This window comes from Acinonyx jubatus, chromosome E2 (assembly GCF_027475565.1).
Source record: "Acinonyx jubatus isolate Ajub_Pintada_27869175 chromosome E2, VMU_Ajub_asm_v1.0, whole genome shotgun sequence".
NCBI classification, from domain to species: Eukaryota; Metazoa; Chordata; class Mammalia; order Carnivora; family Felidae; genus Acinonyx; species Acinonyx jubatus.
The window spans coordinates 1,282,261-1,420,254 of NC_069396.1; the positions used below are offsets into that span (position 1 = coordinate 1,282,261).

Genomic DNA, 137,994 nt, shown 5'->3' on the forward strand with positions numbered 1-137,994 from the left:
CCTCCATTTTTATATCGTTTTTTTCTTCCCTTCCCTTATGTTCATCTGTTCTGTATCTTAAATTCCACGAGCGAAGTCATAGGATGTCTGTTTCTCTAATTTCGCTTAACATAATACCCTCTAGGGGCGCCTGGGTGGCTCAGTCGGTTGGGCATCTGACTTCAGCTCAGGTCATGATCTCACAGGTCGTGGGTTCGAGACCCATGTCAGGCTCTGTGCTGTCGGCTCGGAGCCTGGAGCCTGCTTCTGATCCTGTGTCTCCCTGTTTCTCTGCCTCTACCCTGCTCACACTCTGTCACTGTCTCTCAAAATTAAATAAATGAAAAAAAAATTAAAAAACAAAAACAAAACAAAAAAACATAATACCCTCCAGTTCCACCCATGTAGTTGCAAACGGCAAGATTTCATTCTTTTCGATTGCCGAGTAATATTCCATTGTCTATATATACCATATCTTCTTTATCCATTCATCCATCGAGGGACATTTGGGCTCTTTCCATACTTTGCTATTGTTGAAACTGCTGCTACAAACATGGGGGTGCACGTGTCCCTTCGAAACAGCACACCTGTATCCCTTGGGTAAATGCCTAGTCGTGCAATTGCTGGGTTGTAGGGTAGTTCTAGTTTTAATTTTTTGAGGAAACTCCACACTGTTTTCCAGGGCAGCTGCACCAGTTTGTACTCCCTCCAGCAGTGCAATAATCCAGGCTTTATTTACTGTTTTCTTCAGTCCATTTCTGGGGCTTATTCCACCATCGTGGCCTTTTCTCGACCCTGGAAAAGAACCCGCTGTCTTCAGCACAAACTTGACGACCGTGATCAGCCCCAGGCTGCTGTGCTCATCCGGGCTGGCGGAGGCACAGGACAGTGCGGGAGGCTGGAAGCCAGGGAGGAGGCTGTGTGTCTCACTCACTGGTCGAACCACGCAGACTCTTTCTTCTGAGCGGTGGCGGCACCCACGTGAGCGGTTTGGGACTAACGATGACGACTGCTCACCGTGGACTGACATGGCCCTTCCAAGGGCTTTGTCCTCCACCAGGGAGCAGTCAGCTTACTCCTCTCCTACAAGCGAGGAAACGGAAGCCCAGAGAGGTTACGCAGTGTGTCTCACGTCACACAGCATGTCGGTGGAAGGCTGGGATTTAAGGCCAGGCGCTCTGGCTTCACGGTCTGTGATCTTAAACCATATTGCTACTCAGTAAGAAATTCTGGGCTCTCCTCTCTTGGAAATCAGAAATAGGGTGGCAGATTAAGAGGGCAGAGGGTTTTTTACACTGGGACACAGGCCTGGGTGAGATGGTCAGAGGGCCAGGAGGATGTGCAGGAAGGGGAGCTGCCTGGGGGTTCTGAGACCAGACTGTGGGACCCCGGGTTCTCCTCACCCCTGCCGAGGGGAAGAGAAGGGGCGGCAAAGCCGTGTGAGGACAGCAGGACGCTCCGAATCTCAGCGGGCTGACCAGGCTTTGAGAAACAAGACGGGAAACACAGGAAGAACACAGACGGGGGAAGCCGAAGGGCAGCGGCCGGGAAGTGACGAGTCCAAAGGCAGACTGGGAAAGGGTTTCTCCGGAGCCAGGTGTGACGTCGCCACTAACACTTGGACTTGGGGGCCGAACGGGTAGCAGGTAACCTGCCCAGCGCGGCACCCAGGCCACGGCCCTCCACACTCTGGAGCTCACGGTTCTGGTCCTTCTGGTTTACGCTGAGAGACCTCACACTGTTCCGGCTGGAACCATAAACCTTTCAGGGAAAGACCGGCAGGCAGATGCCAGCAGGTGCATGCAGGGGTGTGTGTGAGGTGGTGAGAGCCGTGACGGAGGCCCCTGCCAGAGTCTGCGGTGAAGGATGCGTGAATACCTGTGAGCGCCCCTTCCCGAGTATTTGGGGACTACAATGTGTCATAGCTCCTGAACAACTTGCTGGGGCCGCCATAACAAAGCCCCACAGGTGGGGGCTTAGAGCTCAGACACTTACTCTCTCCCAGTCCTGGGGCTACAGGCCCGCGATGAACATGTCCCTACTGAGGCCCCCGTGGCCTGCAGACAGGCATCGTCTCTCTGTGTCCTCATGTGGCCCTCCTTCAGAGCACATCTGTGCCTGATCTCCTTCTCTCCCTGAGTCACTGGGATCAGGGTCCATCCTGCTGACCTCATTTTAACTGAATCGCCACTTCAAAGACCCTGTCTCCAAATAAAGTCACATCTCGAGGTCCTGGGGGTCAAGATGTCAACATGCAAATTTTCAGAGGACAACTCAGCCCCCCTTTTAAAACCGTGTAATCTGATGTCAACAGTGGAACACAGATGTGGCCCCTTAGGTGCCCGTGTGCTGTGAGCAGCCTTCCCGGAGTCGGACCTTTGGGCTCTGAGGCTGGCGCTGTCCTAGCTCCGGTTCAGGGCAGGCAGCACAGGCACGGGAGGAGGACTCACCCGCTCGGGGGCCCCCGGCTGCAACACGGCGGGACCAGGACCTGAATCAGGCAGCCTCCCCCGGACCCCAGAACCCTCACGCTCCTTTCTTGCTGGAGACCACAGCTCTGCTCTGCGGGGATGGGTGGGGTACCGGTCGGGGCAGCGCCTCAGTCTCCCCGACATCAGGACAGGCAGCCGCTGGCCTTCCCTGGACCGGGCTCAGAAATCCACGTCTGCCCCCTCCTCGTCCTCAGCACCACACCCCCATCACCTCACCCCCATCACCCTGCACCTCACGTAGCCCCAAGATAAACCTTAAGCATAAACAAATAAAAAATGGATTAAAAGCCTGTAAATAGGGGCACCTGGATGACTCAGTCGGTTAAGCATCTGACTCCCAGTTTTGGCTCAGGTCACGATCTCGTGGTTCGCGAGTTCGAGCCCTGTGTCGGGCTCTGTGCTGCCAGTGTGGAGCCTGCTTGGGATTCTCTCTCTCTCCTCTCTCTGCCCTCCCCGCCTCTCTCTCTCTCTCTCAAAATAAATACATAAACTGTATTAAAAAGCCTGTAAGTAAAGTCCTGTTTCGGGCTCTCTCTGCTGATGGACGAGAGGAGACAGTAGGTACCTGCTGCGTGGCAGACACGGCGCCTCGAACAGGCCCCAAAGGAAGGGCCTGGTGGGAATGGAGCAGCCAGCGGCCAGGGGAGGGTGGAGATTCAAGCCTGATCTCTCTTCCTGCGTCGCGGCTGACACGGATGTCTATGAGTGGGACCCCACGGTTCTGAGAAAACGCTGCTGATCTCAAGAGGAGGAGCTGGGACCACGCAGACAGGGGCGGCGAAGGCGAAGGCGTGGGCAGAAGCCGCTCCCTCCCAGGCGCTCTGTCGGGGGGGCTGACCCCGTGGAAGGCCACGTGCACAGGGAGATGCCCTGCTGGGCTCGTCTCGAAATTCTGCGTACTTCTTGGACACGAGACCCCACTTTCACCTTGCGTGCAGCCCCACAATGTCACTGCGGGTCCTGTGTCCGAGGAGAGCTAACAAGGACATAGGTAAACATAAGCCTCCGGACGGGCGGAGCCCGGCACCCACCGTTTCCATGGTGACGTGTTCCGCCCTCCCCCAAAGTCACCTTCGCTCTGCCACCCTGTGCCGCCTTCGCCGGCATCTGACTCGGGGGTCAGTGTGTCCAGGCCTGGTTCAAAGAGCGCATTTTGGTTCAGAAACCAAAGGGTGAATATTTTTAGATGAGCAGTTTGGCAAAGACAACATCCGTCCGTCCTCTGACATCGGCAAGAACCCACTCAGGGCAGTAAGTCTACAGCAGACAGTGACCACATCCCCTCAGTTCATAGCCCCCCACCTGGTGCCTCAGACGGAAAGTGGTGGTGTCACCAGGCGGCCGGACTGAGGCGTGACTGGCACACGGCCAACCGTCCAACGTCGTTAAGTGCACGGGGAGATGTGCTGGGACACCTGTGCGCACCCGTGACACCATTGCCCACTCGATGCAGCAGACATACGACCCGCCCAGCTTCCTCATGCCGCAGTCCGCCTACCCAGCCCTCAGCCCCATCCCAGGCAACCACGGGATGCCTTCTGTCAGACAGATCGGTTACTGGCACTTTCTAGAACGCTCAGGAGCGGAATTTGCCATGAGGAGTGGAATTTGCCGTGACTGTTCACGTGTCTCGTCCCCTAGTCTCTACCTCCAGGCTTCAACACATGTCCTCTTTCTTCCTACACACTTCTCAAGGCCTCAGATTCCCTTTACTGACCCTCCAATACTGGTCCGGAACTTCCATTATAGACACCATGGTCTGTGTCACAAGAGAAGACAGAAGTCACAGACCACACGGTATACAGACAGATGATACGAACTACTGCAGTCTACAGATGATACAACATCAGTCTACAGAAGACAGATGACACACTATATCACAGTCTACAATCTGATGACACAGACCATCACAGTTTGCCAATAAATGACAGATGATCCAGATGATCAGTCTACAGAGGATACAGACGATCACGTCTCCAGATAGTAGACGATACAGACTATCAGCGTCCACGGATGATACAAGCTCATGTTCAGTACGTGACAGATAGTACGGACTGTCATAGTCTGTAGTTGACAGATGGCATGGAATGTCATACTCCCTGGATGAACGTGGTATAGACTATCAGACTCTACATGTGACAGATGGTGTACATTGTCATAGTCCACAGATGACAGATGGTATAGACTATCATGGTCTATAGATGACAGACGGTACAGACTATGATACTCTATAGATGACGGATGGTACCGACTTTGAGACTCTATAGATGGCAGACAGTATGGACTATCGAACTCTATAGATGACAGACGATATAGACTATTGTACTCTGTAGATGACAGATTATACGGACTATCGTACTCTACGGATGTACAGATTACCATACTCTATAGATGACGGATGGTACGGACTATCACACTCTGTATTTCACAGATGCTACGGACTATCACGGTCTACAGATGACAGTCAGTATGGACTATCATATCTATAGATGGCAGATGGTACGGACTATCACCCTCCACAGATGACAGACGGTACGGGGTATCATAGTCTGTGGGTATCAGGCAGTATGGACCATCATGGTGTACAGATGACAGACGGTATCGACCGTGACAGACTATAGATGACGGATGTCACAAACTACCACCGTGCAGGCTCAACAGACAAGAGTGGTCACAGACTACCGTGATAACCTTAGGCGTCTCCCTGCTCCAATCCATCCATGTCACCAAATATCTTTGCTCAAGATACAGTTACAACCATGTCATCTCCAGAACGAAAGCCGGACCTCTCTCCAGGTCTGTGGGACCTCGGTATTTACAGCATCTCCAGCAGCACGCCACTGTCTCTGCTGTGTCACTGTTTACTCGTTAGGAGTTACCTCATCTCCGCAGGTAGCTGTCAATCTCCTGAGGATGGGGTCGCCTCCTGCCTCCCCTGATAACTTAGAAGAAGATCCAATGGCTGTAGAGCCTCTGTTTTGTGATGATGAGAAGGTCACACAGCTACTTCCTGAGTGGGGACGGAATGAAAGGGTAACTTTGGAAGGTGTGAAAGTGTGGAGGCTGGGGGCACCCCTGTACCAGTCCTTAAGCCAAGTGTGGCCCAAGCCCCTTTCTCTGCCGGTCTGGAGCACGCCCACCCTTCGAACGCTTCTTTTCCCGTTTGTGCCCCCAACCCCGCTACCCTCTCACCTTCCTGGGATGTCAGCAGGTACTTGGTGGTTTCAGATGCTCAGCTGCAGCCAAGTTGGTGCTTGATCCGTGACACTGAATCTGTCCTGCAAAGAAGACAGTGCAGTCCTTAGAGACGGAAGCGTGTGTGCGAAAAGCAAGGTTCAGAAGACCACAGCACCACAGGGACCAGGCCACAGGGACAGGACCACAGGGACAGCAGGGCCACAGGGACAGGATCACTGGGACAGGGCCACAGGGACCGGGCCATATGACAGGGCCACAGGGACAAAAGGGCCACACGGACCAGGCCACAGGGACAGGGCCACAGGACAGGACTACAGGGAGGGGGCCACAGGGACAGAACCACAGGGACAGCAGGGCCACAGGGACCAGGCCATAGGACAGGACCACAGGGAGAGGACCACAGGGACAGGATCACAGGGACAGGGCCACAGGGACCGGGCCAGATGACAGGGCCACAGGGACAGCAGGTCCACAGGGACAGGATCACAGGGACTGGGCCACAGGACAGGACTACAGGGAGAGGGCCACAGGGACAGAACCACAGGGACAGCAGGGCCACAGGGACCGGGCCACAGGATAGGACCACAGGGAGGGGGCCACAGGGACCAGGCCACAGAGATAGCAGGGCCACAGAGACAGGGCCACAGGGACAGCGGGGCCATAGGGACAGTGTCACAGGGACAGGGCCACAAGGACAGCAGGGCCACAGGGACTGGGCCACGGATGACAGGGCCACCAGCGATAGGGACACAGGGACAGCACAGCCCACCCACCAACTGGTATTCTGGTGAGCAGACCCAGGAGGGACGGTGGTCAGAGGACTGGTTAGTGTCAAGTGAGTGGTGGTGGCTGCGGGGCCATATTTTGATGCTTCAAATGACTGTATGATCTGTGTTCTTTATGTGCATCAAACATCTCTTAACAAACGGAAAAACTTTACAAAGAAACAGTGGCCCTGGGAGAAGAAAGAGACATCAGGAGGGGACGGGCAGTATCCCCCAGCAGTGATTACGGGGCGTGGTCCAGCTCTCCCTCCCCTCAGCAGGCAGCTCCCAAAGGTCCCGGGCCGGGAAACACTTGCCAGCCCCCAGCTCTGGGCCATCGGCCTCAGATCATTCTCTCCAGATGGGAATGCCTGGTGAGGCTGGGCCGGTTCCCAGGGTAACTGAAGGATACCGAGCATGCCCCATTGAGCTGCCTTGGCAGCTTAAGACAACGCTCTCTCGTGAGCATAAGTGAAATAATTCACAGAAGAACTTAGTCCCCGACACGCAGGCTGGGGCCACATGGCCAGAGGTGGACGAGCTGGGCAGCTGAAGGCTCTGAGGATCACTGTGCGGGAGACCCGGGAACACCGAGCTCTGGTTCCGCTCTGGTCACTGGGCAGGAGGGAAAGGCAGCAGTGTGACAGCCCTGAGGCAAGGCCCCCCTTCCTGGGCCAGGACGTCGTCGCCTGCTTCAGCTCACTGCACTCCTGCACCTGCACTTTGCACACCATCGTGACACCAGGCGGGCCCGTGATCGGTGTTCACTGACTGAGCAGCGAGGCCCTTCTTGCTCTCCCGAAACTCCGAGGCACCAATGGCTGGAGGAAGGTCGGGCTCCGGAGCCTGCAGCCTGGAGGTGACCCGTGGTCCCTATGCCCCCATCCCGTCTACGTGCCTGATGACAGCACAGGGGGACCCCCCTCCTCCTTCTGCTTCAGGGATGGGCCAAGCAGCAGCTACTGAGGAAGGCTGTCATTTCTTCTGTGCTGGCGTCTGAGCCCTGCACTTGGCACTTCCAGGACAGAGCAGGGCTCTCAGTTCACAGAGGAGGAGGCTGGGGTGGCTGCAGCTACATCCAGGTCTGCTTCACCCCGAGCCCACCTGCTTCCCCCCACCCATCTTTGCTGCTCACGGCATGGCCCTCGGCCAGCAGCTTCCACCATCGGCATGCCTGGTGCCTGCTGGAAACGCAGACTATCAGGTCCCACCCCAGATCTCCTGAATCAGAATTCCCACACACTTCCCTGGAGGAATCATGTGCACACTAACACTAGAGGAACACCACCCTGCACTCACTCTCGTCAGCACTGGGAGCTTATCTTAAAGGGAGACCTGGAACTTCACACCCATCAGGGTGGGTTGTTATTAAAACAAAGATGAAGGCGATCCCGATCGAAACAACACCAGCACTCTTCCCAAAGCTGTAACAGACAATCCTAAAATGTGTATGGAACCAGAAAAGACCCCGAATAGCCAAAGAGACCTTGAAAAAGAAAACCAAAGCAGGAGGCATCACAATCCCGGACTTCGAGCTGTATTACAAAGCTGTAATCAGCAAGACAGTACGGTACTGGCACAAGCAGAGACACTCTGATCAACGGAGCAGAATAGAGAAGCCAGAAATGGACCCACAAACGTATGGCCAACTGATCTTCGATGAAGCAGGAAAGAACATTCATGGAATAAAGACAGTCTCTTCAGCAAGTGGTGCTTGGAAAACTGGACGGCGACATGCAGAAGAATGAATCTGGACCACTTTCTTACACCAGACACAAAAATAAACTCAAAATGGACGAAAGACCTCAATGTAAGACAGGAAGGCCATCACAATCCTTGAGGAGGCAAAACAGGCAAAAACCTCTTTGGCCTTGCCTGAAGCAACTTCTTACTCAACACGTCACCGGAGGCAAGGGAAACAAAAGCAGAAATGAACTACTGGGACCTCATCAAAATAAAAAGCTTCTGCACAGCGAAGGAAACAATCTGCAAAACTAAAAGGCAACCGACGGAATGGGAGAAGATATTTGCAAATGACCTATCAGATAAAGGGTTAGTGTCCAAAATCTATAATGAACTGATCAAGCTCAACACCCAAAAAACAAATAATCTGGTGAAGAAATGGGCAAAGACATGAATAGACACTCTTCCAAGAAAGACATCCAGATGGCCAACCGACACATGAAAAAATGCTCAACTTCACTCATCATCAGGGAAATACAAATCAAAACCACAATGAGATATCCCCTCACCCCTGTCAGAATGGCTCACATTAACAACTCAGGCAACAACGGATGTTGGTGAGGATGCGGCAAAAGAGGAACTCTTTTGCATTGTTGGTGGCAACGCAAGCTGGTGCAGCCGCTCTGGAAGACAGTATGGAGGTTCCTCAAAAAACTAAAACTAGAACTACCCTACACCCCAGCAATTGCACGACTAGGCATTTATCCACGGGATACAGGTGTGCTGTTTCGAAGGGGCACATGCACCCCCATGTTTATAGCAGCAGTTTCAACAACAGCCAAAGGATGGAAAGAGCCCAAATGTCCGTTGATGGATGAATGGATAAAGATGTGGTATATACATACAAGGGAATATTAATTGGTGATGAAAAAGAATGAAATCTTGCCATTTGCACGTATGTGGCTGGAACTGGAGGGTATTATGCTAAGCAAAATAAGTCAGAGGAAGACAAATATCATATGATTTCACTCATCTGTGGAATGTAAGAAACAAAACAGAGGAACATAAGGTAAGGAAAGCAAAAATAAGATAAAAAGAGAGAGGGAGACAAACCCTAGGAGACTCTTAAATACAGAGAAATGAGGGCTGCTGGAGGGGTTGTGGGTGGGGGGATGGGTAAAGGGTGAGACACATTAAGGAGGACACTTGTTGGGGTGAGCACCGGGTGTTACATGTAAGCGATGAATCACTAAATTCTACTCCTGAAACTATTACATTCTATGTTAACTAACTTGGTTGTTTGTTTTTAATGTTTATTTCTGAGAGAGACAGAGAGAGAGACAGACAGAGTGAGAATGGGGAAGGGCAGAGAGAGACAGAGACACAGAATCCAAAGCAGGCTCCAGGCTCTGAGCTGTCAGCACAGAGCCTGACATACGGCTCGAACCCATGAACCGAGGGATCACGACCTGAAGTCGGACACTCAACCGACTGAGCCACCCAGGCACCCCACGAACTTGGATTTAAATAAAAAAATAAATATTCCCTTTTAATATAAATACGTAAATAAATAACAAAGATGAGTTAGTAAGTGTTGGCGAGGACGTGGAGAAACGGGGACCCCGTGCACGGTCAGCGGGGGTGTGAAAGGTGCAGCTGCCGTGGAAACCGGCACGGCGGTTCCTCAAAGACTCAGCAATGGCCTCACCACGTGACCCAGCAACTCCATCCGGGGAGCAGACGCCCAAAAGAACTAAAAGGACACGAACAGGTACGTGTGCACCTGTGCGCGCGGCAGCATCCCTCACAACAGCCGAGAGGTGGAAGCCAGAGAGGTGTCCCTCGGTGGATGAATCCACGAACCCGTGTGGGCCGTCCACGCGAGGGGGTGTTATTGAAGCTTAAGACGGGAAGGAAGTAGCGGCAGCTGGTACAACACGGATGGACCCGGAGGACATCCTGCCAAGTGCAGGAAGCCGGTGACAACAGGACACTCCGAGGGTCCCACTTGTACGAGGTCCCCCGAAGAGTGGGATCCGTGGAGACGGGAGCCGGATGGGAGGTGCGGGGGCTCGGGCCAGGCCGGGGAGTTGGCTTCGTGGGGACAGAGCTCCGGCTGGGGAAGGTGGCAGAGTTCGGTGAACGGCAGGTGGTGGTGACGTGTGCTCCCAGAGCGAACGAACCTAACATCCCTGTGCTGGCCAAAAAGTGGTGAAGGTGGTAAACTTTTTTATGTATATTTTAGCACAATTTTTAAACAATGCTTCAAAACAAAAAAGGAAACCTGACGACCATCGTGGAAGATGCTTCCGGCTTGCAGGAGGGACCCCTACTCTTCACCCCTGCTAGTGAGCCTTGAGATGTCAAGCTTCGCTCCCTGTTCTGCACACACATCTTTGAAACACTTGAATGGAACAAATCAGAAAATGAGAATAATGTGACCTCTGGTTTACCATCCTCTCTGCGACCCAATAGGCATTAACCCCACAAGTTACAGGACAAAACCTGAGAGTAGGAGAAAAGCATTTATTTCATTCATTTGCCCAAGAGGCCCTACGATGAGTTAATTTCATACATGTGGGTGGGTCCTGGGCTGAAGGTGCTGGTGTGGATGTGCATCCAGCCTGTGTACGGGCGTTGTTCATTCAAGGCTCTCCATTACATAAAGGGACCTTTGCCCACGAGCATGCTGTCAGACATTTGTGCCTACACAGGGAGCATGGGGCAGGAAGGGATGCGGCTAGAAGAGAATCCCTTATTTCTACTCACTGGCAATCAATAGATTCTAAAACTGAAAAAAAAAAGAATAAAAAAAATCAGAAAAAGAAAGAGGGGCACCTGGGTGGCTCGGTCAGTTGAGCACCCCACTAGATTTTGGCTCAGGTTGTGATCTCATGGCTCCTGGGATCGAGCCCTTCATTGGGCTCTGCACTGTCACTGCAGAGACTGCTTGGGATTCTCTCTCTCTGTCCCTCCCCTCCTCTCTCTCTCAAAATAAATAAACTTAACAAAAAGAAAGAAATCAAGAAAGAAAGAATATAAGCAGGTTGTTTAGAAATATGGAAGAAAACAGGGGCGCCTGGGTGGCTCAGTTGAGTATCTCACTTAAAAAAATTTTTCTTAATGTTTACTTTTGAGACAGAGCACAAACGGGGGAGGGGCAAAGAGAGAGGGAGACACAGAATCCGAAGCAGGCTCCAGGCTCTGAGCTGTCAGCACAGAGCCCGACACAGGGCTCAAACCCACAAACCATGAGATCATGATCTGAGCTGAAGTCAGACGCTCAACCGACTGAGCCATCCAGGCGTCCTGAGCATCCAACTCTTGATTTCCGCTCAGGTCATGATCCCTGGGTGGTGAGATTGAGCCCTGCATTGGGCTCCTTGCTGAGTGTGGGGCCTGCTTGGGATTCTCTCTCTTGCCCTCTGGCCCTCTCCCTGATTCACGCTCTAAAATAAATAAATAAAATTATATATTAAAAAAAGAAATATGGAGGGAAATAAAGATTTGAAAGTGGTTGCCTTTGATGAGCCAAACCTGGAGGTGGGTCAGTGGAGAAGTGGTCTGGTAACTGACTTTTAAAATCATGTATATACAGTACTATCTTAGTTCATCCAGGCTGCTAGGACGAAACCACCACAGGCTGGGGGGCTTACAAACACCCCCTGGTTTCTCACAGTCCTGGACGCTGGAGCTCCAAGACCAGGGCACAGACGGCCGTCTTCTTGCTGTGTCCCCGCGGGGCGCAAAGGGCAAGGGCTCCAATCCCATCACAAGGCTCCGCCCTCCTGACCTCATGGCCTCCCGACAGCATCACGCTGGGGGCTGGGTTCCACAGATGAATTTGGGGAAGGCGGTTCACTCTGTAGACTTAATAAATGTCGGTGCTGTCCTCTCCACCACTGCCTTGGCGAACAGAAGTCACCGAGACTCACAGGCACCCTCCCTTCAGAGAATATGCCAGGAACAAGCTACCACCAATCTTGCAAAACAAGTTTCAGCCGTTTTGCATGAAATGGAAACACGATTGCAAGAAAAACTAAAAAAACCAGCCATCTGAAATACAAATGCAAACAGCAGTAAGATTCGGTTTTTCACCTTAAGACCGATGGGCTGCGTGGAGAGGGTGAGCACGCTCCCACGCTTTGGGGACCAGCCTTCAACAACCGATTCAACTTCCTCCCGGGAACTTGCCAACAGCTACCTATATCTGATGCACTCTACTTGGCCAGGTGATTACAATTCCTGAAATTCTTCCTACACTAATACTAACACACAAAAAACAGCTTATACTATATATAAAAAAAAATTGGTAACAACCTAATTGTGCACCAACATGGGGCGGGCTGGAAAGATTAAGACACATGTGGACAGCAGAGCCAGGGAGCACTTTTGTTCAGAATTGGAATGATCTCCATGAAGCATCTAAGTGGAAAAAGGTCCCTGCGTATCGTCACACATAAACTGTTCCCTGACAGACACTCAAGCACTGGGTCACACTAACCCTTCTGGGAAGAGAGCCGGGTGGCTGGCCGGGGGTGGGACAGTTCACAACACGTACTCAAACTCGACTGAAGAATGGGCCATTTTAAAGGTAAAAATGAACATTTATTGGGGGCGCCTGGGTGGCTCAGTCCATTAAGCTTCTCACTTCAGCTCAGGTCATGATCTCACGATCCGTGAGTCCGAGCCCTGCGTCGAGCTCTGTGCTGACAGCTCGGAGTCTGGAGCCTGCTTCAGATTCTGTGCCTCCCTCTCTCTCTGCCTCAACCCACTCGCACTCTCTCTCTCAAAGATAAATAAAACATTAAAATTTTTTTTTTTAACTAAACATTTAGAAAGGGAAGAGGGAAACTGGGAGTTAGTGTTTAACGGCTGGACTTTCAGTTTAGGATAAAAAAGTTCTGCTGTTGTATGGTGGTGATGGCTGTAAAGCGGGAATGTATTTAATGCTACAGGACCGCACAACTGGGAATGGTTACAACGGAAAGTGTTACGTTATGAATATTTTACAATAGAAAAGTCCCTGTGCAGAGATCTGACAATCCGCCTTCACGGTGAAAAAAGGACACCTGCTTATCTGGAGCTCAGAAAAAGGAGAGGTTTGAAGGAGCCTAGCTCTGGAGCAATTCATCCCTTAGCGCCCCCCAGCCCAGGGGCTCTGGCGAGTACCGGAGGTGGGGGGTGCGTCCCATGGGGACGCCAGATCTCGGGGACCTCGGGGGACGAGGCGTGGGGAGGACCTGTCCCGTGGCGCTGGGGACCCTGGGCGGGGAGGATCTGTCCTGGGAGCAGGGCGTGGGGAGGACTTGTCCCGGGCGCGGGGGACTTGCCCTTCAGCCCCGGCGGCACCCCTGACGCCGTCACCCCGTCTTTCGTCTGGAGCTACTGAGGCGCCTGAGCCCCCGGGCCCCCTGAGCCCAGCCTGGGCGGACAGTCCCTCAGGGTGCGGTCCCCTACCGCGTCCGCCCGCGGGAACCTTCCGGGTTCAGCTGGAGTCCAAACCCGCTCTAGGGAAGTCCGACGCCACGCGCCTGCGCAGACCCCTGCGCCTGCGCAGTCCCAGCGCCTACGTAGACTCGGCGTCTGAGTGCACCGCGTCTGGGTTGATCCTTGCGCCTGCGCAAAGGAGGTGCGTGTCCGCCAGCCCACGGGGGCGGACCCAGAGTCAGCAGGCCATCGTCCGATCCCGCTCATTGGCTGAGAAGTGGAGCGGTGGCCGGGCCCACCGCTGATTGGACGGAGCGAGGACAGCTTCCCTGCAGGCAAATCGCGGGGCAGGTGAGGTGCCGGCCGGGCCGGCTGCAGGCTCAGCTCGCAGTGTTTCTGGGCCATGGCCTCCGAGGAGAAGCCGCTGGTGGTCGTGACCTGCACCGCGCCGGTCAACATCGCGGTCATCAAGTACTGTGAGTGCCTGGCCGGGGCGCAGGACACGGTCTACGGGGCCCGGACGGGGGACAGGGTCCACGCGGGAGGTCCACCCCTGGATGGAGGGACGGGGGACAGGATCCACGGGAGACGTCCACCTCTGGGATGGGGGACAGGGTCCACGAGGGACGTCCGCCCCCGCGTGAAGAAGGGACGAGGGACAGGGCCCATGTGGGGGGTTCACACCCCCCGGGGGGGGGCGAGATGGGGGACAGGTGCACAAGGGAGGCCCACCTCCGGGACGGGGGACAGGGTCCACGGGGGGGGGGGTGGGTGGTTCATCCCCGGGGGACAGGATGGGGACAGGGTCCACAGGGGACATCCGTCCCCCGGGGCTGGATGGGGGGGCAGGGTCCACGGGGGATGTCCACTCCCCAGGGGGCCGGACGGGGTCCACGCGGGAGGTCCACCTCCAGGTGAAGGAACAGGGGACAGGGTCCACGAGGGACGTCCACCCCCCGGAGCAGGACGGGAGACAGGGTCCAAGGCAGTGGGGGCGTCCACTCCCCCGGGGGGCAGGATGGGGGACAGGGTCCGCTGGGGACATCCCCCCCCAGGTGGAGGGACGAGGAACAGGGTCCACAGGGGGAGTTTTACCACCGCGGGGGCGGGGGACAGTGTCCACCGGGACACCCACCCCTGGGGCTTGGCTCCCACAGTCCTGGAACCCGGCCACCTGGAGCCTGCTCTGCAAGTCCGTCATGTTCTCAAGACTGCTCAGTCCACGGGTTCCTTTCATGTGGAGCCTTGGGAGTGGCTCTCGTCACTCGCCGTGAGTTGGAGATTCACCGGGGCGCTGGCTTGGGTCGTTACTTGCTCCCTTAGCGTGGAGTCCTGTTCCCTGGCGGGGACACCCACGCTCTGCTTAGCCAGACACCCTTTGAAAGGTCGCTGTCCCAGCGTATCGTGGAGACAGCTGCTCTAAAGTTCGCGTGCAGGTAGCCGCGTGAACACGGGTTTTCATTCTTTGGGGATGAGTGTCCAGGAGTGTCACTGCTGGGCCGTAGCGTAGTCGTGTTTCAGTTGTGTAAGGAAACTGTTGAACTTGACGTGCGGCTGCCACTTTCTGTTCCCACCAGCGACGCGTGGGCGACGCAGCTTTCTGGCCGCTGGTGTCATCACTGGCTTTTACTTCGGCCATTCTGATCGGTGGGTGACCTCTGACCGCGGGTTTGCTCCACGATTTTCGACCGGCCAGTGACACCGGACACCGTTTCCCGTGCTGTTTGTAACCTGTGCGTCCTCTTTGGTGAAACACCTGCCCGCGTCTTACGTCCGTGTCCTAATTGGATTGTGTACTTTTTTACCGTCGAGTTTTGGGAGTTTGCTGTGTCCTCTGCGTCCTAATCCTTCGTCGGCTGTTCGCGATGTTTTCCGCCATCTGTGGCTTATCTTTCGGCCGTCTAACGGGGTCTTTCAAAGAGCCGTAGCATTCAAAATCGGGGTGAAGCTCACGCGTTTGGGGTCGAATCTGAGACTCACCTACTTGGCCCTCCAACCTGAAGATCTTCTGAAGGTTTTATAGTTTTTCATTTGAGGTTCAAGTCTCCGTCTTGAGTTGCTTTCTCGTACAAGGTGTGAAACTCGGGTCCGCGCTTTGGGCTGTGGATGTGCAGTCGTTCTGGCGGCATTTGCTGGAAAGGCCGCCCCTCTCTTTGCAACGGCTCTCACGCCTTCGTCAAGTCTGTTGGGTGAATTGAAGTGGGTCTCTTTCTGGGTGCTCCGGGAGCCCCTGCCAGGGCTTGTCGTTAGCACCGCCGGTAACCGTCCGCCGTCCCGAGGCCCCACACAAGTGCAGCGCGACGCGGGTGCTTAGCAGAGAGCCCTGCCACTGTCCACTCGTGGGAAGCTCCCTTTGCCGAGCCGGGGCGGGGGGAGGGGGCCGGTCTGAGTGTCTCCGGGGAGCAACAGCGGAGACTGGAACCAGGGCTCCCCTTGTTTGGGAGGCGAGAGCCTTACCCAGAGTGCTCGGGGCCTGGAAGGCCGCTCCGAGGGGCGGAAGATAAAACAAGCAATGAAACAGGGGATGGACCGGCCTCCAGCTCTGCTCTGGGACTGGGAGACTGGTGAAGTGGGGAGAAATCCGGGAGGACTTCCTGAAGGCGAGGGCACAGGAGGAAGAGGACTTAACACTGTGCAGTGAGGCAGCAGGCTCTGGGCGGAGGGGAGAGAGCGGGCTGGCAGCGAGGGTAACTGGGGAGCACTGGTGGGGAGGAGCGAGGGCAGCGTGATGGTTTGCAGGGCTGGGCAATGGACCGGCCCGGCCTTGGGTTGTCTGTTCCAGGGGGGAAGCGCGATGAGGACCTGGTCCTGCCCATCAACTCCTCTCTGAGCGTCACCTTGCACCAAGACCAGGTTAGTACGAATGGGCACTGAACGCAACGTAAATATTTACCACGCTTTGGTTGAACTTTTGTTTAACAACTGTAGCAATAAATTCCCAGCCGGTGAACAGTTCCCCGGCCCCCTGTTAGGACTGCTCTTTGCGCACAGGCCCCTGCCTCCAGCTCTCCTCCAGAGTCCAGGCCTGGTGCCAAGCCTGCCACCTGCCTTGGGGCCTCCTCACTGCCCGCCCGGCCTGCCTTGGCCTCAACGGCCCAGTTCTCCGGCAAGGCCGTCCCTGTTCCTGAGCGGGAGACCCCGAAGGGCCATCCCCACTGGAAAGGCGCGCTGACCCCTCACCCGTCCCTGCGGTGGCCCCTGTGTTTTCTCTCCCAGTTAAAAACCACCACCACGGCCGCCATCAGCAAGGATTTCACTGAGGACCGGATTTGGCTGAATGGCCGGGAGGAAGATGTGGGGCAGCCACGCCTCCAGGCCTGCCTCAGGGAGAGTGAGTGGGATCCCGCGGGGGACGTGTGCAACACTGGGCCGAGCCCTTCCTTCCCCTCTGCCCCTTCTTCTGTCTGTAGGGTCTGAGTGCACAGAGGGTGCTGCTGGCTTTGCAGGCCCCCTGGGGGAGGGGGCTGCCTGTGAGCACGGCCGGGGCCGGGGCGGGGGCCGGGACCTTCCCTCCCCGAGAAGGGCGTCTGCAGGAGAAGCTGGGGGCAGAGGCCGGCTTTCGGCTGTGCCGCTCCCTCTTCCTGACCCACGGCGGGTGAGATGCCAGGAGCAGGTCGGGGCCACCTGCCCAGTGGCCGTGTCCCTTCCGCCTTCAGTCCGCCGCCTGGCCCGGAAGCGGAGGAGCACCGGCGACGAGGACCCGCCGCCCCTCAGCCTCAGCTACAAGGTTCACATTGCATCGGTGAACAACTTCCCCACGGCCGCGGGCCTGGCCTCCTCCGCGGCTGGTTATGCCTGCCTAGGTGGGTGCCCGTGGGGAGACCGAGGGCCTGTAGGGTGCTGTGCTGTGCATGCCGCGAATGCTGTCGCATTCTCGCAGCTTACGGGGAGTCCCCGCCACACGTCTGAACGATCCAGCCTCCTAGGGCTCTGTGTACAGTCCCTTCCAGGTTGTACGTGACAGACACCCATCCCAAAGGGGCTCAAGCCTAAGAGAAGGCCAGTATCTCCGCTTACCCGACACAATCCCAAGAGAGGTAGCTGGCCTCAGGTGCTCCGACAGGCCCACTGGGAACCCGTCTGCCTCCTTCCGTCCAAACCCCTGCCCTGCTTCCCCCGTGCCGGCTCACTCTCCGGGACGCCCTCCCCACCCGCGCCAAGCTGGGCACCGCAGCGGCAGGCAGTGGGCTCACGATGTCCGACCTAGAAGGAATGCCGGGGGTGACGCTTACTTGCCCAGCCAGCTCGTGTGCTCTGCTTGAGCCGCCCTCGGTGCCTAGCGGGGCCGGGGGGCAGAGAGCTTGCCCCCAGCTCTGTGTCCTGCTGTCGGGTCCCCTCCCCCCCCCCCCCCCCCCCGGCCAGACCCAGCCCCACCCCAGCTGGCCCGGCCAGCTGTCTCGCTGACGCCGCTCTCCGGGTCCCTCTGCCTCGGTCTCTGCTCCCCGTGGTTTTCAAAGGCTCCCCCCCACCCCCGGCCTGCCCATCTGAGCACCCTGTGTCCCGTACCCTGTGCCTGCAGCCTACGCCCTGGCCCGGGTCTACGGGGTTGACAGCGACCTCTCGGAAGTGGCCCGCCGGGGCTCGGGCAGCGCCTGTCGGAGCCTGTACGGCGGCTTCGTGGAGTGGCAGATGGGGGAGCGGGCCGACGGGAAGGACAGCGTCGCCCGGCAGGTGGCCCCCGAGTCACACTGGCCCGAACTCCGAGTCCTCATACTTGTGGTGAGTGAGGCTGGGAGGGGCGGCTGCCTCGGGAGGTGGAAGCGTCCTGTGGCTCCCGTGGCTCCCGTGGCTCCCTGCAGCTGCCGGGCTGCCGCTCCCAGGACCGCGCCGTCTCCACCCGGGCGGGCGACCTCTGTGGTCGGGGGCACCGCTGTCCCGCTTCCCACACGAGGCCGGGGTGGGGGGGGGGTGGGACGGGACGGGATGGGACGCGTGTTCCGGGCTGGGGGCCGCAGGCTGGGGTCCAGGCCATCTGTTTCGGTGCAGGTGAGCGCGGAGCGCAAGCTGATGGGCAGCACGGCGGGCATGCAGACCAGTGTGGAGACCAGCCCCCTGCTGAGGGTGAGGCTGGGGTGGGTGGGGGCGGGCGGCCGCCCGGGGCGCGTCCTGCGTCCCTCGGGGCCGGGCCGCTGTGCTCCGCTCAGCGAAATCTCCCGTGCCTCGCAGTTCCGGGCCGAGGCGGTGGTGCCGGGGCGCATGGTGGAGATGACCCACTGTGTCCGGGAGCGGGACTTCCAGGGTTTCGGCCGGCTGACCATGAAGGACAGCAACCAGTTCCATGCCACCTGCCTGGACACCTTCCCGCCCATCTCCTACCTCAGCGACATCTCCAGACGCATCGTCCGCCTCGTGCACTGCTTCAACGCCCACCACGGGCAGACCAAGGCTAGCGGGTGGGGGGGGGGGGGGCGGCTGGGGGCGGAAGTCCTGCGGCGGGTTCCCGAGGCCGTGGCCCAGCACAGGCCTGCCCGCCACCAGGCTTCCCGGCGCCCGCTTGACGCCGCTGCCCGCGGGCGCTTGCCTTCGTGACCGCTGCGCCGGGTGCGTGGCTGCCGAGGGGCCGCAGCCCGCGCCACCCCCCGGCTGGTCCTGAGTTGGCGGGCGGCCACGGGTGTCCGTGGCGGGTGACAGGTGTGAGCCGGGCCGGCCTCTCCGCGGACACTCACGCTGACCACGCGGGTTCCAGGTGGCGTACACGTTTGACGCGGGCCCCAACGCTGTGGTCTTTACCCTGGACGACACCGTGCCCGAGTTCGTGGCTGCTGTGAGGCACTGCTTTCCCCCCGAGTCCAACGGAGACAAGTGAGTTGGGGGCCCCCGCATTTGGGAGGCCGTCAGGGGAGGAGCAGGGTCTCCTGCTGAGGCTGGGGACAGTGGCACCTGAGGCCGTGGTGCTGAACGGGAGTCCCGTGGCAAGCGTCGATTTCTACGGGGACCGAGGGCACCTCCCTGTGACCGCAGGCGCTTCTCACACAGGTCACAGCCCTGGGGCCGCGTGCACGGGTGCGCAGCGTGATGGCTCCCGTGGGGCAGGGCCCCAGCCTCGAGGTGGCCACGGGGCCCTTGCGTTTCTCCCAGTGGTCCCTGTTCCCCGTGCAGCGAGATCGCCCTGCTAGGGCTGCGGGGAATATGCGGGGTTGTGTCTCTGTCACTGTGATTGGGCAGCACTGATGACTTCTGGTGGGGTGGGGCTGGAAGACTGACTTCCTTGCCAGATGGACAGAACGCACGACCAAGACGATCCCCAAGGCGGCTGGTGTCCTCGTGGGAGGCTCTGAACTCACTGCCCTCGTCACCCCGTGGGTGGTTTGCAGGCTTTTGCTGTTCTGGGAACACGGCCACGGACTCACACTTGCACCGGGGTGTTTCCCTCTTAAGCTTCGTCCCCCCTTCCTGGCCACCGCGGCCAGGTTCTCGCGCACGCGCGCCCGGCTGCGTGTCTGCGTGTGTGAGGTCAGATACACGTCACGTGTTACTCACCAGGTCAGCAGCCTCGAAGGGCACAACCGGTGGCTTTACGCACTTCATTGGGTTCCCGAGCCCGTGCACGTCCCCAGAGGAGACCTGCCCCTCCCCTCCGGCAGTGCCACCCCCGCCCCCGGCAGCCACTGCTGCTCTTCCTGTGTTGAGTCTGCTGTCTCCACACCTTCCGTCAGGAGCTCAGGACGTGCGGCCCGTCTCTCCCCAGGTTTCTGAAGGGGCTGCCCGTGAGGCCTGCCTCACTCTCAGATGAGCTGAGGGCCGCGCTGGATGTGGATCCCACCCCCGGCGGCGTCAAGCACATCATCGCCACGCAGGTGAGGCCCAGCGGCCCGGCCCACTGAGGGCTCACGGCCAGCCTGCCGGCAGGTGAAGGGGCTCCCCGGCCCCGGTCTGTCCCCGGCAGGAAGCCGGCTTGCTGGTGGTAACAGTGACACCACCTTTCTGTTTTCAGAGCGTTTGGTACAGTGTGGTTTGTCCCGTCCACTCACTTACTCTCAAAGTGGATGTTTGGGGACCCTCCCACCCCCGCCGCCAAGTGAGGGGAGCACTTGGGAACACGCTGGGACCGCCGGCGTCCCCAGTGCTGAGTGGGGAGACTTAGGGAGACTCACAAGTGCTGGGGACCCTTGGGGCTCGCCACGTGGGCACAACTCAGAGTCCCCGAGCCGGCGTTCTGCTCGGATCTGCCCGAGTCTGAGTCCCGCGACCTGAGCACCGAGGCCACGGTCTCCACCTTCCACCTTGCACGTGCTATCCACCCTAGGTCTGGGTGACGGAGGCCCAGTGACCGGGTGCCTGTAGTGGCCCACGCGGGTTGTTAGCCTCTGTTAGTTTCTGACCTGCACTTCCCTGCTTCTCCCGTTGGCACGACCCGACAGGTGGGCCCCGGGCCTCAAACGCTGGACGACCCTCACGCCCACCTCCTGGGCCCCGACGGCCTGCCGAAGCCAGCTGCTTGACCACCTTCCCCAAGACGAGCCCCAGCCACCGCTGGGACAAGGGCCGCTTCGCCGGGACAGGGGTGCTGGGTGTGGCGGCCGCGAGTCTGTGCTCACTGGGGGCTCGAGGGGTAGCCGCCGGGCTCCAGGCCAGGCCACTTGCTGTGGCCACATTGGGACACTTGGAGTGACCGTTGGCGCCACACGGGCAGTCGGGGGCACGCCCCCTAGCGGGTGCCGGGCTGGATGGCACGGGGCTCCCTGGCCTCGCCCTCTGGGGCCGCTGCCACCGCCCCAGATGGCAGCCGTGCCGGATATGACGGGGAGGTGGCGTCCCTCTTCAGAGCCGGAGGACAGGACGCCTCTGCAGACCTCAGGGACCCTCTGGAAGACTTGAAGCCTGAGAGCCGCCTACGGCTCCTCTGCCAGACGCAGGCCACGAGGTGTGAATGGAACGTTTCTGTGTAAAATGACCACTGGGGGCGCCTGGCGAGCTCAGTGGTGGAGCGTGGGAGTCTTGATCACAGGGTCGTGAGTTCAGGCCCATGTTGGCAGCTGGAGAGTTTACTTTAAAAATAAATTAAAAAAAAAAAAAAAAAGACACCGGTGTGTCTCCTGCGGGAGGTGGGAGCGCGACGCCCGGAGCCCTGTGGGCTGCTGGGAAGAAAGACAGTGCTCCTGACTGGGGCCTTCTCGATTCCTCCACCAGTGCTCTGGGGTCCCTGCTCTGAGAGGCTGGAGGGTGTGGGCAGGATGGGCAGAGCTTGGAGCCAGCTTGCACCTGAAGAAGCTGCCCTCTGTCACCTGCTGGCCATGCATGTGGCCACGACTGTGGCCCATTTTCGGTGGCTGACACAATCCTTAAAGCCCTGACAGGCGTGGGGGTGTGGTTCGGGTCTTGCTTCAAGTTCCTGTCCACAAAAGAAGGCGGGAAGTGGGTTTTTTGGCCGCAGTGCTGGTTAGGGACATGATTCCCCTCAGCCCAGGAGTTTCTGGATCATGAAACCATAGGAATGCCACCCTTCCCCACTTCCAAAATGTCAGTGTAGTGCAGGCAGGCTTCTGGGAGGGGGTGGGCACCTGGGAGAACCCCTGCCCCTCTCCCACCAGGGACCGGGGCTGGGGCCGGGGCCGCCACTGCTGAAGTCACCCTCAAGGGGCAGTGTGGAGGGGATGACAAAGGGGCAGGCTCTTGCAATCTGGATTTTCTCGGAAGCTTGGCTTCTGTCCTCCAGTCAGCGCTGTGAGCAGAGGGGTGCCTGGGCCGGATGAGGAAGTGGGGGCTGGGCCTGCCACCGTCCCTAGAGCGGGTACTGGCGTCCAAGAAGGCCTTGCTCCCTCGTGGGGCATCCATTGTGTGGGCGTGGTGAAGGTTCTGGGCCTTTAAACCCTTCTAGGAACGCAGCCTGCCCACACCTCCCGGAGAGGCCCCTGTTGCCACCTGCGTGATCCTTGGTCTGGAAGCTCCAAGGAGAGGCGGAGCATTCTGAGGTGCCTCTGCCTTCGTCCGCAGGTACACCCACCTCACAGCCTGCTCCCCCTGGCCCAGCCTGCCAGGCATCGCCCTGGTCATAAGCAACCCACGTGATGCTCGGACATGGAGCTGGCCGGTTAAAGTGGTGGCCTCCCCCGCCCGCGCGCGCCCGGAAGGAGCTGGAAGGAGGAAGTGAGCCGGGAGGCCTGGGCCCGAAGGCGGGCTGGCTGGGCCTGCAGGGGACAACCCCCCAGGGGGAAGGCCCGAGACAGGCAGGGCCCGCCTTTGCTCCGGTCTGGGCTGTCGCTGTCGGGGCGAGCGGTGGGAGGCCGGCGGGCCGGAGCGAAGCTCCCACCTGCCTGGAGGGGCGGGGCCTGAGGCCGGGGGCGGGGAAGAGTCCGGCCCCAACGGGGCTCCCTTCTGCCCTGAGGGGCGGGGCCTGGAGCCGCCGGGGGTGGGGTCTGCCGCCGGGGGCGGGGACGGGGCCGGCCCTCGGGAGGGGCGGGCGGCGGGAGCGCGGGCCGCAGTGTTGCCGCGGAGTCCGCCGAGCTGTCGTCGCCTCGGCCGCTATGGGGCAGATCGAGTGGGCCATGTGGGCCAACGAGCAGGCGCTGGCGTCCGGCCTGAGTGAGTGTGCGCCGGGACCTCGGGCTGCGGGCCGGCCCCGCGGGGGCTCCGAGAGTGGGGACTGAAGCAGGGAAGGGGGTGGGGTACGTGCGGCGGCGGGGCGGGGCGGGCCAGGGGTGGGGGTAGGGTGCAGGCAGTCAGAGACTTCTGCCTGCGGAGGGGGTTCGGAGACCCCCGCCCCCTGCCCCCCCCCCCCCCCCGAGCCGTACCCTCTTCAGTCCCCCCATCCGCGTCTGGACCTCTACACTGAAAGAGGAAGTTGCGGCCAGGGGAAGAGGCCTTTCGTCCTTGGTAGTTTCCGGGGAGTCACTGTCCCCCAAGGATTGGGAAAACCGGGCATGTGGACGTCGGTGTCCGCCAAACCCCCCTCCCCCCGCCGCTGCCCTGGATGGGGGCTTTGGCCCAGCGATGGCGAGGGAGTCCTGGGTGGCAGCCACTCTCCATCTGGGGCCCAGCCCCCAGGTGCACAGAAGGGCATCTGGGATTTCATAAGGTGGCTGGAAACCCCCAGAGTGACCCCCTTTCAGCTCAACTCCCAGAGAGACCGGGGAAGGGGTCAGGGCCCCCAGTCACCCTGCCGGGCCCTGTACTCAAGAGCTCTGGTTAAGGAGCGGTGGGGTCTGCACCCCAGCCGTGTACCGAAAGCAGGAACTTCTCAGGACTGGGTGGGGTAAAGCTGAGTCCCAGACGGAGTCTGAGGCAAGAGTGGGCCCAGATGCTCTGGCCCTGCCTGGCCCCTCCCACCTGGCACCTGCCACTCCCGGGAAGGGCCTGTGCCCAGGGGGGGAACGTGCTCGCAAGGAGGGTCTCAGCCCACTACCATTCAGCTGGGACCGGCCGCGGAGGGAAGGGTCGGAGGTAGACTCCCCAGCCCCACACTGTAGGAGCACATGGGGGCCCGGGGCCTAGCAGTCTGTTCCCTGTCCACGCAGGTCACCCCTGCTTTTGGCCTCCAGAGTGGCTCAGTTAGATGGTGCTTCTCCCTGTCCCCAGGCAGTGGGGCAGGACGCCCTAGATAGACCACTGCAGACCACCCTCACCCGCTTCCTGCAACTCCCACCCTCCCAGGAAGTAGAGGGTTCTAGGCCCTGGGGCCCCATTCCGTGAAGGCCCACTGCGTGCAGGCTGGCCTGGCCTGGCCTTAGCTAACACCTGCCCATGGGGGCCACGGGCCCACGCTGTTCACGTCCACTGTGCCGACTGTGAGGTCGAGGCCCGGGCTCAGCCTTCTTCGTCATCAAACAAAGACGGTGTGTCAGAAGGTCCCCCAGGGCACTCCCGTCCCCCGGCTCCCCCTTTGTTGACTTCTCTTCTCGGCATAAACTTCAGCCCCCTGGGGCCCCTCGGGCCTGGCGAGACCCACCAGCAGGCACACCCCACAGGTTTTTCTATTGTGGAAAGCCCCATCTGACCAGACCGTGTCACCTGCTGCTCAAAGCCCTCGGTACCTTTCGGGTACACACAACGGAAGCCACTTCTGGCCGCCCCCTTCCCTGCCCCGCCAGCTCCCTCCCTGCTCCGGAGCTCCGAGGGCACCTGCTTCCTTTCTGTTCCCGGATCTCCTGAGCGGATCCAAGTGCCTTGCTGAAGAGGCATCTTCTGTCTGAAGCATCTGTGGGCGGCTGGCTTTTCCATTCATTTCTCGGCTCAAATTGCCACGAGCCTGGAGGAGTCTTTGGGGAGCACCGGACGTAAAGTAGCCCCAGGCCTTCCGTCACGTTCCCTGTTCCAGTTCCGATGTGTATTTCTGTTCCCCCGACAAGACCGTAAGGCCCCCGAGAGCCGAGGCCTCACCTTCCCTTGTTCCCGTGCGTCCTGTACTTACTAGGGCTCTGTCAGCCTTGGTGGGTGACGGAGCAGCCCTGCCGTCCTGGTGGGTCACCCGTGTCTTTGCTCCCCTCTTGCTGATGGCAGGCAGCGAAACTGCAGCTCGAGAGGGGGGACGAGGCACCCAAGACAAGTGTGCTGAGTGCCCTGTTCCAGCCCCCACCCCTCACGCTGCCGGGCAAGCACACGTGGTTAATGTGTAGCAAAGCTCAGCACAGGAGTAGGAAATCTGCGGCTGGAAAAGCAGAGTGAGGTTTCAAGGTGGTGTCCGGGGGCCGAAGGAGGGGGGGCCCGGAGAACAGCGACACCGTCAGGGGCTTCGACTCTCACTCGGTGGGGTTTCAGGGCCTCTGCGTGGACACGGACGATTCTGGGCTACGTGACTGGACCCGGCTGGGGAGGCCCACCTGCACAAGGGACGGAGTAGGAAGTGGTCCCCTCCGAGGACGCTTGCCACCTGCAGCCAGGGCTGGAACAAGTCACCAACGAGGCAAAACCCCAGAACCCCAGGCCTGCGCTGTGTGTGGGAAGGGCTGCGTCCCCCCTACCCTGTGCTGGACCGGGACATTCCGATGAACCGGATCCAGGACTAGAGAGACCCGGAGGCCCCCAGCAGAGGCCAGTGTGTAACTTCCCTGCAAGGACGTCTGTCCCCGACCGCTGCAGGAAGGCAGGCCCCGCCAGCAGCCCGCACGCGCCCGCCGTGGGAGGAAGCACCGGCCCGGGGAGAGGCAGCACACACACCTCCAGGGGCTGGGGCTGCGGTGCCTTCTGGAAGACACGCGAATGTGAGCGCGTGTTTACGCCCACGACTGCGGTCACAACTGTTCAAGGAGGGAAAGGAATGGAGAATTACACAGCAAAAACAGGACAGCGCAGAAAGTGAGCTAATGCAGAATGTCAAGAAATAAAGTCGCTACAGGTCAGTGGATGAATTGAACGCTATCTAAAGACGAGAGGGTTAGGGGCCCGTAAGACGGGGCTGGGGGACCCTCGTGCTCGCAGCCCAGAGACACAGATGGGTTATTAAATAGAGGCCAGCCGTGCGCAGTGGTGCGGGGAGACCTGCCCTGTGGGCAGCGTGGGCGGGGCAGGGGACCCCCATGGGAAGCAGGTTGGGGGGAGGGGTCTGGTGGATGGGGGGAGACCCGCCCCGTGGGCGGCGGCAGGTCCCGAGGTAAGACAGTCATGCTCCGAAGGAAGGACACAGGGAGGCAATACCGAAGGGTAATGGGTAAGCGTTTTGCAGAAACGGAGAGTCTCAGATCGAAGGAGAAAGCAGAACGCAGAATAGCGGAAAACAGATCCCTTCTTGGACACGCTGTAATGAAAATACAGACCATTAAAGAAAATCTTGCCATTTACCAGAGGAGAAAAGTACAGGCCGAGTCAGGCCGAGTACACACTCATCATCGAGAATCACTGCCAGAAGGCGGTGGAATAAAATCTGAGGTGCCCAGAGAAAGCCTGACTCCCGGGGGACCCCCCGAGGGATGCCCGTCAGCAGGGCGGGGGGTGTCGCTGAGCCCAGAACGCTGACCAGGCTGTGGCCGGTTGGAAGGGTGAATGATTTATCATTTATCACCACGGGAGGTCTGTGGGTGGGGCTGAGGTTAAGCTGGAATCCACACGTGACCCAGGAAGAGAAATTGTAAAATTTAAAGTTTGAGCAAGATAGCTGGAGGCGGGAAACGTGACACGGGGCTTGTTAGAGAGAAAGAGGAACTTCGAATCGGCCGCGGCAAGTCCAGGATGGTCGGTTTGCTGTCGGCTTGAACTGGTGGAAACTGTTAAAACTCTTACAAACGATTGAAAACTATTAAACGCTGTGTCAGCTTAGTCATAACGGGACAAACCTGGAAGCAAGCAAAATGTCCCAAAGGCGGGAGAGTGGAGAAATCCGTCGTGGTCGATACCTACGGCAGGAAGCCACCTGAACGGCCTTGACAAGCTGTTGAATGGAAGGAGCCGGACGCAGAGGCCGGCCCTGACTGGACGGAGCACGGGGGGCTTCTGGGGTGGAGGGGGGCACGTGGGGAGCGCCCGTAAAGTCGTCAGGATTATGCCTGCACACTGTCCTGCGTCGTACTCGTCCCTCGGCAAGCTGCTGGAGTTCTGCAGGTGGGCACGATAGTGTGCGTGGACTTAGGCCACCGAGCCGTGTACTTTGTTTTATTTTAGTGTTTATTTAAAATATTTTTCAGTCGGTTGGGCGTCTGACTTCGGCTCAGGTCACGATCTCGCGGTCCGTGGGTTCGAGCCCCGCGTCGGTCTCTGGGCTGATGGCTCAGAGCCCGGAGCCTGCTTCCGATTCTGTGTCTCCCTCTCTCTCTGCCCCTCCCCCGTTCATGCTCTGTCTCTGTCTCAAAAATAAATAAACGTTAAAAAAAATTAAAAAAAAATATTTTTGAGGGACACAGCGTGTGAGCGGGGGAGGGGCAGAGAGAAAGGGAGACCGAATCCATAGCAGCCGGCGGGCTCTGAGCCGTCAACACAGAGCCCGACACGGGGCTCGAACTCACAAACTGCGAGATCGAGACCTCGGCCGAAGTCGGACACTTAACCCACGGAGCCACCCAGGTGCCCCATCGAGCCGTGTACTTTAAAATGGCTGAAATGGAACCTTTCATGTTCTGTGTATGTTATCACAATAGAAAAGGTGCCAAAAAGTAATTCCGGGGGAGAAAAGATCCGGGTCGTGCCTCCCAGAGCAGCCGGCGGGAAGCAGGACCGCAGAGAGGAAGACCGACGGATTCGGCTGCGGGGGGTGGGGGCAGGGTGCCCGGGTCCCGCAGCTGGAATCGAGGTGGAGAGCAGCCGGGCACGGCTGTCCACAGGAGCAGACGCTGGAGGTGGCAAGGGGGTGGCAGAGCCCCGGGGACTGGTATGGTCCGGACCCCACCCACCGGCTCCCGCTGCTCCGTCGCCCCTGCCCCCGCTCACATGTTGCTTCTAGGGGTCCGCGCCCGCCTGTGTCCCCTTCACGGGCAGACGTGTTGTCGCGGAGCAGAGCACGGGTGACGGACCAGTGGCCTCGCCGAGGGAGGGGACACAGGGAGAGGCGGCCGGAGCCCCTGCAGCCGCCAGCCCCGCTGACCTGCCTCTCCTCTGCCCACAGTCCTTGTCACGGGGGGCATCGTGGCCACTGCCGGCCAGTTCACCAGTTGGTGGTTCGGTGCGTACTCCATGTATCCTGCCTCCGCAGATGCCGGGACACGGCCGGGGCGGTGCTGCCGGGCTCGGGGTGGGGATGGTGCCGCCCCCGGGGGGCACAGCACTTCTCGGTTGGCAGAATGCTGCCGCAGCCCTGGGGCCCTCAGCCCCTCAGCGGCGGCGGGGTCGGCAGGATCCGGCTCATGCGCGGTTCGCGCGAGGCCAAGGCTCAGGGCGGGGAGGCAACTTGCCCGAGGCCCGAGGCCTGGTGAGGGCTGGCAGGTGCCAGCAGCCCCGAGGGCCGGCACTGAGGCCTCGGGGATCCCGGGGACCCCCTCTGTGTCCCCCTTTCTATCAGCTGTCCCCCTTGGCCAGCCCGGGGTCTGCCCGGCTGTGACCGGCCAGCCGAGGCAGGCGCCAGGGGACCGAGGGCTCAGGACGGGCAGCAGAGTGGCCAGGCCTGTCCAAACCCTGCCCGGCTGTTTCCCAGCTGTGTGACCTCCAGGCAGCAGCTGCACCTCTCTGTTTTCTCGTCGGCACAGGGGGCTCACTCTGGCCCCCCGGGCTGAGCTCGGCTGTTCCTTAACGGCACGTCAGCGTAGCGGGTGTCTTCATCTGCCTGCTGGAGTACCCCCGCGGGAAGAGGAGAAAGGGGTCCACCATGGAGAGATGGTGAGTGTGCCGCCCTGCTCTGGGGGCCGGGCCCGACCCACCAGGGGAGGCCGCTCCTCCTGGGCAGGCAGGCCGGAGTGCGCCCGGCTTCCGCGGCCCCTTGGTCCCTGGGGGGGAGGAGCTGGGGTACGCTGGGGTGGGATGGGTGGGGGCTGCTGAGCAGGACACGGTCTGTCTTCTCTCCCCGTGTGCCCAGCGGACAGAAGTACCTGACCAAAGTGGTGAAGGTGTTGGGACCTCTCTCCAGGAACTACTACATCCGGGCCGTCCTGCACCTGGGGTGAGCAAGCTCCCACACCCACCTGGCTTCCACCGAGTCAGAGACTTTTCCAGACCAAAGCCCGGGTCCTGGGTCCTGCCAGAGGCTCCCCACACCTGTGTGTGTCACCTCATGCTGCGTAAGGACTTATTCCACCCTCCGTAGCTTGAATCAAGAATAGGGTCCGAGCCGACCGGCTCTCCCGGGCGGCCCCGCTCACGGCCCCGCGCCAGTGTCTGGGGCTTAACCGCCGGGGAGGCTGCAAACACAGGCCCCCGCTGTTACACGGCTTCCTTCCGGCATGGTGGCGGGGGCCGAGCGCCAGCACCCCAAGAGTTGCTAAGGTACAAGCGGAAGCAGAGAGCAGGTTACGGGACCCAGCCTTGGGCAGGACTGGGTGTGTCCTCTGTGCAGGGTCCCGGGGCCCGCACACCTACAGCTGGCCCCGTCCTGAGGCCAAGGCCTGGGGCCGCAGACCCCCTCTCACCTCCCCGCCACCCCTCCCCAGGCTCTCGGTACCTGCCGGCTTCCTGCTTGCCACCATCCTGGGGACAGCCTGCCTGGCCATCGCGAGCAGCATCTATCTGCTGGTGAGTGGCATCCCCTGTGGTTCGCCCCCTGGCACGTGCCACCCCCGTCCCCAAAGCCAGCTGTGCAGGCAGAGCCAAGGCCGAGCCCGTGTCCTTGCTTGTGCCGGGGCGGGGTCCTGACGACCGTAGTCGCCACGTATGGCACGTATAAAGCGTGCTGGTTCCTTTGTCTACACCTCGGCCCTCCGAGGTGGGTGGCGAGGGCCCCGCTTTGCAGATAAGGAAGTAGAAACTCAGAGAGGTGACGTGGCTGGCCCGGGTCACACAGCCAGCCAGGGCCCAACCGGATTGGCATCATCGTCACTCTTCTCTCGTCCAAACCATCCTTGCTCCGACTTGGGGCGCCGTCAGGAGCGCTTCCTCGGAGCTCGTTAGGGGTGCCGATGCCACGCGGACATTTTCCAGAGCTGCCCCATCGGGTTTGCCTGGTTGGGACGCGTGCGAAGGCCCCGTGGTCAGGCTGTCTTTGTAGAAGGGCGGCGGGCGGCCGCGGACGGTCCTCCCGCACAGGCTCCGGGGCAGGTGCTCCGATCTCTCTGCTGGATGACTACGCTGGTGTTCGCACGTGTTCTTTGGGACGGGGCGGCGTGACGTCTGGGCTCTGACCGTTTTGTGGGCCGTTCCCGCCCGCCCCGTGCTCCCGCTAGAGAGCCCTTCCTGCCGGCCGGCCGGCCGCTCTCACCACTGCGGTCGTGGCGTCGCCCGCACCCAGCCCCGGACCCTCCACACGCGGCCGCGGCCGGCCCCTCAAGGACCCGCAGCAGCGGAACTGCTGGGTCAGAGGTCACCCGCAGGACACGCCCACCCCGCCTGACCGCCGGTGGCCGGGCCACGGCCGCTCTCGACTCCCGTCTGACCTTCCTTCCTCTCGGAATGGGCCTGTTCGTGTCACTTGCCCATTCTCCCATGGCTCTTTCGTCTGTTCCTTACTAATTTGGGGGAATCTTATGCATGTTTTAATCGTGGAGGCTTTGGGAGGGAGCGTCTGACGCTGAATGCTCCCCCCGCCCCCCTTAAGGGTCTGTTAACTTTGTGAAATCCTTCCCTGGGCGGACGAGCAGAGGTTCACCTGTGTCCGCTTGCTGGTTTGTGCATTTTCCCTGCCCCCCCCCCGCCCCGCCCCTGCCTCCCCCCCCTCCACCCTCCCCTGCAAACCACATTTGCCTGCACTCTCTCGTATCGGCAGTGTGGTTTACTTTTCAGGGGGGATGTGCTAGTTTTAAGTCCGGAGGTGGGACATTTATTCTTCTGCTTCATGAGTGATGTGAAGCCACAGTTTATTATCCATCGAGGATTGTGGGGTACAGATGGAAAGCATACATTCCCAGGCCGTCCCGGCCTGCCGTAGGGCCCCGGGGCCCAGGAGTCTGCATTCAGCCAGAGTCTGGGGTCTTCACCGTGGCTGGTGCCCCTGGGGAGGCTCCAGGGCAGAAAGGGCCCGCTCCCCTCCCCCCCCCCCCCCCCCCCCCCCGCCCTCCTCGGCTGCCCTCCTGGGCCCCTCACTCCTCGCAGACGCCCGGCCTGCCAGACATTGTGTGATACAAAGGCCTGCCTCCTGCCCTGCCCCAGCCTTGGTTGGGGCCAGCCCCGGCTTGGAGCCTGTGCCTAGGAGTGGCCTCCACTCGCCCTGCCCCGCTTTCAGGGTCCCCCACCCCATAACGAAGCGGCTGGAGTCCGGGGTCCTGGCTGTCACTCTGGACTTAGTGGGTTCACATGTGGGTCCTGCCCAGTTCCCGGGGGCGGGGCAGAGCTGGCCTCCGGGCGGCCGGGGCAGCCCATCTGTGACCCGGCCTCTCTGCGTCCTGCAGGCAGCCTTCCACGGAGAGCAGTGGACCCCCATCGAGCCCAAGCCCAAGGAGCGGCCGCAGGTCGGGGGCACCATCAAGCAGCCGCCCAGCAACCCCCCGCCCCGGCCCCCGGCCGAGGCCCGAAAGAAGTCCGGCGAGGAGGAGGCCGCGGCATCCGCAGGCGTTTCCGGCGGCCCTCAGGAGAACCCGGTCCCGGTGGTCGACGAGGTCGTGTGACGGGCGTCTCCGGCCGTCCCCCGCGTGGCTCCCAAACTAAACCATGGAGAGCAGGCTCCCTGACTCCCCGTGTGCACACCACACCCAATCCCAGCTCTGCCTTCTGCATAAATAAATCCAGGATGGGCGCTTCCCGCCCCCCTGCCTCCCCCACCCCCGCCTGTCCTCACTGAACCCACAGCCCAGGACGGATGCCGCCCCCCCCCGCCCCCTCCTGCCACTCCAGCCACAGGGATGCCCCTTGCCCCCCAGACACAGGCTGTTCCCTCTACTGCAAGGCTGGTCCCTGCTCAGGTGGCCTCTGGGCCTCCTGGACCCTCAGTTTGGAAGCCCCCCCTCCCCCCTCCCCGGGGCCTTCACTCCCTCACCAGCCGACAACCGGTGTGGCCACCCACAGGCAGAGTGTCCTTCAGACCCCACACAAAGATCACCCCGAACACCTCCCGCGGGCTTGTTTGAACACAGCGGACCTTGATCGGGGGTGAAAGTGGTCCATCCATCAGGGAGCTTCTGAAAAGAGCCCTGCAGCCCCTACGGCCGTCACCCCTTAGGCTGGGGAAACTGAGGCTCTGAGGGGGGTGTAGCCGAGCCAGAGCTGCCCGGGACCCCTTTCCACACCTGCTGAGGCCACACACCGAGCGCCCCCGGCCGTGACCTGCGTAGTCACGCTGTGAGCCAGGACGCTCTGCAGGAGGCTGGGGTGGCTGGCCTCAGGGCTGCTGGGCTCTGCCGGGTCCCTGCTGGGGGGCCGAAGCCCCAGGGCCGTCCAGGCAGCGAGATCCGCCTAGGATCTCTGGCCTTCGGATCCGCCTAGTTCTCTGGCGGGGTTGGAGGGGACGTTCAGACGCCGGAGATGTGTCCCCCTGAGCGGACTCCCCCAGGAGTTCCCTCAGACGCTGTCTGTGGGGCAGAGGGGGAGTCCCCTTGGTGGAGGAGGGCCTGGCCACAAGACGGCCAGAATGGGAGCCCCTCAGGTGCCAAGGCCCTGCTAGGGCCAGCGGGGCACACCCGTGTCAAAGCACATCTCCCAAGTGGACAACCTTGGGACCTTCCTGGGAGGACACGAGAATCTAGGGCCGGCGGCTGCCCCCGCGGGACCAGCCGGGTGCCAAGGGCCAGGCAGGGGTGAGGGGGGGGGGTGCCTTCAACCACCGCCCTCTGCCCTCCCACAGTGTGCTCTGGGGGACGTTTGTCAATTTAACGACGCGTTGACACTTAAAATAGTTGTTTCGGAGATACAGGGGTACCTCTTCCTCTGGGGGGCTGGGGAGGGGAAGCTTGGGGGGCCGGGAGCAGCGTGAGTCCAGGGAGGGTGTGAGGGGAGCCCCAGGGAGAACATCGAGACGGAGGCGTCATCAGAACACCGTTCGTGTTGTTTAAGAAAGTTCTAGAAGAAGACAAAGAGTCCTTCCAGCCCAAGTGTTTTTGCAGAATGGGTAAACCGAGTCTCGAGATGGGCCCGAGCAGCAGAGTCACCCTCCAGGCACAGGGGACACAACCGTTCGGGGCGTGGCGTCCGCCGTCGTTCCTCAGCCCCGAGGCCCGGAGCCTCGGTACCTGCCCGGGGACCCCGTGGGGCAAATAAATAAGCAATAAATACCCATAAATAGGGGGGCCCTCCCGGGAGAGCCCCCCGACTGTCCAGCGCGGGGTGGGGGGGCGCAGGCGACGCCGGCCGAGGCCGGGGCTCACCGAGCCGACCTGGGCAGGACACAGGTGCATCCGACGGGCACGCGGATGAACTCCGCGTGGAAGGAGAAGGCCCCGGGCGTGGGCAGCCCCGTGGCCTCCCGCGAGCAGGGCTGGCGGCGCAGCACCAACAGGCTCTGCAGCAGCGGCACCGAGTTGAGCGCCGACGTCTCGCGGCCCGTCCTGGCGCTGACGCAGCCCCTGCACAGGCACTGGGCGAAGGCCAGCTTCTGCGGGTAGCGGCTCTCGTCCGTGTCCACGCTGCGGGGACAGACGGGGCGGGGCCTGGTGAGCGAGCCCCCTCCCCTCCCCCCCCTCCCCGGCCCAGCACCCCCCCACCCGCCCACCCCTGCAGGGGCTCAGGCGCGGACCTCGGCATTCTCCCGGGCGTCCCTGGCCACCGAGCCGGGATGGACTCTTGCCCACCACAACGGCAAGGAGGCGCCCCGCTGATGGGGCCCCACCCGCCCGGCCTGGGGGTGACCGTCCCATCGAACAGGTGGAGACGCCGAGGCTCAGAGGGGGGCAGGGATGGCCCAGCAGCACGGAGCGGGGACCCCAGCACGCAGGGCGCCCCCCCGACCCTCACCGGTATCTCCAGGGGGAGATGGAACGCTGGTGGATGCCGGCTTCCAGCACGTCCTCAGGACGCAGCACCGGGCACTGGGTCCCAGCGGGGGGGCCGTCGTGCCGCCTCCTGCGGCCCTCCGCCTCCAGGCTGGACACCAGGGCTACGGGCAAAGCCTGCTCCCACTTGGCGGCTCGAGCCAGCAGATGCGGCGGGGGCTGGCCCAGAGGCAGCTCCTCGGCCGAGTAGCAGCGTGGGGTCCCGTGGGCGTGGGGGCCCCCCCAGAGCTGGGGGCCGTGGCGGGCCAGGCTGGCAGGCGTCCAGAACAGAAGCAAGAGGCCAGGGAGGAGCTGGCGGGTAGGCATTGGGGAGTCAGGTCAGGGGGCGCCCAGGGAAGGGGGCACTCACCGCCGCCCCCCTGCCCCCCCCGCCCCGGCTTGCCCCATTTCCTGTGGAAAGACGGGGTACAGCCCTCTCTCCCAAGTTGGGGCTAGCCCTGCAGCCCGAGCTCCCCAGAGCACCAGAGCTCCTGGGGCCCGGCTGCCTCCTGTCCCCAGCCTTGGGGGGCTTCCTGGGCCCCATCCCAACGTCCTCCGAGTGGGGGCGGGAAGCCGCCAGCGCTTCAGGGCCAGGTGGCCCCGCCCAGGTGGGGGCGTGGGGAGACGCGGCGGCTCACCATGGCGGCGGCAGCGGCCGCGCTGGGCTGCAAGAGGCAGGTGCACCGGCTGCGGTCCTGGAGCCTCCCGGCTCCCGGCGCCCTTTATACCTCCAGCCACACCTGGGGGAAATCCGGGCCGCTTCCTCCCGGGGAAGTGCCCGCTGAGCTTCCTCCTCCCCGCCCGGTGGGTGCCCCTGTCTCCTCCCCGCCCAGGGCGGGCCCGTGCCCACCCCCCCTCCTCCTCTCCCTCCCCCCGCCCGGAGGGACCCTGCCCCAGGCTGGCCACTGCCGATGGACGGGCCGGGATGTTTTGGCCACGGGGAGCCGTGGGCCGGGCAGCCGGGGTGGCCTCCGTCACTCACAGCGCCGCACGGAGCTCCTCGGGGGCCGGTCCCCCAGGTTGTGGACGCGAGGTCGGTCCTGTTTGTAGCCAACGTTCCAGGAGGGGCATCGGTGCCCACCCCCTCCTGCACAGGTGGGAGACATTCCAGAAGGCGCTCCAGGAGCTGGGCCGTGGGGCTGTGGGGTGACAGCGCCGGGCGCCTTTGTTACCCTGGAAAGGACAGTAGGAGGTGGTCTGGTGAAGCTTTGAATGGCTGGGGTTTGGACACCACCCCCTGGGTCCCCTGGTCACCCACCAAGACCCAGGGCCCTGTGCGTCCTGGTCCCTCATATCAGAATCTGAAGCGTCCCCCAGCTGAATAGGGTCTGAGGGTGGCGGGAGGGCATCACCTGCCGTCCCAGGACCCCACCTGCCCACATGCGGGCAGTGGCCAGCATCCGCACCAGGCAGGCGCCACCCCGAGACTCCAGGGACGCGGAGACCCCTTGAGGGAGGAGGGCTCTCCTGGCGTCTGCACCTGTCAGTGGGCTTGCTGGGCCTGTGTCCCAGGGAGCAGGACAGGGTTAAGGGAGACCCTTGTCCCTCGCTGGCCTGGAGGAAATGCTGCTTCCGATGGAGGGATAGATGCATTGAGTCCCCAGGGCTGGTCCTCCCTCCAGCGCCCCAGCCCTCTGCTTGCATACCTCCTGCAATGGGGAGATCACCACCTGTATTAGTTCGCTAGAGCGGCTTCGACAAAGTACCACACACTGAGGGCTTACGATAGCAGAAATTTGTTCCCACAGTTTGGAGGCCGGGGTCTGAAATCACATTGTCGGCAGGGTAAGTGGCATCTGGGGTCTCCGAGGGAGGACCCGTCCCACCTCTTGTCGCTTCTCCTGGCTGCTGCTGATTCTCAGGATCCCTTGGCTTGCGGCCATGACACGGCCCCTCCCCTGTGCCCCCATCTCGCCTTCTGCGTGAGGACACGCACCTCAGTCAGAAGGATCCCATCTCAAGGCCTTTACCATAGCTGCATCTGCCAGGACCCTTTTCCTGGATAAGGGCACGTTCTCCAAAGGCACCGGGGCCAGGACGTGGACATATTTTGGGGGGGGACACTGCTGAGCCCGTGACCGCCTCTGCAGGGCGGATGCTGGCTGCTGTGCTCTGTGTGTCAGCCCAGGCCAGCTCTCCAGGAAGAGCCTCCTCGGGCAGAGCCGACGGCTGCCCCCTGCACCTGCAGGGGTGCTCGGGGGTCTCCTCCCTTGAGGGCAGGGACAGTGGGGTGGCGTACCTGCCACGGCCCCGGCACACAGCTGCCCCTGGCGCCTCGGCGTCCCGTAAGTGCCGCAGAATGGGGGGAAGGGGCTGAGCCCGGGTCCCCAGGGAGGAGAGTGGGGGGACGGCGCCCCAGTCACGGGGCGCTGGCAGATCGACCCCGGCCTGGAGGCTGGCGCGGGGGGGGGGGGGTGGAGGTGCAACGTGTGCGGGGCTCTCGCTGCCCTTTGGCCAGGGGGGTCTGGCCACACATGCACGCGGGTCTCCTTTATGAACTGAAGAATATGCCGTGGCTGCCAGGGGGGTCCACACCCGCGAGGCCCCAGCCTTGCCCCCTGCCCACACCAGCCCCCCGCGAGATGCGTGTCAGCATCTTGTGTGTCTTTTCCGAACGGCCCACTGGGTGGGCACCGCGTCCAGTGGAGGAACCGGGGGCCAGGCTGTGCGTTCCCCCCGCTTTGTGACACCAGGGCCACCCAGCACTGTTCCCCGTGGTCCTGACAGCCAGTTCCGGGGGTAGACGCTGCTCAAGGGGACCAGGGGCAGGGGAAGGGCCCGGGGGGGGGGGGGCTGGGGGTCCTGGCCAGCCTGACATCAAGGTTGCATGGATGCAGGGCGGGGGCCCAGGTGGCACCTCATTCCTGCGGGTGGCTGAGGCAAGCACAGAAGTCCTGGGTTGGGCAAGACTGGAAAGGCACCACCAGAGCAAGTCGGAGGGCATCCCGGAGGCGGTGTCCCAGAAGGCCCCACCCTCAAACCATGCCCCTTGGAACACAGGCCTCCTTCAGCTCTGAAACCCTGAGCACCACAGGCTGAGCCCCTCCTGCTGAGCGAGGCCGCCTGTGGGCTGGTGGCAACGGTCACCGGGGGGAGGCTGGGTGTAGGGAGAGCCGGGGAGGGGCGGGAGCAGGAGGAGGTGGAGGTCCGGGGGAACTGGGTACAGGGGAGGGTGCAGGAGGGCATGTCCAGCCGAGACGTAATGACTGCAGGGGGGCTGCTGTGAACGACCAGCGGGAAACCCACAGAAACTGCATTTTCACCAGACCGAGCTGCCACGTTAGCCCGTTTTCCCTCATGACGTTGGAGATTGTATTTCACGTTTCAGTGACAAAAACACAAATTAGAAAATAAAACCCTTCCGTCTTGCTTTCATCCACTTGAGAGAGAGGAGAAGAGAGGGCAGGGGGGCTTGGCGCAGGGGCAGGCTGGCTGGGGGAGGAAGGTGGGAGGGCCCACCGGGGTGCTGCGGGGGTGGCTGAGGGGACGGGGCAGGCCTGGTCTGAGTGGCCAGAGGAAGCGTGAGCGGTGAGTGAGGTCAGAGTTCCAAGAACGGGAAGCAGCATGTGCAAAGGCCCTCGGGTGGGAGGAAAGGCAAGCAGGCGTCGGAGGGGATAGATCAGCACGTGTCACGTGGCGGGGCCCCCCTAGCTGTGAAGACTGTACCTGGACACGGGGGGGGCGGCCTAGGGGACAGACACGGAAGTGGAGGGACGACCCTTCATTATCCCCACTGTTTTACACGTTAACCACACAAGCCAGGATCTCAGCCATCGTGTTCCCTGGAGGCAAGGATGCCCGAGGACCCATTACATAACAGAGGCCTTCCTTTTCCCAGACGCCCGGCCCAGAATGTTCTTTCCACCAGACTGGGCGGGGGAGAGTTGGCTTGGGGTGCGGCTCTTACCCTTCCCCGGACAGGCACCTGCTAAGTCTCGCCAAGAGGAGCCATGAGCCCAGATGGCAAGTTCCAAACTGTCAGTTTCGACCAGGCTGGGGTGGAGCGGACCCAGGGCTCTGGCTTGAGCCGGGTCAGGGTGGCAGGGCAAGGAGGGGAGGGCACACGGCTGGGTGGTGGGCTCCCCTGGGGGCTCCCGGCTTTACAGTGGCTATCATTGCCGGCTGGTTGCGGGGTCCGGCAGCCCAGGGGCACAGCGCACGTCGGGACAGGCTGGCCCCCAAGCTGTCCCGGGTTCTGGCGTTGTGTCCCGGAAGGCCACCTACTCAGAGGATGGGAGTTCTCTCCGAACCTGGCTTTGACCCGATGGCAAAGCAGATAAGCTTTGGAAAGTTGCCGCGACACGTAATCGAGGCCACCGTGTCGGGACAGGAATCCCAATTCCCGCAGGATGTGGACGGAAACCGGAGCATGACCTGCTCAGGACGCTTGGTGGTGTGGCCGGTCTGGCAGTACACCCCCCACCGGGCCCCTCGCTCTGACAGCCAGCCAGCCCTGGGGCCGAGCACCCGAGCGCACTGGTGCTGGACCCAGCTCCCGACACGGGCACTGTGAAGCGCCCCCCAGCACCGGGACGGGGACGGCAGCACGGGCTCCAGGGCGTGTGCAGCACCTGAGACCTTGTTTCAAAGCAGCCTGGGGGCAGGAGGGCACCGTGACGTGGGGGCGCCCCGAGGCCACGGCACTCCTCTGCGAGATTAATCCACACCAGAAGGCGACCCCGCTCCGTGGCCCTGGCCCCGATGGGGCTCTCCAGGGGAGAGCGTGAGCACAGCCTCGCTCAGACCTCACGGTCCGCCTGTGCTCTGCCGCGGGACGTCTCCCGCTCAGCTCAGCACACCCGGGGGCGCGGTCACTCCGCTGACTGCACAACAGCTTCCGGGCAGGGCCGGCCTAGCCTGACGGTCGTCCCTCCTGGCCTCTCCGCCCCGGGATCCACCTTGGGGAAACGCAGCCACCGGCTGGCTGGAGTGTTCACGAAGCCCTGCCGGGGCCAGGTCCCCCCCGAGGACACGAGGTGCCCCACCCAGGGGGGGCCCCCGTGTCCCCAGCCTCCAGCAGCTGGAGGCCGCTAACCTGCCAGGTGGGCCCAGCGGGCGCCGTGGGGCAGGCGACAGTGGGGGCCCGGGTCCACGTAATCACCACCGGGGCGAGACGGCTGCTTATCAAAATACTTTATTTTAGGAGACCCCTCAAAAAAAGACCCTCCACATTAGACAGACGCCCAACAACACCCTCGGTCTTTTTTTTTTTTTTTTTTTTTTTTTTTTTTGGTCTTTTCTATATTTTTTTTTTCCTTTTTAAATCAACTAAAACAATCTGATGCTTAAAATAAAAGACAGGAAATATTTCCCAATCGGACTTCAGTCAAGAATATATATCTATTTTCTGACCCTGGGGGCGGCGGGGTGGAGAGGAGGCCGGTAAGGAGCAGGTGCTCCCGGGACCCCGGGGCAGGAAGGAGCGCGGGCAGAGGACCGGCCCAGGGCAGGCTGGCTGGCAGAGGGCAGGGAAGACCCGGGCAGGCGGAACTGGGCGCCTGGGACTTATAATTTACATAAAACTGATGCCGAGTTCTTGTTCCTGCTGCCGGCCGGCCGGCCGGCCTGCCTGCCTGCCTGTCTCTCGGGACTTCTGCTCTGGGCTGGGGCTGGTTCGGTCTGGTCTGCTGGGGAGGAGACCGGGATTCGGCATCATCTTCGTTACGTGTGTGTGGCTTCTTTTCCAGCTGAGAAACTTTTTTTTTCTTTTTTAATTTTTAAAAAGAATCACAGCCAAAATTAGACGTTAACTTCAAAATCCGAGAAGGCTGTGCTTACCCTATTTATAAAAACACGAGAGTCTCTAACTCTGGCGGGGGGCGGGGGGCCGAGCCCGCGGGGCCCCTACACCTTCCCGGGGATCTTGGCCCGCTTGCGGGCGATGGCGTCCTCCACGGCTTTGAGCTGTTTCAGGAGCTCCTCGCGCCGCGACAGCGTGCTGGCCTTCCCTGATTTGGTGCCGGTGGAGACAGCGGTGGCAGTGCCGGCGTCTGAGGCTTTGCCGGGCACGCTCGTGACCTTACTGGAGCTCTTGGACTGGGGTGACAGCTGGCGCTTCCTGCAGGGGGTGGGCGGGTTGGGGGGAGAGGCCGTCAGAGGGTCGGAGCGCCGTCCCCCCAGCCCCCCACGCCGTGGGCCTCCCAAGGTGGATGGGGCCCGCTGGGCACTGGCGGCCGTGGAGACAGGTGGGCTTCCGGCCGGCAGTGCTCGCTCCAGCCTGGCCGCGGTGGGAGGGGCCCTGGGTCGTGGGGTGGAGGGGACACGGCGTCTGGGGCTCGCCTGGAACCTGCTGACCTGTCCCACCACTGCCTCCTCGTGGTGGGGAGAAGCCCACACTGACTCGGGAGGAGCCCCGAGGGCCGGGGCGGGTGGGGGCTGCGCGGATAACCGAGTGTGCACCCATCCGGACCTCCGGCCTGAGGGTGTAGTGGGGTGCGGGAAGGGGCTAGGCGGCCGGTTTCCTGGCGGAAGCCAGTCTCTGCTCCTGCTCGTGGGGCCGACGGGGAAGGCGGGAGGAGCTGGGGCGCCAGAAAGCCTGGTGCCCCGGGGCCCCCTCATTCTAGGACCTGCTGTGGGGTTGGCTCTGCTGGCCTCCACCTGGGCAGGGAAGCTCCGGCTAGCTGACCCTGCGGCGATGGCACCTACATGGTGTGCCCAGGGCAGGGTGGGGCACTCACCGGTCTGGGGGGGCCACGGGTGCCTTCGAATTCTGGCCTCTCTGCCGCTCTGGCTTCGGGGAGCCGAGTCTCCCACCTGACTTGCGGTCCCGAGAACCTGGACGACACGGGATGAAGCGAGACCTCAGTCTCAATTATGCGTGAGCCAGCGGCGCGGGGTGGCGCATGCGGACGGGGCCGGTGGGCTTCCCGCACGCCGGCGGCCCCATTCCAGAGCTGTGGCAGCTCACGGGGAGAGGCAAGGGGCAGAGGAAGGGGACGGGGCAGCACGGGTGACGTCAGAGGTGAGACCCCAGGAACCCACGTGGGCTCCGTGCTTCCAGAGCCAGCGCCAGAGCAGGACACGGGGAAAACACAAGTGACACCACCAAGTCGGAGGCGTCCGTCACACTGCTGTCCAACGAGAACGGAGGGCCTGCAAGAGGGCGCCGGGCGGGGGGTTCGGTGCTGGGCCGAGCACACAGGCTCTCACGCCAGTCGGTTCTCGGTCCGGGCGCGCACGTGCGGTGGGCGCCCCCGTCCTGCTCCTGGTGCCCCGGGGATCCCGCCGGCCCCCCTGCCCAGGTTAGCAGGGAGGAGATGCCCTGGCAGAGCTCCAGTCTGCACGGGTCTCCAGCGATCGCCTGAGGGCGGGCGGCTGGGTCAGACTGTTTCTACGGCAGCCCCGAGGCCCGCCTGCCCCCTGCGCTCGCTCGTGGACCAGGCTTCCCAGAGTCCGTGTGTCCCGCGCCATCGCAAGAGAGGAGAACCAAGCCACCGCCTCATCCAGACAGTGAAGACGTTTTCGAAAAAGAAAACGATGATAAACCTACTAACTTCTGTTTATGGCAATTTAGTTATTTCTTTCATAAAAAGTGGTATTTATGTTAAAACACAATAATCTACTGTTTTATTTTAACATAAACACACGTTGAAATCTCCTTAGCTTTAACTCTAGCACGTCAGATACTGACAGATGCACCCACACGATCGGTTCCTGGGGGTATCTTTCAAGGACCCTCGGCCTCACTGGGCCCTGCAGGGCTTGGGGCTCACCTCGGTCTGGGGACAAGTTAGCACGCTTGGCCGGAGGAGGACTTTGCCTGTCTTTGTCCGAGGGTTCATACCGCTTCCGGCTCCCTTTGTCAGCCGCCTGAGAGAGAGAAGGGCACGGTGAGGACCCCGGCCTGACCTGCTGGCCACCACGCGGAAGCAGCCCGGGCGGACGCAGGGTGCCCACAGGACCCCGAGAGAGGCAAGGCCCAGGGGTTCGGGCCTTCACCCTCTGCAGCGAAGGTGCCTGCACAGACACTGTGTTTCCTGGGGGCCACCTGCCCGGGAAGGCCTCTCGCCCTTCTAGTCCCATGCAGCCTTGGGGACATCAGCTCACAGAGCCCGAGTCCACTTTGCTCCCTGCCCCCGGGCTGCACTGTGGGAGTCGGCAGGGCCCGGGTGTTTGGGGAGGGGCCAGGGGGAGCACCCACCGGCCCTGGGACGCTCGGATCTCCCAGGACGTGCCACCGGGCTTCATCCCCACACGCATCCCCCCGTCCCCATGAGGCAGTTGGCCGGGGCAGGGCGACGAGCTAGCTACGTGCGGCCACCACTCCAGGCCCTCGGTGGTCTAATCCTAGGAGTCAAGCGGCCCCAGCGAACAGGACGGCCCCACCGAGCGGGGCTCCCGGAAGCACCACCAGCAGCGCCCACGGCCTCACCTTGTTCAGCAGCGTCAGCTTGATCTCCTTGTGGGCGATGAATGAGCCCTGCTGGGGCTGCCCGGGGGGCGCCTGCTGGGGGGCCGCGGGCTGCGGGGGTTTCCCGCCTGCAGAAGGCTTCGAGGATTTGGGCAGCTGTGCTGACGAGTCCCTTTTCCGCTTGTCCTCTTTAACCCCGTCTTCTTTCTTAGACTTTCCTGCCAACGACAAACGCTAAGTCACGGTCGCCATCCTGGCACGGCGGTCTCCCGTGGGCCACGGAGGAGGGACGTGCTCTCAGCCAGGCAACACGCGCGCGTGTCAGAGCTGGGGGGTGGGGGTCCCTGTGCTCTCCTGCTGAACCAAGCGAGGCCGGGCGCACACCCTCTTTCCACAAAGGGCCTGCCCGCCTCTGCAGCCACAATGCCCAGGACGTGAGGAGCCCCCTGTACCTTTCTCCTTCTTGGTCTGGGCTGGGGTGGGGGACCGCGAACTGGCTGAGGACACGGGGCTGGCCAGGTCTGCGTACATGTCGTCTGAGTCCACGCTGTGCACCGAGCTGCTACTCGACGTGGCGCTGGACACCGAGGAGACGCTGCTCACGCTCAGGGACCTGGACACACACAGGCACGTCTGCACCCCCGTGGCCGTGACCGCACGACGGCCGGGGGCGAGAGGCCACGGGGGGCCGGCAGCGGGTCTCCACGTCCACCTTCCCCCGTTTCTTTTTGAGGCACGTGTACCCACAAAACCTGAGACTTCAGGGGGTGCTCGGGTGGTTTAGAGGGGCCACACGGTGGAGGACGCCCACGTCCCTGAGTCGAGGGCCCCGCGCACTAACGCTCAGCCGCCCTGTCTGCCGGGCAGGGTCGTCGAAGCAGGAGCTAGGCTGGCAACGGCAGAGCCGAGGGCCCAGGCACCGAGGCCCGAGGAAGGGGAGGGCTTTGACCTGCAGTCACACCGCACACCGGAGCAGGGGCCACCCCGGCCCAGCACGGGACTCAGGGAAGCACGGGACCGGTGGCCCGTCTCGCAGGCGCCGCTGCCCCCACGGCTCCCGCCACGAGGACTCCCCACGTGGCAGGCCGCGGAGTCCTGTCACTCTCAGAAAACACCGACCACCGCTTCCTAGGTCCTCAGACCCCGAAACGATCAGGGGAGAAAGGGAGGACCCAGTTTTGCTTGAACACTGGGGCTTTAAACCTATTTTGGGAAGATGTGGGCAAAAGGATAAACCACCTGCTGCCTAGAAACGAAAGAGAAAGTTCGATCCAGGAACCCGAGCGCCAGTCTCACACTGAGGTCTTCCCTCCAAACAGCTTAAGAGCAGAATTCTTTCCCACTCATTCTTTTCCCGGATTTGGTTACAGGCCGTCCACCGAGTGCCTCAAGCATGGGGTGGCGGGGAGGGCTCCGTGCTGGCCTCAGGCCTGCTGAGCACCTCCGCAGGCGTGGGGCTGCCGGCCAAGGTGCCTTGTCTTCTCGGTCCGCGTGCTGCCCCACAGCACCTCGGGGGGGGGGGGGGGGAGGGGGGGGCGGGCGCGCGGGGCTGGGGCGGGAGAGGCACGGACAATGACCTGGATCTGGAACTAGAGCCGCTGTAGCTGCTGCCGCTGCCGCTGCCGCTGATGGTCCGCCTGCAACACAGAGAGGTGGTGCCACGGCCGCCTGTCCCTCCGGTCCCCGCCCCCCCCACCCCCCACCGGTCCCCGCAGCCACAGGCCCAGGCGCTGCTGCTCTCCCCTGAGTGGGCGGGGCTCTGCTCTTTCAAGGCTGGCTTCTCCACAAAACAAAGATGCCAGCCTCTGCTCGAGCCCCCCAGCAGCCTCTCTCCGGGGGACTCCTTGGTGTCGAGGGGGCGCCTGCGTCCCGCACGGCCACACCTTCCCTCTCAGGGGCTTGCGCCTCCCAGCGCGCTCGCGGGGAAATCGAGGGCCGGCAAGTCCCTCAGCTCTGGCACCAAAGACGTAGAAATCTCCATAAGGGTACCCAGAAGCCTGCTCGCTTACCTCCTGGGGGGGCTCCTAGCTGGCCGCTCTCTCCTCCTGGCTTCCCGAGGGTCTCCTGGCTTGGCGGGCTCGGGGGCCGGAGCAGTGGTCTTAGGGGCCTGTGGTGGGGCTGGAGGAGGGGCTGGCTTCTTCATGGACTTCTCTCTGTGACAGGAGACGGGGTGGGGGGAGGGTCAGACCCGGCCTAACAGGCAGGGACGGGTCCTCGAGGAACCCTCGAGAACGACAGCTGGCGCCGTGCCTGCTGGGGATGCCCATCTCCGGGCTGTCCCCGGGCCCGGCCCGCTCAGGCGTGGGGCCTGCGCTGCGGTAGGGGAAACGGTCCCAAGGGCTGGTCGCTCCCGTCAGTGTGGGGGAAATAGTCTGCCAATCGTTTGGGTGGGGCGAACACTCAGTTCGGGAAACAAAGTCCGGGCAAAAAGCATGCCGCTCGGCACAGCGTCGGGGGCGAGTCAGGTTCGGTGCGGGCCCAGCCGGGGACAGCCTCCCGCGGGTCGGCGTGTCTGGACTGCGGTGGGTGGCCTCACACGTTTGTCAAGTACATCAGGTGGCACAATTTGGATGGACGTGGTGCCGCTGACGTGAGTTATCCCTCGACGCCATTCGCGTTAACGCTTTAAAAGCGGGCTACTCAGGACTCGCTCGCCAGGAGCGTGCGCGGCGTGACCCGGCCGGCGGGCACCGAGGGGTCGGGCGGCGAGCAGGCGGGGCCCCTGTGCCCAGCCGCGCCCCGGCCTCGCCCCGCCCGCGGGGCCGACCCCACCACTGGCCTCCCGGGCCCTGCGGTGCTCGGAGGGGAGCCCCCTGCGTTCGGCTAGGCGCCACCCGCCAGGTGCCGTGATGCCTGTGGCGCTCCGCGGTGTCTCCCGTTTCCCGCGCTAGTCCCACGCGCCGGGAGCAGGGAGAGTGAACGGCGAGCCCGGGGTGGCGGCCGCCCCCTTCCACGTGTCCCGGACACAGCCCCGGGAGGGCGATGGAACCGCCTCCCCCACGGCCCAGCCTCCTGGCGCCGCCGCCCCCCTTCTAGGGCCTCACTGGGGCCTCTTCACAGTGGGGGGTTGGGGTGGGGAGAGAGGGGGGCAGGGAGAGCGCGGAGGGCCTGACCCCCGGGGCACTTACCCTGCTTTCCCGGGAGGCGGGGCCGGCTCCCCCTTGGTTCTGATGGAAGGTCTGTGTGGGGAAGGCGTTGGGGACGGGGACGGGGACGAGGAAAAGGACCGGGACCTAGAGAGCAAACGGACACGTGAGGAGGGAGCACTGCGGTGCCCTGGTCCCGACCAAGGCCAGAGACGCTGCCTGCCTTCGCAGAAGAGGTCACGGCAAGTCTCGGCCTTGGATTTAAAACGGCTTTCGGGTGTTCCCGGTCCTCTCCTCAAGCAGCAGCGGGAAAAGGAGTCACCAGGCCGGGGGTCCTGCCGCCCTGGGAGCCGCGTGGGTGGGACAGCAAGGACACACACAGCCCGACCTGGCCCGGTGACAGCGGTGGGACAGAGGGCTGCGTGAGGGAGCCGGGCATGGAGGCCCGGGGCGGGGGTGGCTCCTGATGGAGGACAGTCTGAGACAGTCTCCGACGTGAGCAGCGGGATGGGGGCGCTGGCCGGGAGGCTCTGAGGCCGGCCAGGCTGCCTCCTCCGTCCTGGGACCCAGCACACTCTCCCAGAGGAGGGAGCCTCCGAGAGGCTCCGGGTTTGCCGATTTCTCCCGACCTGGAGACTGTGGTGCAAAACGCGCGACGTTTTCGGCCAAACGAGCAGCAGCTAAACCCCTTGAGCCCCTGCGGTCACCGCACGGCGGTTTTACAGACAGAGGCGCGGACACGTGCCGCACTCTCCTGTCCTCACGCTCGCTCAGCTGGGGCCGCCCACCGTGGGAGTCCCGAGGGAAGGCCTTGCGAGGCCACATGACCCCGCGCCTCCGCCTGGGGCATCCTCAGAGGCGCTGCTACGCAGCCCCGGCCGCTAAGGGTGTGCACGGGGGAGGGGTCCGCGGGCAGTGGGCAGCAGGGGTGTCCGGGCAACCCGAGGAGGAAGGTCAGGTGGCCAAGGACGTGTGGCTGATTTTGTGAAAACGGCTGAGACGTCTACATTCGTGATGTGAGAAGATCCCGAAGCCGACGAGGGAAACTGGGTCTGGGACACAGGGCTGGTCCCGGGGGGTGGCTCTGCAGAGCTGGGTGACAAGGACGCCTCACTGTATCGCGGGCCTCCAGCCCATCCCCCTCAGCGCCTTCGAGGCCCCGCAGAGGAGACACCGCAGGCGACATCCTGCCCTCCTGGCACCACTAGCATTTCCAAAACTTCCCAATCTCTTAGCGGGGCCTCAGGCCCACAGCTCACCGTCCATGTATCCTAAACGAGGCCACACACACAGACTCTTGCCACTGATGCTCTGGTTGGTATCGTTTCTGTCTTCTACCTCTCCTCCCACAGGTAGCCTTCCCTGATTGCCCCGTGACCTGCAGCCTTCCTCTGTACCCCTCGAGTATAGCTTAAAACCCCTGGCCAAAAGGTTGTGAGGCCTCAGTGCCCACAGCTGACCCTCTAGACACCCTCAGAAACAGGCTGCTTTTCTTTCTCTTGGGCTGCACAAGATCCGACGTCCACAGAAAACAGGCCCCACGTAACCCACTCCACCTGTCCTGCACTCAGACTAACATCTTGACCATCGGGTCCGGTGGCTCCAGCGATCTCCTAATGCTGCTCTAATCATCTCTGTAAGTGCCCCGAAGCAACCGTTTGCCAGGAAGGGGTGCCACCGTGGGACCGACCAATCTATTCCAAGAACGCATGGTGATACACTTCCCAAATGAGCGTGTGCATGCGTGTGGGCACGTGTGCGCGCATGTGCGTGTACACGCGTCTGGCCTGCGTGTGGTCCTGGTCAAGGACTGGGATGACGATGTCTCTGGCCGCGGCTGTCCAGGGGTGCGGGGTGCACCCCGGGTGCTGTGCAGGCCGCTGCACGGGTGGTCCTCCACTCCCCACTGTCCTGTGGTCTTGGACCCCTCCTCTCCTAACTGAACCCCGAACGGGACTAAGGGAAAGAAAGGGAAAGAAAGGGAAATGCTTGGGCTTCCCCGCCAGGCGTCTCTGGCAGGCGGGATGAGGCAGAAAGGGCCTCAGGCAGCTGGCATCTGCCCACAGGCAGGAGAGGGGGGCGCGGCTGGAGCACACACCATCTGCACTGGTTAGGAAAACAACAGCAGCGAACCAGAGCCCCAGAACGGTCCTGTGTGTCATGCTGACCGACGACTTTGTTCCGACACAAACGACTGAAGAATTCCCTAAGATTCCAGGGCCTATTTTCAATGGGGGAAAATACACCTCCTGTGTGATCTTTCCAGAAGCGTCCAGCAGAACTTCCTGTGACGATGGAAAAGTTGTAACATCCCCAGACGGGGCTCACGCACAGCCCAACACTCTGTATCAGAGTGAGGATCGTCGCACGTGGCTGCGGGCCCAGCAGACAGAGGGGGTGGTTGGGCCGTGGCCCTAGCTCCCACCAGGTCCGAGCCCGCAGCACCCACCCAGCGTCACCTTGCCTCGTGCCCTTCCTCAGAAGACGGCGTGAGACGCACAGCTTACGCCGTCCCAGAACAGCCGAGCAGCCCGGAAGGGCGCCGTCAGACAGAGGCCGCGCCCTTGGGCGCCCGCACTGGCCGCGTGTGGCGGCCGGGACATACCTGGAGCGGCTGCCTGAGAACGAGCTGTGTCTGGAAGACCGGCTGGAGTAGGAGCTGTAGGAGGAGGATCGGGAGCGCGACCGGGACGACCCGGAGCCGGAGTAAGAGGACGACCGCGACGAAGACCTGCAGTGCCGAAGACAGGAACGCGAGTGGTGCCCGACTGCCTCGGCCCGTGGCCCGCCCCCCGGTGCCGGCCCACTGGCCTCGCTATTGCCGGGTGATGGCTCGCGGGCCCCGGGTGGACGGAGCCAGCACAGGTGCGCCCACGCGTGCGGGACAGCACGTCTGACCTGTGCACATGCACACGTGTACTTATCGGCCCCTGGCGCACGTCACGAGAACCCCGGATCCACCAGGACCTCTCCGGTCTCCGTCCGCCACCGCAGGCTCCCCCCACCTGGGGCTGCACCCTCGTCTGTTTGTTCAGACCCGGTGGACACACAGAAGCCCCAACTCACAGAAAGAGAGGGGCTGACCCCTCTGCCCTCACCGGGTCCGTGCTCCCGGCTGGGTCGCCAACATCCTGGCCGGTCTCAAGTGTCTATTTTGGGGGGGGCGTGAAGCCTTTCTGAGGCTCCGAGCATCGGTTCTGTTTGCCGCTGATGCTCTAGCACCCCAGCTTCTCAAGAATCTCGGAACAGACACCCCTGCAGTCCCACTGACTGTCCTCAGGTGGGGGCGGCGTGGCCGTCCGGTGGTGTGCATGAACCAGCCAACTCCGACCAGCCGGCCTCCTTACCTGGAGGAATTGGAGGCAGAGGCCGACGAGGCGGATGTTTTCCGACGCCTTCGTGCCCGGCTGGGGGAGACGGACACCCCGAGTTTCTTCTTGGGAGACTTGGACCGACGCCAAGGGTCCTTCCACTCGTCTGCTCGCTTCACCTGCGGGCCGGCAGCGGTGGCCTCCTTCTTTGGTGGCTCAGTTTGACGGCTAAAATCACAGAGATGTTAGCAACACTGGGACCCCTTCCATGAAGGCGCCGCTGTTTGGTGAAGGGAACCTTATAAGAGGTGAGATCATGGTGTTAAGTGCCTTATTCAAGGGAAGCCTGACAAATAAAGGGTCGCCTATGGGGGCGGCAACAGTCCACCGACAGCAGAGCTCATCTCGAACAAGACAGCAGAGCTCGCTCCGTGCACGGTCTCCCCGCGCACGCGTCCTTCCTGGGGACACACCCGTCTTTCTCCCTCAGGACACCTAACCACATTGGTACTTGCCTTTTTGGGTGTACCTGCTTCCTGACCTCCTATCTTCCCCACCCACGCTACAAACTCTGGGGAGGACAGGGACAGAGGTGGCCCATCCAACATGCTCTCTGTGGAGCTGGCACGCAGGTGCACAACAAATACTTAATTTAAGGGTAACGAAGCACTTTTTGTTTTCACATGCATTAGAGATTTGACGAATCATGAAACTCAAGCCTTAAACGGTTCGTTTGTCGTCTGAGTTAGGTTTAAAGAGGCTGGTTTAATTCACCCAGAGAATATCCTGATCAAAGCCAGAGAGGCAGGGTGGCGGGAGGAGGCAGTGGCCCAGAGAGGGGTGCTCCTCCGTGACAGCCGTTAATGCAAGCGTCAGGACGGAGGGCTAGCGGGCCAGTATGAGGGACCCTGCCAGGCCCGATGAGCAATCTCCCCCAAATCTCAGCGGGGCTGCATCCGTGGTAACCACAAGTGGACAGAAGTCACCTGGAAGAGAATCAAGGCTGCAGTGTGAGAGCCACACTCTGTGGTGGACGGCAGGCTTCCGGCAGAAGAACGCGGGAGCCCTCCTTAAAGGCGGTGGGAGGTGCTGGGCGGCTGAGTCCTAGACGGGTGAGCCCGTCCACACCACCCAGGAGCTCATGGCAGAGACAAAGTGGGAGAAGGGACCTCAGCAGCCCAACTTGGGAGGAGGCCCAGCACTGGCCAGGGCGCCCTGTGCCCACAGATACACCCCACACACCAAAACCTCCTCCCCTAATAAGGAGCCAAAGTATAGGATCCCAGACAACTAGCAGTTGTGTGCTGGTCCCGGGATATAGTTCTTTATTAATTAAATACCATAAAGTTCATTTTAAAAACACAGAAAGTACAAACAAGGAAATAAATAAAAATCCTGTCCTCCCATTTTCCAGAGACGGCCAGCATCTCTTTACGCCTCTGCGCTCCCTTCCCCCACACTCTGTCGGCCACAACGAACACTCGCGCGTGCACTCACACCCACTGTACACACGACCCGCCCGGTGAGCGCTCGGCTGCAACGGGGCGCCTCCCCGTGGCACCTGCTGTGCAAATGGGGTCTTCCCGGACCGTGTGATGATCCACGCCACATGTCACGTGCCACAGAATTCCAACATTCCTACACCATCGGCTGTTTCTAACCTATAATGCTAAAATGACCCCTTCTACGTTCACGGACAACTTGTTTCTTCTAAGAGCAAACTCCTGAGACGTCAAAACGGTGGGTCAAAGGAAATGAACGTTTTACAAGTTAAGTATCTTCCCCAAAGCGAAACCAACCTGCGCTCGCTCGGCAGCATGAAGGCGCCCACGTTACCTCGTTCTCACCGTGCGGGTTCCCATGTTACCAGGGAAACACAAGATAAACCCTCAACGTGGCAACTGCGTACGTGGAAAGGGCTCCCGGTGCCTGTGGTGGCAGCTGGGGCTGGAAGGCTGGCCCCCGCACCTCCTGGCCACCCTGAACTCTGGCGGTCGGCCTCACTCTTGGCCACTTTTCTGCTAAGTTCTTTACGTGGGAGGGAGCCCTTCACGGTCCCGCGTCTGTCCCCGGCTACTGGCTCTCAACTCTGGTGGTGGCATCGAATGGGCTCCTTCTCTTTCCGGCACACGGGTCCCACTCCACTCGGAGCCGCCCTCGCTTGTGTTTTTCTTCTGGGTGATCTCGAGTTCCTTCCTTTCTTTCTTGTGTTAACAGTCCACTCTTTGGTGTGCCCGGAGTTGCGGTTTCTGTCTGCGACGTGTAGGGCAGAGCACAAGGTGGCGTGAGGGGAGGGGGCCCACGGCGCTGGCCGGCTTCTCCATCAGGGGCTCTGGGATGCGGGGCCACCTCTGGTGTGTGTGTTTCACTCTCGGGGGGCCGGTGTCTCATAACCCGGCTACTCCCCTCCCTCCAGGATCGTTCCCCCCGGGAGGTGCACGGTCCAGAAGCCCCGACGCTCCAAGTTCCCCAAGGTGCTCGGCCTCGTGCCTGCAGACGCTGTCCCCCCACCAGGCCTCCGGTGGGTGTGTTCCTAAGCTAAGAGCATCTTGCCATTCACCCAGGCCTTCCCTCGTGGGGGCCGTTTTCTTCATAAGAAGTCCTGCCTTTTTTGGGTAGAGTTTTAGCTGCTGCGGATTCTCCACCACCAACATCTGAGCCTCTCGGTTCCCCTTGGCTTTGCCATGACCAGCATCCAGTATATCACATCACGATATATAAAAACCGTCACCTGCCGACGTCTGCAGAACCACCAGCGAGTTTCAGGTCTGCTACTTGCGAAGGATCCCGCAGCAGAAGCGAAAACCAACATTTAAAACTTCCCTAGGGACACACTAAATTGAAGCATAAGATCCCCGTTTTGTCGGCCCCAAACCCCGAGAGACAATGCCACATAAGCTCGTAAGCGTGTCCTCCGAGGAAAGTAATCCCGGGAGGAAGTAAAAACCTGTCGATTCCAGCCTGTCCCAGCTGTCCCAGGCTGCCATCACCTTTCCACGTCCTGTGCTGCTCTCATTCTAAAAATGCAACAGGAAACAGAACACCTTGGTCACCGGGTTTCCATGAGTCATCGAACGGCCCGGCTTGGCCGGTTTGCGGCCCGTCTACCAGGGGTAGCAAAGTGGCCGAAAAAGGGACAGGCCTGTGACGCTGCCATGACTGCACTGAGGGCCCCTGCTGCAGTGAGCAGAGAAAGGACAGAACACCGATCTGTCCCCATCACAGCACTGAGGTCACCGAGCGGAGGCCAAAGCAGGCTCCCGTCCTCTTTTAGAGTCAGTGTTTCTTGCCAGGGACACCCTTTCACTCACACTGGGGTGACACTATGGGCTTCACAATGAGCTGCCCCTTCAACAGTGCTGGAACGGGGCCTGGGGGCGCTGTGGGGACCTTGCTTCTGAAGGGCTGGATGCCTGGTAGTGACCCCATGAAACCAGGGATCCCCAAACTGTGGCAAATGGGGGTCTTGGTTTTAATTAATTAGCACACAAACAACCATTCTTACTTCTGATTTATTTCTATAGTGACTCACTAGGACAAATGATCTGGCCTGCTTTATGGAAATGATGTAAAGTTTCCTTTTTAAATGTATTCAAGCTTAAAAAGTGAAAACATCAAAAAACGTAAGTAGCACATGTGGGACCTGGACACAGAAAGCCGCGCAGGTGGAGCAAGAATGGAGCAGTTTGGGGAGCACGTTGAGCGAGGGGTCCCTTCTGCAGACCCCCCACGTCAGACACTGCCGAGAGGGGCTGCAGACTTGGGGACCCAGACCGGGAAGAAACTGTCTCAGGCCTCGACACAAACCTGGAACCATCAGTTTTGATGGCAAGTGTTTCTGGGAAAATGACCGAAGGAACACCCAATAAAGAGCTCACAGGAAGTCCCACTGGGAAATGTGCACAGGACGCTGGGGACGGCTGGCAGAGGGCAGACGAGGCATCCCCAGACTCCCAAGCGGGTGGGCACGTGTGGCTACGGGTGACAGCAGCCACCTGGTCCACTGTCTTTCCTTCTTCACAGTTTCCTCTATTCTTTGTAAGGTTTTCCAAACGTTCCTACACCATAACGTTTCACATTTGTTACAGAAAAACCCCAAGTACTAAACATTTTTCCACTCCTGCAGAGGGAGCGGTCTGCTATACTGACCTGCACACACTCTCGGGGTCTTTATCAGTGCCCTGCTCTCACCTCTCATGGGGCCTCAGAGGAGGAAGGGGCCCCGAGCTCTGGGCTGCAGTGGGCAGCACAGGGCGGGCAGAGGAGTCCAACACAACCCGGTCAGTGAGGGGGCAGAGCCCGGGCGGCCGGCTCTGAAACCCTGGGCAGCAGCGCCCCTGACACGGGGCCCCATGGCGGCTCCTGTGCTCTCAGAGAGAGGCCAGGCCCCTGAGGATGAAGCCCCTTTCAGAGAGTGCCGACACCCCGGAAGAGAGAGCGCGCGTGGCCTGGAAAACCAAGCAAAGTCGCCAAGTGACAAAGGACCTCGTGGAGACAGAAAGCAGCGGAACTGCTCCCCCCCCCCCCAGCTTGCGACTCAGCCCAGGAACAGGAACAGCGAAGTCAGCAGGTGACTGGGGAGGCCAGGCCCAAGTCAGGAACGCGCGTGGAGTTTGCATACAGCCTTCCCAAGGGAGAGGGGAAGCCAGGCTCCTGTCCCTCCACTGAGGAAGTGGCCTTCCCAGCACAGCTACAACACAAGCTTATCTTCCGGGTACAGAGCCTTTGTTCAAGGCCTCGGGAGACACTCCAAGGAGCAAAGGTCAGCCGTACCAGGACTGCCAAATGCCCACGTCAGAACACAACACGACACAGGGGCCCGGGTCGACTCCTGACACGCCTCATGTCTCACACAGGCCACAGGGGTGTGAGGTGGCGGTGACGTAAGAGGGTGACGGAACGGTGTCTGGAAACTCCGAGCTGAGCAGCTGCCAGGCGTGGGCTCCAAAGCGGAACAAGGTGAAAGCAGAAAGGAGTTCTTCTAAAATCGAAGGGCTAAGTCTCCAATGAGGATCCGGGAAAAGGGAACCGCAGGTCACCTAAGTTGTTCACACTCCTGTCTGGGAAGGTCACGGTACCTTCCGTGGGAGATGCTCAGCACACCTGTGCTCCCGGAGCCTCTGTGAGGCCTTTTGTGGAAGCCTGCGCCGCGATCACCCTCCTCAACACCGGGCAGAAGCCACCCACGGCGGTCCATGTGCTTCTGGGAGGGCGCTGGCCCGGGCAGGGGCTCCCTCCCTCCGGAACGCCCACCTGCAAGGGAGCCTGCTCCTCCTCCCCCCCCCCCCCCCCCGTGTCCCCAGCGCGGTGCCCACACAGGACCTGCCGGATGCTGCAGCACAGGCCGCTGCACTCCCGGTCTTCCAGGGGAGGAGAGACGGAAGGGCCTACGGTGATGTCACGTTCACCCTGCACCTCTGAAAACACACTCGAACCTAATCAGGGACAAGTAAACCCAGGGACACACAAGCCCTGTGTGCCCCGACATGAACTTCTGCGGGAGCAGAGGACAAAGCGGGCACACAGCGATGCCCGAGGAGGCTCCCCAGCGCCTCTCCCGTGTCACGGCTGCACCTGCGTTCATCGGTACCTCCCCAACTCCCACCCACGCCAGACATCCACACACACCTGAGAGCATGACATACTGCCATCATTTGCCTTTTCGTACTCAGCAAATAGCTGAGCAAGTTCTGGATGACTCAGGGGGGTAGGTAGTCAAGAAGCTAAAAACCAGGACACGCTTTTCCTCAAAGATACGCCAGACGAGATCAGAACGGGGACATGAGGGTTAGGAAACCCCCAGGGGAGCGCCTTGCCCGGAGACAAGACCGGGGACGGTTTCGGAGCTGAGCCTAAGTGCCGGGGAACCAGGTCGGAGGAATCTGCGACGCCGGGCTGGTCGCGGAGCAAGAACCGTCACACGGCTGGGAGCGGAGCGGGAGGCCAGGTCGTCCGGGTGTGGTCGTCGGCACACAGGCCACGACCTGTCACGTTCAAATTCACGAACCCGACAGAGTGTGCCATGGAGGCCGTGGAAGGTGGGGAGACACCGCAGCGGCCGAGGCCGGGCGGCGGGAGGCCGGGCAGATGGGCACGGGCGCTGGCCGGGCGGGAGCGGAGCGTCACCAAAAGCAGAGGGAAACCCAACGTGTGGTTTCTGCGAATAAAGGGCAGCCTGAGCTGCTCAGACACACGCAGGGCGGGGGCCCAGCCGCAAGCCAGCTGCTCCGGGCCGGTGCGAGTCCAGAGCAGGCCTCTGTGGGGGGCTCACGGACCCCCCGATGTGCCTCTGACTGGACACTGATGGGCCGCGCACAGGCCTCTCGTACCCCGAGACGCCAAGGGCCCCCCTGAGGAGAGCGTGGGCTTCGGGTGACGTGGAGAGGCGGGCAGAGGTTCCCTCCCAGGAAACGAGGAGTCTGCCATGTCACCCCAAGGGGCACCACACCTCAACCGTGCGCAGCTCTCGCGGTAACAGGCGGTCTGGGCAATCCCTCCAGGAAGATGTCAGCTGCTATTTTTATCTGGGATGGCCTGAATCTGCCTGTGCCAAAGCACATCCTCATGACCCGCCTCAGCCCCGCCCAGAGCACACCCACTGGCTCGGCTGTAAAGATTAGCAGGTTTCACAAAAGGGGTTTCCCTCTATTTACATAGAGGCGTCCCATACGACTGCTTACGAGGTTCCAGTCTAGTCTATAAATAGCCCAGATGCAGGAGCGGCCAGGGACCCCAAAAGGCACAGTTACAGAAGGCCAAGCTAAATGGAGAGGGACACATCTGCGCACACGGCGACACCGCGTCTGGCCTACGAGGCCCAGAGTAAAGCTGGCAAGAAACCCCGACAGCTCACCAGGTGCCGTGTCAGAGCAGACCAGCTCGGGACGGGCGGGGGGAAGAAACCGGGAGCCCAGAGCGCCACTGCCAGCTCTCACCCACAGCTCGCTCTGCCGTGCTGCGTGCCCGTGCCCTCTGCTGGGTAACGGGGGCTCTAGGTTTAAAGCGCCCGTGCCGGCTGCAGACAAGACGGGAGAGCCACCACCGCACTGAGTTCATCGCCTACTCCCGTCACGTCCACCGGGCTCTGCGAGGACCGGGGCAGTGCAGCATCCGTTCCGGCACACGGCCCCCCTGGTTGCGCAGACGAGAGCTTCCCACCAGACTCTCTGAACGTGACCGTGTCTGTCTCGTATTTCAGGCGAGGAGAACCCTTTCTGTCCAGCTGCTGCTGTAAAATCCCCAAGCTGTCCTGGGCTAAGTAAACAAACTCTTCGACGACAGGGAGATCGCACAAACATACGACCGCAGGGAAATTCAGCTTCCTCCCGAAGAAGCAGTCACACCGGCTCTGGCTGGTCACAGGAAAAGGAAATAGGAGGGCCGGGTTGGAAATTCTGCTCTGGTGAAACCCTAGCCCTTCGGGCTGGTCGCAGGGCCAGCAGGGTTCCAGCCAGAGTGATCAAAGATGGGGTGCAAGACTCCCCGGCACCAGTGAGACAGGCTGAATCCTGACCAAGGGACAGGGTGCACGTGTCCCTGCCGTCAGCAGAAGTCCTGTGGGGGACGGTCCGCAGGAGCGAAAGTGAGAGTCCAGGCAAGAAAAGGGGGGGTGGGGGTGGAGGGGGGACGTGAGCCCAACAGAAGGGAGCAAACCAGGCAGAAACAAGTGGAGGGCACGCCTGCCTGGTCTGGTGAGGAAGCCGCACCTCCTTTTAGGAAGAAGCCACTCAGTCAAGCCTCCTGAACCCGCCCTGCGGGCTCAGCCGTGTTCTCACTGACCCCGGCCCTCACCTGAAGATCCTGGGTTGTGCAAACGCAGGCTGTGTGCGAGGCTGTTCTGCACAGGCATCTGGCGCCCAGGGGCCACGCCGACTCACGCCACTGCTGTTAGCACAGTCTCGCTGGACTCGCGTGGGCACCTCCTCTGCAGGGGTCAGGCAGCACCGGGACCGGGAATGAGTGGCAGGCGGGCGTGCTGTCCCAGGAGTCAGTCACAGGCACAGACAGACACAGCCACCGCTGCAGCTGTTCCCCAACGGACTCTCTCTAAAAGGATGCTCTCAGGTATGAAAGGGTCCCTGTGCCGGAAGAACAGACCTCCAACTTGGAAGAGCTACCTGGCTTCCTGGAGACGAGCAGGACGTGTCAGTGGAGGGAGTGGAGGGAGGCGGTTGGTCGTCAGAGTAAACATGAGTGAATTCGCTCATAAACCAGCAAACCACGAGAACGGACTTGCTGATGTGATCTGGGAGTCCACACATCCTAGACATCACATCATCTGTCCGTCTTTCTTGTGTTTCTCCTTCTAAGACCAGGGATGTGGATGTGCACGAAAACAGCCATTTCATGAATCTGGAAAGCAGACTGAATTAGTCCTCTCTGCAGAACTCAGCCTACGATTTTGTCCACCTTACAACACTCACGGCGGCAGACGGGGCAAAATGCAGGCTGCTGCCGAATCCAGAACAACTCCACAGCACCATCGAGGGTCTGTGGGCTCCAGCTCCGTGCCGGGCTCTGAGACGGGACCTGCTGCCACGGCGCCCCCTTGGGGATCCCACTTTAGAAGACAGCACAGGCTAACAGACACTTGAACACAACAATGTGACATCGGGGAGCGACGACAGCCGTGAGGATCTACCAAGCAGGGAGCGAAGACAGGGGTGGGTGGGGAGGCCCCTGTGAGCAGCCATGTCGGAGCAGAGTCCCAGAGACGCCGGGGGCCCAGCAGGGGCGGAGGGTGGCCAGGGCCCAGGCTGGATGAAGAGTGCAGCGGTGGTGTGGGCAGAGGGGTTTCCAGGGACCGAGAGCAGGAAGATCAAAATCAAGCTTTGCACTTCGAACGAAGCGATGAATTTCACGGTGAGGTAAACGGCGGTTTCGGCAACATAAAGATCCGTCAAAGCGGTCTTCCAGAGAATGAACTGTTTCTGCATCTAGGGTGTGTGATTCACCCTGAACGTTCTGGCGAAACATCGCTTTGCCCAATGTTAGGAAAGTATGAAAAAATACAGCAAGTTTAGCGAGGGCAATTCATCGCAATCTGGAGGATGGGAACAGTCAAGGCTGGTGCTCACACGGACTGTCCTGCTGCGGCCAGAGTTGACCGCGAAACCAAAGACTACGGTCCTGATGCTCGCTGTCAGAAACACAGCTGTGCTGACACAGGGGACGAGATCTACGAGAAGAGCTCAGCTTCCCCCACCCAGGAACTGTCACCAGTAAATGAATTCGGTACAAAGGGCACAAATTCAACATACAAAAATCTGTTGCATTTTTATACAGTAACAACGTGAACAACAACAACAAAGAAAATAATCCCATTTACAACTGCATCAAAAATAAAATACTTAGGAATAAATGTAGCCAAGGAGATGAAAGCACTGTATCCTGACAATTGTATGAAACCAATGAAAGAAATCGAAGACTCCACAATTAACGGAAATCTATTCTGCGTTCACGGATCACGAGAGCTGATGCAGAAGAAATGTCCACACTACCCAAAGCCAAGTACAGACTGGAATCCCTATCAAAACTCCAAGGGCATTGTTCACCAGAAATAGAAAAAACAATTGTATGGAACCACAAAAGACCCCAAATAGCCAAAGCAGTCTTGAACAAGAACAAAGCTGGATCAAGAATCTCGCTTCCTGATTTCAAACTGTATCACAAAGCTTTAGTAACCAAAACTATATGGCATTGGCATAACAACAGACACATATCAGGGCCCCTGGCTGGCTCAGACGGTGGAGTGTGCAATCGGGGTCGTGAGTTCAAGCCCCACGATGGGCATAGAGACCACTTAAGGCAGACAAGCAAACAAACCCCAGACACAGATCAATGGGACACAATGGAGAGCCCAGAAGTCAATCCACGCATATATGGTCACTTACAACAAAGGAGGTAAGAACACACAAAGGAGAAAAGATGGTCTCTTCAACAAACCACGCTGGAAAAACCACACAGCCATATACAGAAAGAAGTGGGCCCCTGTCTTGCACTGCACACAAAAATAATTCCAAATGGATTAAAGACGCGGAATCCAGAAGCTCCCAGTTGGAAACACGACAATAAAGCTCCTTGATGCGAGTCTCACCCACACCACGGGCAACAAGACCAAATATAAACAGTGGGACCACACCGGCTAAAAAGCTTCCACGAAGCAAAGTAAACCATCGACAAAGTGAAAGGAGCGCGAAAAAAATATTTGCAAGCCATTTATCAGGTGAGGGATTGATATCCAAAATATGTAAAGAACTCCTACAACTCAATGGCAAAAAACCAAAGAATCCAATTTAAAAATGGGCAACTGCCTGACTAGACATTCTCCAAAAGAAGACATCCAGATGGCCAAGAGGAATGTGAGAAGGCGCTCAACATCACTCATCACCAGGCAATGGCAAATCAAACCCAAAATGAGGTATCACGTCCCACCTCTTAAAAGGCTGTCATCAAAAGCACAGCTGGTAACAGGTGTCAGTGAGGGTGGGGAAAGGGACCCCTCGTGCACTGTCGGTGGGAATGCAAACGGGTGTAGCCGCTGTGGAAAACAGTATGGAGGGTCCTCAAACAATTGAACATAGAACTACCACACGATCCAGCAACCACTTCTGGGTAAACATCCGAACGAAACGCAAACAGAAGAGACGTCCACACTCCCGTGTTCGCCGCAGCTTCCTTCTCGAAGGGAGGACACGAAAACCAGCTGAGCGTCCACTGACGGATGAAGAAGGTGTGGTGGAGCCATGCCATGGACGGTTATTCAGCCGCGAGAAAGAGGGACATCCTGCCATTTGTGAGCACGTGGACGGACCCTGAGAAATTACGCTCGGTGAAGTCAGGCAAAAAAAGACTTCTTACTGTATATTCCTAACTTACACGGAGAATCGAAAAGAGCCAAACATCTAGAAACAGACAGGAGAAGGGCGTGGAGGAAATGGCAAGATGTTGGTCACGTGGTACAAATTTCCAGTCGTGAGACGAGTCGGTGCTGGGGATCTAGGGTACCGCGGTGGGCCCGCGGTTGAAATACCGTATCGTGTACCGTTTACCTGAGATGCCGAGACAGTTCTGGGATGTTCTCACCACACACGGGAGGGAATTATGTGAAACAATATTGCTGTTAACCAGCTTCATTGTGGCAACAATTCTGCAACACGTGCATGTATCCGGTCATCACATTGTATACTTCAAGCGTATACGATGTTACATGTCAACTATAGTTCGGTAAAACTGGAAAAAATATAAAATAAAAGGCTCCCGCTAAAAAAATAAAATAAAATAAATTAAGAAAAAGGCTGATGTCATCAAGAAAGCAAAACCACCAACCGCAGAACGGGGGAGCACACGTGCAAGTCAGGTGTCTGACAAGGGGTCTGTACCTAGAACGTGAGGAACTCCTACAACTCAATAAGACGGCCTAATTAAAAGATGGGCAAAAGATCTGGATAGACATTTCTCCCAAGAGCATATACCAAGAAGCACATGAAAAGAGGCCCAGCGTTTTCATGACTAAAATGGCTTTCAATGACTAAACAGGTCATTAGTTACCAGAAGATCTAAACCAACCTGCGACGAAACCTGTGAAACCTACCGTTTCACACCCAGTGGATGGCTACGATAAAAAAAAAAAAAAAGGGCAAAAGCAGATCATGTGGAGAAAAGTAGAACCCTCACACATTTCCGATGGGAATGTACCATGGGGCAGCCACTTTGGAAGATTCCAGAAACTCTCCAGAAGGCTGAACACAGCTATCACGTGACCCAGCAATTGCACTCCGAGGCGTATACTCGAGGGAAATGAAAACCACTTCTGCAAAAACGCTTGGACACGATGCTCGTGTTCATGACAGCCAAGGGGAGAAACGACCGAAAGGTGCACTGACAGGACAGGACGGGTGAACGCAATGTTGTCTGTGTTCCCCACAACGGCATCGTCTTCAGCCGCAGAGGCACGGACACGACCACCCTGCGGATGCGCTTCAGAGATCACGCTGGGCGGAAGGAGCCAGTCAAAAGACCGCATGCTCTATGTCCAGAATAAGCACACCCGTGTCTGCCAGGAGCCGGGGGGCGTTTGGGGATAACGAGGGGTGACTGCTGATGGGCACGAGGTTTCTTTTTGGGGCACAAAAGGGCCTTAAAGTTGTGGCGGGGCCACCGTTCTGAATATTCTGCAAGCTTACAATATTCTGTACACTTTAAGCAGAGGCACTGCGGGGTGTGTGGATTCCCTCCCATTAGGCTGTCAACACAGACACAGACAAAGCCCCCTCCAGCTCCGGGACCTTCTCCTGGGGACCACGTGTCTGCCCTGGTCCTCAAAGACACATGCGCGGACCCTGAACCGGGAGGGCACGTCCTCACTGCCCACCTGGCCACCACCCCGGCAGCTCCCGCCACCGGCACAAAACCGCAGTCACCACCCGGAAGACGGAGGACGAGTGAGGGGGAGGCCGGCCCTCCACGGCGGGGGGCTCGAGGTCCGGCGCTCCGGCCGCCGGAGCGACCTCCCTGGCACCGTGCCAAAGCGGCGCGACCGGGAATTCAGAGCTTTCCCAACACAGGGTGGTGACGGGGTGCGCTGGGGTGCGATCCCACCGGGACACGCACGCTCCGGGACGGCCGGCACCCACTCATCCCGACACACCGACCTTTCTCCAGCAAGGATCCTGGGGCTGTGGCTGGCGGGCGCGCCCCCTCCTCTCCGGGGACCCCACCGGGGGGCCAGGCCTCCCAGAGCCCAGGGGCCCACGACCTACCTGGGCGGCTGCGGGGAGCGGGGCTTCGGCTTCTCCTTCTCCTTCTCGCGCTCCTTCTCGCGGTCGCGGTCTCGGTGCTGGCGGTCCTTCTCGTCGCGCTTGGCTCGCTCTCTCTCCCACTCCTCCTTCCTCCGCTGCCGCTCCTTGTCGCGCTCCCGCTCCCGCTCGCGCTCGCGCTCCCGCTGCCGGCGCTCCCGCTCTCGGTCCCGCTCGCGCTCGCGCTCCCGCTCCCGCTGCCGGTTCTCGCGCTCGCGCTCACGCTCCCGGTCCTGAAGCCAAAGACACACGCTGGGCGGTGGCCGGCAGAACGCGGGTGGCGGGGAGGCCGCGGGGGCCACCTCCCGCGCCGGCTCTGTTCCCCAGGTCGTCCTCCACCGCTCCCCGGGCCGCCAGTCCCGGGGCCGCCCCCACCCCCTTCCAGGGGCGGGGACAGCGCGGGGCACGTGCCCCTGCTTTCCGGGGCAAAGGCCTCGAGCGCCTTCCGGAACTATCGCTCAGGTCTCCTCCATCCGTCTGCTCTAATGTTCAAAGTTAAAAGGGGACAAAGCCCAAATCACACAGCACGGACACGGGTTTCGGGTTTCAAGTGGCCTGTGAGGTAAGGAGGTGCGCCCCTGCCCTGCCACTGGCCGCAGCCTTGGACATGGTGGGGGACAGAGGCGGTGGAAAGCGGCTCCGACAAGTCACTTCTACCTTCAGGGAGACCCTGCCTGGCAGGCCGCACCTGTACCCCCACAGCCCGGGCCCACCCTCCAGGCCAGCAAGGCACAGCTGGGGGCGGGGGGGGGGGTCACTAAAGTGGGTGAGGACATGGGTGAGGACAGCATAGTTATAAATGGTACCGCTAGGGAACCTGAGGGAGTAACACACTCAGGAGGGCAGAACACAGTCCCATGCAGAGCTGTATCAATAATCCAGTCGGCAAACCTAGTTTTTAACAAACCCAGAGCAAGGGCACAGACCAACTAAAGGAAACCACCACCAATTTAACCTGTGGATCCGAACTGTTTCTCCACGAACGGTCAGTCTGCACTTGAAATTGGTACGCTCTGCCCATGCTGCTAAAACCATATGAAGTCCCATAGATGAAAAAGGGGGTAATCTTAAGAAATGGACCAGCGCGGGGAGACGTGCACGACTGTCACACTCACCCGGTAATTGTGGTACGGCTCCGTCTCCGTGTACTGCACCCGGAAGTTCTCGTACTGCCCGCCACGCCAGAAGCGCTCGATTTCATAGTCGTAGTACGGATCTGCGTAAGGCTCCAGTCTGAAAAATGAGCGAGTAAGAGGCAAATCTTATCACTTACGAATATTAAGGCAAAAATATTACACAAAACGTTAGCAAACAGAATCCGACACCACATTAAGAAAATAAAATACGCTATGACTCAGTGGGATTTATTCCAGGAATCTGAGGATGAGTCACAAGGAGGAAATTCGTGAACACACCACACATAATGGCAGACCTGAAGAGAAGAACCACAGAGGATCGCACCTACGATGACAAACACCGCAGGGAGCTGGAGACAACACTTCCTAACGAGACTTAACTCACACACTTACGTTGGAACTCAAGCCAACCTCTTACTAATGGGAACAGGGGCATTTCTGTAAGACCGGGCAAAGGCAAGGTGGCCACGGCCTCCATGGCCATCCACTGGCGTGGCAGAGGCTGGCTGCTGCCATCAGACGAATGAAGCTGCGGACGCTGGGCGAGGAGGAAAAGGACCCACGCCCGCAAATGAAATGGCACCAGACCTAGAACCTGAGGCACGGTAAAGCCGATCCAGGAAGCCAGAGGGCCCAGGGAAGCATGAGACCGATGCCTCCACGCGCCCAGATGACCACTCCGGACAAGGAGCAGAGAAACCCTCTTTTACAGCAGCAAGAAAGAAGAAACACCGAGGAACAAAGTGCGTTTAACCAGAACTGAGCAGAACCTATCTGAGAAAAGCTTTAATGTGCTCCTCAAAGACAAGGAGGACATGTAAACACACGAGACCATGTTTCTGGTCTTCAGCCAGGACTGGATGCTGCCCAGAAGTCAGCTCTCTCCATCAATTTGCAAATGGAGGGCAATCCCAGTAAAAACACCGGTGGGCTTCCATATGGAGCTCGACAACCGGTCCCCGAATGCACAGGCAGGCAGAGATGTGCAATCCCAGCCAAGAAAGACACACCCTGAGACAACACGACACTGCAGGCCTGCCTTTCTCACGAAGAAACAAATGGTCCAGGGACAGACCCCCGCACGTAGGATAAAGGAGCCTCCCGAGGGGCCAAGGCAGACTTGTACTCAATGGGGAAGGGACAGCCACTGACCGTGGGGAGGAAGGTAAGGAGATCCCACCTTATCCACTGACCCAGAGGACCTGCCCTGGGGGTGCCCTGGACCCTGACGTAAGTCCGGCAACAGACAGGCATTCTTTCAGGGATTTCCTGGCTCCAGACCAACTCTCCCCTGTGAGTAAGCTGGTGGGGGAAACCAACGTGCCCACAACCTCAAGAGGCTGCCAGGCCGAGCTTCTGGGTCGCCCGATGGCCTCCAGCGGGCTGCCTTCTGGGAGGTGTCTGCCCCGCCTGGGCCAGGACCCCGGCAGACTGACCCACCCGAGGCCGGCTCTGCTGGAGGACACAGCTCTCTTTCACTCCAAGTGGCCAGACATCTTCCAAAGCGCCTAAGTGCCCACCACTCAGGTCGCGTGTAAGACAGCAGTCAGCAGCTGCGGAGGCCTGCCGCGGCCCAGCCCGCTGCTCGACAGCAAGAGAGAACGTGGCCCCCCCCAGGCCCCAGCACCATTCCCGGCCAACCCAGGCCCTGGGAGAAACACCTTCCCAAACGGATGTGAGGGTGCGTGCTCTCTCAAAGGAGGGCCGTGCTGACAAATTCGTTTCTGGAAAACCGGGTAAGCAACGTGTAACGGCCTCTCTCCCGTGGGACGGCCTGGAGTCTTAGGACACCGCCACCAGGGTCCCCACGTGAAGGAGGGAACGGTCAGGGCGTCTTTGTGGGCTCAGTGCATGTTCTTGCATTAACCGCACCCAGCCTCCTGCACAGAGAGGACATCAAAGTCACGGGACTTGAACTCGTGGCCCTGAGGTCAGGAGTCGCACTCGCACTGACTGAGCTGGCTGGGAACCCCAGGGTGACATTTCTTTCTTTTTTTTAATCATTTTTTTGTTTTTCAGGGGGGAAGAGGGGCAGAGAGAGAGGGAGACACAGACTCTGAGGCAGGCTCCAGGCTCTGAGCTGTCAGCACAGAGCCCGACGCGGGGCTCAAACTCAGGAACGGCGAGATCATGACCTGAGCCGCAGGTGGACACGTAACCAACTGACCCCCCCCAACGCCCCACCCCCCAGGGTGACATTTCCTAATACCTTGTGCGCATGAGGTCCCACAAGGTGGCTGGCATCTGAAAAGCACTACCTTTACTAAGTGATCCTGCTAAACAAGTTAATTCCCAAAAATGGCATAAAGAAAACACCGGTTTTCCTGTGCTTCATACTGTCTCAGACTACTTCCTCAGGAGCTCCTGAGCGGGCACCCTTCCCCACTGGTTCCACAACAGAGCACCCAGCTCCACGCTGCCAGAGACTGACCACGCCGCCCCTGACGTCAGGTGGGGGCCCGGGCCCCCGAACTGAAGTCCACGGCTCTCAAACCTCAGTGGGTGGGCACGAGGATCGCCCAGAAGGCTTGTTAGTTAGCCAGCGGGGCCCCACCTTCCCTGGACACCCAGGCCGGCCCCTGGTGGTGCTGCCGGTCCCTCACGACCTTCCCCACCTTCCCTCTTCCCCACCTTCCCTCACCTGGCGCACGTGGGGACCCGGCGCACAGGCCTGCCGCGTCGCCGGGTGGAGAGCACCTGGGCACAGAGCTTGTTGTGCCCTGGGGTCCCGGGCAGGGAACACCAGCACGGCTGGTGGTTCTGAGTTTTACATCAACGGCCCTGAACTGCTTTTAAGCTGTCCGCTTGGTATCTGACTGAGCCCCCCACACCCTCTGCCGAGAGCACCCTGTTCTCCCGACTGCCCCGCGCGAGGCTGGCCCACGACAGGTGCCGCAGGGGCTGGCCGGGCCCCGAGGGCAGAAGGGTGTCTCTGTCCTGGCCTCTGCCCGTTGCCGCCCGCAGGACTCTGGCACCCCAGCCTCCTCGCCCACCACAGGGGAGCCGGCACAGCCGGCCAGCGCTCCCCTCCTCAGCGGCCTGAGTCCCAGAGTCCCAGCCCGGCCTCCAGCTTCTCGGTGTGAACTTCCAACTGCCCCCCCCCCCCCCAACTTCCTACAGCTGCCGCTGCCTTCTGTTTGCAGGGGGTCTCCTGTGTTTAGCGGACCCTGACTGACAGGGCAGAGGTGCCTTCTCACCCACACTCGCCGCAGGGGCCCTGTTCCCAGAGGGCCCTGACTGATGAGGTCCGGTGGGGCCCGACACATGGGTGTCACAGAAGCCCCTGGTTAATTCTAGGGCAGTGACGTTGAAAAACCAAACGGGAGTGAAAACTTGGCTCCGAGGGCCGTCCTCAGAGGCTTTAGAGGCGCAAGGTCCCGCACCACGGACCCTCCGCAGAGGGAGCGCGGCACCCGCCGGCACCACACGCGGGGCAGGCCCAGGGCACAGCCGCCGGTTCGGCCGTGTGCGCCCTGCAGAGCCGCACTCGCCGGCCGGCCGGCTCCCCTGCGGGCACACGCTCCAGGCCCCCCTGCTCCAGCAGCGGCCGGGAGGCCGAGTGTCGAGGTTCAGAGCCTCTTCGCCCAGCGTTCAGAGTGAGCACGCTCAGAGAGCACACCCTCTGTGCCGGTCACCCCGGCCCCTGGGACTGTCCGCCTGCCCCTTGAGCCCGGCGGGACGGGAGCCTCACCTGCGCTTTCCCCAAGAAAAGCGTGAGGCCTCAGGACCCGAAGGGAGCCGTGGGAGCTGGCAGACAGAGTCCGGACTGCCACGCTCCCTCCCGCCCGGGATCTGACAGGCCTCCACACCCAGAATCAGAAAACACACAAGTCCGAACCACAGCTTTCAATCTCTACGCTGCACACTCTGAGCTGTCCCCTGACACAAGCGTGGAGCACAGGGCCTCCCCCGTCCTCTGCAGGCAGAGAGCCGGGGGCAGGGTGCACGATGCAGGACATGAGCCTCGAGCTTCGAGTAGCAGCCTGGCCGGCGGAACCCTGAAAGGCAAGCCGCCCCGTCCGCGAACCCCTTCTCTGCGCCCACCGCCACCGCCACCGCGGCCAGACCCCCGCGAGCACGCTCTCCCACGGCAGGTGTGGCCGAGCGGAGCGCTGCTTCGACGCTGCCTGGGCGCCAGAGCCGGCTCCGATCGCGGTGACCCGAGCCCACGCTGCGGTGGCTGCTCAGGAGAGAGCTGCCTGCGTCTGCCCCTCCAAGGGGAGCACGACAAAGCCGACCGTCCCCCGGGAAGAGGTGCGGGGGGCTGTCGTGGGAGCCCCGAAGCCTTTCAACCACATGCGCTTCCCTACCAGACCAGTAACAGGACGTGTCGGAGAAGGAACAAGGCTGTTTACGACAAAAAGTGTCACACCTGCCGCGTTCCTGGACTCTGGTGACAACTTCATGGGTTTTCCTGGCCGCTGGGAGACCAGGAGGAGGGTGGGAAGAGGCAGACCGCTGGGGCTCCAGGGGTTCGGAGCAGAGCTCTAGAAACGCAGAGCTCAGAGGAAGCCACACAGAGGTGAGCCCTCCCCGGGCACCCGGCCCTGCCAGAGCCGGGGCGTTTCCTTCACGGCGCAGAAAACCCAGGAAAGCCCCTGCAGAGCTTCTGACACGATCTCGGGAAGGCCATTCCGGGCTGAGGACGGGGAGAGGGAGGCACGGCCCCCCGAGGCCTGAGGGAAGAGCGCGAGGCTCCCGCGGCTGGGGACAGCTTCACTGTCCCTCAGAAGGGAAGGAGGGATGGCTCCTTACGCTGTCTCTCGGACATCCCTCGTGATGCGGTAATTCCAATCCCGGAAAACTTCATTTTCCTTGTCAAACTCCCGTTCGTCTTCGCCGATGGTCACCGTAAACCTTTTCTCTTCAAAATCGGGCTCCTGTTCTTTTCGAATGGTTGCTTTTTTTAAAACCTACCGTCGTAAGAAGGAAGAAGTCAACGCTAGTCGCTGTCAGGAAAGGCGGCCCCACGGCGCCCCAGCCAGGGCAGCGGGGGCGGCCGAGGGACTCCAGGCCCAGGCACACCATCTCTGCACCAGCAGGACGGGCCCGCCACGCGGTGCCACAGAGCCGGCTTGCCTTCTGGACGGGGGTAACAGAGCCGGCCACCTCCTGAGCCAGGGAGCGAGCCCCAGATACTCGCTCGTGACGGGGCCCAAGCACGGAGAGAAAGTGGTTCCAGGGCGGTGGGGGGTGGGCGGCGGGCTCCGTGCTGAGCCAGGCAGGGGAATGGTTTCGTTTTTATCCCGTCACCTCACCGGAGAGAAAGTGAAGTGAGGGCCTGGAAAGCAGGTCTGGTGGCGACAGACCACAAGCCTGACGGCCAGGGCCACGGGACAGCCTGGAGGGAGGGCGCGGGCGGGGACAGCGGCCGTCTCGGGAAGGGACGGGCCTGCACACGCACGGGCCACGGCTCCAGGAGGCCGGGGGCCGCAGCACCAGCCGGGGTGCGGTGTGACGCCACCCGAGCCACGGGAAGACAGCGCGCCTGGGCCGTGGACAGACTAACGGAGCTCTCTTAACCCTTAGGAAACCGCTCCCTCACTTCAGAGACTTCACCGAGTTTCCAGTCACTGACTCTGAATCAAAGCAACGCTACTCATGCTCAAGAATTTTCCTCAGGCCCTCCAGTTACCTCCTTCGCGTGCCGGAGTCCTCGTTCCCAGGCACTCTCCGTGGGGGGCTCTGGAGGGGGTGGAGGCAAAATTTCATCAACTACGGGCCCACCCTATTAAGAAACAAGAAGGGAAAAGTTGAGAAAGCAAGCAAAACTTCAAAATCTACAAAGAGACGGGAGCAAGAACACCAGCTAGAAGGTTATCGGCCGCATGCCCCTGGCACTCCAAGCCTCAGTGTGGCCCCTGACCTGCTGCCCTGAGCCTAGGGTTGCCTCCTCACGGAGACACGGAAGCATCTGGAAGGTGACCCAGTGACCGTGACGTCACAGAGGTGCCTTTTACACAAGGTGTACCGATGGGCTGTAAGCAGAAGGTTCGGAGAGCTTAGCTGTCCCGTCCGTTAGCAATGAAAGAAAGAGAGGGGTTCACGCACCCAGGGGTTGGCAGGCATCAGCGGGTGAGGTCCAAGAGGTGGGGCACCATTAGGCGGGAAAGGTTCGGCTTTGGTGATTAAGGAATAGTTGCCCTTGTCGTTGACTCCGGGGTGTATAAACCTACAGTTCATTCCCCACGTGCAGTTCCCTGTGGAGACAAAAGCCAGGTCAGAAAGGGGAGCCAATCGGAGCACACGAGGTCAGCTTCCTGCCCGCTTTGCCCACAGCGGCTCCAGGAGCGGCAGCTTCGCCGGGGGCCCATGCGGTGCCACAAAGGGCGCCCTCGCCACCCCACAGGCTGTGCGAACCCGAGTCCGAACGGGCCCGGAGTCAGGCAGCGGTGGTGGCGGGGTCGGGCTCAGAGTTGCGCTGCCTGGGCTCACCCTTCATGCCTGAACCGAGCACAGCAAAGACCCCCCGCCCCGTGCCTCCACCTTCACACACACACACACACACACACACACACACACACACACACACACACTCACGCACGCACGCACGTGCGCATGTGCGTGGTTCCTGGCAGGCAGGCCCGGACCGGGCCCCGGGCTAAGGAGCTTCCTGAGAGCAGCACTTCCTGAGTGCTCCCGAAAGGGACTGAGGTTATGCGGTGGAGGAGACGTGGTCCCTGTTCCTAAGTGACTGTGTGAGTAGTTCATTTCCCCCTAAAAATAGAAAAAGTCCGAGAGCTTCCCAATCACAGGCGACCCTGGGTTTCCTGCTCAGACGACACTGCACCCCCAGAAAGGCTCAGAGGTATGCAAGGAGGAGCCTGATTTATTCAGACTCAAAAAACCACGCATACTGAAACAGCCATCACAGAGAAGCATCGAAGGATGCTTCCAGAATTCTGCCAGTCAGTCTCCAGGTGTCTGTACCAGCTCTGGATGTCTGTGTTTCTCCCACCAAAGCCTCACATACCATTTCAGGACATTTCTGGACTTAAAAAATGTATTAACGAGAAAACACATAGACAACCCTAATAATCTGGGTGTTTATAAAAAATATCTTTTAGAATTACTTGGTGACAGAACACCAATATCGTTCAAGGAAACTGCCTGATTTTCCAGAGCAGAAGGCAAGAAGCCCACGTTTCAATTTAACCAGTAAGTGAATCAGTTTTTAAAATATTAATTTTGGGGGGCACCTGGCTGGCTCAGTTAGTGAAGCATGCAACTCTTGATCTCAGGGTCATGAGTTCGAGCCCCATGTTGGGTATAAAGAGGATGTTGAAAAATTTAAAAAATAAAATAAAAATGTAATTTTTTGAACAGGTAGTATCTACACAAGCTCAAAAATAAATATAGCATACAGTATCTAAATGATTTAAAAATGTTTTCAACAGGTTAACACGTAGCTAAAATTTAAACCATCTTTTAATATATATTCACTTTTTAAAAATGTTTACTTATTTTGAGAGAGAGAGAGAGGGAGACGGAGAGAATCCCAAGCAGAGTTCCACACTGTCAGCACAGAGCGGGACATGGGGCTCGATCCCACAGACCGTGACATCATGACCTGAGCGGAACTCAAGAATCAGATGCTTAACTGACAGAGCCACCCAGGCGCCCCCCGTATATTCACTCCTAAATATGATACTCCATTTAAATGTTTCTGTTGACAAAACATAGTTTTCCTTGTACAAATTACAGAGAACTAATTGTTTGATATTCAGAAAAAAGCTAAATTTACCTTTTAAACATCATGAATATTTTAACTTGCATTAAAACTTACTAACGAATTGATCTGAGTTAAATGTGAAATAAAGTACGCTTAAAATTACTTCTCTGGAAACGTGAAAATGACTTTTCAAATTGTTTTTTAAAATATTTTTGAGAGAGAGCGAGCGAGCATGCATGTGTGAGCAAGCATGAGTGGGGGGAGGGGCAGAGAGAGGGGGACAGAGGGTCTGAAGCAGGCTCTTCACTGACAGCACAGAGCCTGAGGTGGATCCTGAACTCACGAACCTCGAGACCATGACATGAGCCAAAGTCAGACGTTTAACCGACCGAGCCGCCCGGACTGCCCATTTAAAATTCTTATTATTTTTTTTTAACGTTTATTTTTATTTTTGAGAGAGACAAAGACAGAGACAGAATGCGAGTGGGTTAGGGGCAGAGAAAGAGGGAGACACAGGATCGGAAGCAGGCTCCAGGCTCCGAGCTATCAGCACAGAGCCCGACATGGGGCTTCAACTCACGAACCGTGAGATCGCGACCTGAGCCGAAGTCGGACGCTCAACTGACTGAGCCAGCCACCCAGGCGGCCCTAAAATTCACGCAGAAGTCAGAGTTTGGGAAATATTATACTACAGGGGGCTCAAAATCCCAGAGTCTCAGAGAGGTTTAAAGAAAACAGACTATGCAGTCCTGTATCTAAATAAAGAATTCCAAATGCTATCAAGTGCTCTGCCTTTTAAGCCTGTGAGAACTCACACGGCATCCTCGCTGCCGTGTAGTTAGACTAACGGATCACACAGGCTTACGGCAGAAACTTTCCGAGCGCAGAAAAGTACCAATATAGGTGCCAGCTTTTCTATGACTTTTTAAACATAAAATATGTAACTGGGTGGCGGATAAATAGGTTTTCTCTTGCTCTCTTTCTTTTTTTTTTGTATTTAAAATATTTCCAAAAGAAAATCAAAAACGTCTCCCGTGAGCCTACTGACAAAAAAGACCTTTCACTACTGCCACAGGCAGGGGGAGAAGAGGGAGAAGAGCTCAGACGGGTGGCCCCCCGAGTCTCCGGCAGGTGACAGGAGCCCGCCCTCCTGGACCCTCTGCTCCGGGGTGGGCGGAGACCCTTGCCGGCCACCAGAGGCGAAGAGAAGGCTGCTCCGGGTGGAGGCAGGGGCGGCCTACCCACACCACCGGGACGGGTGCCCACGGAGGGTGGTGTGGGTCGGCACACCCACGGAAGAGGGCGGCAGAAGCCGTGTGCTCCCGCTGGCCTTTTTACTCTAAGATTCTACCTTCAAGTCGCCTCTATACCCAACATGGGACTCGAACGCAAGACCCCAAGATCAAGAGTCGCACGTTCCACCGACGGAGCCAACCACTCACTAGCCTTTTTAAGAGTGAATTTTTGTATAGAAAAAAGCCTGGAACGAAGCACCCCGAATTGTCGGATGGTAGAAAGACTTTTATCATTTACTGTCCTGACTCTGTCAGTATACAACGCTTTCGTAATTTAAAAAAGTATTTTGTAGGGGCGAGCCCCGCAAGACACTCCGCACGGGTGGCGTGGCACCTGCCTGGGACTCTCTCTCTACCCTTTTCCCACTTGCGCTCTCTCAAAATAAAGAAATGAACTTAAAAAAACCCCCAGCATTTTGTTTAGGCGAAAATATTCTCTAGAAACTGGAAGAAGAAATCTTGTTTTAACCCCCCATGGCCTTCTACTTCTAAAAGAAACTTCACAAACAGAGTTCGTGTGGACTGTGACTCTGGACGAATACACGGGCTGACAATTATGGGAGGACCCTGGCCAGAAAGAAACAAGGAAAGTGGAAGCCGGGTCACGCCGTCAGGACGAGGGCGTGAGTTTCTTCATGATGGTTTACACAGGGCTTTGAAGGCACCGATGACGTTTTAGTTCTTAACTGAAAAGCAAATGTATGAAATCAAAGTAACGTACACACAAAACATATGCAAACACTCTGAAGGTTAGCGCCACCTCCAGGCCTCCAGGGCCTCCTACCAGAGCCAGTCACCAATTGACTGGGGGAGGATCGACCAACCAATCAATCCACGGTGTAGCCGTCCCCACTTTTTCCTGGTCATTTATACACTTGGTGTTGAGCCTTGCTTTTTTTTTCCCCGAATAACAGATCTACAAAGAAGGAACCTGCGTGTTCAATCCCACCAAACCCACGATCGGCGAAACAGACACAAATCTGCAGAAATCAAAGAAACTAAACCCCGAGACGAGAGGAAACCAAAGCCACGTCTCCCAGGCCAGGGCCCTGCTGGCCACAACCACACACCTGACCAAGGAGGAATCCACTTCTCCCGCAGTGTGAAATGTCCAAAGACAGCATCGTGTCTGTGGGCACACGTGTGAGCGTGTACGTGTGGTGGGCCCAGAAACACAAGCAGATTTTTAAATTTCTGACTGTCAGTCTGACCGGTGTCAGTACAAGGTAGTGCTGGTATCATTTCTAGAGGCCGCGCGCACTCACTGTATCTGCAAAGTGTCCTGCCACTTTGTTATTTCTGAGTAAGACAGCGGCCTTAGTCACTGGTCCCATTTCCTGTTAGCCTGAATAACTCAGAATAGAAAATAAACACAGGGATCACAAGGACAGAGAAGTTTAAAGTGCTTCATGGTTTTAAAAAAATGCCACTGAAAGGGGCGCCTGGGTGGCTCGGTCAGTTGAGTGTCCGACTTCAGCTCAGGTCATGATCTCATACTCTGTGAGTTTGAGCCCCGTGTCAGGCTCTGTGCTGACAGCTCAGAGCTTGGAGCCTGCTTCAGATTCTGTAACTCCCCCTCTCTCTGCCCCTCCCCTGCTCATGCTCTGTCTCTCTCTGTCTCAAAAATAAATAAAAAACATTAAAAAAAAAAAACTCTATTTCAAAAACACTACTATGAGCGTTACTTTTCTTTCTGCAAACCTCTTTTTTATGTTTGTTTATTTTGAGAGAGAGAGAGACAGGGGAAGGGAGGGAGGAAGGGATGGAAGAGGGGTGGAGGGAAGGGAGACAGAGGATCCCCAACAGGCTTCATGCCGTCAGCATACAATCCGACTCGGGGCGCTGACTCCGAGCTGTGAGATCCCAACGGGAGCTGACATCAAGAGTCAGAAGCCTGACCGACAGAGCCTCTCAGGCGCCCTCCTTTTCGCAGACCGCTTGAATCCTGCCGTTAAACGGAAGGCAGCCTGTCCCCCGTCGGCTTCTGTGTTCACCCTGCCATGCAGTGTCGCTGCCGTTGGAGCAGGCGAAGAAAACGCAGTCTTGGGGGGCGATGCAGCCAGATGAGGGAGGGGACTCAGCAGGCTTTGAAGAACCCCTCGCGCCCTCGACACTACACCGACCCGGTCCGGCGAAGGCTTCTGGCTGCCAGCCGCCGTGCGGGGGTCCGTCACCCTCTCGCCGAGCACTTCCAACTGTTGTACTCGCGCCCACCGGTCTATCTCAACCTGTGAGCGGACCTTCTGCCCAGAAGGGAGTCAGTGACATCGCGCGACGGTCACTAAACGCCGCGGCTGGAGGTTCGGGCTCTCCCAAACTCTCATCTCCACTCGAGAGCCCGGGAGCCCAAACCTCATCATTAGCGACGGACGCCGTCAGCCGCTGTCTGGGGAGCGGCAGGCTCTGCTCATTTCCGGGCCACCGTGGCCGGTCCCCGCGGGGACGCTGGCTGGCCCAGCCCATGGCGTGAACCTCGCGCGCCCTCCCTGGGGATGATGTCCACGCCTCACTGCGGCAGAGGGGCTTCGTGAGTACTTCCCAGATCGTCTCGCCGAATGTGCGAAAGACCAGCGCTGAGGGCTGCGGGTCTTCCAGGGTGATGGAGACGTTCCCGGACTGGACTGTGTGACAGCCACACAACTTGGTAAATTAAAAAAAAAAAAACCACTGAATTGCATGCTTAGAACAGGCAAATTTTCTGGCACGGAAATTAAGGTTTTTTGTTTTTTGCTTTTTTTTTAAAGACCTGTACTTGAGCGTAAAAGAATTCTCACTGCTCTAACACAGACACCATTAAATGAAATTGCTATTGTCACTCCGAGTGCACGGGGCCAGCACCTGACTGCTAGTAATCTCAGCATCACAAAAGTCGTTTTGACCTGGAAGAGAGTCTGAAGAAATGCTAGGGGTTCACAGGCCGCAGTTTAAGACCTGCTGCTTTAAACATAACAGAGAGGGGTGCCTGGGTGGCTCGGTTGGTTAAGCATTTGGCTTTGGCTCAGGTCATGATCTCGCAGTCCGTGGCTTCGAGCCCCGTGTCGGGCTCTGTGCTGACAGCTGGGAGCCTGGAGCCTGCTTCGGATTCGGTGTCTCCCTCTCTCTCTGCCCCTCCCCAGCTCATGCTCTGTCTCACTCTCTCAAGAATAACATTAAAAAAAAAAAAAAAATTAAACATAAAGGAGAATGCAGAGATTCCAAAGTGGGCAACAGACACCTCTCCCAGGAGGGGATCCTCTTTGAACGGTCAATAAGCACACGAAGAGATGCTCACGTCACCCGGGACCGTGGGAATGGAAATCAGAAGCACACCCACTGGGATGCTCTCTCTCAAAAAGTCAGAAAACGCCAAGCGTAGGGGAGGAGGACGTGGCTGTCGGGAGCACAACGTGGCGGGGCTGCCCCAAAACACAGCGAGGAGGTGCCTCAAGAAACGGAAACTAAAGCCACCGCACGACCCAGCAAGTCTACCGTACACACCCCCAGAATTTCAAAGCGGGGTCTCGAAGAAACATCTGCACCATTCACAGCAGCCGGAAGATGAAAGAACCCCGGTCCGCTGTTGGACGAGTAGGTGCACACGCAGCGGAGGACGAACCTTGGGAAGAAAGGAGATTCTGACATGCGCTAAAACACAGGGGGGCCTCGAGGACGCTGCCACGTGAGATAAGACAGTCACATAAAGACAACCATCGCACCGTTCTACTGATAGGGGCACCGGAAGGAGTCACGTTCACAGACAGTAGGAGGGTGGTCGCCAGGTCTGGGGGAGGGAGGAATGGGAGGTTATTGTTTAATGGCTACAGAGTTTCCCTCGTACAAGATGAAGAATTTCCGAGATGATGGTGCCGATGGCCCCGATGTGAATGTACTCAACACCACAGAACCCTACACTTAAAAAGAGTTACGATGGAGGGGCCCCTGGGGGGCTCTGTCGGCTGAGCGTCCGACTTCACCTCAGGTCGTGATCTCACGGTTCATGAGTTCGAGCCCCGTATCGGGCTCTGTGCTAACAGCTTGGCGCCTGGGGCCTGCTTCGGATTCTGTGTCTCCCTCTCTCTGCCCCTCCCCCACTCAGGCTCTGTCTCTGTCTTTCTCAAAAAAAAAATTTTTTAAAGTTTAAATAGTTACAGGGGCACCTGGGTGGTTCAGTCAGTTGAGCACCCGACTTCACCTCAGGTCATGATCTCATACTCTGTGGGTTCGAGCCCCACATCGGGCTCCATGCGGACAGCTCACAGCCTGGAGCCTGCTTCAGATTCTGTGCCTCCCCCTCTCTCTGCCCCTCCCCTGCTCATGCTTTGTCTCAAAAAAAAAAAAAAAAAAAAAAAAAAGAATAAAAATAAAAATAGTTACAATGGTAAATTTCACGAGGTACATTTTATCAAATTTTGGGGGGGGTGGGGGGAGGGGGACAGGGAAGAAAGGGAGAGGGAGAAAGAACAGGAAGGAGCAGAGACCAGGAGGCCTGTCCCACAGAATGGGCTGGGCGCTATTGATAGCTGGCCCAATCAGAAACCCAACGTAGGACATAGTTTCAAGAAACCGTTATTTCCATCACTGTAGGGGGAGCTTCCCATCTCGATGACTTAACATAAACACACCAGAGGTAAAAACATATCGTAAACAAAGTACTGGTGCTTAAAGACGTTTCAACCTATGTTCCTGTGTTTTCTTGCCAATGGTCACAAATATCAATGTACCCATTTGGGCAACGAATGATTAATCCGGGGGTATCTTTTAATAGAACTATAACTAACAAACTTTCTCAGGAAGAAACCTCAAATTAAGATATAACTTACATGCCGCGTAATGTCCCAATCTAAAGCGAACAATTTCGCGGGTTTCAGCACATACGCGCAAGGTTGTCCAACCATCATCCTAGAAGGAAACCCTGCACTCATTAGCCATCACCCCCACTGCCCGTAGCTACTCCCCCTCCCTCCAGGCTCCTCAGTTTAGACAACGGCTAATCCGGTTCCTGCCTCTGTGGATTATCCTGGACAGTTTGCACACGAGGAGGCCTTTTGTGTCTGGCATCTTTCGCTCGGCATGACGTCCTCACAGTTCATCCGTGCTGTGGTCGCAGTACTCCACTCTTCTTGTGGCCGAGTAATATTCCACCGTACAGATAGACCACGCTGTCTGACCATTTATGAGCTGACAGACACGGGCGCTGTGTGCACTCGTGGGCTGTTTCGAACACTGCTATTACGACCATTTGTGCACAAGTTTTTGGGTAGACGTACGTTTTCATCTCTCTCGGGTGGAGATCTAGAAGCAGAATCGATGGGGTCACGTATGGTCCTACACGCTCGTGTCCTCAGGAGCCGCCAGACTGTCTTCCAGCAGCTGCACCAGGTCACGTCCCCACCAGCAGGGTGTGAAGGTCCCCTTTCTCCCCATCTTCGTCAAACGCGACAAACTCTGTTTTATTTCTAAAGTGACTTCTCCTGCTCCTGAAGGGAACTTACACGATTTGTCTCAATGGAACACCAAGCTTATCAAATTGCAGGTAAGCAAAAACATTTCACCCAAAAACTTGCTCAAAAAGCAAAAAGCGAGAGACGTGTTTCGGCACGCCCAAAGAATCACCCGTTTCTTCCTATGCTGTATCCCACTACTCCACAGAGTCACTCAACAATCCAGGGGGAAAGGTAAATGTATACTCAAAAACCGAGGCTGAGACAAGTTACTGACTCTGCCCAGCCAAGTTGCCGAGAAGGCCGGGTGCCACTGGCCTCAGATTTCTCCGCAGAGAGCCCTGCCACTGGCCTTGGGCTCTGAAACCCAAGCTGAGCATTCTGGAGGGACCTCCCTCCCACTGACATGTGGCCCTGGAGTCATCTGCGGAGACGGTGCCCTGTGCGTGCCACGAGGTACCTCCGAGGATGCTCATCCGCGGTCCCAACACGGGACCGACCCCGTCGGTCCGTGTGCTTCTGTCGCTAAACTCCGGAAACGACCTCAGGGCTGTGACCCCCGGGAGCACCTGGACCGGAGCCTCCGCGGTGCGGACGGACGGTGCCGCCTCCTCTCGTGGAAGCCCGCGGCTAGTCCCGACGGGCCGGCCAGGCTTCTGAACAATTCCACAGCGGTGCCAACCGGAAATGACTGCGTTCACATCTACGTACGTGTGTAAGTGCATCGCCCCGTGAGGAGTTTCGGCGGGCTGACACCATTTACTCCCACGTAATTATGGAAAAGAGGTCTTCTGCTCAAAATTTTCTGAAATATTGATATTTCAAATACTGAAGCTTGTAAAGAACTGTTAAGAATTTACTTTCTAAAACATACCACACACTCATCTGTGTCCTTAGGGTGACTATGCTGTCCACGAGACAACCGCCAGCCACCTTCCTGAGGACAGAGCACGTGCTGTGCAAAGGACCCATCACGGGCATGTCTAACTCACGAGTCCAAGTATCTCCACTTGGCAGAAACAACACGCACGCGGGGCGCCTGGGGGGCTCAGTCGGTTAAACGTCTGACTCGACTTCGGCTCAGGTCATAATCTCGCGGTTCGTGAGTCTGAGCCCTGAGTGCCGCGCTGGGCTCCGTGCTGACAGTTCAGAGCCTGCTTGGGCTTCTCTCTCTCCCCCTCGCTCTGCCCCTCCCCGACCTGCTCTCTCTCTCTCTCTCTCTCTCAAAATCAAGAAACTTAAAACAAAACAAAACAAAACTGTGCAGGTAAACGGCACAGGCTAGGAGCCCACACCCTGAGGAGTGAGCTGACCCAGGCCCCAAGCACCCTCTGCGTCACGTCACTGAGGTCTAGGCAGAGGGTCCTCCGAGGACCAGTCAAGTGCAGAGCCTGTCCTCTCGGCAAGATGGGACTCCACCGTGCCCCTCCTGTCCCACCCCCCACCACTGCCCCCCGCGGTCCGCAAAGGTCCCGGGAGCCTCATCGAGCGCCACTAAGAACTGGGATCCACAAGCGCTCTCTGCCCCTCAGAGCCTCCCCCTTCCTTCTTCTGGCTTCACATCAGTATTCGGGATCCAGGAGAAGGAAGTCTGGCCTCTGGAGCAGAGAGGGAAAAGCGTATACTCTGTACCTTTAACCTGGCCTCTGAGTGGTATGGGATGTGATATTGGTGGGAGAGGAGTGGACAGTGCTGTCCCAACATCTGGAAAAGAAGTACAGGAAGCTCTTGTGAAATTCGGAGCAGACGCGCGGGCCGGGCCAGGGAGCGGGGCGCCCAGGGCCAGCGAGGCTGAGACAAAGACAGACGCCTTCCCACCTGTCCAAGGAGAAGGCGGAGTGACCAGGAATAGGCCCCAACTACCGCCGCGTGGCCGCAAGACCCTTACGGACTGGGGTTCTCGCCGCCGTTCCAGGTCACCCGTGGTGTTAGTCTGCGACCTGTCACAGCCACGTGGCTGGCACCACTCACCTTCCAGGAGGGAGCGACCTTGCTGCACTCAGAGGCTATCTCTTTGCTATTTGGACATCCATTCCAAATGAAGGATGTACTTGGATACGTTTACAAACAAGCAGCAACTGTCCGTACAGAGGTAAGGCCCCTGGTGCCCGGGGCGTCTGCCTTAGGACAAGGACTACTCATAAACAGGGTGGTCACAGCTCTGCTGTCACGGAGGGCCTGGAGCCACAAAGTGGAAACGGCCAGGCTGGCCCCTCCAAGTCAGTCAAAGGAGGCAAGGACCAGCAAAGGACGGTGCCACCCTGCCACGGTCACGGTCTGGCCCCAAGAACAGCCCTGCACAGGCTCCCAGGCACTGGGCGGGGCTGAGCCACCACCACAGTCCCAGGAAAAGCCAAGACCACACAAGGCCCCACAGACAATTACCTTTCATGAAGAATCGGCAGGTGGGACGCGGCCTCACCTTCCTGTCACTGGGGTCCTTTACTTCGCCCTCCTCCAGATCGTCATCCTGAAACAGAGGACAACGGGACTTAAAAGGCAATCACCTTAACGAGAGAGGGGAGGTGGAGGGCGTCCACCAACAGGCACGGCTTCCCCAGACTAGAAAGGGTATTTTCACGAGACTGGTGTCTCGGCCACTTGGCAATTCAGGTCAGTTTTCCAAACCTCGATGGGGATACACCAGAGCTCGTCTACAAGGTCGAGGCGTGACACAAAACACCAAGTAAAAACGCTCCGTGAAGTACGTAATGCTCAGTACAAAGCAGGCTTCTCTGTTTTCCCTCCGGCAGCAATGCTGGGCAGAAAACGGTGACACTTCACACTTTTAGAACTTTGTGCATTTAAACGGTATTTATAAGCCAAAATATTTTGTTCTTAAAACTCAAAACCAACGTCCTCTAGTTTAAGAGTCTAGGGGTGGGGAGGAGGGAGGTCAGGCTCAGACCCAGAACCTTGCCTTCTAAGGCCAGAGCTCCTAACCTTGGCTGCCAAGCTTTGGTGTAATGTGGGAGCTTTACAAACACCAAAGCCTGGGTGGGTTTCACCCCCAGGAATTCCAAAGAACAGCCATGACCCGGACTACTGCTCTGAGCCCTGTCCAGCCTCCACTATCCCAGGGCCTCGGTCACCACAGACCTGCAGACACTCCCCTGTGCCCCTCAGTTGAGACGCCATCCCCAGGGGTCACCCCCAGCCCCAAAGCGGGTATGCAGGTGCCCTGCTGACATCTTTGCTGGGAGGTCCAGGACGGAGCTCCTCACTGCCCCCCTGTCCTGGCCTGTCCTAGCCTGTCCTGGCCTGTCCTGGCCCATCCTACCTGTCCTGGCCCGACCTAGCCAATCCTAGCCTGTCTTGGCCTGTCCTGGCCCGTCCTAGCCTGTCCTACCTGTCCTGGCCTGTCCTAGCCCACCCTACCCTGTCCTGGCCCATCCCAGCCAGTCTTAACCTGTCCTGGCCCGACCTAGCCAGTTCTACCCTGTCCTGGCCCGTCCTAGCCCTTCCTACCCTGTCCAGGATGCTCTAGGACAGTCAACCCAAGGGGTCACACAGGGCAGGGCATGGGGATCACCAAAGCGTCTCCCCCCTCATCCAAAGTGCCGCCTGGTCTGGGAGCCACTTCCCCACTGGTGCCCTGCTCCCTCCCAACTCCCCACGGGCCCTCCTGGCAGTGACCTTTCAGAAGCCAGCCCGCATTCTTCTTCCTTCTCCACCTCCACCGACACTAACACTAACACGGACTCACCTCATTTTCAGACGGTGGATGAGTCTCCTGACTCAGGACCTCCCCACCCCGGCTCCTTTCATCACAGGTCCTCACAGCATGGGTCACGGCCGCCACGGTCCCGCCTGACTGAACAGGGGTTCAGACCAGGCAGGACTGTGACACCGGTCCAAGCACAGTGTTGGGCTTAGAGCAAATGGTCAGCAAACATTTGTTGAATGAAAAAATACTAAGGTCAAACCCTGGATTTAGGGTGGCTTATCTTTAAAGCATAAATATTTGTATAACTTCTGCCTGAAAAATATTTACTTATTAAAAAAGCATTTTATGGGGCACCTGGGTGGCTCCGTCGGTTATGCATCTGACCGTTGATGTTGGCTCGGGCTGCGATATCACGGTCGTGGGATCAAGCCCTGCGTTGGGCTCTGTGCTGACAGTGCAGAGCCTGCTTGGGATTCTCTCTCTCTGCCCCTCCCCCACTCGCTCAAAACAAATAAACGTTAAAAACAATAAAATTAAAAAAGCATTTTATAGTGAAAAGAACAAATGCCTGAAAGTTATATCCCTTAAGAGCCAACAGAATAATTTCTTTCTTTTAAAAGATTAAATAATTGGGGCACCTGGGTGGCGCAGTCGGTTAAGCGGCCGACTTCGGCTCAGGTCATGATCTCTCGGTCCGTGAGTTTGAGACCCGCGTCGGGCTCTGGGTTGACAGCTCGGAGCCTGGAGCCTGCTTCGGATTCTGTGTCTCCCTCTCTCTGCCCCTCTGCCCCTCCCCTGCTCGTGACCTGTCTTTCTCCGTCTCTCTCTCTCTCTCTCAAAAATAAATGTTTAAAAATCAGATAAATAAAAGATTAAATAATTTATTCAAGAATTTTTTTTAGACCTCCAGAACATATTCACATTCTAAGTGGAAGTCCACACCCTTTAAGCGCCACCTCCCCACGTCCAACCGCAGGAGGATTTCCTAGGTCTCAGAGATGTGTTTGCTTCCTGCGGCATGATGGGACACCTCTCTCCCCTGGTCCTTTAGAATCTTTTTTTTTTTTTTTTTTTTTAAGATGATTCCCCATTTATTTTTGAGGAGGCGGGACAGAGAAGGGGAGAAAGAAAGGGTATCCCAAGCGGGCTCCACACGGTCAGCACGGAGCCCAACACGGGGCTTGATCCCACAAAGCACGAACCTCGAGATCACCACCTGAGTGGAAATCAAGTCAGATGCTCAAGGACTGAGCCCCCTGGTGCCCCGGGCACCTTCTCTTTACAACTGCTCTCACCCCGATGGCTGCTAGACTAACACCTCAGGTGCTATTTGCTCAAATTGAGGGCAGATTCTTCTTTCTCTTAGGATAACAAAACTCTTCTGAAAGGTTACACCCCATTCAAGTTCTCCTGCTTTACTTGGAAATCAAGGCCCAGGGGTTGAGCTGAGGAGCCCAGGAGGTGGCCCTGCATGGGTCAGGGCTCCCAGTAAGCGCACTGGATCAGATTTAAAGAGGTATTTCTGCAAAGCTGCTACTTTCAATACTTGCCAGAGCAGGGAGGAGACCGGCCCGCCCATCTTAAGACTGGCGAGCGGTCACGTGAGCTGTGTTCCGTGCGGCTGCCAAGAAGGCTCAGGGCTAAGAACGCTCGAACCACACGTAAGGCGCACACGACGCAACGTCGACCCAAAGAACACAAGACGGCATCTACCTACTGGCTGCCGCCGTCTAGTCCCCACACCCACTAGGAAGGAGACAGAGGGCTTCCCTGTCATGTGCCGGACGTATGGTCTCTTCTCTAATTATAAAACAAACAAGAACGATGAAGAGACCACTCAGAGATATAATACCGTGAATTTTTTTCTTTTTTAAGTTTATTTACTTATTTTGAGAGAGAGTGGGTGAGGGGCAGGCAGAGAGAGAGAGAGAGAGAGAGAGAGAGAGAGAGAGAGAGAAAATATCCCAAGCAGGCTCCAAGCTGTCAGCACAGAGCCTGACGTAGAGCCCGAACTCACAAACTGTGAGATCATGACCTGAGCTGAAATCAAGAGCCAGACGCTCAACCAACGGAGCCACCCAGGCACCCCAACAGCTGAAATTTCAACTAACCATCTGTTTATTCAGTACGATGGTTTTTCAAGTGACGGTTAACTAAAATGACTTCAACTGTGCAGCCTCATGCAAACACAGGTCAAGAACGACGTCTCTACAGCCAAATCCACACCACTCAGTCGTCTGCGGCTGTCACATCACGTGTCTTTCAGACCTCCTGGTCGCAGGGCCACAAGCTGACACAGCGGAGAGCAGAGGACAAGGAGAGGCCCTAGGGGTCCGCGGTGCACCTGCTGGGTGCACACCTGGGACACCACCCGTGAGGCTCTCGGCGACCCGCACCCGGGACAGACTAACAGCCCCACGTGGAACTCAGGGGGTGGGCAAGGTTCTCTGGAGTTTTCAGAACTGAGGGACACCAGGCTGGTCGTGTTTCCTTACCAGTGTCCACTCAGGGAAACACACACACAGGGCACACTGCACTTTACCGGCGTTACAAAATAGGACTGCGGGGGGAGACTGGACTTGAATCCTGGCAGTGTGACCACGGACACAGGCCCCACTCGAGCCGGACTGTCTGTCCTCCAGCAGAACAGGCTGCTCCGTGCCAGGCGCTGGGCTCACGGTGCTCCGTGTGGTGCCTCACAGAAAACCTGAGCAGTGAGTGCTCAACGAGTGGTCATGATTTTAGCGGAAAACTACCTCGGAGGCGATATGCCAAATATGACCACGTACGGGCCGCCTGGGGGGCTCAGGTGGGTAAGTACGCGACTTCGGCGCAGGTCATGATCTCTGGTTCATGAGCCCGAGCCCCACGTCGGGCTCTGTGCTGACAGCTGGGAGCCCGGAGCCTGCTTTGGATTCTGTGTCTCCTTCTCTCTCTGCCCCTCCCCCGCTTGTACTCTGTCTCTCTCTCAAAAATAAACATTAAAAAAATTTAAAGAAAAGACTTTCATCTAAGGAAAAGAATAAACATCAAAAAACCCCTGACCGTGTTGACAACGGTAGCATAGTTTGACATCTCTGTGCAGGTCTTTATCTTGCTTTAATAAAAACAAAACAGAACAACAAACCAATGCCTGCATATTATCTACACAAGAAGCCACTTCCGCCACAGCGGCCCCAGCACTAAGGCAGGTGAGTGGGCACCACGTGACGGCACCATGGGGGGGGGGGGGGGCGGGCACGGACACCGTGCCAGAGGTGCTGCATCTGTAAAATGGGGGTGACAATCCTGGTCTATGACCCCTTACCCAACACCCCTGGGGCCAGATGTGGTCTAGGAATTCAGAAGCATTTTGGTTTTAGAAGGCGATATAGCAGGGGTCAGAACAGCACCCCGGAACGGATGCGGTCATCCTTCTGTGGGGGGGGGGGGTGCACGACCAGCCACACGAGGAGTAAACACAGGATCACAAACAGACTCGCATCGTGTCGGGCAAGGTCTGCCACCAGATGAGCGAGGAAACCTGTCCACCCTCAGAGCTCCCGGACTCCCCGGCTCAGGGTAAGGACTGTGGCCCGCACTCTCTATGTGCCTGATCTGGTGTGGACTCTCCTCAAATGCGGGGCAGGCAGCTGCTTCCTGGGCTTCTGCGAGGCCACACAGCAGAGGAGAGCGGGGCCCCTGCAGAGTGAAAACCCTGAGCCACCAGAGGGAGACCTTTCGTAGGAGATACTATGTACCTAGATATAAAAGGAACAGGTAGATTTAAATGAGAAAATATAAAATACCACCTGCCAAGAAAACATTTCAAAGGATTTTTGTACATGTGGGGGCCCGAGAGGAGCGCCGTGGACTGTCCACTGGGGACGGGATGTGGCTGCTGTCCCGCGGTCTGAAAGGCCACACTGCCAGTGTGAGAGCGATCGACAAAAGCAGGTTTGGAACAAAACACATAGCCCACCCTTTTCCACATGGATGACACCAAATTCTATTAACCAAATGGCAGGTAAGATACAAACCCAGAAACAAATACATGAGCAGAAGGAAGGACGGACACACCCAAGAGGGGAGGACCCAAGAGGACCCAAGAGGAAAGGCAAATCGAAGACCCACAAATCTGAGTGCTCCTCGAACCCTGATGGAAGGAATGGTCACGGCCAGACTCGGCAGGTGCAAGAGGAAGGAACCTCACACAGAGGGGTCCATTTCTGCGGGCTCCACCCACTCTTTTGAGAGACGCCCAGGCAGAGACAGAGCCACAGGTAGGGCCGGGGTTAAGTGTGGCTTCCGGAGCAAGTAAGAGACTGCTGATTCAATATGAAATAAGGCTCCCCAGGGACTGGCCATCGGGGACCCTCAGCCTCCACTCCACAAACAAGCCAGGGTGCCCGTATGCAAAATCCCACCCCTACCACAGGAGCAAAGCAGCATTTCCAGAAACATATCTGCATCTGAAAGGTATTTTGGGAGCACACCAAACACGTATAAAGGTAATTCAAGATCTTGGGCACAAATTGTGTGGTTTAGGCAAAAAAAGTTTAAGGGCTTACTCCTCCGCATATCAAGTCATGAGTCCCAGTGACTGGACATCTAAGAGAGGAGAAAAGGCAGGACAAGGCATCACGAAGACGAGAAAAGCACTTGGCTTGTAGACTCTCCCACTCAGCTGTTCTGGCAATTCAAGGCCAGGAGGGCTGCAGGGAGGAGGTGGCAGGTGTGCGGGAGGGGCCTCTGGACAGGGAGCCTGCTGGGTATGGGGACCCTTAGGGGTGACGGCGAATGCAGATTCTCGAGGTAGAAGCCAAACCACGCATCTCCTGCTCACAAAACATCCAGGTGGTTCACTTGTGATATGAGAGGGCTTGTAAGCAGTGGGGAAAAACACCCCTCTGGGATGGACGCTTTCCGTGAGGCCAGAGGCGACTTTGCAAGGGTTGACTAAAGGGGACCAAGCCAAAGGACCAGCGAAGGCAGGCTGTTTCCAGACCCAAGCGCGTACCTCTGGTTCCCCCTCCATCAGAGACCCGGGCCTGGGAGAGGGAGGGGATACGGCACAGGAACGCCAGCGCGGCATCTTGGTGGGGACAACGCTGCAGCGGGGAGCCAGCGGGGAGTGACGGAGGGCTGGGACCAGGACAAGAGCAGGAGGAGGAGGCCAGGAGCAGCTGCTCCCAGACAGGCCGACGCTCGTCCACACCGGGTCCTACCAACTGGGCTCAGGCAGGGCTGGTCACCGACACCCAGTACAGGAGCCGCCCCGTGCCAACGGCTCTCCGGGGCAGACCTTCCTTCTGCCCGCTGCCACTATACATTTCAATGACACGTACCCCAAAGTAACGGGGGTTTCACCTCTCTGCTCAGAAGGCAGTTAGGGGCTGCCCACAACAGGCCAGTTCTGGCGAGACACAGACGAGCCGGCCAGGCAGCTTCTGGACTCAGGGGACGTATATTTCCGGAGGCGGGGGAGGGGGAATGACCCCGTAAATTCAGACTGTGCAAATACAACGACGTCCTCAGCCAGGGATAACGGTCGGGGGAGGAGGCAGAGCCCACGGAGAGGAAGCGACACTTAAGCTGCCAGTTACAGGGCGGGGCGCAGCCGGACACGGAAAGGGCAGGAACCCAGCAGAGGCGCTCGAAGAGGCCGCGTGTGCGCCTGTCACCATTCACTGGGCCTGCCCTCCGCTTGCGGAGGTCTGTCTCCAAGCGGGGCATGAGTCCTGCTCTGCCCCGTCACGTCCCTGCGGCGCGGTGACCCAGAGGCACCGTCCGTGGTGTGGGAAGGAGACGGCTTCCGCGTGGCCGAACAAAGCCATCGCCCGGTCTCCTCAGCGCGCTGTTTCCACCTAGGCTGGGGCCCCTCGTGGGAGGGTGTGCGGAGGGCAAGCCAGCCAGCCGGCCAACCTCAGGATCTCCAGGGGCAAGAAAGCCAAATTGGGCTTCTATTCTACGTGCTTTTTCTAGGGCAACCAGCCAAACTCCAGACGACGGGCATTTTCCAGGGCTGCCTCGGTTCAACCCAAGGTCCCGCACCACCACATCTAAGGGCAGCCGGCAAGCCCACTGGTGCGATGACACCACGGCCGTCCGGGACCCGCAGGGAGACACTTGGCCCATACGATCATGGAAAGGTAGGAAAGGAGCTGAACTTCCCCCTAAGACTCGTTCAACAGTTGAAGCAGGAAGAACTCGCAACTGGCCCTCTCTGAGTGGGAATGGGCCGCCAAGGACCCCTGGGCCATGCCTGGTAATCAGCCCCTCCCTCGTCATCTTCTCAGGACAGAACAAAGACAGGGCGCTTTTCGCTCTGCAACACTGACAACCACACCCACAGGCGCCTCGGCCAAGAACTTCATCTTCTGCCTAAAATTTCACCCAAATGGATTAACTCGGGTTTCAAGACCTCTCTTCCCTTGGACAGGCCTGTTGCAGAGGTACGTTTTCCAAAACCGGAAAGGCAGCATGGCTGGGAAACCCAAGGACGCCTGCATAATCATACCCTGACAATACCCTTTAAGCAAAGCAAAGGTTATTAGCAGAGCTGCAAGAAAAGAGCTAAAATTCAGAGCTTGTAACCACATACATCGCGTCCCCACCAAGTTCTGTTCTTACGAGCCTAAGTTAGATAGATAAGCAATGTTTAAAACCCGGCACAACCACGGCCTACCAGCACAGGTGAAGACGGAATGGGCACCTAAGGAGGTGTGGTGCTTACCGAGGACTACGGTTAGGTATTTAAGCAGCAACCTTTTCCCTCCTCCAACCCAGAACATTTCTGACAGATTCCACACACCTTCCACTGTAATGACTCCCAGACAAGCAGCGTCGCCTCCCCTGGGGTACCTCCCCTTCCCCCACCCCCCCCTGCTTATTTCAATGTGCTCTGTCCCTCTCTCGACTCCTTTGAGTAAAAGCATTACTCGGTAGGACTTCAGGCTCTTTCTCCCCAAAGCTCAACTTTTTAAAGATCATGATTACAAAAGACACAAGAACATGCTGTGGGAAAAAGAAAGTCTCTTCAACAAATGGTGATGGGAAAACTGGACAGTGACATGCAAAGGGAAACAGGGCCACTTTCTTACACCACAGACCAAACACGCTCAAAACAGATGAAAGACCTAAATGTGAGACCTGAACCCACAGAAACCCTAGAAGAGAGCACAGGCAGCAATTTCTGTGACATTGGCCATAGGAACATTTTTCTAGATGTGTCTTCTAAGGGAAACAAAAGCAAAAATAAACTATTGGGATGACATCAAAATAAAAAGCTTCTGCACACCAAAGAGAACAATCAACAAAACTAAAAGGCACCCTACGCAGTGGGAAAAGACATTTGCAAATGACGTATTGGATAAAGGGCTGGTATCCAAAATCTATAAAGAACTTACAGGGATGTCTGTCCTAGTAGGAAGAGGGTGTGTGACTCTTGATCTCAGGGCCGTGAGCTCAAGCCCCACATGGGGTGTGCAGATTACTTAAATAAATAAAATTTATGGGGCGCCTGGGTGGCTCAGTCGGTTGAGCGCCCACCTCTTGGTTTTGGCTCAGGTCGTGATCTCACGGTCACAGAGATGGGCTCCGCACCAGGCATGGTGCCCGCCTGGGATTCTCCCTTGCTGGCACGCGCACACTTTCTCTCTCTCTCTCAAAACACAAATAAAGCAAAACAACTTAAAAAACTCAACACCAAGAAAATAATCCACTGAAGAAATGGGCAGAAGACACGAACAGACACTTCTCCAAAGAAGACATCCAGGTGGCTCACAAACACATGAAAAGATGCTCAACATCACTCACGTCAAGGAAATACAAATCAAAACCATACTGAGATACCACCTCACACCTGTCAGGATGGCTAACATCAACAACACAAGAAACAACAGGTGTGGGCGAGGATGTGGAGAAATGGGAACCCTCTTGCTCAGATGGTGGGAACGTAAACTGGTGCAGCCGCTCTGGAGAACAGCGTGGAGCTTCCTCAAACAGTTAGAAACAGGTCTAACTAGGGGCGCCCAGGTGGCTCAGTCGGTTGAGCGTCCGACTTCGGCTCAGGTCATGATCTCGCGGTCCGTGAATTCGAGCCCCGCGTCAGGCTCTGTGCTGACCGCTCAGAGCCTGGAGCCTGCCTCGGATTCTGTGTCTCCCTCTCTCTCTGACCCTCCCCCATTCATGCTCTGTCTCTCTCTGTCTCAAAAATAAACATCAAAAAAAAAAAAAAAAACAAACAGATCTAACTACCCTATAGCCCAGTAATCCCACTAGTAAGTACCTACCCTCAAAATACAAAAACACTCATTCAAAGGGGTACGCGCACCCCATGTTTATTGCGGCATATTTACGATAAACTGTGTAGGCAGCTCTAGTGCCCATCGACTGATGAATGGATAAAGGAGATAGAGTGTAATACACGATGGAATACCATTCAGCCATCAAAGAGTGAAACCTTGCCATTTGCAACAATGTGGATGGAACTAGAGTGTATTATGCTGAGTGAGATAAGTCAGAGAAAGACAAATACCATATGATCTCGCTCGTATGTGGAATTTAAGAAACAAAACAAAAGAGCAAAGGGATGGGGACGCTGACGGTTCCCGGGGGGAGGGGGGCTGGAGATGGGGGAAACGGGCGATGGGGATCAAGGAGGCGCATGGTGTGCTGAGCACCGGGTGATGTAGGGAAATGCTGGATGACTGTACCGAACGCTGAAACTAACACCACGCTGCACGTTCACCAACTGGAACTTAAAGAAAAAACTTAGAGAGATAGATCACGATTAAAGTCCTTTCAGCAGGATTATGCATCATGAAAACCCAGCCTATCCGTGTCTGAGATAGTATGTCAGCAATGCCTTCTCCTTAACCTGAAAGTCAAATTATTTAAATAAATTGTAACCAAGTGTGATGGCTTGATCAAAAGCTGGCATGTTCGGATGCACCTGTTATCCATTCCTAAGGGCCCCTTCAGGGACACTTCCAGCCAGGACCCTCAGAGGATGGGCTGGGGGAAAAAGATTAAAAGGCCTGAAAGAACAGACAAAACTGGAAGGAAGCTTCTGGAGCCCAACAGTCTCAAGAACCTAACAGGAACTGAGAATCCACAATGGTCTTAGTTGAATGTGAACTCAAATATTATTTGAAGATAGCAGAGAGAGAAACGATGTCTTGTCACACAAACCTAGAACTCAAGGAAACAATCGGGGTCGGGCGTCTGTCTGCCCTCCCACCAAAGCAGCAGACGGTGGCGGGTGGGGGGGCGTCCACAGGACTTGTGCCAGCTGCTGACCGGCAGGCCCAAGCTCTCTGGGCCTAGCCTGATCCTCTTCGGGTCTGGCACTCCTGGGTTACCACGGTGACGGCTCCCAGAGTGGTCATGACTTCCCCACACCCCGCCTCCTCCCTCCGCCTGCCAGCCCCGCCAGCCCCGCCACTCACATCCAGCTCCCCGTCGTCCAGCTCCCCGTCATCGTCCTCCTTGCTCTTCTCCTTGGCGGTCTCCAGGGGCTCCTTGTCTTCCAGGCCGTGAGCACCCGCGGCCCCCTCATCCCCAGGAGCCCCGTCCCCCTTCTCCTCGTCATCCTCGGCGCCAGCCTTCTCGGCCTCGTCCTCCTGCCCGGCAGGGGCCGGCTCCTCGGGGACCTCCTCATCGTAGTCTAACTCATGCTCGTCCAGGTCCCTGGTGACCGACGAGGCCTCGTCCCTCAGGTCGCTCGCGCGCTCTTCCTCCCCGCGAGGGGGGCTCGCGGGGCCTCTGCTTGGGTCCTGGTCCTCCTCGTCAGAGTGACTCTCCTCCTCCTCCTGGCTCAGTCCTGGGGCGGCGTGGTCTTCATCCTCCAGATCGGAAGCCCTCCCCCCAGCTCCGCCGAAGTCCTGATCAGACCCGCTCTCCCTCAGAATGTCATCGTCCGAAAGCCTCTGCTGTTCCTCCTCTTCGTCCTCTGGAGAGCGAGGGTCCCGTTCAGGGCTCTCGGCCACATCCATCGGTACCCACAATTCTGCAAAAGAAAAAGATCGCAGGTGCACAGCACTTAGCAAAACGGAAAGCAAACCTGCCCTGGTTCTCCCGGGCCCACGCTCGGTCCTGACCGGCAGGATCAGGCTGACCTCCAGACCCCAGGCCCCCGTTCACAGACCACTGCTGCTGGCTGCGCCGGCAGGGAGGCTGGGAGGCCAGCACCACCCACGGGGTCTCCACCAGGCTGCACGTACTAAGCTGGGGGGTGAGCGCCTCACATCTGCGGCAATCTGGCAGAGACCTGGTGTTCTTGTCACAAGTGCAACCCAGTAAACAAAGTAATAAGATAGCTGTTGCAAGGGACAGCTTTTTCAATTCTTAGAGTAAGAACTGAAATTCAAGAAAAGTTGCACGACCGAACGAGACAGCAGAACCGAAGGCACCCCTCAAGGGTCTGAAGCAGAAACCTTGGCCGGCCTTGGGAGTCCCCAGGTCATGGGCTAGCTCCTGTTCCCGAACGTGCTTCTGGAAGCATGGCCCTGACTGTCCCAAAGGATCACTCAGGACAAGCTTTATAAATGCAGACCTGGGGGCGCCTGGGTGGCTGTCGGTTGAGCGTCCAGCTTCAGCTCAGGTCATGATCTCATGGTCTGTGAGTTTGAGCCCCGCGTCGGGCTCCGTGCTGACAGCTTGGAGCCTGGAGCCTGCTTCGGATTCTGTGTCTCCCTCTCTCTCTCTCTCTCTCTGCCCCTCCCCTGCTCACGCTCTCTCTCACTCTCAAAAATGAATAAATGTTAAAAAAATAAAAAAAAAAAATGCAGACCCGGGGCCTACTCAGAGACCTGTATGTTGGAGCCACCACCAGATGCTCCGAAGGTGGCCCTCACTCATGCACCCTGTGATTTCGCTGCCCTGACACAGGTGTATCACGGAAAAGGACTCTTGCAGAAAATCTTACGTGTTTGAGTAGTTTCACGTGTAAAAAGACTGTCATTTCAGAAGATCTCACTTTTATTTTTACCAATCTGGATTTAATAATAAAGTGTATATTTTTTGGTTTTCCAACCTTGATGCCCATAGACAGTATACTGTTCCATTTCTTCCTTAAAAAAATTTTTTTATTGTTTGTTTATTTTTGAGAGAGACAGAGCATGAGCAGGGGAGGGGCAGAGAGAGAGAGAGAGAGAGGGAGGGAGACACAGAATCCGAAGCAGGCTCCAGGCTCTGAGCTCCAGAGCCCGACGCGGGGCTCGAACCCACAGACCGTGAGGTCATGACCTCAGCTGAAGTCGGATGCTCAACCGACTGAGCCCTCAGGCGTCCCTGTTCCATTTTGGAGACTGCACACAGTGGGACCGGAGTGTATGTGCGGGAAACCAACACCACTCACCAGCGCAACCTGGAGTGAGTCACTGTTGCAACAGCAGGAATGGCGAAGGGCTCAACGTTCACCTGAGTCTTCAAAGTTATTATTTAAGATGATGTATGTCACAATCATGCTACTTGATATTTGGTACTGGAAGCACACACATATGATTGCATACCTCAATAAATACAGAAAATTATTGGGGCGCCTGTGTGGCTCAGTCAGTTAAGTGTCTGACTTTGGCTCAGGTCGTGATCTCACGGTTCACGGGTTTGAGCACCTGCATCAGCCTGCTGGCTGTCAGCACAGAGCCTGCTTTGGATCCTCTGTCCCCCACTCTCTCAGCCCCTCCTCCACTCGTGCTCTAGTGCGCTCTCTCTCAAAAACAAGATATATAAAATTATCTTATGCATTTATATAACTAATAATTAAACACGTATCTTTCAAATTTATACTTTTGAAAGGAGAACCTGTGTTTAAAGATGCATACCAAGAGCTGGTACCCTAATTGATAGTTAGAAACACTGTTTTTGCAGTTAATGGAAATTATTATAATTGAGCACACGTTAGGACAAATCACCTAAAATTTGCCACTTTATAAATCAACCAAATGACCACCGGTAATAGAAATTTACAAACCTGATCATCCATTCATAGCCACAGTTTTGAGCATGATTCACTTTTCAGTCTTCCTAACTGTACTATCCAGAGGTAGGACTGGGGACTATTGGGGAGAATTTTTTAAAAGTCAGTCCTCAAATGGTGGACCCTGCTGAATATCAAGTAGGCCCCCCTGCCCCAGACAGCACGCCTACTGCCCCCCGTGAGATAAGCGAGGTGCCTGAAAGCTAAGGCCTTTCCACGCTCAGCGGTCAGACAGGGCCAGGTTGCAACAAGCACTCGGGGCCCCTTCCCCTTTCTTGGTGGACAGTAAGCTTTTCCTTTGTGCAGGAGTCCTATGCCCATCTCCGCACAGATCTTCTTACGCTACATACAAGACACCTCTCCACACGGGGCAGCTGCTGAATCTAGACCTGTGCCCTGTGGGCAGCCGGTCACACGGAGCTGGTTACTGAGCCTCAGACGCCCTTACCGGAAACCTGACAAATTTTGATTTTCACATTTTATAGTGCGATGGCAACCCCAGAAAACAAAATGACTTCCCACTTAAATCAATCGACTGTTATCTAAAATTAAATATCCCCTCAAACTAGATTAAAAATCACACAACTGACAGGCTGCAGAAAATACCTTCCAAGCCCGCCACTGGCCTCGCAACATACTATCCTGTTCACAGCCACGAACTCTCCTAACCTGGTAACAGCTCTTTCCTGGGGCTCATATGCAAACCGGTTTGCACTTTGGTCTCGCTGTCATGATTAGATCCAATCAGACTGCCTTTTATACTCTGGGAACTTGAAATCAAATCCTAGAGTAATAAATGGAAGAAACACAGTACCTAACTTCAAATACCCGAACTAATGCAAAAAGTGGGCAGTTTACCCGCTGGGGGGCTGCATCTTAATGGGACACCCAGTGCAACAGTGTGGCCTCTGTGTTAGACCTGGACCCCAGCTTCCTAGAGTCGGGACCTTGGGCACACCTTGGGCCACACCTCGGTGTGTCTCTGCATCTGAAATATAGGGACAAGAGTATCTATTTTGCAAGATTGTAACAATCAGATGAGCTAAAGCCTGATCATGTGCCTGACAGAGGCTCCACACATTTGAATCTGAACTGAACTGGCGAGAAGTAAAGGTACTCCCCAACTTCTAAGAACCAGACTCCTATCACCCGTCAGACACACTTCCAGTCTCTGCGAGCTCTTAGGAGTTAATTCATTCATGGTTTCATCCAACAAACAGCTGTCTACTCGATTCAAGACTGTATCACTGAAACAACTCTGCAATGAAGCTGACAGCCACCACCGCCTGCTGAGAGATGACCCCCCCCCTTCCCCCCGTGTCAGGCACCTGACCAATCCCTGTCAGCCTTCCAAATAAACCATGTTCTCTGTCACAGATAAGGAGACCTAGACCGCATGGCCACTGAGTGGGTATCTAGGGACCACAAGTCAGACTGCACCCGGAGTGTGTGGTCAATTACAGAGCCCCGTACTCTGCGTGAGCGCGTGCTACCCGCCGAGGAACCCACCCCTACATTTTGCCACTGTTTCCATAGGAAATGGGACCTGAGTTCCAAACTGATTTTTTTGGGGGAACAGAACCTACACATAAACTGGGGCCTGCTACTGAACCAGTAGAGTCTGCCTGTTTTTATTTTCTCCCTCTTAAGGCTTTGTGCTGATCCATCTATAACTTCTTAGCCCTCCTACAAAACCACATTTTCGTATATTAACATACCACTTACGTAGTCCATTAGTTAAAAACCCGTTATGAACATATAAAGATCCAACTTGTGACACCAGTCATCTTAAGCTCGTCTGCAGTTTGAATCTTAGGCACATAAGCTAAACAGAAATCCAAGAAAAGAACCCGCAAAGGTGCACACCGTTATACTGGCCTCGTGAGCAATGCAGACTCAGATTACCATCTGGAGACGCTGGACCACTGTGGCAGGAAAGTCACTTTAAGAAGTCCTTATTGCGTGCACACCCCCCCACGGTGTAAATTATGGAAATCAATTCAACATTCCAAGGACACAAAGCTAACTTCCTGACTCTCAAAGGCAGTTTTCAGAGCTGACCAGAAGGCAGCAGGGCTACCTAAGGCCCTGTGCACCCGCCACTAGGGGTTCAGTCCAGTGCACCTGCCACTCTGGGCAAGTGCACCATCTTGGGAGTCAAAGGTTCTAAACTTTGCCAAGAATCCTCAGTTACAGGTGACCGTGCGAGAAGAGCGGAGTAAAAAGTCCGCCCCTTTGGGGGCAGCCCAGTGTTCTCTGGTAGTGGGGCTTAGCCTTTAGGAGAGCAGGGAGGGCTCGTGTCCCTAGAAAAGCGAGAATATGTGCAACGTATCTTCCACTTTAGGGAGTTCAAGACCCCCTGGGGTCCATCCGCTGTCCCCAGATTAAGAGCTGTTGCCTTAAGTACACTGTACGTTACCGTGTTCCAAATCCGTACTTACCACGCCGTCCACAACTGTTGGTCTGCCAAGTCTGTCGGCGGGCCCCGCCCCCACCCTACATGGAGTACCTGAGGAGGGTTCAGACTCACCTCTCTACTCCCCAAGCTCAGCAGACAGCTGGCACCGAGTAGCACGGCTCCACATACTCTACTGTCTAAACGGGGTCACGGTTGAGACTGAAGGGGGGGCACTATGAACAATTACAACAGCCATTAGGAGGTGCTGTCCTAGGCACACTGGGACGCACGATCCCCCTTAGAAGGCCCTGATAATTTCCTGAGGAGTCGCCTCTCGTCTTTACCTGGGGAACCCCTTGGGATTTTACGGTATGAGGCTGCTCACAGGTGAACACGCTGCACAGAAAAACACGCCAAAGAACCTGCCTATTAGAAACAACCCGAGTCACACGCTGCTGCCCGGAAGAGAAGTGTCACCGGGGGTCAGAAGAAGGCTTGCCTTCCAGGCCCCGTGCTGGGCAGGCTCACCGTCTCTCGGGGCACCTATGTCCTGTTTGGAGACGAACTCGGCATGGCAGCCATGTGAGTGCACACCCCGGGCCACATGCCAGGAAGAACACGCAGCCTACGGATGCAGACAGTGACATGGGGTGTCCTCTTGCCACGTCTTCACCAACTCCTGGGCTCGGAGTTTTTACTCGGCTCTTCTCACACAATCACCCTGTAACCGAGGATTCTTGGCAAAGTTTAGAACCTTTGACTCCCAAGATGGTGCACTTGCCCCGAGAACCGAATGACAAGTGTCCATCCATCACCGTGTTTCCACTGCAGGCTGCTTTGGGCAGGTCACACTTGATAAACGCTTGTTGGCTAAATGACAACATCTTGTTACTTGATAAACTACCTGTTGCATACCAGAAACTGGAAACAAGCGCTCATTTTTAGAAGACGATGCCAGAACTCAGACGTGCAGTGAGTGGTGTCTCATCACCCAGCAGCCGCTCTGGAGGGCTGCACACGGATTCCAATAGCAACGCTAAAGTGCAGAACGTTTTGGGAACTTCTCTTTTTGAGTGACGTTTGGGACCTTTTCTTCTCACGCTCTAGTGGCCGCAGACGCTCGTGCTCTCAAGGTAGGTCACTCGAGAGATCGCAGGAAACCCAGGAGAGGAGCGACTAAGCCACGTAAGAGGACTTCTGGTTAAATGCTGGGTACGACTATCGAATGGGACTCATTTTCTCACCCGACGCAGGTACTTACGGCCAAAACAAGAGTTCTCAGGAGGCTGTGGCAAAGGAGCACCCGTGAAATACAAGCGTAACCTTTCAAGAAGGTAACTTTTAATAGAGCAATCCCTATTTGAAGGTCTAAGTTCTGGTACATCCAGTTACAATCCTGATTCAAAACGTCACAGGTTCACAACATCTAAAGGAAGGATGTCAAGACTGGTGACAGACACCGCCCCCAAACGGACTAAGCCTGAGCACCAAAAACTCCTCAGGAAAGAAGCACTCACCTTGAGATGATCTGTAGCTGTGAAAAAGTAAAAAAACCTTCTCAAACACGAGCAAGGCCACAGCCTACCTGTTTGCTCTCTGAAAGGAATCCACCGAGCTTTCTTACAACATGTGAGCATTTCCCACCCCAAACCAGGGAGGAGTTCCAGCCTTTGGGACACAGAGCTGGCTGCGCTCCACACGCGTGCTCAGGCTGTAAAATTCTCGGGCCAAGACTCCCATCCACAGGCAACAGGGGAGGTGAGTCTCAAAGAAGAAATGATGAGCCGCTGCTCTGCCCCCAGACAGTACTACAGATGCCAAGCACCCCCTTCCATTTTCCCCAAACGGATCAGAAGACTGCCCCACTCCTGCCAAAGACTTTGTTGAACAGCGCTCTCTTAAAATGATCGGCCACACTACTCGGCAAATTAGCTGTCACAAAGTATTCGACAAAACTTAACTTTCAGCAGATGCAAGGCTGGAAGTGAGTTTTTCCAAAGGACTGGGCATCCTCCGGGCTCCTAACTTAAGGAGTTAAGTTTGTTCCTAAGAGTGGCGCGCGCGTTGGGGCACAGCCAAAACATCCAACCTGTGCACCGTGAAGCCGAGGGAGCAAGTTCCGGGAGGCTCCAGAGAGCTCAAAGTTCCCGAAGAGCCCATCCCCGGTCTTGGCTGGCCTCCTCCGCTGGGCGAACCTGCGTGCCTCCCCCCGCTACTCCTGCTGTGGGCGGCAAACATGTGCCACGCGAATGTCCCGGAAGAGAAATGACAGCTTCGGGAGTATCAACTCCACCGCTGGGCGCACAGGCGGCCGCGGGGAGTTCGGGGTCTGAGTGGGTTCCAGGGCCCCGTGGGCCGGCTCGCAGCGGACTGAACGCGGGATCGTGTGTGTTTCAGGGACCCCTTCCCAGGGCCCGAGAGCCACGCTCGGCCGGGGACGCAGCCCGGAGCGCTCCCCGGAGGCGGCGGCGCCGGAGCTCCCGGGCCTCTGCTCCGCGCCGCCGCCACGCTCCCCGCCCGGCCGCCTCGGCCTCCTCCCCGCCGGCCCGGCCTCCCCGCCGCCGCCGCCGACACTTACCTCAGCGCGAGGGCGGGGAGGGGGCCACGGCTCCGCTGGCGTCGGGGCGGCGCGGGGAAGACGTCCCTCGGCCCTTCCGCTCCTCACAGGCTCCGGCTTGAGGCGCGACGCGGGCGGAACAAACGGGCTCCACTACCCGCGGGGGCCGGCCATTGTGCGACGTCATCAGGCCGCGACGGTCGTCCTGCGGGCCGGCGGGCTTCCCTCCCTCGCCCCGCCCTCCACCCGCTTCCTTCCGGCCTCCGCGCGGCCGCCTCCGCGCGGCCCCACCCCCGCGGCGCGCGCCTGCCTGAGCCTGCCACGGCGCAGGCGCCGCCCAAGCCCCCGCCCTGGGGCGTGTCTCCGAGTCCACGCGCGGCCGGCCGCCCGACCACGCCTGCGAGGGGCGGGGCGAGCTGGCCGCGCCGCGCGGTCACGTGACGCCCCGCGCTGCTGGTTCCCGCCCGGCGGCCTCGCCCTCTTCCCGCGGACCCGTGAGCTCCCGCCACGCGGATGTGCGCGCCCAGCGCAAAGTTACTCGTGTTTCCCGCACTGAGCTGAAACGGCAGAGCCCCGACAGTTTTCGCGGCTTCCGTCGGACTGCACCGCTTATGTTCATGGAGTGTAAGCGACTCAACACAGAATTGATCCTTTGTGAGTATTGAGTTTAAATGTCAAAGCTTAAAAATTGTAACCGATTCCGGTTTCGTAAAAATAATCAGCTCAACGCAGAGATTAATCATTTCTCAGATACTGAGATTAAATATCAGAGCTTAACAACTTCATTTCCGTGGGAATAAACAGCTCTCCCTATTACTAGAATGATCAGTGTATCAGAAGGACGTCACGTGGCACCTGGAGCATTTTGGCAGCTCACCAGCTGTGGGCACAGCCCCTCGGGGTGGGGCCACCCTGCAGAGGGCCAAACACAGCACTTTTTAAACAAAAAATTTAATTTATTAATTTTTTTTGAAAGGGTGTGAACGGTGAAGGGGCAGAGGGAGAGGGAGACACAATCCAAAGCAGGATCCAGACCTTGAGCTGTCAGCACAGAGCCTGATGAAGGGCTAGAACCCACGAACCACAAGATCGTGACCTGAGTTGAAGTTGGAAGCGCAACTGACTGAACCTCCCAGGCGCCCCTAAGATTTTATTTTTAAGTGACCTCAACCCCCAAGGTGGGGTTCAAACTCAGAACCTCCAGATCAAGAGTCCCATGCTCCCCCCTCTGAAGGCACTTTCCGTTTTGGAGAGGAAGGTCCTGGGCTTGGTTGAATGCCCGGCTGTCTTGGCCTTAGAAGTTTTAATCGTTTGCCGACAAGGGAACCAATTTTCCTTTTGCGCTGGGTCCTGCAGATTATGTAGTGGGTTCTGGGTGTAATTAAGGGTTTGGGGATGTGCTAAGCAGAGCAGGCCTTCATTCAGCCATCTTCCCCCTCCAGAAAATTTGCAATAAATACTAGGAGCTCCTCCTTGGTGCAGTCTGCCACTGTTCAGCCGCAAATAAGTCTGGCACGCCGTGAAGTTGCGTGAACTCATAGATGTTTGCCCCATGTCATCTGAACAAATGAGCCAGGGAAGAAACGAGTTACCATATCACCCAGCAATGCCACTCCCAGGTTGCTGAGCCAAGAGAAATGAAACCTGTGCACACAGACATCTGTACACGAATGGATGTTGGTAACAGCTTTATTCACAACAGCCACGAGGGGAAACTACCTGTGTGTTCATCAAGTAATGATAGGTAGATAGGGTCTATCCGTCCAGTAGAATATTACTGAGCCACATAAAGGAATGTAGCCTTTTTAAGAAGAGAGAGCAAAGAGTTCTCTGTCTCCTCCTCCAGCCGCCACGGGAGGGCACAAGAAGGTGGCATCTGCAACCCTGGAAGAGGGCTTTCACTGGAACCTGACCACACCAGCTCCCTGTTCTTGGGCTGCCAGCCTCCAGAACCGTGGACTCTGTCCACGATTCTACCTCCTCAATGAATCTCCAACCACCCTCCCTTTTCTCCAACCACCGTCACCACCTGCCAGGATTAATGTTGCAACTCCAGACCTGATTCCCTGGTTGTCACTGTGCCCTGCCCCCATCCTCTCCTGGACACCAAGAGTCACCTGCCTATAATCTCACTGCTCCAGCCTGAGGCCCCTCCGGCAGCTCCCCCTGTCCCCAGATCAGACCTGAACCCTTGGGCGTGCTGTCCCCGCCCCGTGACCTGCCCAGCCTGTCCCACCAGCATGTGTGTTCCTTCTTTGCCCTCAATTTGCGGCACACTTCCTGTGCCACCAGGTGTTTACACGTGTCATTCTTGCTGCCTGGGACGCTGCTCCTACGTCTCCCCGCCTAGCGTTGATCATTCTTCAGGCCTCGTTGATGATGGACCTTCTCCCAGAACCTTGACTGTCTACGCAGCACAGCTATGAGCTCCTGGTCAGGCACGAGTCGCTAATCACAGCGTTTGCAGCATCCGGGGTGGGGGTGTGTGTTGGGGGAGCAGCATCTAGAAAGACAGAAAATGGCTGAGGTGGGATCAGAACCCGGGCGTCTCTGAATGTAAACACCACGGCACCTCTGTGCTTTGAGCCCGAGGCCCTGCATATGAACAGTGTCCCTGTGAGCCTCAGTTTCCCTGCTCTATAAAGTGGGGCTGTTCACACCTGCCGCCCCCTCCCGAGAGAAGGAAGAGGGAGTGCGGTGACGGGCACACACGGTCGTCGGTTCGCAGAGCTCTTCCCTCACGGCAGGCCTTGTGCTGGGCATTGTCGTGAGATCCTGGGGAGGCACCCCCCCGCCGCCCCCGTGATCTGTTTTTTATAGTTGAGGAGGTAGAAGGGGTAGGGGCGCACAGCTGGGGTTTCACCCCGGCAGGTGGACCGCAGATCCCAGGCGTTCTGTGACATCACAAAGGAGGTGTCTCCAGGTGAAGTTACTCTGGGTGTGACTGTTCTGCAAGAGAAACATAAACATCTGTCTTATCCACCCGGGTCATTTGGAGTCAGCGTCACTAGCAGCCCCTCTGACCCTGACTGGCAGGCACTCTCCCGCCACGTTCAGTGCGCCAACACACGTGATCCCATCTGGCCGGGGCCATCGGGTCAGTCAAAGCCAACGGGCTTGCATTAACACTACTTAACCGCATGAGAGCGCTGCCACCACTGAGCTGGGACAGTGCCCTGAGGTCACTGGGTTTGAACCTCTCAAGCGTGGTGGTCTCTCTTTTGGGCTACAACCACTTTGGAGAACGGCAGGCATATTGGGAGCAGTGCTCTGTGGCCAAAAACACGACCCTAGGCGGGCGGCCCAAAGCGGAGTCATTGGGCGGCAGCAACACGGGACGTGTTAGGAACGCACGGTCTCGGCCAAAATCAACCACTCGGGAAACAACAGACGATGACGAGGTTGTGGAGAAAGGGGAACCCTCTTGCACCGTTGGTGGGAATGCACACTGGTGCAGCCGCTCTGGGAAACAGCGTGGACGTTCCTCAAAACGTTAAAACTGGAACTACCCTCCGACCCAGCAATTGCACGACTAGGCATTTATCCAAGGGATACAGGTGTGCTGTTTCGAAGGGGCACACGCACCCCAGTGTTTACGGCAGCGCTATCGACAACAAAGTATGGAAAGAGCCCAAATGTCCACTGACTGATATATAGAATATATATCTATTCTCTATATATATTATATTCTAGATATATATTCTCTCTATATATATTTATATATAAAATGGAAAACTATTCAGTGATCAAAAGGAATGAAATCTTGCCATTTGCAACAACGTGGATGGAACTAGAGTATATGATGCTAAGCAAAGTAGAGAAAGGTAAATGTGATTTCACACAGGTGGAATTTAAGAAACAGGAACACAAGGGAAGGGAGGCAAAAATAAGATAAAAACAGAGAAGGAGGCAAACCACAGAAGACTCTTAAATACAGAGAACAAACAGGGTTGATGGGGGGGTGGGGGATGGGCTAGATGGGGGATGGGCATTAAGGAGGGCACTTGTTGGGATGAGCACTGGGTGTTATATGTAAGCGTTGAATCACTAAATTCTACTCCTAAAATTATTACGTTATATGTTAACTTACTTGGATTTAAATAAAATTTAAAAATTTTTTAAATGAGAAGCACTTGGGGCACCTGGGTGGCTCAGTCGGTTAAGCATCCGACTTCGGCTCAGGTCATGATCTCACAGTCTGTGGGTTCAAGCCCCGCATTGGGCTCTGTGCTGACAGCTCAGAGCCCGGAGCCTGCTTTGGATTCTGTGTCTCCCTCTCTCTGCCCCTCCCCTGCTCATGCTCTGTCTCTCTCTGTCTCAAAAACATTTTTAAAAAAAATGAGAAGCACTCAAGACTAAGTGAGATGTGGGGAGCCGGTTGAGCGTCTGACTTGGGCTCAGGTCACGATCTCACAGCTCGTGAGTTTGAGCCTCGCATCGGGCTCTGTGCTGTCAGCCCGGAGCCTGGATCCTGCTTCAGATTCTGTGTCTCCCTCTCTCTCTGCCCCTCCCCTGCTCTGTCGGGCTCTGTCTCTCTCCCCAAAATAAATAAACATTAAAAAAATTTTAAAAAAAGACTAAGTGAAATGAGCCAGTCAGAGAAAGATGAATACCGTATTATTTCACTTACACGTGGAATTTAAGAAAGAAAGCAAAGGAACAAAGGGGGAAAAAAGGGACAAACCAAGGAACAGACTCAACCATAGAGAACAAACTGATAGTTACCAGACCGGGGGGGGGGGGGGGGCCGGGAGGGGGGGGATGGGTGAAACAGGTTATGGGAATTAAAGAGTTCACTTATGATGAGCACTGTGTAATGTATGGGATTGTTGAATCTGTATTGTGCACCTGCAACTAATATGATGCTGTGTGTTAACTGTACTGGAATTAAAATTGAAAAGCTTGGAAAAAAAGCCTTCCCTGCTCCAAGGCTAATATTATGCATCATTATATTTTCATCATCGTTATCATTATGTTTTCTCTTTAAAAGAGGAATGCACATTCTCAGGCCCTGCTCCAAGCTGCTGCATCAGGAACTCTGGCAGTGGGGCTGGCAGGCTGCCCTTCCACAGGCCTGGGGATCCGATGCCCCTGGAGGGCAAGAACCACGGGACTGTGGCGCTCTTGCCCGTGGCCTCTGGGAGACACGAACAAGGATACAGAAGATTTCTCAGTAATCACCAAAAAAAACAAGGGAAAAAAACAGAAACAGAAAAAACAGTCTACAGCTGTTTGCAATAGTGTACAATATGTATAATATTGTAATTGTTAAACATTGCAGTATGTGAACGTCAAGTGTATGCCTCTAATATCTGTGCAGGTGAAGCTGCTTCCACAAAGGGCATTGACTGCCCCTTTGAAGAGGGAGGAGGAAGCCACGTGCCCTCGTGAGCAGGGGGGCGACATGAAGAGAGCTTCACGTTGGTGATTTTAAATATTTATTTTTGAGAGAGAGAGAGAGAGAGAGAGAGCGCCAGCGAGCACAAGCAGGGGAAGGGTACAGAGGGAGAGGGAGACACAGACTCCGAAGCAGGCTCCAGGCTCTAAGCTGTCCGCACAGAACCCGACGCAGGGCTCGAACTCACGAACCATGAGATCATGACCCGAGGTGAAGTCGGACGCTTAACCGACTGAGCCACGCAGGTGCCGCATGTCAGTGATTTTAAAACCTCATCTGACGGCTCCTACACCTAGTCACCTGTGGATGGCTCTGTTGCTTTTCCTCTTGATTTTCGGTGATCTGGTCCCCTTTTATAGCATGCCTTGTACTTTTTATTTGATGTTGGACATGGTGAATAAATTTTTGTGGGGTGCTGGGGTGGCCTTATGCGCTCCCAGGGAGGGTGAGGCCTTCTGGGCGAGCGGGTTCAGCGGATCCCCGGGCCCTGTTAATTAAGCGTTGCTGCTGGGTTTCGCAAGGGCTGGTTTGTTTCCTGGAGTGTGGCTCGTACTCCTGAGTGGAGCCCCTGCGCGCTCAGAGGACCGTCTGCCCGACTCAGTGTCCATGGGCTTGATCTACAACCTGTCGCTCCCGCTGCCACGCTGCTGCTGAACGCCCGCTCACTGCCCTTCTCTGCCGGTTGGCACACTCTCCCCCAGTCCAGACAGCCCAGGGGGCAGCCGTGGCCTGAGGGGTTCACGCTCAGGATTCTGGGCTCCTTCTCCAGGCCTTCCCCTCAAGCTCCAGATGGTTTAGACCCTGTCTCCTCAGCTCAGTAAGGCCGCGCTTGCTGCCGTCTGTCCCCCCCACCCCGCCGCAGGGTGCACGCAGGGTTCACTTTGTTGTTTCTCTTTGCTCAAGGTCATAGCCCCACGGCTGCCAGCGTTGGCTGCCCTCCAAACGTATATATGCGCGCATATCAGTACGTGCATGTGTACGTCCGGCTTTGACCGTTGTTGGCGGGCGGTGGGGGGGAGAGGGGAGCTGCAACACTGGACTTTCACACTTCAAGGTGGCAATGCCCGCATGAGCCTCTTCTGTTTTCTCAAGCTGCCACCAGAGGGCACGCCAACCCAGGTGTTCTGCACGCCTGGGGACGGGATGTGGGAAGGGAGTTGGGGGGGGTGCAGCTCCCCCTGCCAGAGCCCCTCAGCCCTTCTCATTCTTGGGCTGCCATGTGGATGATGCCGGAAGGCAGGACGGGCCTCAGGCTCCTGGATATTCAAACGCTGTCTATTCCCACATGGGGAGGGGCGCTCGCACGCTTGCACCCCCACACACATTTCCTTTCATCTTCGTTTAGAAGCTCTTCCTCTGGCTTCACTGGAACATTAATGGAGCACACAAATTTTGGGGGGCTTTTTTCTGTATTTGGAATTCACTTCTGCGAGACAACTGTGGACGCAGCTTGCAGGAAGGGCCGCTGGTTCTGGGTGGGGACCCCACCCTCCCGTCACAGCCCCTACGCAGACACGGTGTGGGAGCGAGAGAGATCAAGTCTCCACTGCCGGGGGGCCTGACTCCTGGGGGACCCCTGTCCTCTCCAGGCTTTGTCCCAGACTCCCGAGGGGTGCCCGGCACTGACCCCACCCAGCTGTTTCCCTTTCCTCCCTTGAGACATCATGGGACAACCTCAGACCCAGCTGAGCCGTGGCTGCAGCCCGCTCCTCCCTGGTGTGGCTGAACGAGTGAAGAAATGAACGAATGATTGCATGAACAGATGTCAGTTTGGTTCCCAACTCGAAGCCTTTACCAAGGGCCAGGACTTCTTCCCACAGTGGCGGTGTGGGCACGGCACCCTTGTTCCATGCCGGAAGCCAGCCAGTGGCTTTCTCCATCCCAGTTGTCAGTGAAACCCTTTCCGGAAAACAAGGGGGCTATGGTCGCCGGTCTCCAAGATGGCCCCAAGGAGCCCTGCCCGCTGGGACTCGTGCTCTGGAGCAGCCCCACCATCTGGGCTGGCCCACCACGGCTTGGGCTGGCGGGGGAGGGAAAGGCAAGGTGTGCTGGGAAGGCCTGGAGCCCACATCTGTGCTCTTGGGGGCCCTGAGCTATTGTAGGACGTCCAGCTTCGCTGCTGGAGTGGCCGCATGCAGAGGCAGAGGCCCCGAGATGGCACGGAGGGCAGGGCTCTGCTGTCCCAGCCAACCCCAGCCTGCCAGTCCTCCTTGCGAGGCACCAGCCAGGAGACCAGACGACCGCTGTCCCACCGTCATCAGGCACGGAGGAACCACCCAGAGGAGCCCGGCGGGCCCTCAAGTGTGCACGATAATGAAGCGACTGTCTTCGCAGCCCAGTTCCAGAGAGCCAAGGCCACAGATGCTCCCTCGCACCTGGGACCTGGGGTCTGCACCCATGAGGCCCCCAGCCCTTGATGAGTGTACCACCTGAATGTGACTTTTCCTCCTTCTGGCACCAGCCTGCCTACATCTCTATGCCAGCAGCCTTGTCCCATCTTCCGTTGCACAAACGTCGCCCCAACTTCTATGAGCACCTCCTACCATCAGCAAAACCCACTGCCAAACACCCAGGATTAGCACCAGACAGCATGGCTTTCCACCGCCAGAAGGGTCACAGCTGTGGTGCCAGACATTAACCTTTTGGTTCCTGGGCCATGGAAGAGGTCCGGAAGTTTCCAAGGAGGGTCCAGTCGGCTGAGGTAGAGGGCCCTTGGTTATTGACATATTGACATTAGTATGGGAGTCACGTGGCTATTTAGTGGCCGAGGTAGCCGCACTGATGCATACCAGCTGAACACCTGTTTGTTTCTTTGGGGGCTCACTCAGACACACCTTCCCTCCTCAGGGCCCATGGGGCATGCCCTGGGATGTGCCATCTGCAACTCACATTTGGAACCCCTCCTTCCCTGAGTCCCCACCCCCAGCTAGATGTTTTCACTGATTGCCAAGTCCCTAAGTCTGAGGACTTAGAGGTGACATTCTAGAAGTCTCACTGTGGCTCACCTCCAATCCCTGCAAAGTGGCCTTTCCTGCCCACACCCTGCCCTGCTCCTCGGGACCAAATGTAGGAGGGTTGTCATGAAAAGGGCAAACATTTCTTGTCATTTTTTTCTAAATTACAGAACAAACCCACCTTTATAGATACAGACAGATAAATAAGGCGATTTGGGCCCTGGTATGTGACAGGATCCAGGCGTGTCCAGAGCCTCGGGGGTGGGAGTGGCTGCCCAGCGCTGTGGCTGAGGACACCTACTTTGTAGAGGGATGGGTTTGGGTTCATATGTCCACTCTGCCCTCCACTAGCTCGCCTTCTGACGCTCTGCTTTCTCTTCTGAAAAACGGTGACAATAACAGTTGTCACCATAGGGGGGTGCTTGTGACAGCTACAATGTGCCATGGGCTGTGCCCAGTGCCTGGCCCCTGGTATGCTCCCGGCAGATGGCTGCTGTTAGGTATGAACACATTTGAGAATAGGAGACGATGCTCACCGGTTATTTACAGATGCTCTTCCACTCACTCTGTTGTGAGCACCTTTCCATGCCAACTGGTACTTCCTACGACATCGGTCTTGACAGCCCGTTAGTCTGATGTGGGAACACAGCATCAAGTTCTTTCCGGACTGAATGGATATTTAAGTTGTCAGCGAGTTGTCTTATTACAAACAAAAGCTATGTAACTGCTATGTGACCCCAGGAGATGCCCCTGGAGGCTTTTTTGCTGTGGGTAGTGGGAGGCTGCTGGCGGCCGGCTTCCTGGGACACACAGAGGGTGGAGATGCAAACGTCTGCAAACGTGGTCTGTCTACAGTGCGGGCGAGCCAGTGGTGGGAGAATTCAAGGCAGAGTGAAAGCACTCTCTGCACACGTTCTGGGTGTTGGAGCTGTTGCTGCTCTGGTGGTGTCTTTCCTATCCTAGACAGAGGGAGGACTCCCCAGGATCAGGGGCAAGGGGAGTGGAGTAGAGGAAAGGACCGGCGTGAGGCTGAAGATATAGGTTCTTGTCCCAGCTCTACTGCTTCTCCGCTGTGAAGGGTGTCCTGCTCCATAGGGCCGACCGAGACACTCTGCACACACTTAGCACAGCTCATGGGGTGTGGTGAGTGGTCACGAGTCTTAGCTGTTTGCGCCGATTTCATTTACTAGTGTTAACTGCGTGATTTGGGCGAGCCGCTCTCCCTGTCTGGATGTCCGATTTCACTTCCACGGGCCTTGGTGTAGATGGGTGTGTTGCCGCCTTCCACACCATTTGATTCCGTTCTCTCCTGAGGTCACCGTGCCTCTGGTTCCGTCTGGAAGGACGCAGGATAAGGCTGCAGGTGGTTTCAGCACCAGCAAGGGAGGACAGCGCCTGGAGCTGTCCATGGGCTGAAATCTCGGGTGGGTCTCCCTGGAGGAGGGCAGGAGAGGTGTGGCCCGCCGCTGGAGGAGGCAGCAGCAGGGATGGCGGGAGACAGGCTCTGCGTCTGGGAACAATGAGCCTGCCATGTGACCGGGGCTCACGGGGTCAGAGCCTTCCCAGACGTTCCGGCAGCCCCAGTGGAGAGCTGGGGTGCCATGCTTAGAAGCAGGAGGGACCAGGCCTGCCACGTATGGGTGTCTCCTGCCACCCTTTCCCCTCCCCGTCAGCCCTCTCCCCTCTCCACTCATCTCTGTGGTCCCGAGTTCAGCCAGGTCCTGGAAATCACAGTTTTGGAGCCATGTTGATGAAAATGCCACTCAGCCTGAGTGCAGAAGCGTCTAGCTGTGTCGTCTGTGATTCCCCCAAACAGGAAACCACCCAGAAGTCCATCGACAGCCTGTCACGCACGGACATATTGCAGAGAATCCTAGGGCAGAACGTTACACAGCAGTGGAAACGGATGAGCCACAGTCACACTCGGCGGGGATGGATCTCTCAGCGTGATGCTGGGAAGAGGCAGCACACAAATAATTATGCGTGGTTTACTTCTGGTTATAGAAAGGTCCCGGGCAGGCAAGATGAAGGATGGCATTTGGGGCTGTAAGCCAGAGAAGTGGTGGCTATCTGCATAGGGAGGGCAGGGGTAGTGGTTACCTACACGATCACTTTATTGATCCAACCAGTAATTTATGTTTGGTGCACCTTTTCATGTGTATGTTATGTTTCAAAATGAAAAAATAAAAAAGGGAAAGTCACTAGGGGTCATCGGACTTTCTGGAGGAGAGGACTGTTAAAACACATTCAAGGGCACTGCTGCTGGTCATTCAATTCGGTGGCCAGGAATACACACACTAACAGGGTCCCTCCTTGGTTCTGAGGTGTGTGCCTGTCACCCCTACAACCCACGACCCCGAGATCAAGAGTCGCATGCTGTACCGACTAAGCCAGCCAGGTGCCCCCTGAAATCTGCATTTAAAATTTAAAAAAAAATTTTAACATTTATTTGTGAGAGACACAGTGCGAGCAGAGGAGGGACACAGAGAGAGATACAGAATCTGAAGCAGGCTCCAGGCTCTGAGCTGTCAGCACAGAGCCCGATGCGGGGCCCAAACCCGTGAGATCGTGACCTGAACTGAAGTTGGTGCTAAACCGACTGAGCCACCCAGGTGCCTTTAAAATGTTTTTTAAATGTTTATTTAATTTTGAGAGAGAGACACAGAGCATGAGCAGGGGAGGGGCAGAGAGAGAAGGAGACACAGAATCCAAAACAGGCTCCAGGCTCTGAGCTGTCAGCGTGGAGCCCGACGTGGGGCTCGAACTCAAACTGTGAGATTATGACCTGAGCTGATGTCGGACAATCAACCAGCTGAGCCACCCAGGCGCCTCCGAAATCTGTATTTTAAGTGTCTCAGAAAAGCCAGGCCCCTGGCCATGTGGGGGAAACAGTCTGGGAGTCCTGCTTCCTGGGCCAGCTGAGGGGTCCCTTTGGGCTCTCCTCCCGAGGGCTAGCCAAGAGGTGTGGTAGCCATGCCCCCCATGGGGCACACGGCAGCACCCCTGCCTCCCGGAGTCCCCAGACTTGGGCTCTAGTCCTGCCCCTGACCCAGCCATTCCCCCTCCCAAGCCACAGTCCCCGTTCTGAAATGAGCTGCAGGCTGCGCTCACTGAGCCTGTTGTTCCTTCCTCTCCACAGCCCTGTGAAGGGCCCCTGAGGGCTGGGGCGGGGGTGGACCCCACACCAGAGTCACCTGCAGATTATAGACACCTGAGGGTTCCCCAGTTACTCCCAGCCTGGCCGCGCAGGAAAAGGGGGCCCGTCCATGCCCTCCCCACCTCCTCCCTGGATTGGTACCTCCTCCTGTTAGGCCGCCAGTGGCTCAGCTGGCTAAGCAGGGTCCCTCTCGGCCTGATGAATTTGGGCAGCCCCCTGCCCCAGGCCTGGGAGGGGAAGCGGGGGCTGTGCCTCGGGTCTCCTGCTGGGGAAGCTGCTGCGGGTTGGCAGTCAGCCCTGCAGGGGGAGGGCGGGGGGTGGGGGGGGGAGCAGGGAGAAGTTGGCAGGGCCGCGTGTGTCTGTGTGTGAGCGCACACCGGAGGCTCGCCCGCGCACAGCTCTGCAGCCGCGGGATGAGACGCCTCCGTGCGCGGAATGGCTGGGCCACCGGGACTGTCTCCCCCTCCCTGTCCCTGGAAGGAGGAGGAAGGCTCCTCCTGGGGGGAGTTGTCTGAGCTTTCAAGTTTCTCCCGGGCTGGGCTGGGAGATGGCTGTCGCCCATCTGGTGGAACGTTTGGTGCAGAAAGGCTGGCATGCAGGCGGGGTGGGACCTGGGGAGGTCCTCTGAGACCTGAGGAGGCAGCGACCGGGCCAGCTCACACTGCGGGGGGCCGCACACTGGAGGGGCAGCTGTGAGGACTGTGGGTGCAGTCCCGGGGCGGCCAGCCTCGACGGTAGAAGGCAGCTGAGGCCCTGGGGGTGGCGGCAGCTGTGCTGGGGTCCGGGCCTGACTATCTCTTCAGCCAAACAGAACGGGGGCTCGTTTTCAGGAGAGCGATGGGCCTGGGGGCCCCTGTGGATCCAAGTGTGCAGGCGTCTATGAGTAGAGGCATGGGTGTGTGTTCCACGCACGTGTGCACCTGCCACGTGAGTGTGGGCAGTGTGTGTGTATTTACGGCGGCGGAGGGGTGAGTGAGCTTATGCTGTGATTCACCTACGTGCGTGTGCGTTTGGGTCTGTGTGTTTTGGGTGTTAGGGTGTGTGGGGGGTCATTCACGTGTGTGTGCAGGAAGACGTGTGTGCTGCATGTGGGTGTGTCAGGGTGTGTCGTGTTTGTGTGTGTGGCCGTGTGTGCCGGATCTGCTGAGGAGGGTCCGTGAGAGCTCGTGTGTGTGTGTGTGTGCATGTCTGCGTGTTTTGTGCGTGTGCGGGTGTGTGGGCAGTGTCCTAGGGCACACCCGGCCCTGCCCCAATTCTGTGCCCTGGTCTCTGCCCCGTGGGGGCTGCGGCGGGGGCTCTTGGCCACTTAGAGCCGGCAGGACTGGGCCAAGCCCCGGCCTGCTGGCTATCTCAGCGCGTGGTCTGCCTCAGCTTCCCCTGCTGCTCACCTGCCCCCACTCCGGGCCCTAGATGGGGCCGGCCTGGCTGACGGGGGAGCAGGGCGGGGCCGCCCGCGGAGGGGCAGAGTGACTCTGGGCCGTTTCCGGCGCAAGAATGTGCCACAGCTCCGGCCCGGGGCTTGCGGGCAAGAGCCGGTCATTGGCTTCTGGCTCGGCTCCTGGGCGACCCAGGGTGGGTGTCACACGACCCCGGTGTGCTGATGGAGCTTGCTCCCTGCGGCACGAGAGGAGGGAGCTGCCGTCAGCCCCACTGACAGATGGGGCTGCCGAGGCTCAGGGAGAATGGAACCTTAATGCTAACGTTAAGCAGCAGACATCGAACCAGACTCCAGGTCCAGAAGTTTCCGTGCCCTGCCGTTTCTCCAGAATCTCACCATGTCCCTGAGTCTCCCCAATTCACAGATGAGCTCACCGAGGCTGAGGTGCCGTGTGGCTTCCTTGCGACACAGGCCAGCTGACCTCTGAGCACTCAGGATGTGCTAGGCCCAGGGAGTGATTACCCAGATGCCCACGGTCCTGTGCATGAGATATGATTGCCAGCTGTCTATGTGCACCAGGAAACAGGCTCGTGGGTGGCTCAGACTGGCCGCGGAGACTCGGATGTGTATTCCCCGTTCTGTCCCCTCGTCTGGCCAAACAGCAGCCTCACCAGCACAGGGTCCCTGGTGACCCTCGGGGCCTGGCTTATAGGACCGCAGGTGTCGGCTGGGCCTTGCGCGTGCACGGGCCCGGCCCCGCTGACCGGGGATGCCTCCCGGAGCTCCCCCTTCTCGCCCGCTCCGGCGCCCGGTCGGCCACCACGACAATCCCCGCAACGCGCCCCCGGCCCTTGGAGAGGCTGACCCGGGCCCGACTGAGTACAGGTTGGTCCTCGTGTACGTGACTGGCATGTTGGGCAACGCCGTGGTGGTCCTGGTGACCGTCCGGGGCGTGCACGTCCCCAGCGGCTGCTACCTGGTCAGCCCGGTCCTGGCGGACCTCACCGTGCTGGCGGCCGGGGGGCTGCCCGACATCGCTGGTGGCCTGGCTGGGCAGTGGGTCTTCTGGGCTGCCCGGGCACCGCCTACTTGCGGCTCCTGGGCATCGGCGTCTCCTCCCGCTCCGTCCTGGCATCTGCGGGGGAGAGAAGGCGCTCCCTGGCCCTCAGGCCTCTGCCTCCCACACAGCACTTCCCGCCCGGGATCCTTGGACACTGAGCCTCGGCTGAGCGGGAAGGCCTGTTCCCCGTGTCCAGAGAGGGGAGCAGGGGTGAGGCCCCGGGAGGCCCGGAGTCAGAGGGGCTCTTCCCTCAACTCCGCTAACTTGCCACGAGACGCCAAGCGATCCTACATTCCTCTGGACCTCGGTTTCCCCATCTGGGAAGTGGGCATTTGCACTGGACGTTCTCGTGGGCTCCTTCCAGCTTTGATGTTAGCCCCGAGGGGCAATGTAGCCCAGAGTTGAGCGTGTGGGCTCTGAAGCCCGCTGACTGGGTTCAAACCCGGCTCCGCCCCTTCCTAGCTGTGTGGTCTTGGGCAGGCTGGCTCAGAGGCTAGGTGGCTCGTCCAGGGCCACACAGAATGGGGGCACGATTGAGGCCTCTGACATCCAAATTCTGGCCCGGTCCTGACTTTCCTGGGCTGTCGCTGCCTGGGGTCCAGGGGCCTCCGCCACCGGCCCACGCTGGTTGATCCCGTGGCCTAGGCATGGCAGGCTGGGGACCCCGGTCTAGGCTCTGAGCCGGTGGACGAGTCGTGTGTGATGTCTTTGGCTGCCTCAGTTGGAGACCTTTGGGGGCTGGCAACTAAAAACTCACTGGAGCTCTCGCAGAGGTCGGAGGTCTGTGAAAGGACACTGGGGTCCCTGGGCCTGCGGCAGACGTGGCTGAGCCCGGTGGGCCTCAGGGGACACGGCCCTCGGGGCAGCCCCTCCCACACGTCCTCCCACCCTCCCCTCAGGACCGGCACCCTGCTCCGCCAGCCCTCGAGGTTGCCACCTAGCGCCCTAAATCCCCGTGGCCCTCGACTTCTTCTGCGACAGGACCAGATGGGGAACCTGACGGGCCAAGCTGATCATGCACACACACGTGCACGCGCAGGGCTCACCTGATCCCGCGGCCCCAGGGCCCAACATGGCCGCCTTGTGGCTGTAGGCACGTCGCCATCTGCCACCCAACGCGGGCGCAGACTGCGTGCATCGTGGCCCCGGGCCAAGTGGATCATCGTGGGCATCTGGGGGGGGGAGCACGTGTGACCACTGCCTCTCTGGTTCTTCCTGGGGAACCCCAGAGTCCGTGAGAGGCAGGGCCTTCAGTGCGTCTACAAGGAGTCCGGCAGCCTCTCCCTGCCCATCCGCCTGCTGGACTCCCCGTCTTCGCCCTCACTCCCCTGCTGGCGGCCACGGTCCTGTACGGGCTCATCGGGAGGACCTTGTTCCGGAGCGCACGGTCCCACCTGCCCCACCACAGGGGACGGTGATGCCTGGCAGGAGGTGGGGACCCAGGAGAGGCGGCCCCAGGGGCCAGGTCCAAAGACTTCTGGTCTTCCAGGAAGCAGGTACATGAGGTCTCCAGTGGAGCTGGCAGAGGGGGGCAGTGTGAAAGGAGGGGTTGGTAGGCAGAGGGGCGGGGAGATGGGGCAGAGGCAGAACTGGGCAGAGAGAGGATGCAGGCAGGCATGCGTCTGATCACTCACCAGGTGACTGCTCAGCCTGCACTCAGTTCTGGGCCCTGGCACTGGAGAGCACGGGGCACAGGGCACAGAGCTAGGGGCACAGGGCATGGGGCATGGAACACGGGGCATGGGGCATGGAGCACGGGGGCACAGGGCACGGGGCACAGAGCATGGGGCACAGAGCATGAGAGCATGGGGCACGGGACATGAGGTATGGGAGCACAGGGCATGGGGCACAGGGCGCAGGGCATGGGGCACAAAGCATTGTGCACAGAGCATGGGGCACAAGAGCACGGGGCACAGGGCACGGAGCAGAGGAGCACAGGGCATAGAACACGGAGCACGGGGCATGGTGCACAGGGCACAGGAGCACAAGGCACGGGGCACGGGACCACAGGGCACAGGGCATAGAGCACGGGGCACGGGGGCACAGGGCATGGGGCACGGAGCACGGGGCACAGAGCATGAGAGCATGGGGCACGGGACATGGGGTATGGGGGCACGGGGCACAGGGCACAGGGTATGGGGCACAAAGCATGGTGTACAGAGCATGGGGCACAAGAGCACGGGGCATGGGGCACAAGGCACAGAGCACAGGAGCACAGGGCATAGAACACGGAGCACGGGGCATGGTGCACAGGGCACAGGAGCACAGGGCATGGGGCATGGGGCACGGAGCACAGGGCACAGGAGCACGGGGCACGGGGTACAGAGCATGAGGGCACGGGGCACGGAGCATGGGTCACAGAGCAAGGGGCACGGAGCACAGAGCACGGGGCATGGGAGCACGGGACACAGGGCATAGGGCATGGAGCATGGGGTCACGGGGCATGGAGCACAGGAGCACGGAGCACAGGAGCATGGGGCATAGGGCATGGAGCATGGGGCACAGAGCACGGGGCATGGGAGCACAGGGCATGGGGCACAGGCCACGGGACATGGAGCACAGGGCACAGGAGCACGGGGCACAGAAGCACGGGGCACGGGAGCACAGGGCATGGGTCATGGAGCACGGGGCACAGGGCACAGGGCACACGGCAGAGGCCATGGAGCATGGAGCACAGAGCATGGGAGTACGGAGCATGGGGTACAGAGCACAGGGCACAGATCACGGGAGTATGGGGCATGGGGCACGAGAGCATGGGGCACGGAGCATGGGACATACAGCACAGGACACAGAGCACGGGGCATGGAGCATGGGGCACAGGGCATAGGAGCACAGGGCACGGGAGCACGGGGCACAGGGCACGGGGCATGGAGCACGGGAGTATGGGGCACGGGACACGGGAGCACGGGGCACGGGGCACAGGCCACAGGGCATGGAGCATGGGGCACAGAGCACGGGAGTACGGAGCACGGGGCATGGAGCATGGGGCATGGGAGCACGGGGCACAGGCCACGGGGCATGGAGCACGGGAGTATGGGGCACGGGGCACAGGGCACAGGGCATGGAGCATGGGGCACGGAGCACGGGAGTACAGAGCACGGGGCATGGAGCATGGGGCATTGGAGCACAGGGCATGGAGCATGGGGGCACAGGGCACGGGGCACAGAGCAAGGGGCATGGGACATGGAGCATGGGGGCACGGGGCACAGAGCACGGGGCACGGGGCATGGAGCACAGGAGCATGGGGCACGGAGCACAGGGGCACAGGGCATGGAGCATGGGGCACAGAGCACGGGGCACGGGGGCACGGGTCACCGGCCACGGGGCACAGAGCATGGGGCATGGAGCACAGGGCACAGGAGCACGGGGCACAGAAGCATGGGGCACAGGAGCATGGGTCATGGGGCACGGGGCACAGGGCACAGGCCATGGGGCATGGAGCATGGGGCACAGAGCACGGGGCACGGGGGCACGGGGGGCACGGGTCACAGGCCACGGGGCACAGAGCACGGGAGTATGGGGCACGGGGCACGAGAGCACGGGGCACGGAGCACAGGAGCACGGGGCACGGGAGCATGGGGCACAGGGCACGGGAGCACACAGCACGGGGCATGGAGCACAGGGCACAGGAGCACGGGGCACAGAAGCACGGGGCACGGGAGCACAGGGCATGTGTCATGGAGCACGGGCACAGGGCACGGGGCACAGGAGTACGGAGCACGGAGCATAGAGCACAGGACATAGAGCATGGGGCATGGGGCACGGGAGCACGGGGCACAGCCACGGGGCATGGAGCACGGGAGTATCGGGCATGGGGCACGGAGCACAGGGCACGGGGCACAGGGCACAGGCCACCGGGCATGCAGCATGGGGCACGGAGCACGGGAGTACGGAGCACGGAGCATAGAGCACAGGACATGGAGCATGGGGCACGGAGCATGGGGCGCGGGGCACCGGGCACGGGAGCACAGGCCACGGGGCACAGGAGCACAGGCCACGGGGCATGGAGCACGGGGCATGGGGCACGGGGCACAAGAGCACGGGGCACAGATCACAGGGCATGGAGCACGGGGCACAGGAGCACGGGGCACAGAGCACAGGGCATGGGGCAGGCGCACACACACAGCCTGTGGGGGGGCGGGGGGGAGGTGAGGCAGGACAGGGCTTAGGGGAGAGGCATGTACCAGAAAGCACTGGGGGAGTTGGGGGGGCCCCTGAGCGGAAGCGGGCCGGGCGCACTGGCCTGGCGTGAATGGCGGGGCCGGGGGTGCTTGTGACTTCGACTGTAGGGAGCGAGGAAGCCATGGGGGTCTCTGAGACAGGCCGTGGGAGACAGCCCAAGACAGGTGTGCTCAGAAAGACGGAGGCAGGGGGAGGACTGAGCAGAGGGGACACCTGTGACCCAGCAAGAGAGATGTGAGAGGAAAGAGAGACAGAGAGAGATAGAGAGAGAGACGGAGACAGAGAGTAAGAGATAGAGAGAGAGAGATAGGGAGGGACAGAGATACCAAGAGATATAGAAATAGAGACAGAGATAGAAAGAGAGACAGAGATAGAAAATAGATACAGAGAGACACAGAGAGAGACAGAAAAAGATAGAGAGACAGAGAGAGATACAGAGAGACACAGAGACAGGGAGAGACAGAGCCAGGTGCACAGAGTGGCAAAGACGTGTGTCCACACTCAGGGCGCAGTGTGGCTGCGGACTCAGAGCTCTGGTCACACAGGTGGTCACACTTTCTGGGGCAAAAGCCAGTGCTGACTGCATGGTCCCCCTTCTCGCCACAGTTCGGGAAGGAGTTTGCTGTCCTGACGCTGTGACTGGAGAGGGAGGCTCAGAGAGGCTCAGTGAGCAGGCGGCCCAGGCCACACAGCAGGAGCCCGGGAGCTGGGATGTCCCTTGGTCCTGCAAACCCAGCACCGACACCCTCACCCGCCGCCGCCTCTGGGCCCTGGAGACCGTGGCAGGGAGAGGCCGGCCCCAGAACGGATGAGGGGCCACCTGGAGACCTCCCCTCAGCTCTGAGCACCCCCCCCCAAAAGGCTCCTTACCTGGGCCAGGCTGGTGGCTGTCCCCCAGAGGCCTGGACACATGCCCCTTCCCCTCTCTGGTGACCCCAACTCCCTCGGACACCGGACTGTCCTGGGCTGCATGGGGGTGGGCTTCGAACCCCCCTAGGTCTCTCTGGGTCTGGTGGTGCACTCCTGAACTGAAGGGGTGGGATGGGGTGCGGGTGGGGGTCCCGCCCAGAGGGGGGCAGCTGCACTGAAAGGGGCCGTCCAGATGGTCACGAGCGCGATGGGCTTTGGGGGAGGCGGGCTCGTGATGCTGTGCCGTGAGTTCTCTCAGCCCTCCAAGCTCTGCTTCCTGGTCCCCAAAGGGGAGACCGTGACGGCACCATCTCGAGGGAACCCGTCCAGTGCTCCTGGCTGCGTGGGGCCCCCAGGCCCCGTCCCAGGCATCAGCCTTTGCCAGCTGGGAATCTAAGCGGTCTGGGGGCAGGGTGCACCTGGGGACACAGGGCAGTGACCGGGTGCCCCCCGAGACGGAACTATTTCGTGATCTTATCCACTAGGCCAGCCGGGGACGTCACATGATGCCCAGCAGATATGCAGTAGGAGTTTAAGTCACTGTTTTCTTTTTTAATGTTTATCTACTTTTGAGAGACAGAGAGAGAGACAGAGCGCGATCAGGGGAGGGGCAGAGAGAGAGAGGGGGAGACCCAGAATCCGAAGCAGGCTCCAGGCTCTGAGCTGTCAGCACAGAGCCCGATGCGGGGCCCGAACCCACACACCATGAAATCATGACCTGAGCCGAAGTCAGACGCTTAACCGACTGAGCCCCCCAGGCGCCCCTGAGTCACTGTTTTAGGAATATTCTCATCACTACTCTGCAAACAGCTCCGAGGCGGGAGTTGTGGCCGCACCTTCCTGTGGCGTGTGCCGGGCCCCCAGCCTGAGCTCGTTTCCCACAGGTCACCAAGATGCCGCTCTCTGTCGTCCTGTGCGTGACCTACTGCACGCTGCTGCTGCTCAAGCCCCTTGTGGCCCGGCCCTTCCTGGACCCCCGGGTGCTTCCCTTGTGCTGCCCCTGCGTCCACACCAACAGTGCGGTCAGCCCCAGCGCCGACAACCTCAGGTCACGGAAGGTCCGGTCAGCCTTCCTGCGCCTGTGCAGGTGTAAGGCAGGGGAGGGACAGCGGTGCCCAGCCACCAGCTCCAGTGTGGTCCCAGCGACCCCTCCCAGAAGGTGCTGGCCGACAGGAGTGAGGCTCGGGTCCTCAGGCAGCAGGGCCCCCGCCCCGGCCACAGGAACCTTCTTCCGGCAGCGTCTGAGGGCCGCCCTCCTTCTGCCCAGTGCCCTGCCTCTCTCTGCTCGTGAGCTGGGTCCTGCAGGTGTCGGCCCCGCCCACCTGTCCACCGGGCCAGGACAGGGGCAGACACCCTCTTTGCCGATGGCTTCCTTCCCCATGAACTAGGATAGTCGGGTGTCCTGGGTCCAAATGCTGGATGTTCAAGTCTGCACTCCACATGGGAATCGGAGGGCCGTTAGCCCCCGGGGGGGGGGGGGTAGATCTGTATAGCTTGTAACGCTGAGCATCTCTTCGCGAGGGGCGGGGGATGCCCTGAGGGCGTCACGGTACCTTGCTTCCGGTCCCTGTCAACATGGCCTTCAGTGGTGGGTGCAGCCTGCCTGGGGACTGTCTTCCAATGTGGATAGAGACTACCTGGGGCCACATCGAGAGGGGACCCAGCTTCCACCGCTGATACCCAGAGACGCTTCATGGGGTAGGGGAGTCCCCACCCCAGACCGCCCCAATGCCCTGGTGCCCCAGCTGGAAGAGGGTGCCCCCTGAAGGGGCCAGTGGGGCTGGCCCCTTCCCGATCCCGCTGCTAAGCAGGAGCTGGGGGGGTGGGGACTGGGGCGAGTGGGGAGCCACTGAGGAGGCAGGACCAGCCCTGTGTGGTGATCCTTAATGATGGGGTCTCTGGGCTCCGGGCTCTGCCCGGCACTCTCACCCCTGTGTGTATGAGGCCTGGACCCCTCTAGGCAGGCAGCCGCCTGTCTCCTGGAGGTGAGCCCTTGCTCTCCTGACCCCCGAGATGGGCTTGCATCCCCGACCCTGTCCCTGTTCCTTCTGAGGTCACTTTCCTCCTGGCCTCTGTGGTGTCCATTAAAAGCAGAAAATTTTCTTTTTCTTTTTTAAAATTTATTTAAATTCAAGTTACTTAATATACAGTGCAGTATTGGTTTCGGAGTAGAAACCAGAGATTCATCCCTTACATACAACACTCTTCTGTCTTGCCTCCCTGTTTTAATCGTCTTTTTCTTTCCCTTCCCCTATGTTAATGTTTTGGTTCTTAAATTCCACTTATGAGGAGCTGATTGGGAGGAGGTGTGAGTGTCGCCAGCTGGCCAAGCCCCTGAGGCCAGAGGATGACAGGACGGCGCCCACTAGGGGGCAAGCCCCCTGTTCAAGGCCACAGGGACCATGCACGATGCTCTGGATCTGTTTCCCAGCCCAAGTGGCTAAAAGCGGAAAAGCTTTGGGTAACTGGTGGGCTCAGCTGGGCCGTGAAATCCACACAGACGTGTTGAGTTCTGATTTCTGCACGAAGTTCACTCTGCTACGGCTCGGACGCGTGCTGTCCAGGTGAGGACCGCCAGAGGGGCTACTGGCCATGGACGTGGGCGCGGCGGCCAGGCCCGCGCCACCCCGGGGGGCGAGTGTGTGTCCCTGGACCAGCCCAGAACCTGTGCCCAGAGAGCGCTAGTGGTGCCCCCCGGGGCAAGTGTGAGGCCCGGGGAAGCCCGGGGCCCCGCCTTGCGTTCATCCCCTGCAGGTGGCGACGCATTAAGCACCCTCAACGGCACCCGTCCTATCGCAGCGGCCTGAATGGAGCCCAGGTTCCGCTTCCGGTTCTGTCTCCGGCGTCCCGTGCGTAGCCCTTGGCGTCTTTCCCAGCAGCCCCTGGTCCTGCACAGCCCGGCGCCCCCCACCCTCACCCTGTCTGCCCACGGAACACGAGGCGCGGGCTCCCCGCGTGGCCCTTTCTCGCGGCCCTCCCCCGCGGTGGGCGGGGCTGGCAGGTGTGCCTCGTAAGGGTCCGCCCAGTCCCCCGCGTGACCCGCCGGCTCCGAGGCCTCCGTTTCGCCGTTTTCACTACAGCGTTTCGATGTCACAGGATCTGGCGGGGCCGCTGGTGGTTAGAGCCGCCTGAGGTCCCCCCCGGGAGCACCGTGTGGCCCCTCGTGGAGGTAAGACACCTGTCTGCAGTTCCCTGTGCTCCCAGGGGGGGCCGGCCTGTGTGGCCGAGGGGACACTGCTCTTGGCTTTGGGGAGCTTTACAAGCGGCCACTGGAGGGGTCGCCCCTGCCAGGAACCTCCTCCAGGAAGCCCCCCGGGCAGCCCCCGGCATCATGACCTCTGTTCCCACCCCTCCTAAGACCCTAACACTTGCCGCCTTGTGCTCGGTTGTTGACTTAGGTGGCTTCTTTCTTGTTGGAGCCTGAAAATGCCGGAGGGTAGTGACAGGTTTGTGCTTTGGAATTGTTGGCGCTAGTGCTGGTGGCGTGAAGGTCCCCCACCTGTGGGTCCAGGGCTCACCCCGGGCCGTGTGTAGGTCGGGAGGGCTCGAGGAGGTCCCTCTCCTCGGGGCCCTGGTGAGGGCGGTGGGGGGAAGCCGGCTCTGTCCTCGAGGTGGGGCCGTGTTAGCAGCCAAAGCTCGTCTGGGTCAGGGGACTAGAGACCCCGGGCTGAACAGGCCTTAGGGTGTCCTCACTGCTCTGAATGGAGTGGTCCCGGAGGGTCACCAGGGCCTGGGGACACATGAACTAAAGAAACTGCAGGGAAAAACCCTCAACCAGGAGACTGATTAGCATGCAAACATATGCAGATGGCCCCTCATTGGCTCCTAGCCCCCTTGCTTTGCACACCTGTGGATTATCCCGTGTTGTCCTAGAAGCCAGGGAACCGCCTCGGGGGCAGGCTGGGGGCGGCCAGCCCACCTGCTGCCTCGCTGGGTTCTGGAACATTCTCAGGCCATCACTTGGTGACAGCACCCTCCCCTTCTCCTGTGGCAGAACAGGAGCCAAGCCAGGGTCGCTTCAGAACCGTGGCGCGGGCCGCTGTCTGTTCGAGGTGGTGCGTTTTCTGAAGGCTCCTGTCCCCCTGCACCCATGTTGGCTTTTATGAGCGGGAGGGCATCTCCTTCCTCCTCCCTGCAAGGACTAGGTGCTGACTCGGGCTCCCCCCCTGCCCCCCCCCCCCCCCCGCACTGAGGAGCGTGGGGACACTGGCCCAGACCATACCTGTGGGCCGGCGGGAGCATCCGGGGAGGGAGGACTGAGAGGCCTCCACCCAGACTGGGCACAGAGCTCCCAGAGTTTATTTGGGAGGACACAGTTGCACGTGTCGGGCCCCCGACTCCATCTGGTTTAAGCAGAGAGATTTGATGACTGCACAAGAATTGTCCCGGAGGTGGGCGGTGATGCGGCTCTGTCACCCATGGAGAAGGCTCTGGGGACTCACCCCAACCTGAGGCTGTCCTGGGGTTGAGTGGGGCTGGCATGTGCTGGCTAGGGACTGGAGCTGGGGTGCCACTCCCGTCCCTCCTGACTCCCCAGTGGTGGCTCCCCAAGTTAGAGCTGTGCTAGGGGGCCAAGTTAGAGCTTGGGGGGGGGACAGAGGCTGGGGAGAAGCGGGGGGCGGTGGGGGGTTAGGGCTGTGCTAGGGGGCAAAGTGGCTGGGAGGTCACGCTGCCTCTGGAGCCTCAGCCTCTCCGGGGGCGGGGGGGGGGGTGGGGAGAGGAGAATTCCTGGGACGCCGTGACTGTCTTTCAGAGAGCTGGGGTGGGGACCTAGCTCAGGGGTGTCTCCTGCACACAGCCCTGCGCCTGCAGCCACCACGCAGGTATGGCTCCCAGCCTGCGGCTGAGGCCCCCAGGGCCCTGCCCAGAGGCTGAGGGCCACTAAGCAGAACAGAGTTCTCGTTTCACAGCAGGGAAACTGAGGCCCTAGGCGAGGAAGGAACTGGCCCCTGGCTGTCCTGGGGCTCAGGGGACAGCATCCGTCACAGCAAGGCCCCCCAAACCAGGATGCTGTCAGCACCGTGTCTCCATAGCAACCGAGAGGCATCTGCTGTGGGTTTTGTGGTCCCTGAGTGTAAGCAAGGGCTCCTGGTCCCCCTGGCATCAGCAAAGGGCAGCCGGCCCCATCTGCCTGTCAGCCCACCTGGCCCTGCGGTGTCCCTGGAGCTGAGCTTTGAGGCCAGGGAGGGGAGGGGTCTGGGGGCCCAGTGCCAGCTCCCGTCTCCGTGGGTGATTCCAGCTCAAGCTTAGTTAACGACAGAGTCCAAACTGGCCCCCGGAGCTGTTAGCACTTTCCACCGACTTGGTTCCAGGCCTCGAAAACTTATTTTGTGGTAGGGCACCGTGTGAGTGCCTCGGTCCCAGGGCCACGAGGACAAAGGACCACGAACTGGGGGCCTTGAAACAACCAAAATGGAGAATTTCACCGTTCCGGAGGCCTGAGCTGACCTCGGTGTCACTAGGTTGAAACCCAGGTGTCACAGGGCTGAGCTCCCACTAGGGAGGGTGGTCCTGCCCCTTCCAGCTCCTGGGCACTCCTGGCGTCCCCTGGCACGTGGCCATTGTCAGACGGCCTCTTGGCTGCCGCCTGTGACATGAGGTGACATCAGGTCCACCCAGAGGATCCAGGATGATTGCCACATCTCAAGACCTCTGATTTCGTCACATCTGCAGATTCTGGGAGTGAGAATCTATTTTATTTATGTATTTTATCTATTTATCTATTTATTTAAATGTTTATTTTGAGAGAGAGAGAGAGAGAGAGCGTGAGCAAGCAAGCAAGCTGGGGAGGGACAGAGAGAGGGAGGGAGAGAATCCCAAGCAGGCTCCTGACCGTCAGTCAGTGTAGAGCCTGACGTGGGGCTCAGTCTCACAAACGGATCGTGACCTGAGCCGAAATCAAGAGCCAGACGCTTTACCGACCGAGCCCCCCAGGCGCCCCCTGTGAGGATCTACTTTAGGGGCTGCTATTCCACTGACCACAGCAAGTGTGAAATGACCAGGGAGATCCCGATCTGCGGCCACCCCATGGGCTGTGCCCAGCATCACGAGATTATGAGGAAGGATGAGACGAGTTGCCCTCACCACGCGCAGGTGGCTGTGCTGGGTCTATGTGCCTCAATATCTCCTTCTCCAGCGGAGCGGGTAGCCCAGGCTGGGTGCCACATCTCCACGAGCCTGGTGACAAGCTCCGTGAGCCCTGTGGGCTCTACTGTCCTTCCCCCGTGGCTAGGGCTAACAGCAGACACTGACCTAGGTGCCCTTGAAACAGAGGCTGCACACACAGTGCTCGGTAGCAGCCTGGCCTGTGGTGAGCTCCTAAAAACGGGGAGCTTTGAACATAAAACGGGGATGAGAAGCCACGTGGAAATGAAGGCGTGGCCTCCTTGTGAGGTCAGAGGAGAAAATTCTGGTGTGAAGCGCTTTGTAAAACATGGTGCTCTTGTCGGTGGGGCTGGGGGTTCCACGGTGGGGCCGCAGGGGCCCCTGGCGCCTCGGTAGTGACTGGGAAACCCTCTCGTCCCGAGCAAGCCCCCATCCGCCCGTGCTTAGCTGCACACAGGCCTGGCAGGTGCATCTACAGGGTCCAAGGCAGGCTTCCCGGGACACGGTCTGCAGGGGGGGTGAAAACCACGTACTTGACCGGAGATCGATGCCCAGAACACGAAGAAGCAAAACCCACCAGCAAAACCAGACATCTGAGGCAGAAACGGGCGACGGACTTGAATATGGGCTTCTATGAAGAAGATGTACAATGGCCAGTGAGCACACCGCGGGTTCTCCGGGTACCACCTGCGGCCTCTAGGGTGGCTGCCGCCCAAAACACAGTGTGCCGAGGACGGGGAGAAGCTGCGAATTCTGCGCCCTGCTGGCTGTTGCGGAAAATGGCGCGGTGGTTCCTAAAAAATAAAGTAACGACGATTGCCGTAACCCAGCGGTCCCACTGCTGGCTGCACACCCACGGGATTTGGAAGTAGGGTCCTGGAGAGCTGTTTGCTCGCCCGTGGGCGCAGCAGCGCGTCTCACGACAGCCAAAGGGCGCAAGCAACGCGAGTGTCATTTTCGGATCCATCAATAAGGAAAGCGTGGTCCGTGCACACAGTGGAATGTTCCTCCACCTGGAAAAGGAGGGACTCCTCACACCTGCTACAAGGTAGACGAGCCGGGAGGACACTGTGCTCGGTGAAATCGGCCGTCACGTAGGACAGCCGCGGTGGGGTCCCACTGACACGGGGTCCCTAGAGGAGTCAGGTTCAGACAAACAGGTGGGGGCACTGGGGGCGGGGCAGACGGAGTTTAACGGGGCAAGTTTGGGAAGAGGGGAAGGTCGTCGTGGGGACGGATGGTGGGGGCGGCAGCGGGACCACATGAGGGTGCGTCTGACGTTCCTCAACTGCACTCAGAAGTGGTTAAGACGGTCAGTTTTGTTCCGTGCATTTCACTACACTAAACGGTGTTTTCAAGAAGGGGAGCCCAGTAGATGTGCCGTGCGGGGACACTGGGTCACCTGCTGTGCTCTGGAGCCAGAGCCAGCTCCCCCATGGGCGTTGAGTGGCCCCGTGGGTCCCCTGTGCTGACGCAGCAGGTGTCCACGAACTCCGGTTTGAGCTCCGTGTGCCCCTCGTCCCGGGTCCGGGGAGACCGCACGATGCAGAAGACAGTGCGGGGCTCTCCTGGACCCCCCACCAGCAGGCGAGGCCAAGGGGCTACGAGGGCACAGGGCACGGGAAGATGGGAGGTAGGGACGGAGACAGCCACTGGAATAAGAAGGACAGGGGAAAGGTATTTAGATCTGGAACAGAAAGGTGGAAATTGGGATGAAATTCTGCTTAGGGGCTACGTGTTCCATCCAGTCATGGTTCCCCAGGACGGAAAAGGTCAGTGTTTGCAGAAGGAGCAGAGGAGGCAGAGATGCTGCCCGCTGCCAGGAGGGAGGCTGTGGGGCATCTGACCGGCTGGGGGGTGAGGCTCACAGAGGGGGTGCGGGCGGTGGGGGCGGTCAGACGGGCCGGGAGGGAGGGGGGCCAGAGGCGGCAGGCGCTCCGGAGGGAGCCGGAGCCAGTTTGGGTGGACAGACCCAGTGGAAAGTGGGGGTCTTTCCCTCGTCACGACAGCGCCGTCTGTGAGGGGGCAGGTGCGCCTGCCCTGGTGGAGCCCGTGTGGTGGCGGACGTGGGGACACTGGGCACCTTGTCACCTGCTCGAGATGAGCCTCTAGGGCGAGGCCTGACCCGATGGGGTGCAGGGGCTCCTGTGGGGTGGCGACAGCGGCCGGCCCCCGGGAGGCACAGCAGCCACGGAAACCCCTACAGGGACAGTGACCTGGCCTAACCAGGGGCCGTGACCGCTGCCTCCGAGTGGCGTTTAACTCGCCTTCCGTAGCAGGTGTGGCTGTAAGGAAGCGCGGAGGGAAAACGATGATGCTCTGGGGAGCACGAGCCTTCCAGTGTTGGGGTGGGGCGGGGGGGGGGTGGGGGGCCCTAACACGGCGAGCCTCGCCCCCTGCCCCGCGGCCGCCTTCGTCCAGTGTAGGAGGTGAAACCTGCACATAAGTAGCAGTGATGCACGGTCTACAGTGACAGGGCCCTGGGGTGAGTGTCCAGACGGGGCCACTCCGTGGGGCGGCGTGACAGGGCAGGAGGTGTTCTCTCCCAGCACCTGTGGGCGGGGCCGCCACCTGGGCCTCCCTTGTCCCTCGGAGCTCTGTGCATCTGTCTGTCCTCTTAGGACACCCGTGATGGGACCAGGGCCTACCCTCCTCCTCCCGCATAATCTCATCTTAACCTGATCACCTCTGCAAAGACCCTGTTTCCAGACACAGTCACATTCACAGGTACCAGGGATTAGGACGTAGACATAGCACTTTGGGGGACATAGTTCAAGCCCTCTGAGGTTTCAGAGGAACGGGCAGGATTTGGTGTGGAGAAGACCGGGGAGGGCACCCTGGACAGAGGGCACAGCACACGGGAAGGCGTGGGGGCTGCATGGTGGGGAGCAGGGCCTCGCTGGCAGGTGGGTGCGGGGAGGTGATGGTGAGCAGGTGTCATGCGTCACGAGAGGAGCTAGACCCTGGGGGGATGCTGTCGGCTGGGTGTCCCACAACAGAGCCCCTGCACACGTTTGCTGCTTCCTAGGGAGATGGGCCGGCCACGGCTCCTGTCCCCGGGGATGATGACAGGAGCCAGGAGAGCCAGGGTTCAGGCTGGTGACAGCCAGGGGTGACAGGCTTCGGCTCTACCGAAGCTTCGGTACTGACCGCGTGACTCCGGGTTGTCCCTGCCAGCTGCCCATGAGCACCCTTAAGACAGATGCCCGTCCTGGGTGCCTGGGCGGCTCCGTCGATTAAGCGTCCGACTTCAGCTTGGGTCATGACCTCACGGTTTGTGAGTTTGAGCCCCGTGTCGGACTCTGTGCTGAAAGCTGGGAGCCTGGAGCCTGCTTCAGATTCTGTGTCTCCCCGTCTCTCGGCCCCTCCCCTGCTCATGCTCTGTCTCTCAGTAATAAATAAATGTTAAAAAAAAAAAAAAAGATGCCTGTCCACTGATGGGGTCCATCCACACGACGGAGTAGCACCTGGCCTGCAGCTGTGACATGCTGTGTCGCCGATAAACCTGGAAACATGAGTGAAGGAAGCCGGGCACAAAGGTCCCCAGCTGCTTGATCTCACTTTCCTGAAACGTCCAGAGCAGGCAAACCCGTGGGCCCGGGAAGTGGATGAATGGCGGCTGGGGGGTGGGGGATTCGGGGAACAAGGGGAGTGGCTGCCAGTGGGTATGGGGTTTCTCTGGGGGCGATGGAACATTCTGGAATTGGTGGCGTCGTGCGTCACTGCTAACGTGCTAAATGCTGCTGAATCGTGCACGTGAAGGGGGTTGACTTGATGTCATGACAGCTTTGCCTCAATTAAAAAAAGATACTCCAAGGAGAGGCTGGGGTGGTGATGCTACCCAGGTGTCCCTGGGTGACCTGTGCCCCGCTGGGGTCGGTAGGAGCTGGCCGTGCTCGCCCTGTCGGGGGCAGAGTGGAGTTTGGAGGGCACCAGCCCCGGGTGGGAGGGGGATAAAACGGTCGTCACCCCTGATGCACACACAATGCTGGCGCAGGGAGGCCACAATCCAGGACATACTCCGTGGCAGAGACGGAAGGAGGTCCCTTGACTTTGAGTAGAGTTTGGGCGCAGCTGGCTTTGAAGGAGCGAGCAGGTGTCGGGGGCGTTCGGGAAGGTCGCGCGTGGACAAGTGTTTCTGGGAACAGGGAAGGACGTGTTGGGGTTCAGTACACAAGCAAGTCCTTTGTCTTCTCAGACAGCGGGGTCCCACTCAGGCCCCGGAGCCAGCTGCAGCCTCAGGAGAGGACGGGACGGGGCGTCCGCAGGGGCACACCCCAGCCCCCGTGGGTGCCCGAGCTGGACTGTGGGAAGCACCTCACCCCCCAGGCTGTCCCAGAAGTTCCCGCTGCCCTTTTGACGAGATCCCCCCAAACTAAGTCAGTGACAACCCAACACGGGTTGAGTGCTTGACAAATCACAGCCGAGGCATTTTAGATACGACAGTTAAAGTAAGACGGTGCGAGGATTCCTTTGTGCAATTGACTCTGACATGGGACCTAGATTTAGACGGACAAACTGACCCTGTTCTGCTCAGGTCGTTTTTAGCGTATTTTGAAACCCAAGCGGTGTCTGCTCTTTGTCGTGTGAGCAGTTGTGGCTTCCAGCTCAGAGCAGCGGGATCTGTCTGCCCGGTGGTGATACAGCTGGAAAGACAGAGGGCGCCCCACCTGACATTGCTGCTGACCGCGCCTTTAGCCACTTGGACCCTCTGTTTCCTCCTCTGTAAGACCAAGTGGGGCCAGAAGCGTTCACATGCGGCAGATGTTCCCAAACTCTGACCCGCGGACCTGTGTTTCCGTGGGACATTTCATCTGCAATGAAACGAGCAAGAGAAAGTTTGGGCACCTCACGAAGCCGAATTCTTATGGGAAACCGTCTTCTGTTCTGAGTTATGTCTTCCTAACGTTTTCACTGTTAAAATGTGATTTTGAGAAGTCAACGGTCTGGAAAAACAGAAAAGCGACGCGTTAGGGCCCGTGTAAACCCGGGGTGGCTGCTGACCGTTCTCTGGGTTGTAAGTTCCCGGAGTCTGAGGATCCTGCCTTGGGAGCCTCCCTTCCAGCGCCCAACTCTGAGACCCAGTGCCAACCCCTGCAGGTGGGCCGTGTGCCAGGTTGGAGGCCCCGGGGTCGGGCGGCCCGACCACGGGGCGGCGGGCAGGCAGGGCCCACCTCCCCCCTCCCGCCCCAACACCGGGGTCAGCCGAGCAGCAGTCCTGCTCTGAGCCGAGGTAAAGGAGGGTCCCAGGTTCCACAGTTGACGCTGTGTGGGAGGAACGTGCCAGGTCCTGGGGCAGCCGCGGGGGCAGGAAGCAACGGGCGCTGTCCAGGGAGAGCGGCCTTTGAGGGTGACGGTGTGTCTGCCACTGGTCTGGGAGGGTGTGGTGGGAGCCAGCGTGCTGTGGCCCTCGTGGCAGTGCCTGTGGGGCCAGTGGGACCCTCCCACTTTGCAGACCAGGCAAGGGAGGCTCCGAGAGTCAGCCTTTGGACCGGAGCTTTCTCCCCTGGGCCATGGAGGCCCCGCCAAGGTCACCTGTCTGCTGTGACGACTTCCCTTTCCTGTCCCTCTGTCTGTGGGAACAAGTGTTCCCCAGCTCTGCTCCTGTCGCCTTGGGAAAAGGGTGTTCATCCCTGTTGCTGAGTGGTCTCCACCTGCCGGCTTCAGGGGCCCGACTTCCCTTCTGACCGCAGATGTGGACAAGGTCACTCCTTCGTTACCTGTTGGGCTGGCGAGGGCACAGAGGGTCCTTGAGATGTTCGCTTGAGGTCGGGCAGCTGGGAGGGGCCGCGATGGGAAGGCCAAGGGCGCCTGGGGCCGGGGGTCATTCCCGGAACTTTTAGACGCAGATCATCTTTAGTGTCTGTTTTCTCACCTTCACGATGAACGTAAAATTGTAGGGGCGGGCAGAGGATCACGTGCTGACAGGTGCAGAAGATGGTCCCATCACGAGCCACCAGGGAAACACAAATCAAACCCGCGGCAAGACCGGCCTCGCGCCCCCGAGGGCAGCTGGAAGGAAGAGCCGGTGACAAGTGTGTTCGAGGACGTGCAGAAAAGAGAATGTCAGGCGCGGCTGCTGGGGACGTGAAAGGGGGCAGCCGCCGCACCTGGCCGCCCGCCGGCTCCTCAGAGGGTGACGCCCATCCCCACGTGGCCCAGCAGCCTCCCACCCCGTGTGTCCGCCAGGAGAGACCCGACGTGTGGCCCATAAGCGCTTGCCCGTGGATGTCTGTGCCAGTGTTACTCCAACAGCTGAAGAGCGAGAGCGGCCTGAGTGTCAGCCGCCGGGATGACGACGTGTGTCCGTCCACACGTGGAGTCCGCGCTGAGGCGCAGCCGGGACGGCACGCCGAGGTCCAGACCGTGAAGCGCCCACGGACGGCAGTGACCGCCGTTCCGTGCACCCGACGTCGGCCGGCGAGCAGCCCGTCTGGTTCCCGCCTTGGTTAGCCACGGGGCCCTCTCCTTAGGGGAAGCACGTGCCCCAAATTCATGGCCTCTGACGTGCCCTTATTTGGAATACAGCTTCACAGGTGTGGCTAAGGGAAAGCTGTGGGTGAGGTCGTCCCCGATCAGGGTGGCCCCAAGTCCAGTGAGAGCGTCCTCGTGAGAGACGGGTGAGACACGGAGGGGCCCAGAAAGGAAACGCCCCTGAGACACGTGCACCCCCATGTTTATAGCAGCACCATCGACAGGAGCCAGAGTGTGGAAAGAGCCCAAGTGTCCATCGAGGGATGAATGGATAAAGAAGATGTGGTCTACATGTACAATGGAGTATCACTCGGCCATCAAAAGGAAGGAAATGTTGCCATTTGCAACTACGTGGATGGAACTGGAGAGTATTATGCTAAGAAATTAGAGAAAGACGCATATCCTAGGACTTCACTCATATGAGGACTTGAAGAGACAGAACGGACGAACATAAGGGAAGGGAAAAGGAATGATGTAGAAACAGGGAGGGGGACAAAACAGAAGAGACTCGTAAATACGGAGAACAAACGGAGGGTTACGGGAGGGGTTGTGGGAGGGGGGGATGGGTCAAATGGGGGAGGGGCACTAAGGAATCTACGCCTGAAATCATTGTTGCCCTAGATGCTAATTTGGATGTAAATTAAAAAAATAAAAAATAAAACCAGTTTAAAAAAAGAAAAAAGAAAACGCCCTGAAGAGACAGGCAGAGAGCGAGTGATGCGTCTGCACACCAGGAGACACCAGGCATGACGGCCATCGGCCATCGGGAGGAGAGGCCTGGAGCAGACCCTCCCCTGCAGCCTTCGGCGGGAGACGGCCGTGCCCGCACCTTGATTTCAGGCTCCGGCCCCCAGAACTGGGAGAAAATACACCTCTGTGGTTTTGGCCCCACGACCGGCGTCGGGGGAGGGGGGCCTCGTGTGGAGGGGCTCGGCCTCAGGTGACGCAGAGTTCCTCGTCCGGGCTGACTTCGGGTCCCGGGTCCCCACTCCCAGCATCCCCGGGGGACCGTGCAGAATTTGGAGTTGGAGCCTTCCGTGGCTCCAGTCCCCGTGGCCTCCCCTGCATGCCTGCCTGTCCCAGGGGAGCCGAGCGCCCAGACGGTCCCTCCCGCAGCCGGCGGTTTTCTCAAATGCCCGTCAGCCCTTTAGGGTTCCCACAATTTGGTGACTGCGGCGGTCACGCCAGACTGTCCGCTTTTCTCTTTCATCGAGCGATCCGCCGAGCGTGTGATGTGGTAATCCTTCGCTCCCGGTGGCCTGTGGTCAGCTACCAGTCTCCAGCCTTCCTCAGAGCCACCTCTGGGTACCACCACACCCGTTTTCCTTCGAGTGGGAAGGACGTTTATCTTCTTCCTGGGTGAGGGTCACAGCATCCGGACGCTCACATGGTACGTGTTCACCTCCCTGAGCCCCAGTCTCCTGTCCGTGAGAGTGGAGTTACCCGGGAAGGGCGGGGACGGCTGCTCTGAGGCCCTGCGGACTGCAGGCGCACAGCCAGCATCTGCGGGAGGCGGTGATTCCTACAAGGGGAGCATACAAAATTGGGGTGATTCATACAAGGGGGGCATGCAGTCCCCCCCCCCCCACGTACATTATACGCCCCAGCGTGTCACTGTCACTTTTGATTTTGGCATTTGACTTTCAGAAAGTCTAAGGCCAGGAGAGAATTGGATTTTATGTTCCCACGGGTTTCCCTTCCCTTCGCCGGCCAACTTCACAGACGCTGCTGTCCCTCCATCCCCCGCATCTGTCTGCTCTGAGCAGGTGACTCTCTTACCACAGGCAATTCCCTAGCGTCCTGCGTGTGGGGCCCCCTGGGCTCCCAGAGAGGAACGTCTCCATCTCACAACATAAAAACAGAAAAAATAGCATTTATTGGTGTTCCCACCCATCTTGTCAGAAGAGTCTCCACACACGAAGAAGCTGTTCGTGATTAGGAGCTCCCCCGACTTGGAGCTCTCCCTGGAAAGCTCCAGTCTCGACAGACACCCTCACCTGTTTTCATCAAAGGAGCGGCCTAGCCATTCACGTTCTAGGAAGTGTCTCCCTGCTCCCCACGTCTGGGTAAGTGCAGGCCTCTGTCTTGTCCCCCAGCTCAGGCAGTGACAGTCCCTGCAAACATCAGGGACTCCGCGCTCCGCCGGTTCCCGGGGCTTTTCCCCGAGGCCAGCGGCCGTGCACTTTCCGGTTCATCGCATGGAATGCTATAAAGCCTGTGCGCGACAGTTGGGATTTGATACGGTTTGTGATTTTTACTGCTTCGTCGCGGACATTTGCAACCCAAACCAGGTTCTATTGTTTCAGCGCGAGCCGGGGGAGAAAGACGGACGGGCACCCCCACGGTCCGTGCTGCGGCCTTGATCTGTGCCGAGGTCCGCTCACTACGCCCGCTGTTTCCGTGCAAATGTGGGTCAAGACAGAATCTCGCGGAGCCTCCGAAGGGGCTTGGGGGCCTCCCCTGGGTTTCCTGGAGCACACTCTGAGCAGACTCCGATGTAAACGCACAGCAGAGATGGTGTTTCCTTGTCCCTTCCCACCCGGTCCTCTGTCGGGCAGCCGGAGTGTCCGGGTGGTCAGCTGGCCCCCTGCTGCTGAGACCCCCCCCCCCCAGGGCTTCCGGTCCAAGCACAGAGCCTCTTGGGGGGTGTTTCTGTCTGCCTCTCCTCCCCGCCCCACCTCTGCAGGGGGAGGCACCCTCCGTGTTCCCAGCTGAGGTGGATGAGGACTGGATGGCGGCCCTGGGGCTGCAAACACCTGCAGGGGGAGCTCACGCTCTGCTATGCAGGGGGGTGGGAAGGGGGGGGCAGGACCCAGCTCTGTCCACTGTAGGATTTCAGATGGCTTCTAGCTCGCTGCTGCCTCAGGGAACCCCGGGGAGGGAACATTGAATCTGGGTGCTTCTGGGCTCAGATATGGCACCCCGGTACACGGGTGGAAGAACATGTGGCTGGCTTCTTCCTGTTCCGGCAGGGCCTGGGACCCCCGGAGGCTCCCTCCTCAGTCTGCCATGGACAGTCCGCCCGGGACTTGCCCACTGCACGCGCTTGTCCCTCAGGGCTGGTCTCCCCATCTCGGCCGTCCGACCAGCAACCTTGGTTCCCCCTTTCTGAGTAGGCAGCGTCCTCGGGCGGGTTAGGATGCCGACAGCTTGGGGTGGGCGCTCTGCCCCTCACGCGCTCTCCACATACTCGCGGCTCGTGCTTGAACCCACACCTTGCGTCTCCCCACTGGCGGCCTTGCTGAGATCTCTGTGCGCTCGCTCGCAGAGCCAGCCCCGTTTTCCCTGGAGCTTACAGCCGCCTCCGTTTCAGGCCCCACCTAGCGAAGTGGGTGGTCTGGCTCTGGCTCGCATCTCCACGTGGTAAGTGGCACCCACGTCGTGCCCACGGGGAGGCTGTGGGGCCGCAGGGACCTTTCGCTTTCTCCTTGTTAAGTGTTAGAAGCCTGCCTGCAAGGCCGTGTTGCTGCAGGGGCCCCTGGGGGAGTGTGAGGGGGACACTCAGGATGCCCAGAAAACACACGGAGGGATACACAACCCCAGCCCCAGCTCCAAGGAGCTCCTGCTACGGTGCTCCCTCCCTGAGGTAACCCTGGCGGCTGTGCCCACCGCGGTCACAGGCAAGGTGTGTTCTGTCCCCGCCAACGGGCTCAGAAACCACGTGGTGTGTGTTGGCCGAGGGCGGAGAGCGGGCAGTGGGCTGTGGCCGCAGACTCCCCACTGACCGTAACATGGGCCGGGGGCCAGGCTGACTGCTCTCTTCGCCCGCCGTGCTCCGTGTTCTGTCGGCTGAGGGCGGGCAGCTGGAGCTGTGCCCGTTGTGGGGACAGCGGCCCAAGGAGGGCGCCTTGTGGGCTTGCTGCTGGGGTGAGGAGTCCGCTCAAAGGAGCACGTCCTGCCTTAGGAGCGTGTTCTGCGCTCTGCCCGTGCCTGGGCCTCGCCTGTGTGGGTCTCGCTTCTGTCGGACTGTGGACAGGCTGGGGACGTCCACTGCCTTTCTTGCTGCGGCTCTGACCAGAGAGCGGCTAATGATGGGATTCCAAGCATTGGACCGAGGGATGCTGAGAATTTCTTGGAGTTGGGGTTGGCAGGGCCCCTCCGTACCGGGGAATGGGGTCAGGGTCGTCTGAGTTGCTACGGTCAAAGCAGTGACAGACCCGTGGGACTGCACCGACCTGGGGAGGGGCCAGGCTTCATCCTGTGTCTTCCGTTGGCTTTGAGCCCGTGCGGCCGACGCTGAGACGGGGTGGGTCTGGCATCGGCCACACACGTCCACGTAAGCAGGGGAAGGGGTTTTCCCTGTGCCTCGAGGGGGCTTGGCTCTCCCATGACCGTGTAGCCTCTGCTTTGAATCTGGTCGCCTTAGCGATGTGGGTCCTGCGGGGGGGGGGGGGGGGAGGGCGGGGCGGGCAGCCCCTGGCACGGGCCGTCGGGGTCACCTGTGTCTCTGAGAAATTTGGTCCTCAGATTCTGTGGTTGTACAAGGTTATGTATTTGGAGTCCTGGGAAATATGGTGTATCGTTGCACTTCTGTGGGGTGAGTGACTGTTGCACACGCCCCCTCTTGTTCCTCCTGCTGCACAAAGCTTTTAAAGTATTTTGGGTCTTGGGATGCATAAAGTTTCGAGTTTGGGTTTCTAGCTCTCTGTTAACCGCCACTGATCTGACTTCTGACCTCGTGAAGGTGTGCGGTGGGCGTCCTGGTGGTGGACTCTCCACACCGTACGGGTCGGCCTCCCGTGGCACGGTGGCAGCAGGGCCACTGGGGCTGTGGCGCACTGACACGCGGAGGAGGCGCCCAGGCCGCTTCTGTGGCTGGTCTGCACCGAGGAGCTTGGTGGCCCCCCCGGGGCAGGCTGGGTGGTGCCGGCACCAGGTGCTCAGGCCGTTGGGTCCGTGTCACGATGCCCCATACGGCCGGGGGACGAGTGTGACAGCCCCAAGGTGGGCGGTGACAGGACGTGGGTGGTGGCCACACTTGTGTTTGCGGGAGCCACTCCGAGAGAGAGCGAGCCCCCGGCTGCCTCTGAGTCCCGGAGCTGGAGCCGCGTGCAAACCCAGCATCAGGAAGGGGAGGCTCCCTGTCCCCAACCCTCCCCCCCCCCCCCCGCCCCCAGTATGAGCGCCTTGATCCGGGAGCCCGCGGGCGGGCGGCGTGGCCACTGGCAGATCCCAGCCGTTGACACAGTGAGGGCTCGCAAACGTCTTAGCTCCCCTGACAGCAGGCAGCTGGGTCAGGGTCTCACGCCCGCGGGGGGCAGGGGACTCACCCCTGGGGCACTAGTGGGCAGGAAGCACCGTCCGGCACCTGGCACAGCTCCCAGAGCGATGCTTGGAGGCTTGGGAGGCTCTTTTCCGCGGAGATTGTACTTTGGGAGGGGAGGGGCGCAGCGCTCCGCCTCGGGTGTCCCTTCCTTCCAGGTTTGTGGGTGGAGCCACCGTCCCCCCGCTCCCCCCATGCTGTTCACCGTGTTGTCCGGGCTTCCGGAGGCTCAGCCGCAGGATGGACAAGTGGCAGAATAGTCGCGGTTGGGGGGGGGGGGGTGTGCTGGGACGTGTGGGCGATCGGGCGTGGGTTCTGTGGGGTCGGGGTGGTCTTCCTACCCCGCCCAGGTTCCGAGGGGCTGAGACCTGGGTCCGTCCCCTCCCCACCACCTCCCTGCCTGCGTGACAAAGGCCCCCACCCCCACCCCCACCCCCACCCGGCTGATAAGAAAGGTGCTAACCAGGTCTGATCACTTGCCATGTGGGCATTTCTCCGACTTGCAGAGAAGAATCTGCCGGGAGCTGATGAAACACAGACTCCCAGGCCCGGGCCCCCTTCAGCCTGGCGGGAGGCCCCTGCAGTGTGGATTCTCCAGGCTCAGGGATGCTCCCCGGCCCCCAGGAGTGGGGGGGTGGCTGTCAGACGAGGGAGAGTCTGGCTCTGGCCGGACAGGGAGGGACGCAGGGAAACCCCGGGCCGCTGTCTCCAGTGAGGGGCAGCACTGGGGCCCTGGGTTCAGAGGCGCCCCTGGTGACAGATGGGAGGCTGGCCGGCCGAGGGTGTGTGTGCACTGTGCACAGTGGTTGCTCGTGTCACAGAGTCTCCCAGCCTCCCCCTGCCCATCAGAGGCCAATGATGCCATCCCCCCGCCCCCACGCCAGGTGGCTCTGGAAGCCTTTGTTGCTGCCTGGCCCGCCTTCTCAGGTGCTCCCCTCACCTGAGCCCCTCCCGCGCTGGCAGCTTCTGCCTTTATCCCGTGTTCCGTCCCAGCTGGGACAGCACTGCCTCGCCCCGACCTGCCTCCCTGGGAGCCCCTCTCTGCCCCTCCCTGCCCCTCCTGGGGAGACCAAGGGTAGGCCCACCGGGCCAGCCCGGAACACATGATACAGCCTCCTGTCACCCGACCGGCGGGCCCCTGGAAACCAGTCGCTGCTGACCCCTAGCGTCAGGAATGTCCGCCAGCAATTCCTAGAGCCGGGCTGTCCCCTCCCCCACACTGGGTGTGCGGGCAGCTGGGGATGGTCCGTGCGCCACGCAGGATGGTGGATAGCAACGGCCCGGGTGGATGGCTGCTTAGGAGGAGAACGGGGTCTGGTGGTGACCTTGAGTGTGGGCCGTGGGCCGCACGTGCTGAGGAGCCGTGGTGGGGCACCACCTGGTCAGAGCTGGCTCTGGGGAGACGCAGCTGGTGAGATGCGGAGGGCAGTGAAGGCGGGAGACCAGCGGAAGAATATGGCGTCAGGATCTGGGTGGCGTCCTGGGTGTGGACAGACGGGGCTTTGGGGCTCGCTCACTTGATTGCTGGCCTTTCATTCCCTTGTGACATTAGTGACCTGTGTGCCCCTGCCAGCTCCGGCTAGATAGCAGGTGCCCAGGAGGCAGTGGCCAAGGCAGGCCACACCCATGGGGAAGGGTCAAGGGGCAGGGTCCCCAGAGTGACCACTGCTATGGGGGAGATGAAAGGGTGTCAGGACGGAGGGTCAGGGCAGGTCCCCAAACTGAGAGGCGTGTGACGTGAAGGGCAGCCCTTCCCAGGGACCAGACCCTGGAGGCGAGGTAGCAGCCAGAGTAGCGTTGTGGGGCGTGGTGGGGGACCAGGGCCTGGAGGCCACCTGTGCAGCAGGAGCTCCTGGGGGCCCGAAGCAGGGTGTGAGGCCATGTGGTCTCTCAGCCACCCCAGCACAGCAGCGGGAAGAGCCTTGGCAGCCAGGGCCGGGGCCAGTCCATTGGGCAGGGTGTGGCTGAGGCCGTGGGAGAAGCAGCCGTCCCCAGAGGGAGAGCCTGTCAGACTCTCCGATACGTTGGAGGTGGTGGGTGAGGGAGGAGGGCGGCAAAGTTGCAGACACGGAGCCAGATGCAGGGGCGCGTCACTGGCTTGAGGAGCCAAGGTTGATGGCAACGGCTGCTGCATCTGGGCAGAAGTAGGAGAAGATGGGGGTGGGGGCCTCGAGGGACGGGTAGGTCTGGCGCTCGGAAGAGACTGGGCTAGAGAGATTTAGGGGCACCGAGCCCGTGTGCCCGCCCAGGGAGGGCGTGTGCAGGGAGAGCTTCCCGGAGAGGGCTGGGTGGTCTCTGAGAGCCTTGAACCACAACCCCCCCCCCCCCCCGCCAGTTGGAGAAGCAGCAGGTTTAGGGGGTGTGGTTGGGGAGCAGGGAGCGCCAGGTTTCCTGGAGGGGGGCCTGAAGGTCTGGGCCATCCCTGGGCTGCAGCCGGGACAGTGTGGGGGGAGGGGAGCTGGAGGAGGCTCAAAGGGGAGGCATGGCCACCGGTGGTGTTTGTAGGGGGTGGGAAACCCAGGGTCTGAGGGGGAGTGTGGGGAAGAGTCTGGGACTGGGGACACCGAACCACACTGGCCCTGTGCTGGGGGCGCAGTGGGGGTGATGTGACCCCAGGACCCGTGTGCAGGACCCGAATGAGGTGCGTATGGTGCTGCCTAGAGGCTCGAAGCCCGGCCTCGGGATGGTGGAGCGCACCTTCCCCCCCCCGACCCGTCTACAGGGATAGACACTGAGGCCCTTTCTGCGTGGCGCCCCATTCAGACTTCTGCACGCCTGCCTCCCCATCTCGTCCGGTCCGTGCTGCCTTCCTCCCCTTTTAGCATCTGTGGTTCGTCAGAGGCCACATCCCTGATGTTCCCCAGCACCCCTGTACAAATTTTATTTTACAATTCGTACACAGTAAAATTCGTTCTGCATTAGGTTTAATTTTTTGACAACAGTAGGCGCGGACGTGGGTGATGTCTGCTTTCGCTCGGTGGTCTGACTCGGAGACAAAGCCTCGGCGGCCCTCCGTGCAACTTCGTGCGCAACAGTGCAAATGAGGAGCGGGGCTGGGGGGGTCTCTGGCTTCCTCCGCCCCGACCCAGGATGGCAGGTGCCGGGGCATCCTCGAGGGAGGCAGCTTGGCTCCCCTGGGACCCTCCCTCAACTGACTTCCCTAGTGCCAGCCCTGGGTGGGGGGACGGGGGCGGGAGCTCTGCAGGGCCCTGGGCTGAGCGGCCCTGTCCTGTCCAGCCCTGGGCCTCTGGGCCGGCGGGAGGGGCCTGTGCACGCCGCTGCCGGGACACGGGCTCCTGGACCTCACAAGGGCCGGTTGGGAGAGAAACTTGCCTCGAGCAGGGAGAGTGAGCCTGGGTGGATGGCAGGAAGCACCTTGGAGACCGGAAGGTCAAAGGTCAGTTTGCTTCTGTCCACCACAGGCTGCTGGGTAAAACCGTATTTGGAAGAAACAGTGCTGCTTTGAGCAAAGTTGGGAAAGGACTGATAGGGGTTTTCCAGCAGGGACACCGGGCTGCAGGGTGCCCGCAGCCACCAGCCGCAAACCGGCAAGACGTGGTTGGGCTCTGCTTGGG

At 59.1% G+C, this 137,994-nt stretch overlaps 4 protein-coding genes and 2 long non-coding RNA genes across 9 annotated transcripts; 4 read left to right on the forward strand and 2 right to left on the reverse strand.

Annotated features, from left to right (window-relative positions):
* The first annotated feature begins 12,577 nt into the window (after positions 1-12,577).
* On the forward strand, positions 12,578-21,566 carry MVD (mevalonate diphosphate decarboxylase). 3 transcript variants are annotated; one of them, XM_053209944.1, is made up of 11 exons: positions 12,578-12,710; positions 13,004-13,101; positions 16,328-16,399; positions 16,763-16,877; positions 17,203-17,349; positions 18,066-18,265; positions 18,533-18,607; positions 18,713-18,931; positions 19,233-19,348; positions 20,235-20,343; positions 20,908-21,566. In XM_053209944.1, exons 2-11 carry the CDS (start codon positions 13,057-13,059, stop codon positions 20,986-20,988), a joined length of 1,179 nt encoding a protein of 392 aa, XP_053065919.1. In that variant the 5' UTR covers positions 12,578-12,710; positions 13,004-13,056; the 3' UTR covers positions 20,989-21,566. The 3 variants fall into 3 exon arrangements, with proteins under 3 accessions (XP_053065919.1, XP_053065920.1, XP_026932204.1); XM_053209945.1 differs by having other exon boundaries at positions 12,585-12,710; positions 13,009-13,101; XM_027076403.2 differs by lacking the exons at positions 12,578-12,710; positions 13,004-13,101 and adding an exon at positions 13,544-14,022 and having other exon boundaries at positions 16,329-16,399.
* Positions 21,567-22,917: 1,351 nt separating this feature from the next.
* On the forward strand, positions 22,918-31,649 carry LOC113604395 (cytochrome b-245 light chain). The gene is made up of 6 exons (XM_027076412.2): positions 22,918-23,068; positions 28,014-28,083; positions 28,646-28,720; positions 28,917-29,000; positions 29,488-29,569; positions 31,378-31,649. The coding sequence occupies exons 1-6, from the start codon at positions 23,011-23,013 to the stop codon at positions 31,591-31,593; spliced, it is 585 nt and encodes a 194-aa protein (XP_026932213.1). The 5' UTR covers positions 22,918-23,010; the 3' UTR covers positions 31,594-31,649.
* Positions 31,650-31,947: 298 nt separating this feature from the next.
* IL17C (interleukin 17C) lies at positions 31,948-35,771 on the reverse strand. The gene is made up of 4 exons (XM_027075800.2): positions 35,715-35,771; positions 34,871-35,056; positions 33,872-34,200; positions 31,948-33,543 (listed from the first exon to the last, which is right to left on the reverse strand). Exons 1-4 carry the CDS (start codon positions 35,769-35,771, stop codon positions 33,282-33,284), a joined length of 834 nt encoding a protein of 277 aa, XP_026931601.2. The 3' UTR covers positions 31,948-33,281.
* A 3,233-nt stretch (positions 35,772-39,004) lies between these two features.
* On the reverse strand, positions 39,005-97,748 carry ZC3H18 (zinc finger CCCH-type containing 18). Of its 2 annotated transcripts, XM_027076399.2 has the most exons (19): positions 97,561-97,748; positions 90,054-90,613; positions 79,341-79,425; positions 78,588-78,659; positions 68,620-68,768; positions 68,204-68,296; positions 67,324-67,481; positions 62,548-62,665; positions 61,397-61,665; positions 48,672-48,863; positions 47,930-48,055; positions 45,367-45,471; positions 44,248-44,391; positions 43,816-43,875; positions 42,691-42,851; positions 42,260-42,456; positions 41,601-41,697; positions 40,566-40,662; positions 39,005-39,946 (listed from the first exon to the last, which is right to left on the reverse strand). In XM_027076399.2, the coding sequence occupies exons 2-19, from the start codon at positions 90,597-90,599 to the stop codon at positions 39,733-39,735; spliced, it is 2,883 nt and encodes a 960-aa protein (XP_026932200.1). In that variant the 5' UTR covers positions 90,600-90,613; positions 97,561-97,748; the 3' UTR covers positions 39,005-39,732. The 2 variants fall into 2 exon arrangements, with proteins under 2 accessions (XP_026932200.1, XP_026932201.1); XM_027076400.2 differs by lacking the exon at positions 78,588-78,659 and having other exon boundaries at positions 97,561-97,747.
* A 249-nt stretch (positions 97,749-97,997) lies between these two features.
* On the forward strand, positions 97,998-108,092 carry LOC113604394 (uncharacterized). Its single transcript, XR_003426316.2, has 2 exons — positions 97,998-98,193; positions 107,708-108,092. It is a non-coding gene; the product is annotated as an uncharacterized LOC113604394 (long non-coding RNA).
* An 11,401-nt stretch (positions 108,093-119,493) lies between these two features.
* LOC113604429 (uncharacterized) lies at positions 119,494-126,272 on the forward strand. Its single transcript, XR_003426374.2, has 3 exons — positions 119,494-119,746; positions 125,304-125,409; positions 125,711-126,272. It is a non-coding gene; the product is annotated as an uncharacterized LOC113604429 (long non-coding RNA).
* Positions 126,273-137,994: the final 11,722 nt, after the last annotated feature.

Coding starts and splice junctions, on each gene's coding strand:
- MVD (XM_027076403.2), top strand. CDS start 13,950: ATGGCCTCCGAGGAGAAGCCGCTGGTGGTCGTGACCTGCACCGCGCCG. Junction 18,608..18,712: donor AGACCAGCCCCCTGCTGAGG/GTGAGGCTGGGG, acceptor CGTGCCTCGCAG/TTCCGGGCCGAGGCGGTGGT. Junction 19,349..20,234: donor CCCGAGTCCAACGGAGACAA/GTGAGTTGGGGG, acceptor GTCTCTCCCCAG/GTTTCTGAAGGGGCTGCCCG.
- LOC113604395 (XM_027076412.2), top strand. CDS start 23,011: ATGGGGCAGATCGAGTGGGCCATGTGGGCCAACGAGCAGGCGCTGGCG. Junction 29,001..29,487: donor CGGGCCGTCCTGCACCTGGG/GTGAGCAAGCTC, acceptor ACCCCTCCCCAG/GCTCTCGGTACCTGCCGGCT. Junction 29,570..31,377: donor CGAGCAGCATCTATCTGCTG/GTGAGTGGCATC, acceptor TGCGTCCTGCAG/GCAGCCTTCCACGGAGAGCA.
- IL17C (XM_027075800.2), bottom strand. CDS start 35,771: ATGGCCGCAAGCCAAGGGATCCTGAGAATCAGCAGCAGCCAGGAGAAG. Junction 35,057..35,714: donor GCCAGGAGAAGCGACAAGAG/GTGGGACGGGTC, acceptor TTTCCAGGGTAA/CAAAGGCGCCCGGCGCTGTC. Junction 33,544..33,871: donor ATCTCCCCCTGGAGATACCG/GTGAGGGTCGGG, acceptor CTGTCCCCGCAG/CGTGGACACGGACGAGAGCC.
- ZC3H18 (XM_027076399.2), bottom strand. CDS start 90,599: ATGGATGTGGCCGAGAGCCCTGAACGGGACCCTCGCTCTCCAGAGGAC. Junction 42,457..42,690: donor CCAGACCAAGAAGGAGAAAG/GTACAGGGGGCT, acceptor TGTCGTTGGCAG/GAAAGTCTAAGAAAGAAGAC. Junction 39,947..40,565: donor CCCGTGGCCCCCCCAGACCG/GTGAGTGCCCCA, acceptor CACCCCCTGCAG/GAAGCGCCAGCTGTCACCCC.